The 121,896-nt window shown below is 38.5% G+C and overlaps 2 protein-coding genes across 2 annotated transcripts; one reads left to right on the top strand and one right to left on the bottom strand.

Moving 5' to 3' along the window:
- Window positions 1-4,674: 4,674 nt before the first annotated feature.
- Window positions 4,675-98,313, bottom strand: LOC5563970 (acetylcholine receptor subunit alpha-like 2). Its single transcript, XM_001648229.2, has 9 exons — window positions 97,641-98,313; window positions 88,950-88,994; window positions 75,999-76,108; window positions 53,680-53,860; window positions 32,251-32,410; window positions 29,825-30,228; window positions 22,198-22,379; window positions 21,560-21,761; window positions 4,675-5,212 (listed from the first exon to the last, which is right to left on the bottom strand). The coding sequence occupies exons 1-9, from the start codon at window positions 97,890-97,892 to the stop codon at window positions 5,009-5,011; spliced, it is 1,740 nt and encodes a 579-aa protein (XP_001648279.1). The 5' UTR covers window positions 97,893-98,313; the 3' UTR covers window positions 4,675-5,008.
- LOC5563952 (carboxylesterase 1F) lies at window positions 43,974-46,185 on the top strand. The gene is made up of 2 exons (XM_001648230.3): window positions 43,974-45,831; window positions 45,890-46,185. The coding sequence occupies exons 1-2, from the start codon at window positions 44,093-44,095 to the stop codon at window positions 46,059-46,061; spliced, it is 1,911 nt and encodes a 636-aa protein (XP_001648280.1). The 5' UTR covers window positions 43,974-44,092; the 3' UTR covers window positions 46,062-46,185.
- Window positions 98,314-121,896: the final 23,583 nt, after the last annotated feature.

The raw sequence follows: 121,896 nt of genomic DNA, 5'->3' as shown, positions 1-121,896 counted from the left end.
ACGTGTAACGTTTGCGATCGAGTAGGCCACTTCGCCGCAACATGTCGCAGCAAAATCAAAACTACCGTCAACCGAGTAGATGAGATACCCCGGAACCACTCGCACGAGTCTACTTCATCAGGATGGGCAAAGGAGCTGAACGACGATAAGGTATAAATCAGGTGCAAAACTCATTATTACTAGGTTCTTGATAGGCAGACTAGTAAAGTCGACGAGCTTCGAGCATTTTAATTTTTTTCTTTATTAAGGTGTTTTTAAGCGCATTTTAGCTATGAAGAACATTATTATAAGCCTTTTTTTATTCATAATCTCATAGACAAACATGTTTTCCATCAAATAGTAGAAACAGCCATCCAGTTTCTTTTTTCTGGAGGTCATAAATCAATTTTTACAAAAAGGTTGATTATCTGCATTTTTTTGCGGGGTAAAACGCGCCACCGGATCTCGGCGTTAGTCGTTCACACGTTGATTAAAGTTTAAGTCCTTCAATACGCTTTTTAAGGATAAATTCAACACTTTTTTCACATGGAATACGAACTAAGGCGATTCTCGGTGATAGTTTTAAAAGTTTTGTTGTTTATCGGTCTGAAAAATGGCCTAGAAAATAACACAAAATTACAACAAAAACAGCGAAAAACGTTTTTTCGAGTTTTTCACGATTTATGACAGGAGAACGCTCGAGTGAAAAACAGCGTCCCAAAGCACGTCGTTCGTTCAAAACAAGGGTGGCGCGTTTTACCCAAATTGCGCATTTTACACCCAGTTCCCCTACTTTGCAATGTTTCTTCGCGGGGAGGAATTCCGTCGCTTGATGTTAGCATTGGTTTGCTTTTCCAGTGCACCGGTTCTGCTTTCCTCGCTTTCGGTCAACTTTTCAGCACGGGTTGGATTGTCTCCTCCCATATTGGGGACGCGAGATAAAAATTAGGTTTTCATCTACTCATCTGAAGAAAAAACAACTTTTTTTCTTTGAACTAATTCTACACATTTCGCTCTGAACCAACTCGATTTTTCACTTTTAGAACATTTTATTTCTGGATTTACAAAACGGCGAAAGTAAGATTTTCAACTTTCGCAACCTTACCACTACTTTCACCGCCCCGATGTATGGATAGGCAACACTGAACGAAACTTCCCGCCTCAAAATGAATGATTCCTAATTCACTTGGCTATAAATCCTCATATTCCACGAATTGAATGAAATTTATGGTGTAAGATGCATCCACAGACTATTGAATAAAAATCATCCAATTCTAGGATGATTTTTGATTCACATCCGTCTGAAAATAAGTAGATAACATAAATGAATATTTATGACGGATTATTATTTCTTCTATGTCCCAAATCGAAAATCATTCAATTATCGGCTGAAACAACATATGGATTGCTGATGATCCCAGTTGTCAAATCATCCTTGTGAATCGTAAACAAATATGGTGGAGGCAACGTGGTGTGGTTCATTTTTTTCCGTGAATAAAATAGGTAATTGAACATTATTTATATTGTAATTTTCCAAAAACATCTTCTCTTAGTATGTGCTTATGGTTTTATAGGATAAATGTTTCGCTGATGCTCAGATTTCGGGTTGGATCATGGAGTTAAGTTAAGAGCTACAACATGTTTTCTTCAGTGACCCCTGTTTCTGCAGCCGATTTTGTAGAATGTTCTTGATGCAATATCGATGTAATAAACGAATGTTATAGAACCATCAACTTCGTAATGTATTTTTAATATCAATCATTTTACAATATGAACTAACATAGCAGGGGTTGTTTACATGTACGTATGAAAATCATTAAATTTTCTCCATCTTTTTGATGAATACAAATCGTTTCAAAGTTGGATGATTTTCATTTGGTGGGATTTGTAAACAGATGATTTCAACGAAGATGAAAATCATCTTAAATGTGTCTGAAAATAGGTTTGGGGCTCGGATGAGGCAAAAATCATTCAATCTATGGCTGGAAATTCTGTTCAGTGAAAGTGACTTAACCACGAATCAAAACAAATCACTACTTGAGTCGATTTTACACGGTTAGAAAAACGTCGCAAGTAACTGAATGAAACGGCTTATCATTTTGTCATACAATTCTTTTGTGAAATAAAAGGAACTCCATAGTTTGAAATATTTTACTGCTTTCAAGCTTATTAGTGGTATTTTTTTGATGATTTTTCCGTCCAACAGAAAATTTAACATAATTCGTAGAGATTTGGCTTATTTTTCTAACTCCCTTACAATTTGTACGTAATGAAAAATTGGTGAAAAGACGTTGAAGTTGATTTTCTTAAAACCTGGTTTTGTTAGTTGCACCCCTTTGCTTCTAACCCCCTCTTTTTACTTCAAGTTGAATATAAGTGAAACAATTTTCCAGCGTACTATGAAAATTTCTTTCAAATCGGTCAATAAATAACTGAGATCCAGACTACCGAAATTGACCAAATTGTATGGAAAATCGTCCCTCCTTAGCCGAGTGGTTAGAGTCCGCGGCTACAAAACAAAGCCATGCTGAAGGTGTCTGGGTTCGAATCCCGGTCTGTCCAGGATCTTTTCGTTATGGAAATTTCCTTGACTTCCCTGAGCATAGAGTATCATCGTACCTGCTACACGAATACGAATGCCAAAAAAGCTCTCATTTAATAACTGCTGAGAAGCAGGCTCTGTCCCAGTGAGGACGTAATGCAAAGAAGAAGAAGAAGTATGGAAAATAAAAAAAAAAGTTGCAAATGTGTTGTCCAGTACTGTATGATTCACCCTTTAGGTAATTCTGGCAAACTGATTCCTGCGCGTATGGTAACAATTGCAAAGTGTTAACTCCAACGTTCACCGAAATGAAAATGAAGTGAACGCATGGTAGCTGACGCGGTTACAGTCCTACAATGGAAAAAAGTTATGATTTATCTGTACATGACATAAAAAGCAAATTAGCGATAAATCAACCAAAGCTATTGAAATATTTATCAAAAGGGTTAATCATTTAAACTGACCAACTGGACACAGTTCAATTTCACCTTAAATGCATTCTGTAAATTGAGCGTTATGCTGTAACTATGATGAAAAGCACTTAACTGCCATCGTTAAAACTTATCTGCTCAATAATGATGTGCCCATCTGGCCTTTCTGGCTTCGCAGCTCATCTTACGGTCCAAGTACCCGTTAGCGCTTTTCAAAGTTTTCAAGTCCACCCGATACTTCATGTCCCCTTCGTGGGAATTTCCCGGCTTCCGTTGCTAAGTATCATAAATCTGAAAGAGATCAGTTTTATGCTTTCGCCATGCCCCGAGATGAATAAAGGGCGCACAGGGAAACGGTGAGAATAAACGCAACCTTCAGAAGGGAATCGCCCCTTTGAACGAGTTTCAATATCTGACTTTTTCTGCTACTGATTCCCTTATCTTTGGTGACGATGCCACTCGATGAAGAGAATGTTCAACAGCATGACAGCCACTTGGTAGCTGCAGCTTGCAGACGCGGATTTTAGCACTTCGTTAACTGTATTTCGGTTATCCAATTTTGATCTTGAGTACAGTGTTTTCGATTTTATTCGTATCTGTTATAAAATGTGGTATGCTCAAATTATGCGCAATGGTAGTGATGTCTAATTTTTTTTTATTTTTTTTATTTAGATATAACTTATTACAAATATACACATGTTTATAAACAAGTATATTTATATTTGTATTTGTATGCGTAATAACTAAATCAATGAATGATTGTCGAGTGGTAGATCACACTCATGCCCTTCGTCATAAGTAAAGTATTTTAAATATGATATATCATTTGATAGCTTTTTACCAATTTGATTTGAAAACAGTGTTTGTATGAATTATAAATTGTGTCAATGCACATAGAAATATTCAACATTTTTCCTATCCTAGCATCTGACGAAAGGCAAGCAAGGATCAGGAAAAGCAGAAATCTCAACAAGTCTTTAATCAAGAAAATATAAATTCATTCAAAGTTTTCTCCCACCTCTAACCACCTAGTTGACTTTATCTTATGTGAAGCATACATGGCCAATAATTAAGCAGTACAAACTTAACTCAATCGAGGTGAGCGCAAAAGTCAACATAAGATTCTATATCGTCTCTTCGTGCGTCGTTATACTGAGCAAGGATTTGAGTGCTGGGAGGAATTAGGTATACTCCCACACCGTCATATCATATTTATGAACTTGTACACAATTAGGGTTCTGCTGGGAATTTGAGGAACATGCTTAATCTTCAAATTTTCTATTGGTTGTTTGAAACTGGGATAATCCATCTAGTGGCATTTGCAAATGCTTTCTATGTTTAACGCCGCGAAATCTAATGGTGTATAATAGAAATTGGATTGAAACTCAAATATATTGCTATGAATATAATAAGTCATCGAAGACATTGTAAATTGTATTGTTTTTTCATAGTTGGATGTGTTAAAACATTGGTCCACCAGTATACAAAAAAATAAATAAAAAAAATTGTAGGCGAGAAAGGGATGGAAATATGAACGTGTGTAACTCTAACACAAAACTTTATAACTTTATCACATGTTTTGTGTAGAAAAAAACAAGAGTAGACAAATCCTGAAATATATTAATAAGATGTTACGAAAATGGATTCAACAAAATGAAATAGATAAATTAACGAACATTTTAAAAGGACGTGATATTGTTTTACTACAGCTAAAAGTTACAGTTCTAGCTAAAACAATTGAATTTATTTCAAATTTGTAAAAACTTCACTTGTTCACTGATTAATTGATAGTCACTTTCACTGTGTATGAGTTAAGATTACCTTATAGTTTCAAGTTCTTGATACCAACCATGCTTTAATATGATGTGTTCTTCTGGTGATTGAGTAGTAACATTATGAAAAATTGCTTCCTCGAATCTATTCGGTTACGATTACGTACAATAACTCTGTTACGGGGTGCCTCTATTTCCGACGCCTATTCATACAACAACATGCTTTATCGCTGACTTTAAATTTAACGTTCAAAGAACTTTGTGAGGAGAGAAAATCCACCTCCTTATGCATGTCGTGGATCCTTAACGGTGAGGTTGAACAGTTTCTGAGCAATAATAGAGTACTCGATGTCTATGGGTTTGGTATCGTCGTACAGCGAGGGTGCTTCACAGAGGATTGCAAATGTGCCGAATAATGACGCTATTGTAAATAACCATAAAAATAAACGATCCAATACCATCGCCACAAATCCCCAATCTTGATCCTCCTGTATTATTGTTGGTAGCATTTTATTTTCGTTCCGTTTCGAGGCCGAGGTCGTCGGTCAGTGCATGTGGATAGGATAGAGAATAGACCGGAAATGAGTCAAGTGAGAGAGATAATCAGCTCGTGTATGCGATTGTAATTATTCAAAGAAATGCTTCTCTTCAGTATTTTTGTTTGTGTGCCTCAATTGGACCGATGGAGGGTAGGGTTGGTTGTTATGGGGAAAGAAAACGTGGTAAGTATGGTTGCATGGGAACGAATAAATGAGAGGATATAAATTCAAAGATAATGGGCAGATATAAAAAAATCAATACCACTGAGCTTAGTGACGCTTTCTGTATGAACAAGGGTAGTATAAAGGGTTGTATATAAGGGGTTGTACTTTATGGGACATATTTAAACCTATTCTAAACCTTTGAACAGATAAAAAATCCTAGAAAGAAATTTTGAATTACGCCCACTTCAAGGCGTGACCGTCAAAATCCTTGATTTTTGATTTATTAACAATGCATTTCAATACCGGAAGCCACTTTAGAATGTTTACAATTATAGTGATATGCTCCATTTTTGGCACCCCCCAATTTTGGCAATAAAATGGATCCGTTTTTCGTCACATTTATGCATACCATCAATATTGATATTTATTTGTAAATTTTTGTTAATTATTTTATTTTCATCATTTGAAAAGCAGCCCAGCTTCACTCATGCCGCATTTCAGAGCTCCATTTTCGTTGATATTCAAATTCGTTTCTCAGGCATTCACACTTTGTGACCAGCCCACATGAGTCTGCCGGTAGGTGATACAGGCAATAAAAACCATTTTTTCTTCAGACAAACACAAGCTTTCACACAAGAGCAACAAAAAAGTATATGACTCGAACAGAGTTCTAATCACAAATTTCGTCTCGCTTTTTCGGTTCACTGTTGTTGTTATTGCATGGAATTACATACAATGCGTATGAAGAAGCATTCCACAATAATAGAAACAAATCAAGCAAAAAGTCATGTCTCTTAACTTTTCATGGAATTTTTTAAAATACGTTATTCAAGTAAATTTCTCAATAAGATCATTAAAGCGTGCGTTGAGTATGATTGAGAGTGTTTTGGCCGTTTGTCTGTTGTATGAGTATGTATGTTGATTCCGATGGCCCATATTGATCAAACTACAAATGTTTCAAGTTACACCCCACAAATTTGTTCATTTGGACCTCCAGAAGCTACTGTGAAAATTTGAGCGTCAGCTCTCAGTTGCCGGGCTAAACGAGCTCCAAGTATGTATGGAGAAAATCGGCAAAATATATGGGAGAAACGGTTTCAACTGCTCTTTCGACCATAGATGGCCCTGTAGTTGATGAATTTCAAATTGAACTTACTCCGATCAATATAGAAGAGACTGCAACAAATCGGAAATCTTTCCGTGTAGATACAAAAAGATTCTACCTTGGGAAACCATTAAGCATTATATACCAGGAGTGCTCATACTGGAGTATACTGCATTCCATATTATTATTTTAATCAAGTATGCTAGCCGCATGAAATAATAAAAATGTTCTTCACGAGATCTTGGTGATTCATATCTAGGTATAGCAGTTTTCCTGAAGAATTCTTTCGAGATCTCATGTTTTTATAGAGGGTTTGAGAATTTCAAGAGCGGATTCTTGAGGATACTGAGCGAAATCTGTGTATTCCTATCAGACATTAAAGGTTTTTTTTGCTGGCTGCTGAGAATAGTTAGTTGTAGATGCTGTGCGAAATCTGGCAATTCTTAGTAAATGGTTAAGATTTCAAAGTCGTCCTGTGAATTTCTAGCGGAGTGCTTGGATCTATAGTGGTATTTTGAGTATTTCTGGTAAAATGTTGAGGATTCTGAATAGGTTTTCAGACGAATTTGAGGTTTATCATGCTTTGGAGAATTTCTATCGAAGACTTGAGAATTTTCAGCAATTTTGCAGTGGAATCTAAGAATGTCCCCAAAAATCCCAGCGAGCTCTTGGGCAGATGTCAATTCCTATCTGAATCCTAAGCAAGATCCTGAGAGTTCTAAGCAAGATCCTGTAGATTCCTAGTGAACTACTTCAGTGAACTAGTGGGTCCCTGTGGATTCTTAACGATGACCTGAAGATTCCTATCGGACTTTGGGATATTATAGCGAGATCTGGCAAATTTCCGTTGATTTAAAAAATATGGTTGATTGTTACAAATACGAGCTTAAATACGAAAACACAGTTAAACGCATTTCGAATTAAAGTGATAAGAAGCTTATTTGTGTATTATATGAAATTAAGGGCCAAAGAATGTGTTTTTATTCCACAGCAACTATACTATGTCATACTAAAAAAGCAACAACAATGAATAAAACAAAATATTACACATAATAAACCAAGTGAAATGGGTGATGGAGGTTTTCAAGAAATCGTTAAACCTATCTAACTTGTAAACCCATAGGAATTCTTTAAAACAAACATACGCTTTGTATAACTCACACATAATAAGTACCTACATATAAACATATGATTCGAATACCAGAACTGTTGATCTTCAAGCTGTTAAGATTGTTATGTTGAAAAAGGAGTTTGTAAGTTATTACAAAATTCAATCGGCTCCACAGTGCTTTGACATGGCCCGAGCGAACTAGTCGGTTTCGTGCCTCGTTGCTTTTTCCGTTCTTTCGGTTTGCGCGCATTTTGCTGAACAGTGCTTTGTGGAAGCCCAATTATCATTTTTCTCGCGTCTTCAGAGCGATTTCTTTCTCAGTTAGTCTGTACGCGTTAACTGAAGCTGAATGTGGATTATGGCTGCTCAGTCAAGCATGATGGATCATTTGGTGAGCTCGTTTCATGCTTTTATTTCAAATCTTTAAAATAAGTATGAATGCACATTTAGTCGTTACAACGATGTGACGAAAATACGACTTTTCAACAAACTATGACTGGTTCGTCATTGAGAGTGTCGGCATAAACTCTTATTTATAAATTATTTATATTTTACATATTTTTTCAAACACCTCTTTGCTTTTACCTTTATTTTTATAAGTGTAGACTTGCAAAAAGTTCACTTAATTTTACAAACTTTGAATGGTAACTGTAACTGTAGCCGCTGTAAAGGTCGGCATAAGAGTGTTCTGTGATGGTCCAGTCAATCGATTTATTTTATTTTCTCATGAGTAAAATATGATAAAGCATGTTCGCCCTGACAGCTATAGGAATGATGCGTTTAGCTATTTGTGAAACAAACTTTGAACGGTTCGTCACTTCAAGTGTCGTCATCATTTTCTTCTATCTGTCTAATCGCTTATCAAAATGAATCCTGTGACCCGATCGAACAAACATCCCTCCCAGTAACCTTTGTGGAGATGCAGAGGAAAACACGGTCTCCAAATAGCAAAGTTTCCACACTAATATTTTTCCCCCCAATTCCATCTGTCTGCAAGGACGTGGCCGGCGCCGTTTTTGACCCTGTAGAACAGAGTTTCCCAACCTGTGGTCCGCGGGCCCCTAGGGGGCCAAGAAAAGTTCTCAGGGGGTCTGCGAAGCCATTGTCGTCTCTCCCAATTGAAGAATAATGCGAGGAATGTTTAATACAACTTGGTTTCAAGTAACCTATTTTGTTTCTTTCAATTGTGAAAAAACCTTCAATGTGATCCTGTCAGTTGAGGATTGCAAGTCCGCTATAATTACTCAACGCATATCTATTCAATTTATAGCCAGTGTGATCTTGAAAATGTTTGGAGAAAAACATAGGAAATTTCTGGAATATTTGCGGCTTAACCTCAGTTGATTTTGCCAACTTACTGATAAAATCCAATGTTTTCGGAGACTTCTTGAAAAATTTTTTGAAGATTGTCCCAACGACAAGATTCTAAAGAACCCATGAAATATTTAATTAGCTCTTGTGAATATTTTTGACTAAGGTACCGTGGGGCAAATGGGTAATGTATTTCGCATAGTTGGGATTCTTCAAAATCTAGAGACTTTAAATTAAAACAAACGAGGTCGTGTATATTTTTTAGCTTGACTCCCACCAAATATAGGCAGTATGCTGAAATTGATTTTTAAGTAAAATTGAAGAAAAAAGTACAGAAAAAGTTTTTGAAAAACTTCTCCTTACTTTTCACTTGCCCTACAGGTGAGGCAAGTGAAAAGTTTATCGTTTTGAACAATAAATTAAAAAAACTAACAGTTACATCCATGATTTCTATTACCTTTAACATTTGTTAAGGCGTCCCAATAAACAATAATATAAGTAACATGTAAATAAAAAAAATTGTTACTTGAATTCTCTGCTGTTCAGTTATGTTTGTTGAAATGATTCGACAACAATATAACTGCAACATTTCCAATGTTAGTTCTTACATCATGGGACAGCAATTGCATTTATGCTCTGAATTTCCACCGCTCGTTATTTGTTTTCTGGAAAATCGGTATGACGTCGGATAATTCTTCAGGAGAAATCAAAGGGAATCCTTCAATAAAGTATTTAGAAACTGTTTTATGTGGATACACATATATCCCATTTTTTATGTTTTGAACTAGCTTTACATAGACATGCCACGATATTTCCGTGCGCTCTCTTATATTGGAAATTTTCAATCAACGTCTTCCTTTTGATCGGCTGTCCGAAGTAAACATATTAATATCGTAATATTTGGCAACTTTTTTTTTGGAGAATTTCCATAATTTGGTCATGATAATAGCTTTTAACGCTTTGAGTATAGTGTTTCTTGAATTATCAGCACGTTCTGTAGTTCTATGATAATTGCAAACCTTGTATACTTATAGCTACCTAAAGAGAAAACACAAATTCAATCTCTAAAGAGAAATTATTCACTTGGTCCACGTGATTAGAAAATTGACGGTGTTTAAATTTAGTTATTTTTAGGTCTATGTCGAATTAAATCTAAAACTTTTTTTATTGCATTTCAAAACTGTCAGAGGAGAAAACTTAGAAGTGGTACATAAAATTATTTTCCGCAACTTTTTTCCGCTGAAAATATTAAAATAAGATTGCACGCCACTAACTTGTTACGGAGCGATAGTTGACAGGTTATCAATTTTTCGCTCTATTGTGCAATAATGGCTGAAAAATCTCAGAAATCTTTTACCTATCGTAATGTTCTCAATGGCCTCAAAGTTTTACGCATGAGTTTAAAACGTTAATTCACAAATTCAGTAAAATATACCAATTATTTTCACTTACCCCATTTTCCCACTTGGCCCGCGGTACCTTATTTATAAATGGAATTCTGAATGTTTCCATGATAAGTATTTTATTCTTTGTACCCTTATTCACTTCCATAGGATTATTTAAAAAAAACTACCGAGCTCTTATTTTGTCGTAATATGAGTTGTTTTCAAGTGCTTCTTATTGCCAAGTTTCAAATAATTCGGCTGAGATTAGATCATGGAAGTGCCAAAGTTTGTTAATTTGTTTTGAACCGTACATACCGTTTTGATTCATATTACGGACACTTAAGGCCTAAGTGAAGTATAACCCAGCTTGGACCATACAAAATAAATCATTTTGTATGATTTTTTAGCGTTATCGAGCGTCGGAAGTTCTTAACTTTCGGATGGTGGGTAAAGAATACACGTCCGTAACTTGAATAATTTTGAATAAATCAAAACGTGTGGCCTTTTCATGATTCTTATTCCGGACGCTCCCTCACTTTTGCCTCATATTCCGGACGCTTTGATTCGAATTACGGACAGCTCATGATAATCATTAATGGAACAGTCAAATCATCAATTGAAATTGTTCAACCACTTAAGAGACGTCTAAGGTAGTTGGGCATTATAAATTTGCAATGATATTTATGGAAAAAAACTAATAAAACGAGCCTCGAAAATGAGAACTTTTGGACGGCGAAAATTGAAACATTTCGTGTGAAATGTTTCCCATACAAACGAGAGTGTCCGGAATTTGAAGCTGTCCGTAATATGAATCAAAACGGTAAATGCGGCTTATTGTTGTGTTTCAGGCAATTGTATGGCGAAAAACCCTAAGTCGTTTATCTTACTTACCCTCCATGAATTGTTGAATTTTGTCAAGATCATTTATGGAAGTTCCTTGTCGTATTTTTGGAAAATACTAGGTTAATTCCTGATTGAAATTTTGTGGACTCCTCCAAAAGATCACAGCAGGATTCTTGTATTGGCCTCGCTATTTGTTCACAGCAATAGTGCGGTGGTGCTTCTTATAATGGTGAACCGCGTGACGACCGGAAGAGTAAATCATTTGGGAGATTCGGTATTTCCATAAATATTAATTTTAAGAACATTCATCTTTAGGGGTTCGCGAGAGTCCGTGTAAACATTCCAAAGCGGCACCCGGTATTGTTAATAAATAAAAAATCAAGGATTTTGACAGTTTCAAATAGAAATACTGTGCACGTGCTGTTGACTTAGGTGCAGGAGCCCCATTACTTGCAAGCGCATGGGCACAAGGTGTACATTGTGAGACCTTTTTCTGTGCGCCTTATTTTTTTTTAGATGTGTCTCATTGCGGTCCCATGCGCTCCGTCACATGTGCTGTTCAAAATTCAGCGCAATAATTGAAGTTATGACTAATTTTTTTCAATTAGGATCGAAATTTATAACTTCGGATCGCGAGTCTTCGACCAAGTGATGTAGACCATCTAGACACCTGCATAGTGTAGTATGTAGAGGTAGTAGAGGCTCTACGTTACTAAGTAATGTAATCCGGGGTAACATTGATCATTTTTCTGAATGTTTCTTTCGAAAATGCAAACGTCGCAAATTTTATATTTTTAAAACAAGTACTGCCACCCATAGCTCGAGACTATATACTGTATTTTGTTTATTGAAAGATTTAAGCACATTAAAAAAATGTTTTAGGCGATTTTTTATTTAGCTAATATGGGGTAACATTGATCACCTACACTCCCGTGCAAAAGTTTGGGTTCACCCCCTCAAAAACATTCAAAAGTGTTCTGTCCATATCTCTGTGATTAAACGTCCAATTGAAACTCTTTAAGCCGCATTCGAAAGGCAAAGAGTTATTCTTACTTCGTATGTATTTTTCCAAAAACATATTTTGAATTTTGTATACTAATTTTTTACTTAAAGTTGTGACATTTTTCAAAAAACACACTGAAAAATCATATTTAATTTTTTCAGCATTGGGTCGACCAAAATTTTAAATCAAAGTGTCATTAGAATCGTAATCTTATATTCTTTGAAGAGATCCCACGAAATTTTGGCGGAAAAATCTGGAAAGTATTCAAAATCAATGAAACAGTCAGTCAAGTCATCGTGCAAAAGTTTGGGTTCACCCCTCAGTATGATGCAAATCGTGCAAAAGTTTGGGTTTGGGAAATTAAATATGATTTTTCAGTGTGTTTTTTTGAAAAATGTCACAACTTTAAGTAAAAATTTAGTATACAAAGTTCAAAGAATGTTTTTGGAAAAATACATACGAAGTAAGAATAACTCTTTGCCTTTTGAATGCGACTAAGAGAGTTTCAATTGGACGTGTAATCACAGAGATAGGGACAGAACACTTTCGCATGTTTTTTTGGGGGTGAACCCAAACTTATGCACGGGAGTGTATGTAAACAACGTTTGGTAATACCGTAAAACGGGGTAACTTTGATAGTTTTTTCAAAGAAAACTTGAATATTTTTGTATGCTGTTTCAAAGATTTACAATTTATGTTTTTAAAACAAGTACTGGCGTCCTAGCTATCGATTACAGTCGATAAATTGGAAAAAGATTCATTTTGAACGGATATATGATTTTTCATATAATCGAAAGTTGATTTTCTGTTTTGGGGTAACTTTGATAATGGAGTATGATTCGAACAAAATTGAATGAATAACGAACATTTGTAGGGCATTGCATACCTCTAGGCGTTTAACGTTATATGGAAATTTCTGACTTAGATTACAAAAATGGTCCCAGTTTGTGAATATGCTTTTCGCTAAGAGATTTGAGACCGTATTCAAGTTCTATGATAACTAGGTTATCAAAGATAAGTGGCCAGCTATTCAAAACTACATCAAATAGTGATCGTAGAACAGATTGTTTGTAAGCGTTTTGAAAATGCTAAAATTGTGTCATTTTTTTTAATTCGTATAAAAAGCCTAAAATGTTCTTGATTCAAATGAAAACCGCTTTTACATGAAGTGTCATACTGATATTCTTTAGTTTTGCATTCGTTTTGCTTAACTGATTAACAGAAATTATGATATTTCATTTAGTATGCGGTGGGTTACGCACTATCAAAGTTACCCGCATTATCAAAGTTACCCCGTTTTACGGTACTGAAAATGTCGTAACTTACTTAAATCTTCCAAACGCTTACATTTATTTTTTGAGCTATTTTAAAATTAAAAACACCTCGAACCACCTGCGCCTAAAGGTAGGTGATTTCCTAAGGGAATTTTACATTCTTAACAGTAATTCGGTAATGTTGCCTAATTGAGCATACTTATAAACGTTTTGACAACGGAATCGTTTTCGGCGATCTCAATTTTAGTAAGAACCACATTTTCCTTGCTTATATTGTTTGCATAACTTATGTGAGACATGAATCTTCCGTAGTGTCATCCTTAACAATTAAAATCAATATTCCGAAAAGTTGATAAATTTACGCATAAGGTAAATGCAATTTTCGCAAAAATATTAACTTTTATTAGCTCATGAATATAAGAAAGAGAAGCACCACTCATGATTTGGAAATGTTTCATCAATAAATAATAATACGAACTTTCGATGAGATGAGTCATTCCGATCAATGTTACCCCGCTGATCAATGATACCCCGGATTACGGTAGTTGTTTCACAACCTGGATACTGATGGCGAGCCGTAGCGCTGAGCAGCGCATGAGACGAGTATCCTCGGGTTCACATCACCTAGAGCGCGGTTTCAGAATTTTTCGTGAGCCTTCTGATAGCGCAGCACAACAGGATTTTGATGAGCTGAGAAACGGTTTGGTTGGAGGCTCGTCAGTACATTTTTATGTGCTCTTGAGAAATATGTAACCCTAGTTTCTAACATAAAAATATCTTAAATTTTCATAAAACATATCGATGGGTTAGTGTTGTGTTTCTCTTAACAACTATTTATTTTTTGTGAAAATTCAAACAATGTTTACATAGCAAATGTTTTGTAACTCGACGTTGCTACGAAAAAATCTTTGCCGGGTTGTAGAGCATATATTAGTTAATAAAAGTGCTCAAAGTTGCACTGATTAGTATTTATGCTGCAAATAAATCCAAAACGTGCCTGTCCAAAGAAGTCGCCGGAATCAAAAGTAGCACTGACTAATGGTATACTGTATTTTTTGAGTGTCTATCAGATTTCATTTTTTTTACGAATAATGTGTTGAATGTTTAGAAAATTGTGTGGACTTTTCTAACTAAAATCGATATTAAGCTGCTTATACCATTATATGACATCGTGACTGTAATAACAGTTGACTATGTTGGATCAGAGCTTCACGAGACCTTTGTGTGATGGAATTCATGGTGAAATTAATTCTTTACTGGCTGCTTGGGCACGTCAGGAGTTAATCATCAATATTAACCTCCTTTTCCCGAGCAGCCTAGATAGCCGCGTAGTGTCGGTAGCGGTTGTTTCAACTGGCTAAGAATTAACACTACGGACTGCCTGTTCCGGTGGTAAAAGTCCACCTCACAGGTGACCCCTAATTTATGGTGTGATGCGTACCGTGCCTAAGAATGAATGGTTAGGGGGGTCTGAATAAAACCTAACCGCAAACGGAGCCTGTGGGGTACCAGGGCGCCCTCCACAGTATTGAGTCCTTCCTGTGCTACCCGGAGCAATGGTGCAGGTGACCTTGTGTTTCTCCGAGATAATCGGCTGCCCTTCTTCAGTCTCTATCTTGAGGCTTAATAAGGGTGGGATTATGAATATGTTGACATTTAATTTAAATTATCACCTATATGGATTCGCATTATGCGTTTTACACAGTGTATTCTGTGGTCTTTCGCCTTTGGCGACTTTAAATAGATACCGATCTGGTTTTTTCGTTGCTGGTCTTTTTCGTGCTGAGATTGCAAAAAGCTTAATCCTGCCTAGTTTGGGTAGTGGCTACGGTTAGGTTAGCTCAGATCAATCTTCAGCATAAAAGAACAGCAACGATCAATCTTTGCAGACTCATGCAAAATGGTGCAGCCCAAGTGGCGCTAGTTCAAGAACCCTACTTTCGTAGAGGGAACTTCTATCTAGGTAACCTTGTGGACCCAGTTTTTGCTACTTTTAGCAAGCTTGAAATGGCAAACTCGCGCTCCATGCCCCGCGCATGCGTGCTCGTTAATAAAGCAATCGTTGCTACACTCATTTCTGAGGTAACTACCAGAGATGTATGTGCTGTCACAATCGATGTTTCTGTTGGTGACCTCAACAGGAAATACGTCTATTGTTCGGTATATTTACCACATGATGAACCATCCCCAACGGATGACTTCAAACGAGTTGTCGTACACTGCGTAACAAAAGGCCTTCCGCTGATTGTGGGGAGTGATGCCAATGCTCATCACATCATCTGGGGCAGCTCGGATATCAATTTGAGAGGCTCCAGTCTGATGGAATACTTAAGTAGTACAGACCTTGGATTACTTAACATAGGCAATCGCCCAACCTTCATGGTTTCTAATAGAGAAGAAGTGTTAGACATAACGCTCTGCTCGAATAGAATCAGTCACGAGTTGACGAATTGGCATGTATCAGATGAGGAATCATTATCTGATCATCGCTACATCTTCTTTGAACATTCAAATGTAACTGCGCAGACTTTGCGTTTTAGGTTGCGAGTTTGTTGACCGGGGAAACAAACTGGGAACTCTACATTGAATTGGTTGCGACCAAATTTCATGGATATTCTCCATCCATTGAAAATCCAAGTGATCTGGATGATGCCGTTGATACCACAACATCCTACATTATGGAAGCTTTTGAAGAAGCATGTCCTCTGCGGTCTGTAAAGACTACAAGAGGGACCCCATGGTGGAATTCCGATCTGACTAGACTCAGGAAACAATGTAGAAGGAGTTGGAACAGACGCCGTTCAGCTGGATCAGAGTCGTTCAAGTCAGCTCGCAAGGCTTACAAGAAGGCTCTTCGTTCTGCTGAACGATCCGGCTGGAAAAACCTTTGTACAAATGTTTCCAGTTTGAGTGAAGTCAGTCGGTTGAACAAAATTCTTGCAAAACCTAAGGATTTCCAAGTGAACGAAATTCGCTTACCTAATGGTGACTTTACTTCTTCCGATGAAGAAGTTTTAGAATGTTTATTCAATACACACTTCCCCGGATGTGTGGACATAGCATCTACGGATGAACCAAATGTCTTTTCATGTAGTTACGAGTCTCTGGCCTCGGCTCGCAGTATCGTAACTACTGAATCGATTCAATGGGCACTTAATAGTTTTGCTCCTTTTAAATCTCCAGGAGCGGATGGGATTTATCCTGTTCTGCTCCAAAAGGGATTTGAGTCTATCAAACATGTTTTGAAAAAGCTACTTGTAAGCAGTTTTGCTACCGGGTATATTCCCAGATCCTGGCGTGATATTACTGTAAAGTTTATCCCGAAAGGAGGACGTGCGTCGTATGAAGAAGCGAAGAGTTTTAGACCAATCAGTCTGACCTCTTTTCTTCTGAAATGTCTGGAACGCATTATCGATCATCACATCCGTGATGTTTATTTGGCAAACATGCCTCTTCATGTGAATCAACATGCTTACCAATCTGGAAAGTCCACTGTGACTCTTTTACACAAAGTTGTATACGATATCGAGAAAGCATTCGCTCAGAAGCAATCCTGCTTGGGTGTTTTCTTGTATATTGAGGGTGCCTTTGATAACGTGTCTTTCGATGCCATATTGGAAGCCGCACGAAACCATGGGCTACATACAATGATTACCAATTGGATTCATCAAATGCTCAAAAACCGACATCTCTTCTCGACATTGCGTCAAGCAGCGATTCGAAAATTGAGTGTTTGCGGATGCCCCCAAGGGGGAGTCTTGTCACCACTTTTGTGGAATCTCGTAGCAGATACGCTATTGAGGCAACTCAATAATTGCGGTTTTCCAACTTATGGATTTGCCGACGACTATCTAGCTCTGATAGTTGGTATGTGCATAAGCACCCTATTCGACCTGATGCAAAGTGCTCTTCAGGTAGTCGAGAGTTGGTGTCGCCAATATGGCCTTTCGGTTAACCCGAATAAAACATCTATTGTTCTTTTTACGGAAAGACGAAACCGCGATGGAATTCGACCTTTACGTCTTTTTGGCACTGAGATTAATGTGACTGATCAAGTAAAGTATGTCGGAGTCATTCTAGATTCCAAACTTTTATGGACAGCTCACATTGATTTCAGAGTCAAAAAGCTTGTATGGCCTTCGGTCAATGCCGGCGAACCTTTGGTAAAACTTGGGTTCTCAAACCCAAATATATCAAATGGATTTACACAACAGTTGTTCGACCAATATTGGCATATGGATGTCTTGTGTGGTGGCAAAAGGGCGAAGTGAGAACAATCCAATCAAAATTGGGCCATCTCCAAAGGATGTGCTTGATGGCGATGTCTGGTGCGTTCTCTACAACTCCCACAGCAGCGCTCGAGGCCCTTTTCGACGTTGCGCCACTACACATATATCTTAAACAAGAAGCACTTTCTTGCTCTTACCGTTTATGGGTACTGGATCTACTGGAGAAAAATCCAGTGAATCGTAGATCTACACATACTTCGTTGTTTCCACTTTTGGTGAATTGGGACAAAATTGTCCTTGCTCCAAGTGATCTCACAATTGCTTGTAACTTTCCTTACAGGACATTTACCACACAATTCCCTTCACGGGAAGAGTGGACGTCTGGCTATTTGGAAAGAAGTATATCAAACAATATAGTATGTTACACTGATGGCTCCCTTCTTGAAGGTAAAGCTGGTGCAGGAGTATATTCTCGTGAGCTAAGGCTGAATCAGTTTTACTCACTTGGTAGAAACTGCACCGTTTTTCAGGCGGAAATATTTGCGCTTATGTGTGGAGTGCAATCAGCACTTCAACAGCGTGTAATGGGTAAAGTCATATACTTCTGTTCAGATAGTCAGGCTGCTATAAAAGCTCTCGCTTCGGCCAACTCAAGGTCGAAGCTTGTTATCGCATGTCGAACTCAAATTGAGGAACTGAATTCAGTCAACTCTGTAAACCTTGTATGGGTACCTGGCCATTCTTCCATCGCTGGAAATGAATTGGCTGATGAGCTAGCTCGCGATGGAGCATCGCATGACTTCATTGGCCCTGAGCCGGCTATTCCAATTTCGAAGTGCTGGGTGAAGCTTCAGATAAACTCTTGGGCGGCAACTCAGCACAAGCAATATTGGAATAGTTTGGAGTCGTGTCGTCAAACAAAATTGTATATTTCTGAGCCATCTCCTAAGGTGGCGAAGTATTTAACAAATCTGTCAAAGCAGAATTGCAGTCTCTTGGTCAGAGCGTTGACAGGCCACTGCCGCCTCAACTATCACATGGCAAATATTCAGCGTGCTGACTCATTTGTGTGTGATAGTCGTGACTCCGATTATGGAACTTCGTATCACCTGATATGTAACTGTCCAGTTTTTGCGCAAATGCGATTCCAATTACTTGGTAAACACTTATTAAGTGAATCTGAATACAGAAGCCTGAATCTTCAGGACATCCTGTTATTCTTAACCCGCTGTGGTAATGAGCTATAGGCTCTCTTTACGCTCATGCGTTTTGCAGTGCCCTTTTTAGGGTGCTGTTCGAACCCATTGTGGTATGGAGCTACATGCTCTCATTTCGCTTATGCGATCTTCCCTCTTCAAGGGACCCCACTCCTATTTCCTCCCATCTTTCCCTTCCCTTTCCTCTCCCATCGGGTAGATGATGAAATAGGCTCAAATATGGCGATGGCACAAATCTCCCAACTGGTGGGGAACGTGCCTTTGGAGCCGGCCTTCTGATACCTGATACCTGATACTGTATTTTTTGAGTGTCTATCAGATTTCATTTTTTTACGAATAATGTGTTGAATATTTAGAAAATTGTGTGGACTTTTCTAACTAAAATCGATATTAGGCTGCTTATACCATTATATGACATCGTGACTGTAATAACAGTTGACTATGTTGGATCAGAGCTTCACGAGACCTTTGTGAGATGGAATTAATGGTGAAATTAATTCTGAATGAATTGAATGAAGGCTTTTGAAACGTCAACCATGGGGTGAGATAAATGTCGTGACAAATAATTGCTTAAAATTAGCTCTAGAATAGTGGAAATCGAAAACGGAAGCTACGCGGTTGAAAATTCTTAGCAGACGGTAATTCCACAATTTGCACTGTAGTTTGTGCGGCGGAACTGAATTCTAAAAATTGAATTGTTTCGCAAATTTCGGTGTATCTCAGAATAGCAGGACAATCTATACGCGTCCACAATACATCAGAAATACACAGAGCACAAGTAACGCTTCTTCGGCAGCTTAAAGTGTCCAATCCAATTAACAGGCAGCGATCTTCGTAGCGTGGGAGTTTAAAACTGTTTTGACACGATAGATTTCGCAAAGCCCAACGAATAAATATGCGTCGAACTCTTTCATTCCTATCAGATCTGTTCAAATAACAAGGGTTCCAAACAGCTGATCTGCATTTTAGCACTGAACGGACTATGGCACAATACTGGGATTCCAGGCAATACACGTATCTAAATTCCTTCCCTATCCGAAAGATGAGTCCAAGATTCCTTGACGCCTTCTCAGTTATGTAGGATACATGTTGCCTGAAAGTCATTTTGGAGTCCAGGGTCACACCAGAATCTTTCATACAGCTTCCTCTGCTTAACCTTCCGCCCATGTCAAATGATAGAAGGGATTGTCTGGTGCTCCGTTGAGCGTTATTTAAGCATAGTATGTTTATTCTGAACAACCGTGATCGAGGGTTTCATATAAGTGTGAGGGACTGATCTGTCCTGCTGAAAAACTATGAGCGGGTGTTCATCTAAAAGTTCATATAGACCTCAGTATTTATTTATTATTTTACTTTGACGAATAATGAAAGCATATCAAATCCATACGACGCAGTGCTCCAAAAACCATACTGTGGCAAAATATCTAAGAGCTTTTTCATCCTCTATGATCGAACAAACTTATATTTTCGTCATTTAAATGCGATTTTTGATTCTCAGAGAACAAAACCTTCACACTTCTAAGCTTTCAAATTCCGAACATTCGGTTTTTGTATGGTGGTTTGGATGAAATGTTTCATTGAAATATGTCATAAAATCACTAGGAAATGGCAGTAAATTGCAACTCATTTTAAACGTTCTCTATACCTCGGGAGTAGTGATAATTCTCTTGTTGAAGACCAGTAGAACTTGCTCAGCTGAATTTTTTTTTCTGAAATTATTCATTTGAATACGATTTATTCGTGCTGTTCGGAATTTGAGTCAAGGTGTTTGGAATAAAAGACAAAATGTATACAGTGCTCGGAATTTGAATCAAAAAGTTGTTCCATACTTTCACGTAAAAACAATAATAAACAATCTTAAAAAAAAAAAACAATTTTATGAGCAAAACAAACAACTAACAGTTAGACTTTACGTAGAAATATTTTTTTTTCACAAATATCAGCTAATTTATACCTATCTTATGCATTTGACGTCACTGTTGGCCTTTAGTGTTCGGAATACGAGTCAAAAAGGTATTTGAACGTCGTACTTATCTGAAACTTGAAAACTAGCCACCGGTAACTGAAAAGTATTGCCATTTTATGGTCATAAAACAATGATCCGCTAAATGTGTTCATGATGTCCTTCAATCCATTATGCCTTCAATCACAAAATTGCCTTCGATTCAAAACAAATATTTTCGCTAAAAGCTTCAAGGTTTTCAATCGTTGTCGATTAATTAATTTGCTTTTATCATAATGATTTTTATCCAAAAGCCGTTCAGTTCTATCGATTCCTTTGCCAAAAATTATCACGGCACTGCAGTGTAACTGTTTGTGACTGTGTTTGGGATAGCACTCGAAAACAGAACAGAAATGCGATTCAACAACACGTCAACCCTCGTTTTCTAAACATCTGTAGCTGCCTTTGCAGAATCAAAAGGAGTTCAATGAGCAGTGGTAATGCCAAGACCAGAAAAACGCACAACACGATGCGAGTATTCTAGCCTGAAAGCTCATAGTGATCCAGAATGGCAAATCTGTATGTATGTGGGTGGGTTAGGGTGAATAGCGAGGCGTTTCTACTTTGATTGAGTTGGCAAAAGGCGGTAGAGAAAGACTTCTTTCATTTCTACAATTTGCTGAACAGGGAAATGGAACGAGAAGTACTTACCGCATTAAACTCATCCTGGCGTTGCATGTGATGCTGTATAAACATTACGTTATGAATGGCCTTCTCCAGTTCAAACGGGTATTTCTTCCTCGGCGCCACATCGCTCAGTGATTCGTCCAAGCCAGACATTACCGACGGAAGCCCGTTATAGCCTCCCAAACTACTGAGTCCCCCTCCTAGTGCTCCAACCAGTCCGCTGAATCTGTCGGGTTAAAAGAAAACGATCAAATGGAGCAGATATATCAGCAACAAACTTGAACTCTGACGTTAGTTGCCCTGACAGGGCGAACCATAATGGTAAAAGCACAGACAAGCAGACGTAACACTTAGAACTATTTTTTTAATTCGTCGTCCAGTGCACACCGTTATCATCTGGTTAGCGTGTTACACGAATTACTGTGTAACGTGTAAATGGCGGTAGTATGAAACGTCAAACACGAATCGCAACGCGCGCCTCTACTTGTGAGGTTTGGAAAATAGAGAATTTGAAATAACCTTCAAATAAGTGGTCAATGGCAATTTCGTCAGCGTTTCGTCTGTTTGTCTGTGGTAAAAGCATTTCCACTCTGGTTCTGGCAGGGGTTAGACCGGCTTTAGAATTTATCCCCATTGGAGGGTCAATAAATCATCGGACTAACCTATTCGTGGCTGTCGTCGAGTGTAGGCCATTGCACCCTCCCGGCCGGCCTTGCATGTGCCTGATTGAATCTGGGCTGGAACCACCTGAGTTTTGCTGCATTTGTGAATGGGCAGCCAGCGCTGCACCGAATTTACTTTTGCTGATTTTGATTCCATAGTTTATTTTATTTGCTGCCAACTCCTGAAACGACATATAATGCGAGAGTTTGTACATGTATTTAGTTTCAATTCTGATAAATTATTGGTTGCACCATAGGTTTTTCCTGCGCTTCTATACAGCCTTTTTAAAAATTCTATTTCTGATACAACATACAAACGCAGCATTATATTAAACGGTAAATTTTATAGTAAGCTTCGTTACAAATGGTGGTATGTCTTCTCTGCTCATAAGTGCAACCACTTAACACTTCAATAGTTGTTTTTCAAAGTTGGATCAACTAAGAGATGGTGTGCGAAGTTATTTTGCTTCATTCCCAAGAAAAACTATTCTTCGAAGTTAATAATACTCCACCAATGTCTGACACTAAGTTACTCTAGTGATTTATCCATTTATGGTCAAATTATTCGAGATACCATCTTTTGATTCCCAGCAAAATAGAAAAGTAAAAAGCGTGTCCAAAATTGATTTACATTACTAAAAAAACTATGTTTTTACATTCGCTAAATCGTGACTTATACCCGCATTATTAAACATAGATTATACTCTTTGTGGTCGTTTTATTGAGAAATCTCATACTTTATGAGAAAAGCACGCATGCAAATCAATCTACAGGCATTTGTAAACGTTTTTATTCAAATATTCCGAACGGTAGCCTCAGAATAACATATTATGAAAATAAAAGATGAAAAATAAATTGGATTTAATTACAGCAGTATTACCAAGTTTGATGATTTACATTGTGCTTTGAGAAGTATATTTTTTCTTTTTTGTGCTTTAAATATGACGTGGGGACGAAATTAACAACTATATGAAGGCGTAGGTTATTTTTCAAGGCCAATTTATTTTTTTCGTCAGGACGTACTCTAAACCTAAAAATTCTATTCATTTTGGTTCCCTTTGATTTTAAAATATTTTCCTCTAAAAAAATATACGATTGTTGAAAAATTGTTGCTCCAAATATAATTTTATTTTTAGGAGGCTTTTGATTGATTATGGTTTTGAAAAACGAACCCTTTTTGAAAATAAATAAAATATAAATGGTCGAGTTTTTCAGCCAATTTCTAGAAATCATTGATTTTGATAACCTTCAAAAATCGACCATTCTGAACGTTGTTTCTGATTTGTGTGAAATTTAATCGAAATTTAATATTTTGGCGGCTTCTTATTATCACAACATTGTGCAGTATTTGTCGAACGAAGTCCGAAAAAAAAAAACAATTGCAACTCCATTGATAAATTAAAAAGATATAGCACCCCGAGATGAGCCAGCCTCGGGCTGCAAATCTCGTTAATAAAGATAATAATAATAAAACATATAGCATATAGAAAGTGTTCATTATATAAAATGAACAGTCCTTATAACAAGCTTCGTTTTCAATTTGTTGGAAAAACTTTAAGAATTCGTAGAAGAATTCTTCAAAAATCCATATTTTTTCATAAATTTCCATCAGGAAAGCGTTCGAGGATTCCCCCCTTAGATTTCTACGTGAAGTCCTCCTTTTATGCTCAGGGATCGCTCATAAAATTTTCTTCGGTATTCTCTTATAACATTTTCTCGGTTATTTAAGAAATTCCTTCAATTTCACCAGAAACTCTTTCGGGAATGCCTCCCCTGATTTTTTCATTAATTCTGCATATATTCCTCCAAAGATTTATCTATGTATCTTTTCAGAATTTCATCTAAAAATAAATACAGCAGTCCACTATAGAGATTACGAGAGATTTCACAATGAGTCACTCCAACAATATCTCCAAAGCTTCCTTTTGGATATTTCCAGAGATTGCTTTATTTCATGAATCATGAATTATTTTTTCGGGGATTAATCCCATAAATACTTCAGGTAATACTTTATCAAAAGCAACCTCAAATAGATTTTTATTCAGATATCCTCACTGATATTTTTCTGAGGTTTTCTACAAAAGTTCCTCTTAACCTCTCTTATGATAGCATCATTTTTTCTCTGGTTTTTTTTCTTGGTTTGATTCTTGCAGTTATTCTTAATTGAGCAATTTTCGCAGAAACCAGGCTGCCATCGACACACATCGTTAGAATTCCAATTTTATGTCACTGATTGCTAGTATATGCTAAAACTAAAGCAAGGTCCTTTCGGTTTTCAAAAATTGGTGGATCCCTCGTACGCCAGCTAGCTGAACAGTTTTCTGTTTCTATTCGGGATGAACCACTGCAACCAGTTTTCTTTGATCTTTTGTGGTGTGCCTATGTCCTTTGTTTAGTGCATGTCGTTCTACTTCAATACTATTGAGACATAATTAAGTAGTCGTTTTTTTTATACAATTTTCTTTCTCTACCGCTATTTATACCTTTTGAAGTGAATAGTTTGTCACCATGAAACTTTCAAAAGCACGTTTCGGAGTGCTTCGTGAAGCCCAAGCAGGATAGTTCGGTTTTGCGTCGTCCGATAGATTTTGCTCACGGTTTCGCACGTGTTTTCGTCGCCGGAGATTTTTTTTTCCTGTTTTGGAGCGTCTTTCTGGGTAGGTATTTGGGAAGGCACAAGCAAGGCGGTTTGTTTTCGGGACGCCAAGAAGTTTTGCTGTCAGTGTCAGTTTTGTGTTCAGTCGAGGATGGATTACTAACTGGTAAGTTCGTTTCATGCTTGCGATAACACATTTTTTCTTGAAAGCGTGACTTTTAAGCAATATTAAAACAATGGTTCGTCACTATAAGTGTCGGCATTATGCTTTTTTCTTATACAATTTCAATATACATATATTTTTCTCTTTTTGACATTATTTAAAATTATCTTTTGAATTGTTCGACATTGTGAATGTTGACGTATTTTTTAAAACTTCTACTATATCGAGACAAAATGCACAGTAATACTCATATGTACTCATTTTCAAACAAACTATAATAGTTTGTCACTACAAGTGTCGGCATTACTCTTGTTTCATATAATTTAAAATATATACATGTAATTTTCAGTTTTCGTCATTAATAAAAACATCTTTTGAATTGTTCGACATTATATATGTTGACGTATTTTTCAAAGCTTCTACCAAAAACTTCTCGAGACAAAAATACAAAACTTGCTTTGAATGTAAGTCGTTTATTTCCCCCTTGTCCATGGATCGCATCATCGACCAGATGTGACTACCAGATCTTTTCCTCCCTCACTAATAAACATCCTTCTCGTGGTGATTGTGGAGATGCAGAGGTATTCTCGGTCTCTAGAAGCAACAATCATTACACCCTAACATTCCTACCCCATCCCAACGGACTGTAAGGACTTGGCCGGCGCCGTTATTGATCAATAATATTAGATCTGCGAAAATTGCACTTCGAGAGTAAGCGGAAACTCCCATCCCTTATTCATTTGGATCGTAGTGCAATTCTTACCAGTTCCGATCAATCACGGAGTAGCAACCATTGACATGTACAGTCAGTCTATGCTATGCTATGCTTTGCTGTGCTATGAAACTTTCAAAAACACGCTTCTTATTCAGGTTCGGCCACTAAGCTGGGTGGCCGGGGGGTGGGTCTGATTTTGACCATGCATCGGTAGTCTTGCGTATCAAATTATTGCTTCTACTTATAAGGTCCAAAGTCGATTTTTGTATAAGGTTTCATCACATTAGACATTTAGATTCCTTGAAACAAGAAGCTTATTTTAGAAGGTAGGAGGTCTGCTACTCCACTGATTCGGAATCGCGTACCTGCTAGATAACGAAAGATAAACACTTGAACTTGGAAAGAACTTGTCTCTTGGATTGAAACCAGCCTCAGATGCTGATTGAGTCATTTTTCCACTTCAACCTTCAAGTGGTGTAATACTCTCTTATACTCTTCCGACTGTAATTCATAAGAATTAACAAGAACAATTAATTAATTTTGAGCTACAGGTCGCCAATGTTATATAAAAAACTGAATTCATCAATGTTTACATGAAATTTAAAGTATAGTTTATTAAACTTTTTGAAGATTTTTTTTAATAAAAGGCACTAGTTTTTTTTTTGAATAAAAGACTCGTTAATGCATCTTCCTGTGCCCTTTGAAGGTGCGAACGCACTTGACAACGGACTAGCATGCAAAAGCCAGTGGCACAGACGTAATACTTTCATACTGAAAATTTTTCTGAAATAAGTTGAAATCGAACCCATGTCCCTTGGATCCATGGTAAAAGGAAAGGTATAGGGTTTTTTATGTTAATGTACAAGTTTATGTCGAGACTTACAGAGACGAACTGTTCATATTTTGTTAAATCAATTCATTCAAGTATTATTCCCATTCTTCTCATGATAAAAATACGTTCCATAATATAATTGTAATACAAGCATGAAACGAGCTCACCAATTTAATCACCCATCCTTGATTGATCCACTTTAAGATGATTATAAAACAAAGCCAAACCTCGAATTTTCAAGAAAACAAAACTTGAGAACTATACAGCGCTTCGTGTTGAAAATTTATTCGATTGGTCACTACCAGCAAGCAAGCTATTTGATTGATTTTTAACGCGAACGGTTGTCAGATTCTCCAGACTTGTGCACTTGAAAATTCAATGTTTGGCAATGTTTTATAATCATTCATTTCATAAATGCAAAGTATAATTCCGGCGCACAGTATGTTGCTCAATAGACCAAAATCAAATTTCAATTTATTTTATTCGGCGTTAATAAATAAGTATCCAAGAGTATTTATAGATAGTATCCGCCTTTCTTAACCGAGTGGTTAGAGTCTGCGGCTACAAAGCAAAGCCATGCTGAAGGTGTCTGGGTTCGAATCTCGGTCGGTTCAGGATCTTTTAGTAATGGAAATTTCCTTGACATCCCTAGGCATAGAGTATCATCGTACCTGCCACACGATATATGAATGCGAAAATGGCAACTTTGGCAAAGAAAGCTCTCAGTTAATAACTGTGGAAGTGCTCATAAGAACACTAAGCTGAGAAGCAAGCTATGTCCCGGTGAGGACGTAATGCCAAGAAAAAGAAGATCCGCTATTGAAACATGTATTGATAAGCCACCCAAAGCACTTAAACTACTACAACAAGCGTCGAAAGTGACAGTTGCCGGAGTAGCAGAAAAACTAAATTTAGTCGCATATTTTCAGCATTCTTTTCAACTAGTACGAAGAGTTTTGAAACCAATTTATTCCATCAAAACCAAAAGGAGAATATGGCTGAAGGTTGGTGAAGTATATTTGGTGAGATATGCACACCAATTTTAACCTTGAATATGAGAAATCGGTACGACGGGTTGGCTATTAAATCAAACTTATGAAATACTAACATGTAACTTTGAATATCAATTCAAAAAATTTCCAGCGACTTCTACCCTAAACCTCTCACAGACATGTTTCTTAGAGTGTCATCCAAGAGGTCTGAAAAATACAGCTGTAACTCCCTGCAACTCTTCGAGATTTTATACTATTTGTTGGTATACTCATTAACCAGCACAAGTATGACAAAAGGTCGAAAGACAAAACGTCGAAAGGACAAAAGGTCGAAAGTGATTTGCTTGGTGTGAAATTTTTCCTTCTTTGAAAAAAGATTTTCGACCTTTTGCCCCTTTCTTTTTGTTCTTTGACCGTTTGTTATTTTGACCTTTTGTCATAGATTCGTGAAAATGTGTTGTTTGTGATAAAAAAATCAAAAAAGCGTAGAAAGGTTATGTGGTCTCGGCTCAACCGGACTTCACACCAGAGCAAGTTTATGCTCAAAATAATATATTATATATGTAGCTTCCAAAATGTTATCCAAATTTTTTTTATTAAAAACTGTAAAAATGCGATTTTTTGTATAAAGGCGTATAAGTCACTTTTGTAGTTACGAGTGAGAAGACATTTTTTCAAATAACTTCTTGCATCATTATGAGCAATAAAAAACAAATTGCGAGGTTTTTCTTGGAAAATGAAGAAATTGGCGCTTGGGATAGTTTTGCGATTATGCGTATATTATATGTCATTTATGCAAATTGTAGCTCTTTTTCCCTTCCATACCAAGTGGCATAATTTTCCAGTTTTGATTTTTGTCTCGCATCTCCATACATTCAACGCACTGTGTGGCGACGCGAAAACACGAACTCGACTTCCCTGAGCATAGAGTATCAAACATGGCAACTTTGGCAAAGAAAGCTCTCAGTTAATAATTGTGGAAGTGCTCATAAGAACACTAAGCTGAGTAGCCGTCTCTGTCCCAGTGGGGACGTTAATGCCAAGAAGACGAATAAAAATGAAATTCGGTCTCTTTACTTGTGCAAACATCAAATTTGATTGTAAACATGTGACGTCACTCCTATCGTAGCATATACGATCTGGATTACAAGATTATTTTTTCAATAAATATGTTCGACGTGGATAGGAATGACGTCGTCAAGTAGCTGTTAGTTTTTGGAATATATAACCTTATAAATATTGTAAACCGTTTTTGAGAAAAACATTTACAAATTGCTGTAGAACAGTAAATATGCGTACATATTTTTAAAAGCATAAAGATTAAAATTCACAGTACGTAATGCAGTTAAAACTCGCGATTTAGCTTTCATTTATACAAATATAGTTTCTTTGGTAATCTAAACCATTTTTTTGTTCACTTTACTTCTTCGCTGGGGGTAAAAGGATTTCATTAATAAATAAGGGATGGTACACAAATAATGTCACGCCAAATTTCAACTTTTTTGACCCCCTCCCCCCCCTTGTCACGTTTTTTGTATGAGTCCTCCGAAATTTTTGTAAGACTTGTCACGCTAGGCTTGACCCCCTCCCCCCCTCGGAGCGTGACGTAATTTGTGCATGACCCCCCAGGTAACCAATAAGCCGTATATTGGGCCAAAATGTTGATTTACGGCTGATATAATGCCAATAAGCAGTTAAATAGCACTATATAAGCCGTATATGGAGGATTGGGCCCGATTTACGGCTAATGGTTACCTGGGCCCTAAAAACGATATAACATTAACAAAGTTTTGTCAAACATGTCTGTGAACATTTGGTTAGTCCGTGGAGAAGCTTCGTTGCTTTTGAATTGCAGTCTGATAATTAAAAAAAGGGTCCACTATAAGAAATATGTATTTTGCTGCGGGTACATAACCTACAAATGCAAAGAAGGTACGGATAGATATAACCATCCGGTGTACGATGGATGTCTTACTATTAAAATACGGCTGAGAAGTTTCTACATTACGTATGCTTTTAATGCTAATCCAGCAGGTTGGTCCTTGGATTGATGTCTGTGAGCCTAGACAAAGCGATGGCAAATTGCACTAAATGGGATTTAAACACCTGAGCACTTTGCGAATAGATAGAATGTGTAGAAATGTTCAAAACTTGTTTATCATATAATTTTCAACGGAAGTAATTTACTGCGCTTTTGAACTATTTTGACCAGGCTCATTTCAGGTTTAGGTTTCTTATTATGCGAAAATGAATACAGTTCCGTTTATGACATCCCTACAGTGCTATAGAATTGCTATATCCTAGATTAGGAAAGAGAAATGCAGCTTACCTTAAGCAAATCGTTCGGCACCCGCATCAGGAGCAATTTTGGCAGCCGGAGTATAAAGAACTTCCTGACCCACGGTGCCATCTTATGTGTGCTTGGCTTGCGATAGTGAATGTTCAGTATAATAATGGTGATCACGACACTGAATCCTACGAGTATCATAGTGAACAGGAGGTACTTGCCAAGCAAGGGCAGTGCCAGAGAGGTAGAAGGTATGATTTCCGATATCAGAAGGAAGAACATGGTCTGCGACAGGAGAATGCTGATGCACAATGCAATTTTTTCGCCCGAATCAGCCGGCAAATAGAATACCAACACCGAGAGGTACGAGATGCCGACACACGGTATTATCAAATTGACTGTGTAGAATAATGTTTTTCGTCTTAATGTGATGTTGAAGAAAATATCTGCAACGGAAAGAAATAAGTAGAAAAGCATTAGAGCGCAATAAGTGCAAGTAGGCGAAAAAGCAAGACACGTGAAATTGAATGCAGTGGAAGAATGCGTCCTGTGTGATGTTATACTTTTTGCTCACACGTGCTTTTAGTTTATGTATCTACATGGAACATATTCATCGGTCTGAGGAGGACATAACAGCTGCTGTTCCACAGAGACTCTCTAATCTATGTGGTTCATCTTATAGAAAGAATTTTATTTTCAGGTGCAATTGGCTTCTTTTTATACGTTTGTTTGCGAATGAATGCGTTTTAACAAATATAATTTTTGTAATAACTATCAGGCACATTTTATGCCCACAAATATTTAGAACGGCCTTATCTTCCTATAAACGTTTGGCTTTGGTGACTTCCTTATATTTCTAGGTGCAACTTTCTGTAATATCAAAGAGATAAATTTTGCAAACAAGTACATGGCGTTTCTCCTCTCTGTGCCCTCTCTCTCTAGAATCCAAAAATACATGTTCTGCAGTGATTTATTTTTACGCTCCACATGCAGTAGACATCCGTTGATACCAATAGCACCTTGAAATAATGCAAATAGACATTAAGTGTGTTTAATTTAAGATTTAAATTTTAGATAACACTGAATCAACAATTTCACGCCACAATACTCGGGTCGTGATCGCATTTCTTCATCCTTGGTTCTGTCACGCGTGCCAAATCGGTGTGTACTTGATCCGTCCACCTAGCTCGCTGCGCTTCACGGCTTCTTGTACCAATCAGATCCGAAGCGTTCACCATCTTTGAAGGGTTGCTGTCCGGCATTCTTGCAACATGCTCTGCCCATCGTATCCTTCCAGCTTTGGCCACCTTTAGGATACTGGGTTCGCCGTAGTCGTGGTTCATCCTTCGCCGCCACACACCGTTTTTTGCACACCGCCAAAGATCGTCCTTAACACTTGGCGTACGAACTTCGAAGACTAAGTGGGTTTTGTGCCTCTTGGAGAAGCTACTTAGAAATAAAAAGAGCACTCCCAGGGGCTTTTCCCTGCTTCAATAAATAAATAAAGAAATAAAAAAAAAAAAAGACTCCAAATCAGTGCTGGGAATGGTAATAGTAGTAGGCTTGAATTTCGCGAAAATTACGTGGCTTTCCCAGAACAGTAGTTCAAAAACGTGAATCTCATCAAGTAGCCTATTTTGGGTGCATGAATTTTCTGAATCGTTAGTGTCATTGAAGGCTCTAAATGCGGGAAATGCAGCGGGAAATAGAACATTTTTCTACAGTAATTTTGGGTTGCCCTTAGCAACGAGTGTTTTGCAATTTTCAAGGCATTTTGCCTACAGCAGCGATAGGCGTGAGTTTCACTGGCTTCGCTGACTGCGATTGGCTTTGTTTGGCTACTGTAGAATGAATTTCAGATTTTTTCCCAACCCTGCTCCAAATGCTTGCAGGTCCTTTTTCATGCCCGCAGAGGACTACCGGTCTTTTTTGAGCGTGCATGATATCGAAGTGGATTAGATGGCCTAGATTGTCCAGAAATAATCCCAATGGTATTTAATTTGTTTTTAATGGTCTGTGAATTGCATTCGCAAGCTTATCCCGTAATTATTGCGTTTGACAGGATTTGAGGTACAAATTTACAGATATATTGGAGATCTTACTATGAGGTCAAAACTTCGATGAATTATTAAAAATAGTTAAAAATTACTTATTTGTGTTTAGCAGACACAAGATTGAATAGTTTCTAAAATTAACTAATAAAAGCCACGTTTTTTTGGTTGTCTGAAAAGAGGAAAGACACCATGTTCTGGTAAGTAGAAATAATCTTCTTAATTTAAAGGAAATTATATCCAAAATATAGCATTTTAAACAAAACTAGATCGTCCGGGGTATTTACGGGTTAACATTGAAAATTTATTGGATTGGATTGGAAATACGCAAATAAACTAACAGCTCGTTATTGCTACGCGCATCCACCAAAGTTGGGAGCCTCTCGTCTGCATGCTTGACTGAATTCGATTACTTACCGGGATATGGCTCGGCACAGCAAGGGTAGTACTTCTCGTGACGTTCCGCTGGTACCCCTAGGATGTCCCACTCCACGCTTGGGTAGTACTCACGTAAGTCGATTCCAATCTTTACCATATTGTCGGAGTTGTTGAGTTGATTTTTATGCTTCAGATCGATCTGACGAGTAAAGAAGTGGAAAAAAGAAACTCTCTCAGTGCACTGATTCGAACGAGAAAGCATGAAGAATTGTGAAACGTAGGCAACTGCCATCATTGGTTGGTTGCCCAGTATATCCGTTTTCTTCCGGAAGCAATGTTATGAATCTTTCATGGTTTCATACGAGATACATCGTATGAAACCACAATTGACACATGCTGACATACGAGCGTCAGCAAATTGAACAAGTTCTGCGGACAAGTTGGGGCTGATCCCGTCGATGAGTGCAGTCATCAAATAACAAGCTTGTGAAATTGACAGCATGTTAGGAGGAAGGAAATATGCGGAACCGTTATTATTTGCTTGTCTATTGGCAAACTAATGAACTCACCGAGATTTCGGTTCCAATCAGGTGCCGTTACGAATAGTTTTCAAGGTTAATACATACACATATGAGTGTAGACGTTTTTCACGAAGTTTGACAACAATATGTATTCAAACAAGAATTAATAAATTTTGACGCATTAGTACCATTCCAACACATATTGATACATTAATGATCCTGAACATGGAATGTTTTTTTTTTAAAGTAATTCCGGGAAAGATTTCTCCAGAAATCATTCCTTAAGTAGGTACCGTAAAACGGTATATGTTTGATAATTCGGGTAACTTTGATAGTGCGTTACCCACCACATACTAAACGAAATATCAAAATTTCTGGTAATCGGTTAAGCAAACCGAATGCAAAACTAAAGAATATTAATATGACACTTCATGTAAGAGCTGTTTTCATTTGAATCGACTTTTGGGGTTTTATATACAAATAATTAAAAATTGATACGATTTTAGCATTTTCGAAACGCTTACAAACAATCTGTTCTACGATCACTATTTGATGTAGTTTTGAATAGTTGGCCACTTACACAGCGTAACAAAAATGACATTTTTGCGTGTCTCAAGGATCAAATTATGTGTCTCGAGTTGATTTGGGGTTGCTGAATCTGATGCCATTTTCAGAAATGTTTCAGCACGTCACAATTTTTAGCTACAGGTCGCCAAAGTTGTATAAAACACTGGTTTTATTGATGTTTACATAAAGTTTGAAGTATAATTTATCAAACTTTTCTGTGATCTAATCCCCTAAGTATCCTATTTTGCACTTAAACTTTCATTTTAGATTAAATTTGGTTGAAATTGCGCGATTAAATTTACATTGAACTGATTTTTTTGACATGCTTGCTGTTTCCATATAAAATTCTTCGTTTCTCTTATATGGGAAAATACAATACTTTTTTATATCATCAAAAAATAACTTTTCCGTTTCGAAAGTATTCTGTGGAAAATTAAGCAAACAAATTGCCTTACAAGCTGGCAAACTTGCATGCAAGTTGGCTAAAATAGTCATTTTTTGCATTTTCAACAGCCAATATCTCAAAAACTAGACGTGCTATGATATTTTAAAAAACGGCAATGGATTCAGCAACCTTTAATTGAGTGAATAGCGATATTTTGGTGCTCGAGATAAAAACGTGTTCCGCAGTGTTATCTTTGACACCCTAGTTATCACCCCATTGCTAATGCAATCCTCGGGCCATCGAGGTAGCCATGAAGACCAACTTTAACTAAGGATAACGAAAATTGTTTGTAGGAGAGTTGACTGTATTATTATTTATGTATCATCATATACAAAAAAAAGCAAGACTAAGCTAACTAACATAAGTTAATTCAACATAACAGAACACGTGATATTCATAAGTCCTATTTTCGATGGGTTGCTTCAGAAGTCTTGGGAGATATTTGGCACTCTATTGAGTCACCGAGGAAAGTTTTCTACATATAGGCGTTTAAAAGAGCGGAAAATTATATGGATGGAAAATCACCAATAATGTTCAAAAGTTGTGCCTCCACATAAATAAATTGAACTAAATTCAAAAAACAAGCAGTCACACTTTTGAAGTGCAATAAATTAAAACTCAACTGAATTCCAAGGAATTCTTAAGTAAAAACATACATTAGTGGCTACGTTTTTACTTACACTCTGATACCCCTCTACTGGAAAATACATGACACACGCTTTACAACCCAGACACCCATAAGTCGCATAAGCATTTATGCGAGAAATTGTTTACTTGTACAAGTTAGATCACACCCGCACAAAATGCAACTGTCAAATCAACTTTGTTATCATTAATTAAGTCGCATAAGTTTACATATTAGTTCGCATTAGAGCATTATCGGGTTATAAATTTTGGTTAATTTCATACACGAATACATTTTTCATCATTGTGTAACCGAGCTGTAATGGTTTAGAATTGAAATTATCATAAAAATCTAAGAAGTGAGCTCTGTTCCAGTTGCGATGGAGACCAGAAACAAGACTAAATGTATAAATAATAAACATCTCGCAGCTTAGTTCTGCACATGAATAAAAAACAACACTCCAGACATGTGGCACGGCAGAAGGTACAACAGTACACGATATGCTTCACCACTGAGATTGTGTATCTTTGGCGAGCATATGTAAACCGCCGGAAAAGCCACATTTCCGTTGTAAGGAAAATAATAATTTCACATTTCTATGCATAGAAGTGTGTAATGCAATTTACTACGAAGATGAGGTTTTTACTTTTGGAAACAGGTATTTGCGTGTTACTGTTACGTAGCATGATTGCGTATTTCTACATACTATTTTGTATTTTTTTTGTAAATGTTTCTGCAGCTGGTTTCCTAGTATTGTACTAATGAATTACATATTATGTTGAAACATTGTAGGAAATTTCGAATAAAACTATTCATAATTTCATACGAAAAGCATTGAAATCTTCAATTGCCATAATAAGTGCTTAATATGTTGAGGTTACAATGTTCCATGACTTCCCTTGACTTAGAGTTTAATCGTACTTGCCTCACGATATATGAATGCAAAAATGATAACTTTGGCAATGAAAGCACTCAGTCATTGTGGAAGTGCTCTTAAAACACTAAGCTGATATGCAGGCTTTATTTCAGTGGGTAAAGGAAAAAAAAAAGAAGAATGAGAAGACAAAGAAGACGAATAAGAGGAAGAAGTAGAAGGATTAGTTTACTTTGAATTTATCTTATACTAATTAAATATTTTTCAGCTCAATAAGCACATGATATTGAAACAGTGGCGCAACCAGGGGGAGGATTTGGGGGTCAAAACCCCCCCAGAGCCAAAAAAAAAAAAGATTACCAAGTAAATTTTTGAAATTAATCACTACACATCCTACAAATACGGAGAAGTGACTTAGTTTGGCTCACATTAACGCTTTGGGTTTCAGTGGTTTTACAGTTATATCTTCAAAATCGTGTTTTTTTACAAAATTAACTGCAAATTGGTCGGCGTTAAGTCAGAGTTGACCAAGTGACATTTTTCATATTTTGAGAAAACTGGGTTTAAAGTCTAACGCTCTGTAATTTTTAAACTCGTTCAAATTCTGGTTCAATATTTCTACACATCTTTGTGTTACTTTCAAACAATATAATGTGAAGTGATAATCATAAAAATCATAATCTAAACCTCTGATAGAACGATTTTTTGATGGATTATGTGTACTTGGTCCACTCTGACTGAACTAAAGATCACCGTTCAGTTTATTGGTTCACTCTGACTGAACAATTTCTAGGAAAATAACAATCATTTAATGCTTGTATGCATATCTTCAAGATAAGCAGATTATCAATACCCTTCGACACCAGTATCGTAAATTCTTCAATAATCCATTCGTCAAAACCGAAATCAGTGGCATTGCGACAGCATAAAAATTATGATTTTTCAGGGTCAGGGCATTGAAGACCAGAAACATTCAAATATGTGTTCAGTCAGAGTGGACCAAGTGAAAATCTTGAGTACCGACCAAAATATACTGGTCCAATAATCGGGTTCTAGCACATTCCATACATACACTATAGAACTACCATAAACTTCAATCGGAATCTGATTTTTTTTTTAATTTGTTTTTATTTTTGATGGTCCCATAGGAGTTTTAACTTTCGAACTCCTCCTCCACCCCATACGCTTTTTGCAAAGGGGAGGCTTACAAGACTTGGTTAATCAATTTGATATTTGATTCGTAGTGTCCTCATGTGTCATCATCTTCTATCCGTTTTTTTTTCTTCGTCTGGCTCCCACGTATGTCCATCGTCTTGTTTTCTTAAGTTTCCATCAGATTTTTTATTAATGGTTTACATTTCCGCTTGAATCGATTCTCATTGGTCTAATATATGCAATTGACTCAATATATACAATAATCAATCAGTTTATTGCTTTTCATCACTTGGTCCGCTCTGTCTGCACAGAAATTGTTGCAATGTCTGACCACCCATCCAAATATGGAAAATGGCTTAAAATCAAAATCAAATGCATCGAATTAAGTAATATTTATTAATTTCTCTTGATGGATAAGTACAAGAGTCATTCGATGTCGAAAAATCTGACAAATCTCTTGTAATGTTTTTCATTTCCTCGCATCTGAATAAGAAACTGAGTGCATTGTGTGAAAAGTTTGTCGAATATTCAGATATATTGGGAACTTTTGAAAACTTCAGTAGTTGAGCTGTTGTATTTTGCACAACACAACTTCGCTTTTCGTAATCAGCATTAGCGGTGATCAACGAGAGGTTAACAGAAAATGCAATATCCGAAGCATTAATCATATTTTAGCCAGCTCAGTATTCAGCCAAATTTTGCAACTATTTTTCAAAGCATATGAATTCCCTGAGAAGCCATTCTTTGGGTTTTAACAATTGCGGAGTTAAAAAAAAAAAACTATTGAATGCTATCGAAGCTGCCAAGGAAAAAGCATATATATCGTAGTTTAGGGAACTTGCAATCAGAAGACACAGTGTGTTTGTATGACAAATTGAGACATGAATTTGCGAAAAAATACGCGTTCCAGTGAGACTCGAACTCACAACTCCGTATACGATAGACCAACGCTTTAACCAACTAAGCTACAGTACACCTTATGATTCTGCGGAATAGAAAGCCAAACTGAATCCGAGTACTAACTATGAACACATCTCTTTTCGCAAATCCATGTCTCTTTCGGACTTAAATGCCAAACCCCCAACACGCTCACGTTTGTAGCTCCCGATCGCAAGTGAGAGCGAATTGTTTATGGATACTGAGTTCTTACGCTCTACAGCCGCATACCTATAAGCCGAATACTTGCCGGCACCAAATTCAGTATGCGTTGAGCTCTCAGTGCGGTCGCACGCTCTACGATCCTATTTATCCTATTAGGCATTTAGTTCATCACTAGATTTTGAAAGTATTGATCATGACTTAGATTTTATTTGTTCTTGGAATACTCATTCCAGTAATCCGATTGTTACAAAATCATCCAAAAACAATCTTTTTGAAAAACATAACACACATTTGGCAATGAAATCTTTGCAGTGAAAGAAAAACTTGTTTTTGAGCTTCATACAACATTCTCTGGATAGTTCACTCTTTAAAATGATCCAATGTTTCCACTTGCAGCTAAGTTTTGCTATAGGGTCCTTGGTTTTAATGTTTTTTTTAAAGATTTTGTCACACCCTTGGTTTAACCCCTCTACCGGCAGCTTCATTTTTTACCGCAATAAAAATATTAAAACCTTGATAACTTTTTTTGTTTCTCGATATTTTTGCCCCTTTGCAGTTCTCAAAAACCTTTTCTAGTTCAAGAATCTATGTCGATATCTGTCATTGGTGATCAGGTCTAAAGATATTCCGATGTTCCTTAGAGGACTGACATTCTCAATATAAACTATCTTTGGCGCCATTTTGTTTTACGTTAGTTTATTAAAATATGAAATGTGGGCTACATAAAGCTAGGTAATAAGGAGCTCCTCTGAAAAAATCATTCAAATTTATTAAGTATTCTAGGAGATATCTGAAAACTACGATATGATGTTCTATGAAGTTTTTAAGATTTTTATTTGACCAGCGTGATACCAGACACATGAATGCTCATTACTCAAAAACGGATGCACCAAATTGCTTCATTTTTTCACAACACACTCTCATTAATGTACTGTTCCGAAGAGTGAATTTTTGAATACGATAACAATTATGTTGCCTGAGATATTTACATGGTTTATAGCTACGCGTCGGTCCCCCAAGGAATTTTGGAATATCTCAGGATCCAGTTGATCAATCAACAATATTGACACAAATTCTAAAACTAGAAGAGTTTTTTGAAAACTTATGAAATAATGGTTCAAAAATATAAAGAAACAAAAAAGTTATCGAAGTTTGCATATTTTTATTGCGGTAAAATATGAAGCTGCCGGTAGAAGGGTTAAACTCAAAACTTGGATGAATTTTGTTTTCCGTGTCCCTTCCGAAATGTCAGATAGGAACAACCCCAAAGTGAAACTCCAGTGTTTTACATCCTGCAAATAAAGAATAAAATAATATGTTAATCAGTCCATAGTCCGAGAACTCTCTCTCTCTTCTGCGCGTACAGCAGCCAGTATTAAAGCTCATAAATCCAGTAGGTACGAACAAGTAAAATGTACCAGAGTCATAGGGTAGTGTAATGACTATCACTTGATATAGGTAGACATGACACAGTGGAAATTTGTCAGCGAAGTGAATGTCAAACATAATCAAAAGTGTCAAGGTTCAAATTTAGACCAATTTTTTAAATTAAAGTTTAAATATGATAGAGCCTTTATTTGAGCGGGAAAATTTGCCAAAGTAGTAGCAAGGACACGCTCTGTTGTGTTATTTGATAAAAACAAGATTTTATCAAAAGTTTTAGGACCCAATTCTGCATTGCTTCCGACATGTTAAGTTAGCAACTACTGCACTATATTTGCCCCCACTTTGTTCAACGCTGGTTTTAGCCGTTTGACAGTTTCCATTTCCGTTTTTGGTTTAATCATTATAAAGAAAAACACCGTGAAGCTAATATACGTTTTTATTTGTTGTTAACTAAATTGTGCTTTTTTGAATTGGTTTCTGCCTCTGGCTCATCCGAAAACCTCTTCACGACAGACTGCAACAATAATAGCAATGATTTCTATTGTAAATTTCTGCGCTTAAAAATCTTTCTCATCGTTAAAAACTTGAAAACATATTTAAGGAACAATACAGATTGACGATTACACGGTATCACGTCAAAGCATTGTAATCTTGTTTAATCCATTTATATACTATGCGTATTGATATAGGGAGATTAACATGAATTCTTCAAGTCGATTTTTTTCTACTTAAAAATATCTTTTCAAATGACATTACCTTCAAATTTACAAACCCCACCTCCCAGAATCAAATCCTAGTTGCACTACTGTATTGGTAGATATTGAAATCATTCTCATTTTTAGTGAACACCCGTTAGTTAAGAGATTGTTTTCTATGGTCGCCTGTGTTGTTAGCAATCACGGTAGTCGACACGTTTTGCTGACATTTGACAGCCTCTATCTTCAGCATTCACATCACGAGATCAAACGAACGTACGAAAAGGAGTCTAATGAATGACGAATGACGCTGAAACGATACGGTTCACTTCTTGTAATAAGTGCTGGTTTCATTGTATTTGTTCATTTATGTCGAATTCGTTTTTGAATCTAGGTTGGAACTGGCGCAACCCGTTCTGAATCACAGTTCCAACCCCAACCCGATTCAGGTTCGGTCGAACTACAATTTGCTTGACGTTGGTTTGTTTATGTATTGATCACCGACTCAGTTCCTAAAAACGAAAACGACATTAGTTAACATCTAAACAGATAACACTGAATCAACAATTTCACGCCACAATACTCGGTTCGTGGCCGCATCTCTTCATCCTCGGTTCTGCCCCACGATCGCCAAATCGATACGCACTTGATCCGCCCACCTAGCTCGCTGCGCTCTACGCTTTCTTGTACCAACCGGATCCGAAGCGAAAACCATCTTTGCAGGGTTGCTGTCCGGCATTCTTGCAACATGCCCTGCCCATCGTATTCTTTCAGCTTTGGACACCTTCTGGATAATATGTTCGCCGCAGAGTTGGGCAAGCTCGTGGTTCATCCATCGCCGCCACACACCGTTTTTCTGCACACCGCCAAAAATCGTCCTAAACACCCGGCGTTCAAAGACTCCAAGTGCTTGCAAGTCCTCCTCGAGCAGCGTCCACGTTTCATGCCCGTAGAAGACTACCGGCCTTATGAGCGTTTTGTAAATGGTACATTTGGTGCGGGCGTGAATCTCTTATGACCGCAGCTTCTTGAGGAGGCCATAGTAGGCCCGACTTCCACTGATGATGCGCATCCATATTTCACGACTAACGTTATTGTCAGCCGTCAGCAAGGATCCAAGGTAGACGAACATGTCGACCACCTCGAACTATCCCCGTCTATCATAACACTGCTATCTAGGCGAGCCCTGTCGTGCTCGGCCCCACCAGCTAGCATGTACTTTGTCTTGGACGCATTCACCACCAGTTTAACTTTCGCTGCCTCGCGTTTCAGGCGGGTGTACAGGTCTGCAACCTTTTCAAATGTTCGGCCGACAATGTCCATATCATCCGTGAAGCAAACAATTTGACTGGATCTCGTAAAAATCGTACCCCGGCTGTTGAGCCCGGATCTCCACATAACACCTTCTAGCGCAATATTGAACAACAGGCACGAAAGTCCATCACCTTGTCGTAGTCCCCGGCAGGAACCAAACGAACTGGAATGTTCGCCTGAAACCTTCACACAATTTTGCACACCTTCCATCGTCGCTCTTATCAGTCTCGTGAGCTTCCCGGTAAAGCTGTTCTCGTCCATAATTTTACATGGCTCTACGCGGTCGATACTATCGTATCTCGCCTTGAAATCGATGAAAAGGTGATGCATTGGGACCTGGTATTCACGACATTTTTGGAGGATTTGCCGTACAGTAAAGATCTGGTCTGTTCCCACGAACTCGTTTACTACAGGTGACACGACGGAAGATGGTCTGGGATAATACTTTGTAGGCCGCATTCAGAATGGTGATCGTTCGAAAGTTCTCACAATCTTACTTGTCACCTTTCTTGTGTATGGGGCATATTACCTCTTCCTTCCACTCCTCCGGTAGCTGTTCTGTTTCTCAGATTGTGCCTATCAGTCGGTGCAGACAAATGGCCAGCCTCTCCGGGTCTATTTTTATTAGTTCAGCTCCGATACCATCCTTACCAGCAGCTTCATTGTTCTTGAGCTGGTGAATGGCATCCTTAACTTCCCTCAAAGTGGGGACTGGTTGGTTTCCATCCTCCGCAGCACTGACGAAGGCATTTCCTCCGTTGTCTCGTCCTTCATTGCCTGTGCTTTCAACGCCGTTCAGGTGCTCTTCGAAGTGCTGCTCCCGGTTCGTATTCTTTCGTTGATTATTCGTTGCTTGATTTTTTTACGGTTGGCTTGCAGGGGCTTGCAAGGCTTGCCAATCCCTTCGATTTCCGGACGACCATTCCCCCTAAAAGTTCGGAGGGCCATAGTGCACAGTTTAGCTTAGAGTCCTTCTCTGGCACTCGGACGATGATCAGCCGCCCCTGACATGAGGAACAGACGCTGTTGTGAGCCGCTCCTAACATGGAGTACAGACGCTCCAGGTTTGCAGAAGCAAAAGCTAAAGCAAACCCCCCCTTCCCTGTCAGCATTCGACCAAAGTTCCCACCGCGGTTTGGTTACCCGATCTTCCCTAATGTTACTCGTACCCCGGTCAGTACCGCGAAGAGGTAGGGATAGGAGTTGCTGGGCAGAAGACTAAGGACCGCACAGAGGGGACTATTTTATTCCTTCAGGTATGCGAGGTACCAATGGTACGCCATGGCCAGCCATTTACCAACCACACACATTCGACATAACAAGCAAGATTAAACTATTCTTGTTGTTCATGTTCAGAAATTTCTGAAATCTATGCAAGATTCATGATTTATGAAAATGTCATCGTGTCAAACGACGTTCATTCCACAGTTTTTTTTTTGTTTCTAGATTTTCATTCTATCTTTCGTGCTGTGTTTGAAATGTGACTGAAAAGGATGAGTATAGAGAAATCACTTGACTGCAGACCATGGAAGCTAAACGAATATCGCGAAAAATGTCGAATGTTTACAGCACTGATGGTCGCTATAAAGTATTCTGTTAGAGTTATAGTGTTTGAAGCAATTGTATTGCATGGGTTTAGTGTGCATTAATTATTTTTCAACATGGAATGCAACTCAAATTCAAATTTGAAAAAGTTTGAAATTTTAAATTTGTTACATTGGTTCAGAACATTTTCTATCATTTGATAAGCGCAAATGTTTGAGACAAGGTATGTGAAGAGCTTCACCAGATTGTAGGCATTTTAAAACCTTCAATCATAAAGCTATTTAACTCGATGCCCACATCACAAATTCAGATGGTATGTTTCCAAATTCACTCTCGTTAGGGGAAATGAGCAGATAAAAATTCACAATCAGGACGAAAACAGATTCTAAACAGTCCAAGCAAGTCAACTAATTTGAAAACCAATCATGAATTTCATTTATCAGTTGACTTGCTTGGTCTGTTTAGAATCTGTATACAAACTAACATAGAACATGAAATAACTATCTTCGCATTTGTTATAGGCCATTCTGTAGACTGTTCAGATTAAGTGATGATGTTTTTAAAACTTAATTTAAAAGTAAACGTCGAACTAGTTGTTTGTAAGTGCTTGTTCAAATCCCATAAATTTTTGAAGCTTGAATTTAAAGCATCAAATGTTCTCGATCCGCAAGAAAATAAGTCGAAGCGTGTTTAGACTGATTTTACGATTGTGTTACTCTTTCCCCAATGTCGGTTCCCTGAACGCTAGTTCACTAAATACCCCATTTCTCCGAAAAGTTATCGGTACCAAGAAAACCTTCATACATTTCATGGTGATAAACGAACTGATCATATGATGTTCAGGAAAAAGGCTTTCGATGAACTGGCGTGCGAGGAAATGACATTTGGAGAAAAGTAGCACAATCTGATTTTAGTTAGTGAAATATGATATTTGATGGAAATAAAAATTACACAACAAGACTATTAAAGTGGGCCAATGGTTGTTTCTTCTACAATTTTTCCTAATGCTGATTCGAGCCTTCACTAAAAACAAGCTTCCTAACTGTGTTTCAGGGGCTTATGGGGGGAGAGGGCTTTGAGATTTCTTACGTGCTATACACATTATTTTTAATTTTTAGTCAAAAAATGGAGGAGTGGGGGTCTAAAATCGCCAAAATTGTCTTACGTTATTAATGAACAGCCCCTTACGGTAAGTTTAATAATAAAATGATTCAGGAAATGCGTGAAACATAGATTCTGTTTACACAATTGATGAATGATAAAAAAATGGTTTGACGTTCATTGCTCTAGCAAGTGAAATCCAGAAGAAAGTATTCATAAGAACACGACTGTCATGGTAGAATTTGGTGGCTAGAAATGATAGCATCGCAGAAGGAGTTTTATACTTCCACCGCCAAATTTATGATAAAATAATAACTGAGCGCAAAATGGAATCCCCTTTACGATATCCACATAGGCATATCATAAAAGCTTCAGCATGTTGATAAGAATGCATATTTTGCGCAGGGTTACTCATGTGTGATTTTTTTCTCTTTTTTAGTCTACAGCAGCCTAGCTTGTGAGTCAGATGCCTCTTTCGCCGATTCGTTTAAGGAGCAAAGTGCGGAGCAGTGAAGTTAAATCGTTGATTAACAAGAACGGAACAGGTCTGCCATGTGTCGCAGCCGATTGTTGATTATCCTGGCCGGTTTATTGCTTCTGCTGACGGTCGTAAAGCGATGCGAAGCTATCGTCGGTGGAATAAGGTCGGCGCCACCCCCAGTTGATGATCCGGTAGTGTTTGTACGTTATGTGGGAAAATCCGCCCGGGTCGAAGGTACCAGAAGTCGACAGACAGGCTTATATTCCTTCCGAGGCATCCGTTATGCAGAGGCACCCATTGGGGAATACCGGTTTCAAAGGCCGACATTTAAAAGATTGAGTGGCGACGTGAATGCGATCAATAATGGTCCACCGTGTCCTCAGCCTGAGCCTAATAACCCTTACAAAGTAATTGGAAACGAAGACTGTCTATTGCTGAACGTTTTTACTCCCCAAATGCCTGATGAAACGACTGGTTTACCGGTTGTAGTGTGGATTCACGGTGGTGGATATCGTTATGGCTCGGCAGCGCAATATGGCGGGGAACCTTTAACTCAGAATGGAGTCATATTTGTTCCAATACAATACCGTTTAGGATCGTTTGGTATGATAGGCGATGGCAGCCGAGATTTCTCTGGAAATCTGGCTTTATTGGACATGGCGTCGGCAGTGCGCTGGGTCAAAGATTATATTTCATGGTTTGGAGGAGATCCCAATCAGATAAAAGTAATTGGTCAAGGTTCAGGAGCTACAGCTGCTATGGTTTTGACATCCGCAACAATGGCTCGTAGTTCAATCTCTGGAGTAGTGGCCATGTCGGGATCATCTTTGCAACCAAACACCTATGATCCTGCTCCAGTTACATCATTGAAAGAAATAGTAGCAAAGCATGATTGCTCGACCGGCAATGAAACAGAGATTGTCAAGTGCATGAGAGGAAAATCGGTGCAAGACATAATAAAAGTTGATAGTGAATTGCAAGTTAGTGGATTGAGTGATCAAAAAGCAGTAAAAGCGCTGACGGGTAATGTTGGCGTAAGTCCAGTTGTAGAGCCAAAAGATGACGGGCGTGGATTGCTAGGTGTAATGACGGAAAAACCTGAGGAAACCATAAATCGCGGAGATTTTCCCAAAGTGCCTCTGTTGATAGGCGTAACCAAAGACGAAACAGCAAACTTTATTGATGTCAAAGAAATTGAAAAAGCTTTCGCTTCCCCTTCTAACTTCTTGAAAAGCACAAGCAAAATTGTTGGGCTTGACAACTTTCTCAATACCAATAAGTCCGTTGCACTTTTGGATTCCTTGGGCACGATTCTAGATTTAACGCAGTATTTGGAAATCCCGAAGGCATGGAATGCAACGCAAATATTTGGTAAACTTGTGGAAGCAACAACTGACGCTGTTTTCAATCTTCCTGCCATAGTAACAGCCCAAGCTTGGAGTAAATCTTCGAAATCATTTTTCTATAGTTTTGAACACCGTTCCGATAACACCAAAGGAAGTGATTTTCTTAAAGGTTTACCATTGGTTGCAAAAACAAATAATGAGAAACAGAAAAATATCGTCGCCCATGGAGATGAATTGGGCATTCTTTTCGATACTCATGATGTGCATGGAAATCTCATCGAAAAAGCAGCAATTAAGTCCAAACGTGATATCAATGCGAGACAGGCATTTGCTACATTCATAGCTAAATTTGTCCACATGAACGCCAGCAATCCGAGAGATGACAGTTTGTTCAAACCTTTTTCCAGTAAGGGAACACCCTACATTAAAATTGGCGAACAAATTACTTCGGAGAATGATTTTAGGTTAGTATGCCCAGTGTTGAGATTGTAACTTGAATAATTTCCACGTTCCTTATTACAGATTTTGTCAACTTTCCATCTGGGGTGCTCAACTGGAGGCTTTAAAATCGATCTCCTGTCAATTTTTGGGCGATGGTCTCGGCAGCATAGGCAAAGTTGTTGGTCAGCTGACTGGAATACTCGGGGGTCAACGGCCACCCGTACCGAATAATGTTTTTGGGATATTTGGATAAATTCTGCTTTAATGAAATTTGTTTCAATATCATACGATAATTGGAAAAGGTGTATTTTTATCACTGTAATATACATAGAGAAAGATATTTCACATTAAATTATAAATATTCGTCTTCTAAAGTATCACATTTTGTTTTGTTTTTCATTAACCTGTTATGTTAAAAAGAGATTGTCCGTAAACCACGTAATATTTTTCTTTCGTACTATCCGACTCGTGGTCTTTTGCCCATACAAAAATTTGTAAATTTCTATGGACCGTGGTCATTGGCCAGACAAATAGTTTGAAACGCTGTCCATGCTTTCTAGATTTGTGTTCTTGAAAAATCGAACAAAGGCTTCACTTATATTCACCTTAAAAGATTGCGAAGAAAAAGTAAATACATTTCTTTTGAAGAATTTGAAAAGAATACGAAGCCGACATAAATTTGTCCGAATTGTAATGTACGTTGAAAAATAGTTTTTCAAATTTGAAAGTTATTACCTTTTCCCATCGGAAACGGAAGCAAAGAGAAACAGTTTTTGGCGATAACTGAGGTATAAATAACGACTAGTACGAAATATACAGTTTCTTCAATTGATATCGAGAGGCTGTGGCGAGCAAGCGAGCAATGTAGTGTGTTTCTATATCGCTACCATACTAGCCGCACTTGAGATATTCAGTTCTGCTTTCTTCCTTCGTTTATATTCAATTATTTTCCAACCTACTCTTCCAACGCCGATAAGCGTAGCGGCGTGCGAGATGCCATCTCGTCTGCTCTTCACTGCCAGCCGGATACTACCATTCACTCACTGCCGCCGGCCCTTGCTGATTGAGTCGCTTTGTCCGGGAAGCGCCCCAACCGGGGCACTTCCCAACATGGGCGTAGTCAAGACTTCTGACATTGCGCCCCCTGCTTTAAAAGTTCATTCACGAATTTAGATTATCATTACACATTGCATAATTCAGGTTTCAAGACCTCGATTAACCCATAGGCCTGAGTGAAAGCAAAAATACTAAAATCTTTACCGTTCAGCGAATACTTAACGGATTCAAATATTTTTGTCAGTATACTGGTACACATATGTATCTAGCGTTAGCGTTAGCGTTAGCGTAGTTACGGTATACTTCGTAGATTGGACACTAGTAACATTCATGTTTCTTTTTGATAATCTCATTCAGACTGCTTTCAAGAACAAGGATGGGGGGTATTCCTTGATCCAATCTTAAACAAGAATACCAAAAATGAATATTGCTATTCCCGGCCACGCCCATCTTTACCGTAACTTGGGATAGGGGGAGGAAATGTTGATGTAGCACTTAGTTAATGAGAGGCCACCGACTCAGGGACACCCTCATAAGTGCTACGGAGTTGGGATTGGGAAAGGTATTTGGTCAGGATTCGCCTGAAAAGCTGGCAATAGACACAGAGTATTTGATGTTTAATTGTTTTAAATTTAATCTTTTAAATGCCGGCAATCAAAAGAGAGAAACAATTCTTTATTTACAGGATGAACAATATTCTTTCCCGTGAAAAAAGGAATGATCGCGCGTTCGACAGTTGTGACATTCTGCTCGGTAAAAAGCAGAACCGATCCCTCCAGGGTCATCGGAAGCATGCAAAAAAAAATTGTATCTAAATCACAAGAAACGAGCAGCTGTCAAAAAAAAAAGTTACTACACATGGGACAAGCGACTGATTCATCATTGATTAGATTTCTCGCCCCCGTAGGAGCAAGCAAAACAATCGAATGACACTACTACGCACCTCGCGATACTTTTCCGTATCCGTACAATGCAAAAAAAAAAAAACGAACACGATTGATCACGATTCCAGCTCTTGCCCTCCCGTAGGAGCAAGCAACACAATCGAATGACTCTCAGCCGATTTGTTTTTCAACCGTCCGGCCGAAACACTGAATAAAAATGAATTCCGACCATGCAAATGCATACCGTAATAAAAAAAAAACGCGAAAAAACCGCCCGCGGAACGTTTGCCATGGTACAATGGAACAAACTCACCAAATTGCCTGCAACATCCGCAATCTTCTCGTCATCCTTATCCCAACGGCCGAAACTCATCTTTGATTACAGCATACTGGTACACATATGTATCTAGATTCTAAAAGTGGCCAGAGGTACTCGAAAATATTCATGAAGCCGGAGTTATTCCGGTGGATCACTGGGTCATGTCGGGTAAAAATGACGATTCTTTTAAATATGCCAAGTTATATTTATTTATTTCTATTGACAATCATTTTAATTTGCATAAAGAATTAAGATCTGACATTCAACATTATAAATGAATAGTTTTGAACCGTTTAGAATGTACCGGATGTGGCCAGTCAAACCTTATGCCGTGAAGAACCAACTCTAGATTTGTTGGATATTGAACCGTATCAATTTGCTGGAAGTAGAGATCAAGCACAAAATGCGTTCCCATAAGCTTGACACAGAATAAGATTTTTGGCAGAAGTCTGCTTTTAAGTTGGACTAGATTCCAAGAATTATATTTTTTTCCTCTACGCCGGAAGAAGGACAACTTCCCCCTGACAACGCCCCTGCTTCCCATGCGCATCAGCAATTTCAACAACCGAGTCAACCAACTTGGTTTCATCTCCGTGGTCGGAGCGTTCCGGGGCGATCATTGAGCGTAGTAAATAAAAGAAAAGCTCCAACCAAGGCTTACGGCTGACGATGGTATTAGATAACGAGATAACAGCAACCCAACCTGCTCTCTGCCAGGGTCTCTGCGGTAAGGGAATGAATAAAAGTGCCAGCCGGAATTATGCTGGATGAAGGATCCTTTCCTGAGACATCAGGAGCATGCTTGAAAATGAATACTACCGGATAAGAAAATGGAATCTGTTTATGTTTGCGCCCTCAGTGACTGTGGAGCATATCTTGAGGAAATAAGATTAAATTTGTGAACGAACTTTGCCGGAAAGCTAAATTCAGGACTAGCACTTATTGGCAGACATTCGGTATCGGTTTAGTTATAAGCTTAAAATTATTAATTTAAAAACATTTAAAAATTACACTGCGGAACACGTTTTTGTCTCAAGCATCAAAATATCGCTATTTACTTGGTTAAGGGTTGCTGAATCCACTGCCGTTTTCAAAAATATAATAGCACGTCTAGCTTTTGAGATATTAGCTGTTGAAAATGCAAAATTAGACTATATCGGCCAACTTGCATACAAGTTTAACAGCTTGTAAGGCAATTTATTTGCTTAATTTGTTGCAGAATTCAAACTTTATGTGTATAATAATACTTATTAGCAAACTTAATAGTACTATTGATGCTAAAAAGTTATTTTTGGTGTTTTAGAAAAGTATTGTTTTGCCATATAAGGGAAACCGAAAATTTTGTATAGAAACTGCAAACAAGTTGAAAAAAAAAACGGTTTAATCTAAATTTTATCGTTTAATTTCAACCAAATTATATCTGAAATGAAAGTTGAAGTCCTGTTTTTCATGTTTGCTGGATTAGGTTACAAAAAAGTTTGATAAGTCATAGTTTCAATTTCATGTAAACATCAATGAAACCAGTGTTTATACAACTTTAGTGACCTGTAGCTAACCATTGTGAAGTGCTGGAACATTTCTGAAAACGGCATCAGATTCAGTGATCCCAAATCTACTAGAGATACATAATTTGATTCTATAGACTCGCAAAAATGTCAATTGTTACGCTGTGTTAGCAATCGAAACAAAACATTAAATCTAAAAAGTTGTTTAATATTAAAATTACATAAGCAACTAATTTCAATCGAATATGCCCGAAAACAGTCAGATTGGGTATTATTGACCCCATTTTTTTTCTCAACATTTATCCAACTAGTTATATAAATATTACTGAAACTGAACTTATGTTTATAGCTTCGATTACGAATGTCATCAGACCCGGGATGAACATTGAATTTTTAAATGGCCACAATTGGTTGGGCTTACAATCCTTGGATGAGACACACGGCTTCTTTCCTAGGTACCGGTATCGGAAAAAGCGTGGACACGAGAGGCTCAAAATCAGTTTGAAACGGCCATCTCAACATCCTAATGAGCTAGAAGGTTTGTGTCTTCAGCAAAGCTGTTCAGCAGATTAAGGGATATCTAGCGGCCAAGAGTCTTATTGGGAAATTATCCACTAGGGGGTGCCAATATGTACAAACAAATTTTAAATCTTCTCTCAACATTCTTATCAGCTAGAAGGTTGGAGTCTTCGGCAAAGGTAAATATTTAGCAATTGAGAATTAATCCTCTTTTAGGTGCTAGTGGCAAATTTTATTCAATTGTCTGTATCCTAAGATTCTTATTAGTTTGAAAGTTTGTATCTTCGGCAAGCTGTTCACCAGTACAAGGGCTATCTGGCGGTGGAGAATTTGAATCCGCTAGTAACACATTTTCTTTAATTGTTTGTATCTTGAGATCTTTATCAATGGAATTCATTGGAATTCATTCGCTAGGTGGCGCTAATAAAAATTAATCTTAGATCTTCTCTACTAGTGTCTTCGGCAATGATATCCAGCAAATTGCAGGCTATCTGGAGGTGATTGGCGCCAACGTATGACTAGCCAGAAATTATTACCAATAAATTACTCAAACAGTTATGAAATGTGCCATAACCTAAAGCTGACTACCTAAAAACGCTGATCAGATTTTAAATGACTATTCAAATTAGCAACAATATGCAAAAATACTGTTGCACAAGATCTTTATCAGCTAGAAGGTTGGATTCAGATATTCAGCAGATTGAGGGCTATGTGAAGGTAAAAAATCTGATTGAGAATTTATTCGCGGCTAGTAGCAAATTTTTTTCAATAGTCTGAATCTCAAAACTTTTATCAGCTAGATGGATGGCGTCTTCGGCAAGCCGTTTAACAGCTTAAGGGCTATCTTGGGGTAGAAAATCTGATTTTAAACACATCCAATAGGTGGCGCTTGTAACAAAATTTCTAAGGGTCCGTGGGCCAATTATTGGGATGCTCTGAATTATAAGATATCTGAGAAGATAATATGGTAATTCGAGTGAACAACGAAAACGTTTAGGTCAACGTGCATCATCATCAACCACTGAATCGGCATCAGCTGCTCAAATACCATGCGCCTCCTTCGTAATCCTCCGTTCAAGAAGAGAATGGTGATCTCGTCTCAATTGACGATTAGAAGTATAAGCTGTGCATCATTGATAATAACACTATAAGATTTATCAGAACTCAAGATCTGAAAGACTTCCTGTAAGTGCTGGTGTTCCCCAAGGCAGCATTTTGGGACCAATTTTATACAATATTTTCACATCTGACTTACCTGAGTTACCTCAGGGATGTCAAAAATCTTTGTTTGCGGATGACACAGGCCTCTCCGCCAAAGGACGAAGTCTGCGTGTCATCTGTAGTCGATTGCAAAAAAGTTTGGATATTTTTTCTTCGTACTTGCAAAAATGGAAGATTTCTCCTAATGCTTCCAAAACTCAACTAATAATATTCCCACATAAACCAAAAGCTAAATAAAATTTTGAAAATGATTCTGAAGCTTCCTCCCTGGTATAGTACCAATGAGTTACATAGAATATCCAATGTTTAAACATTGGAACAAATGTCAATCAAAATAATTAATTATTTCAGGCAAAAATCGTTACAATCTTCTATAGAGACGATTAATGCGTTTTATATTTAGGTTAAGTTAGGATAAGTAGATTAAAAACGTGTTTTTTTTTCTCTTATAAGCAGGTGAAATCAACTCACCTCTAAATAATCTGAACTGCTACGGCAAATGAAATGTAATATGTTGTTAACAAAATGTCAATAAAATCTTAAATTTGTTTTACCAAATTAGGATGATAGTGTTGTCTAACACAGAACACCTAGATATAAGAAATGAATGTAATGTATGGAATGATACTTATAAAGAAATTAAAAAAAAAACTATAAGATTTAGGGCGGTTGCGCGCTTAGCTCTCATAGCAGGCGAGCTGTTTGCGGTAATAAATCATATAGAAAAGAACCCTCGCTCTACATTTGCAATTTTTATTGGAACATATTGTAGGGAGACTTACGGCTTCGGCACCATTCGACTATTATCGGCAACAGAATCTCAAACGCCAAATATACAGTATTTTTCTATCAATACACATCAGTGGAAACATTCTGATGATTCTTTGTTCTGTCCGCTTCCCCCTGGCGAGATTTCCGAGACTAAACAAACGATATCGCCGGAGATGTCATCAATTCAAGTGAGCACGCCACAAAATGCGACTGTTTTGGAGCTGCCGAAGAGATTCACCAGCAGTTGTTATGGGAAAGTTGCCGAAGAGATTGAGGCTGCCGACAATAGTCACACTGACAAGGGATGTTCGCAGCGTTCTAAAAACGTTTCCAAAAGCATTTTGACAAGTCTGTCGGTGTGAATCGATAGAGGATTGAGCAACGCATAAATGTAAATAGACAAACACGGAATTTGTCTACTGATGTCCGAGAAAATTATGAAAGAAGCACGGCATCGGCTTAAGCTGCCGAGAATACGTAAGTTCCCCTATTCTTGTGTTTCCTCTTTCTAGCGTTATATCCCAACTGGAAGAGAGCTTAAGGCACTTTTGAGCATTTCCACAGTTATTAACTGAGAGCTTCATCTGTGGGACCAATGGGATTCGAACCCACGACCTTAGGCATGTTTTTTTTTTTGAATAGCTGTGAGTTACCGTTATGGCTCAAAACTTTTTCCCCAAATTGAAACCTTCCATCCTAACACGCGACTTCTCAACATCAAGATGGTGATAACCCACATTTGGCACATTCCACGTGGTCAAAAATTAATGTAATTTTTCTTGCTCTCTATCTTGTCCTTGGTGCCGCTTGACGTGATTAACGAGATGGAAAATTTATGCACTACGCTCTTTGTCAGTTTCGGTGAAAGATGCCATTCAAGACCAAATAAATCAACCGTCAGATTGTACATCGCTTTGGCGTTGGCTGGCACTCGGTATGGCAACCGTCAATTGGCGGCCAAGTCATCTTGTTCCGAGAATCCGATGCTCTGGAGTTTGCTTGGAGCAAAAATTAATAAGCAATGTCAGGGTAAAATATTCTGCTTATTACGTTGTCAAGTATTCATCTGGGAAAATTGGAATGGAAGTAGAAACTTTATTAAACTTGTCTATAACAGTCTGAGGTCCCTCGCAACAACAACCTAGTCTAATCCTGCAGCAGTGTGGTTTGATTTTTTGGTTGGATGGAGAACGAAGGCGGAAAAGAAAGTTGAGGATGTCAACACGAGCGCACCCGCGAGAATTCAACAAGATGATAAGTTGTTGTTTGCTGCGTAGATGTGTTTTGATAGAAAACGCAGAACGAGCTACAATAAATAATAATGAATTATGGCCGGCAGGATGATGAAGTGTAGGATAATATTATTCGTGAATGGGAAAATAAAACTGCGACAAGCGATGGCGAGCTGTAGTCAGCATTGATATTGGAATTGTCGCACAGACAGATATGGTTTCTATAGGTTGTTGATAACTTTTTGAGCTTTTTAGCTGCACATTAGTAATTTATGTCATGTACATGATTAGTTCTTGACCTAGTTTAATGTCGATCAAATAATCAACTCCGATATGTATCCATACGTTATCAATGGTCACTTACCTGATTTCCGTCGTACGTCCAGGAACCGAACTTCATGAAGCATGTCTGCTGGTCAAATGGGAAATATCTGACATCGATTTCACACGATGACTTAAAAATGGCTGGCGGGGTCCAGATCACTTTTCCGGTGTAGTGCAGTATTGCCTTGGTCAAGGTTGTCACAACGTATTCTCCATCAGCGCTATATGAGAAAAAAATGAGTTACTATTCGACGGAACAGCTACATTACCTTCTACAGTATAGTATCCTATTAGACGCTTCCACCCACTTCTCTCTCCCCTCATTTTCTCAACTGTTTATAATAGAATGAAGCTAATTTTTCGATTGTGACTGTTTCTTGAAAAATCGTTATAAAAACAAAGCGTGTGGAATACGGGTCATGTTCTGAATTTGACATAAACGATACCTACAGAATTTTAACTAAACAGCTGACAAACAGCCGTTGACGTGAAGTGAGAAGTCTAATAGGAGACCTATCTGTATTTCAATTTCAAAGCAATAATAATAATAATCTAACGTCTTAGGCGCGTTTTTCTAATTAGACATTTGATTTATATTTTCACCATCAATATGAGAATGATACGTTCTGAACCACACTTAGCTTATGTTTTATGAAGTCTTAGTTTTAAAGGACAGGAGCCACACACTATTTTTATTTCATTGAACACCATCAAAACATTTCTAGATCAGTAAACTATATATTTTTCATGCTGTAAATACAACAATCTATTCAGAAAAATATAGTTTGCTGATCTTTAGAAGTTAAGAAGAAAAATAAAATTGACCTGTCTGGGACAGGTTTCACGGAAGTACCGGAAACATACTCAATGCCAAAGATGGTCCCATTGTCTAATTTAGTTTTTCATTAATGTCGTAAGCCTAAACTAATTAAACAAGTTGAATTTGAGGCAGATTTATATTAAGGATGGTACACAAATTATGTCACGCAAAATTTCAACTTTTTTGATCCCCTCCACCAGCCTTTTGTCACAATTTTTGGATAAATCCTCCGAAATTTTTGCCAGGCTTGTCAGGCTTGGCTTGACCCACTCCCCCCTCGGAGCGTGACATAATTTGTGCATGATCCCTTACTTAGTGCTAAAAGTTGATAAAAAAGGGAGTTGGGGTCATTTTTACCCAATCTGACCCAATGACCCAACGAAGGATTCCGTTAAAAAATAGTTCACAATGAAGTTTTCACAGTCGCATTGCATATTATTTTTCATCATAAAAATATACACTTATATCGCCTCCAATTTGTACATATTAGGCATTTTCACAACATCTTATACGTGAAACTTTGCGCATATAAGCATCGCATAACGCAAAAGATGATTTCGTTATACGTACTTTTTGGTTGTCTGTTAAAACTACTTAGAATAAAGTAAGCCGAATTTTTCTTTCTAAAATTTCTAGCTCAATTCAAACCAAATTATATAAATTTTATGGTAATTCGAATGCTATTGAAGCAAGGAACATTCACTCCAAATATCACAGAAATTGATTAAGATTTGAGGAAGTATTATCGGTTTGTTGTCCTTAGGCGTAAACATTGTAATATCCGGTTGAAATTTCAAAATGAAAATAAAGTATTATTAGATTTTAATGTAAGGACTCAGCCATGCTGTAAGGATGCTTTGAGCTGTATTAGTTATCGAATAATTGTTGAGAAAACAATTTTGACCCATAGTGGGGAAAAAGTTCGAATTAACGGAGCAAAAGTTTGAGCCCTACATGTACACTGATCTTTTTTGCAATTTCTCATCGTAATAGGCTGTTTTCCATCACTCCAAACTGTCATGAAACGGTCTACTTTTCTGCACTAAATTATGCATTGTGATTATAGTCATTACGCAATTTATTTTAGTAACGTAATGACTGCGTTACTAAAATAAATTGCGTAATGACTATTACGCAACGCATTTTCGTTACGCAATCACTATGAGTTGCGTAATGAATCATAACACAGCGTAACAACGATGACTTTTTTGCGTGTCTCATGGATCAATTTGTGTGTCTCTAGTAGATTTGGGGATGCTGTATCTGATGCAGTTCTCAGAAATATTCCAGCTTGTCACAATTTTAAGCTACAGGTCGCCAAAGTTGTATAAAACATTGTTTTAATGATGTTTACATGAAATTAAAAATATGATTTATTTTTTTTTGTAATCTTAATCTTTAACTTAACACTTATCGTAATTACGACTTGTACGTACTTGTACTTGTACTTGTACGTACGACTTGTGCTGTAAAAATCATCAGTCTAAAACTTTTTGCGTAAACTGCTGCACCCGATTCTGTTTTATGCACGGATTATTTTTACACAACCGTGCAAAAAAAGTTTTCATACATTTTTTTTCGCCAAAATCTTATTTTTGCATGAAACGTTACTATTTTTTGCACGATTTTTGAAATTTTCAACTGAAAACTTTTTTGTACGGTACGCATCCCCCGTGCAACAACAGAATCGGATGTATTTCAAGGTTTATTTTTGCGCGATTTTTACCTTTTTTGGTAAGCGTATAAAAATTCGCATTGCTTCAAAAAACCTGTGTCGTAAAATTTTTCCCATAATGAAACGTCGAACACTTTTTTACGTAATTTCTTAAAATATCGCGGTTTTTATTTAAATATGGAGGGATTTCAAATGCGTTTTTTAAATAACGCAGTTGAGTATAAAACTACGTAACGTAAAAACATTAGTATACTACTCATAGCAAACTAGTGAATTGCCTACATAGTACCTTTAAATTAAGCTACTTTTGCCTGATCGTGTGTAAAAAGCCGCAAAAAATCACATTTTACATAAAGCTGAAGATGCAAAAAAGCCAAATCTCAATTTTTTCAGAGTACAAATCTAAAGAACCAGACAATTGTTACACAGTGATCAGGTATCAGAAGGCCGGATCCAGAGGCACGTTCCCCGCCATTTGGGAGATTTGTGCCATCGCCATATTTGAGCCTATTTCATCATCTACCCGATGGGAGAGGAAAGGGAAGGTAAAGATGGGAGGAAATAGGAGTGGGGTCCCTTGAAAAGGGAAGATCGCATAAGCGAAATGAGAGCATGTAGCTCTATACCACAATGGGTTCGAACAGCGCCCTAAAAAGGGCACTGCAAAACGCATGAGCGTAAAGAGAGCCTATAGCTCATTACCACAGCGGGTTAAGAATAACAGAATGTCCTGAAAATTCAGGCTTCTGAATTCAGTTTCACTTGATAAGTGTTTACCAAGTAATTGGAGTCGCATTTGCGCAAAAAACTGGACAGTTGCATATCAGGTGATACGAAGTTCCATAATCGGAGTCACAACTATCACACACAAATGAGTCAACACGCTGAAAATTTGCCATGTGATAGTTGAGTCGTCAGTGGCCTGTCAACGCTCTGACCAAGAGACTGCAATTCTGCTTTGACAGATTTGTTAAATACTTCACCACCCTTGGAGATGGCTCAGTAATGTACAATTGTGTTTGACGACACGACTCCAAACTATTCCAATATTCCTTGTGCTGAGTTGCCGCCCAAGAGTTTATCTGAAGCTTCACCCAGCACTTCGAAATTGGAATAGCCGGCTCATGGCCAATGAAGTCATGCGATGCTCCATCGCGAGCTAGCTCATCAGCCAATTCATTTCCAGCGATGGAAGAATGACCAGGTACCCATACAAGGTTTACAGAGTTGACTGAATTCAGTTCCTCAATTTGAGTTCGACATGCGATAACAAGCTTCGACCTTGAGTTGGCCGAAGCAAGAGCAGCAGCCTGACCATCTGACATACTTTACAAACAGCCAGACGTCCACTTCTCCTGTGAAGGGAGTTGTGTAGAAAATTTACCTATAAGAAAAGTGACAAGCAATTATGAGATCACTCGAAGCAAGGACAATTGTGTCCCAACTCACCGGAAGTGGAAACATCCGAAATACTAGGATTTCCGATGGACGGAGAGAATCCATGGAATTTGGTCATAACCAATTCCCAATGTATGTAGCGATGATCAGATAATGATTCATCATCTGATACATGCCAATTCGTCAACTTGTGACTGATTCTGTTCGAGCAGAGCATTATGTCTAACACTTCTTCTCTAGCAGATACCATTAAGGTTGGGCGGTTCCCTAAAATAAGTAATCCAAGATTTGAACTACTTAAGCACTTTATCAGACTGGAGCTTCTCAAATTGATAGCTGAACTGCTCCAGATGATGTGATGAGTATCAGCATCACTGCCCACAATCAGCAGAAGGCCTCTTCATAGGCAGTGAACGACAACTTGTTTGAGATTATCCATTGGGGATGGTTCATCATGTGGTAAATACACCAAACAACGAAAGACGTATTTCCTATTGAGGTCACCAACAGAAATATCAATGGTGACAGCACATACATCTCTGGTTGTTAACTCAGAAATGAGTGTAGCAACGATAGCGCTATTTACGAGCACGCATGCACGAGGCATGGCACGCGAGTTTGCCATTTCATGTTTCTGAAAGTAGCAAAAACTGGGTCCACAAGGTTACCTAGATAAAAGTTCACAAAAGTAAGGTTTTTGAACTAGCGCCATTTGAGCTGTAGCATTTGCATGAGTCTACAAAGATTGATCATTGCTGATTTTTATACTGAAGATTGGTCCAACAAAGCTATCCTAACCGTAGCCACTACCCAAACTAGGCAGGATTAAGCTTTTCGCAATCTCAGAACGAAAAAGACCAGCAGCAAAAAAAAAAAAAAAACATATCGGTATCTCTTAAAAGTCGCCAAAGGCGAAAAGCACAGAACACACTGTGTAATACGCATAATGCGAAACCATAGAGGTGAAAATTTAAACTAAGTTAAAACGTATTAATAATCCCACCCTTATTTAGCCTCAGGCTTGAGACTGAAGAAGGGCAGCCGATTATCTCGGAGAAACACAAGGTCACCTGCACCATTGCTCCGGGTAGCACAGGAAGTGCATAATACTGTAGAGGGCGCCCTGGTACTCCACAGGCTCCGTTTGCGGTTAGGTTTTATTTAGACCCCCCTAACCATTCATTCCTAGGCACGGTAAGCTTAAAGCCGCATGAATTAGGGGTCACCTGTTAGGTGGACTTTTACCACCGGAACAGGCAGTCCGTAGTGTTAATTCTTAGCCAATTGAAACAACCGCTACCGACACTACGCGGCTATCTAGGCTGATCGGGAAAAGGAAGTTAACATTGATGATTAACTCCTGACGTGCCCAAACAGCCCCGTTATGCTGTAAAAATCATCAGTCTAAAACTTTTTGCGTAAACTGCTACACCCGATTCTGTTTTATGCACGGGTTATTTTTACACAACCGTGCAAAAAAAGTTTTCATACATTTTTTTTCGCCAAAATCTTATTTTTGCATGAAACGTTACTATTTTTTGCACGATTTTTGAAATTTTCAACTGACAACTTTTTTGTACGGTACGCATCCCCCGTGCAACAACAGAATCGGATGTATTTCAAGGTTTATTTTTGCGCGATTTTTACCTTTTTTGGTACGCGTATAAAAATTCGCATTGCTTCAAAAAACCTGTGTCGTAAAATTTTTCCCATAATGAAACGTCGAAAACTTTTTTACGTCATTTCTTAAAATATCGCGGTTTTTATTTAAATATGGAGGGATTTCAAATGCGTTTTTTAAATAACGCAGTTGAGTATAAAACTACGTAACGTAAAAACATTAGTATACTACTCATAGCAAACTAGTGAATTGCCTACATAGTACCTTTAAATTAAGCTACTTTTGCCTGATCGTGTGTAAAAAGCCGCAAAAAATCACATTTTACATAAAGCTGAAGATGCAAAAAAGCCAAATCTCAATTTTTTCAGAGTACAAATCTAAAGAACCAGACAACTGTTACACAGTGATGGTCTTTCATACAAAGGTTGGACAAAACCATAAAAACGTCCCAAATTGCTTGATAATGGTAATCTATTAACTATTTTGCATGTATCCAAGATAGTTAATAGATCATAAACCATCATATCACCTCGTTGGAAATAACTGTCCAAATTAAGTTTTTTCATCCAATCGAATAAAAAGGCTATTACAGTTAACTCTCCCTTACTCGATATTCCGTATCTCGATATCGAGTTAGAGAACCATAGTAAAAGTTGGTTTTCATGGCTAACTCGGTGGTCCCTTGGGACGACACCTCCCTAACTCGACGGTCTCTTCAATATCGAGTAAGGGAGAGATGACTGTATTACAAAAAATTGGTTGTAATGCAGAAATTTGTGTATAAACCTAAACTAGAAATACATGTTTAAGTTTCCTGTAGTAATTTCAACAAAGTTTTAAACCCGTTATGACACATTATGCAGATTTAAGGTGAAGATGAATCGAAGCCAAACTTAAAATTTTCAAGAGCACAAATCTGGAGAACCGAACACCCGTTTGAGCTGAAAATTTAATTGATTGTTCACCACCAGCTAGTACCCAATCGATTAAATTTTCAGCTTTCACGGATGTTTGGTTCTCCAGATTTGTGTTCTTGAAAATTTGAGGCTTGGCTTCGATTCATCTTCACCTTAATGTAGCGAAAAATTGCATTTTTGAGTATATTAAAGTGTACACACTTGAGAAGACTGTTATTTTCAACGGCCAAAACCTAGGATATGCATCCTAGTGTTTTGGTATCTCCAAAGTATTTTGGAATAATTTGTACTACATTTTAACTAATTCGGATTTGATCTAGATAAGTAAAAACTGATCTAGATCAATTTTGTCTTTTGATTTGAGCATCCTAGCAAAAAACTTTCTTCTGTAAAGTTGTCAATTGAGGCATTTTTGACATTTCTTACCAAGCCACTCAAACTTTATCTCTAACGTGGATGACGAGACGATACATGACAACTTAGTGAAAAACAGCCAAAAAATTGATTTTGATCATATTTTCGTACGAAAAAATTGTTAAAAATATTTTGTCATCAATTTTCTGAAGCTTACCAATAAGAAAGGAAATTTATATCATTTTCTAGCAACATTTTGAGTCCAAAAATAGTGTTTTGCAAAATAAAGGATAACTCATGAAGCGGCAGATGGAGCGCGAAGAAAAAAAAAGTGGGCCATGTGGGGCTTTTTTTGTTGTGGCGGTTTGAATATTTGATGAAAATGTGTTAAAAAAATGCTTATATTTGATAAGCTTTTCGTGAATTTATATTTTTTACATGTTAAATGTTGACAAAGTGTTTTCAATAAATCATTATTAAGCTAATGTTCTTGTAAACATTCAAACGTAAATTAATTAACTCATTACGCTTGGTAAAGATGGACAAATTATGGGTGAAATTATGAAAAAAATCCACGTGCTCGGCTGGGATTTGAACCCAGGGCTCTTGTATGCTAGACGAGCGCTTTAGCAACTAAGCTACCGAGCCACTTGGTTACCCAATAAGTTGGAGGATTTACTCCAATGGGATATAGATGCATCAAGTGAACAGCAATTTGCTGGATTGTGGCTTGCATGTCATGCAATCGCATGGTGTTTAAGTATCACGACGTCAAAAAAATTGTTCTGTTTTAAATAATCGATAAGGGAAATCAGATGGAATAACAGAACCATATTCAAAAAAAAGTTTGGAAATTTGTTGAATGTATGCTAACAATGTAATTTAGAAAATAAGATAGTTTTTAATTGACATGTACTTAAATGTAACAATGAATACGAAATAAATTAATATTAAAAAAAAATAAATAAAATAACTGAGTTTGTTACAAGTTTGGATTTCCCACAGACCACGCATACCCCTTTCATTACCCATATCAAACGTAATTCAAGATAATTAGTCCCATATGTGTATCACATTTCGACTTCTATTAAGTTGACAGTATTGTGTTTAATAAAACTCATATTATACGATGCAAATCAATGAAATATTCCTGAATTTTCTGAATTTCATATAGTATATTTTTTGTTCAAATCTGATTATTCTCTAGACCTGAAAGTAGATTAAATGACATACACTCCCGTGCATAAGTTTGGGTTCACCCCCTAAAAAACATGCAAAAGTGTTCAGTCCATATTCCTGTGATTACACGTCCAATTCAAACTCTCTAAGCCGCATTCCAAAGGCAAAGAGTTATTCTTACTTCGTATGTATTTTTCCAAAAACATTATTTGGACTTTGTATACTAAATATGTACTTAAAATTGTGACATTTTTCAAAAAACATTACTAATTTCCTCAGCACTGGATCGACCAAAATTTTAAAACAAGGTGTCTTTAGAATCACAATCTTATATTCTTTGAAGAGCACTCATGAAATTTTTGCGGAAAAATCTGAAAAGTATTTAAAATCAATGGAACAGTCAGTCAAGCCATCGTGCAAAAGTTTGGGTTCACCCCTCAGTATGGTGTATCGTGCAAAAGTTTGGGTTCATCTGAACTTACTTAAATCTGTGAAATCTCAAACCAATCATGTACACGCCATTATTTGCGCTCAAAAAAGCTTTAAACTATTAAAATCGGTTGAAAAATGGCAGGGATATTGACAAAAATAATGTGCGTGTGGCTCAGATGAACTCAAACTTTTGCACGATTTGCATCATACTGAGGGGTGAACCCAAACTTTTGCACGATGACTTGACTGACTGATTCATTGATTTTGAATAATTTCCAGATTTTTCCGCCAAAATTTCGTGGTGTCTCATCAAAGAATATAAGATTACGATTCTAATGACACTTTGATTTAAAATTTTGGTCGACCCAATGCTGAGGAAATTAGATATGATTTTTCAATGTGTTTTTTGAAAAATGTTACAACTTTAAGTGAAAATTTAGTATACGAAATTAAAAAAAATGTTTTTCGAAAAATACATACGAAGTAAGAATAACTCTTTGCCTTTCGAATGCGGCTTAAAGAGTTTGAATTTGACATGTAATCACGGAGATTTGGACAGAATACTTTTGTATGTTTTTGAGGGGGTGAACCCAAACTTTTGCACGGGAGTGTATATCCCATTTTAAATCACATACCGATATAACTGTGTTTTTTCGATCCTAAAATTGTTCTAGCAAAAAAGCCCCATTCGGCCCACTTTGTTATCTTAACGACGGTGAAACTTATGTTCTTCACTGGCCGTGAACAAACAATTTGATGCCGTCATTTGCCGGGTCGTGAATCATCCAGGATTTTGTAAAACACTATTTTTGAACTGTTTTTACTAAAAGTATCCATTAACTGAACATTTTGCTAGTAAATGATATGAAATTTGTTTCTTGTTGTTGAGCTTTGAAAACTCAACTACAAAAAAATTTTTATCCATTTTTTTGTATTAAAAAATATTATAATATTTTTTTTATTGTTTTCACTGTGTCATACAGCTCCTTCCACGTCAGTAAGTGTAAGTATCTTCGGAAGTTTCTATCAAAAGATAGAACTGATCTAGATCAGTTTTCACTTATCTGAGTCAAGTCCGAATTAGTCAAAATGTAGTTCAAATTATTCCAAAATACTTTGTCGAAGACATCAAACCTCTCGGATACATATACAGAGTACTAGAGGTTTTGGCCGTAGATATGACCTAGAGCGGCTAAAGCATCCGGATATCGCGACTGCATATACTCAGCACCTCGAGGCTGCAATACCAGAAGAGGGTGGCTGGATGAAGCCCCTCTTGAGGACTGCTGGATAACAGTGAAAGCAGCCATCACGGGTACGTGAAACAAGAATGGCTTTCCCGGGGATACTGTGATGATTAAGTTCAAAGTTGTGGCTTTCAAACAAACGGATTGTATATTTGTATCCGACTTTTTGGACACATTTATTATGCTTTTCTTAAGAAATTAACTGTGTTCTGTTTTTTCGTTCACTCGCCCACATCATAGGCAGCATAAGAAAGAGTAAAAGTGAGGCCAAACTGGCAAAGTTCTGCGACTCGGATCGTTTTAACGGATTTAACGCCCGTGTTAGGTACCAGAACGGGTAAAACCTTGTATGCTGTCATATGCTGCCTATGCTGTGGAAATGTTAACAAAAAAAAAATGGAACACAGTTAGTTCCTTGAGAAAGGCACAATAAATGAGTCCGAAACGTCGGATGAAAACATGAAATCCGATCTTAAGCATAACACACTGAAAGCCATAACCTAGAACGTACGAGAAAGGCGATATATTAGATTAAGAGAACTTCCAAGCGATTACCATTCTAAATACGGACTACAAATTATCTTTCGTCGTCTGTCACTTGTGGTGAAAGAGTTCCTGGGAAATTATCAAGCCGGCTTCGTTGATGACGGACAACGGACCCGATCTTTACTGTACGGCAAATCCTCCAAAAATATCGTGGATACCAGGTCCGAATGCATCACCTTTTCAAGATGACATACGAAAGTAACGACCGCGTAGAGCTATGGAAAATCATGGACGAGAACAGCTTTCTCGGGAAGCTCACGCGATTGATGAGAGCAACGATGTAAAATTGTGTGAAGGTTTCAGGCGAACAATCCAGTTCGTTTGAATCCCACCGGGGACTACGACAAGGTGCCCGTTGTTCAATATTGCGCCAGAAGGTGTTATGCGGGGAGCCAGGCTTAACAGCCGGGTATGATTTTTACAAGATGCAGTCAATTTGTTTGCTTCATGGATTATATGGACATTGTCGGCCGAACGTTTGAAAATGTGGCTTTTACACCCGTCTTGAACGCGAGGCAGCAAAAGTTGGACTGGTGGTAAATACACTCTTATCACTAAAATAAAAAAAATAATTATAAAAATATTGCATTCCCACTTACATCCACTTACATCATTAGATCACGGCAGTGTTGACATTATTGTTGTGAATAAACAACATATCAAGAGCATGTGGTAATTGGAGCGCAAATGTTCACACATACGAGATACGAACAACCACATGGAAATACGCCGTAACTGATGGCTGCATGGAGAGTAATAAATAAAATTCGAGTCGAACAAAACTGGAAATGCTCTGGAAGCTGTAATCGCTTACCGTGATGAGCAATCCTTTTGAAAAACATTTTCACGCGCACTTACTCGCATTGGTTTTGGACACTGAATACAATGTTGCGTGTGTTTTATGCGACACGCATATTCAGTAGGACGATGTAGCTACATGCTGGTAACGATCCTATTAGCAATAGGGCTTATTCAAATCGTTATGAAGAATCGGAAACCCATTTTATTTTGTTTTCCGTGAATAAGCATGATAACAAGATGGAATGATTTATCTTTTGTTTTAGAATAGTATTGTTGGCAATCGCACCATTCACCTATAAAGTGATGCAGCTGGTGTGAATACCTATTAATTTATGAGGTTGGGCACTATAAAACATTGTAGAATTCGATCTCAATTGTATCAGCTACCCAAGCGTCTGTCAATTTCTTTTGAATATATTATTCCGATTCAAAAGTGTCACGCATATCTGAATCGAATGTATCACACATAATCACAAGAAATTCGTTGACATACACACTTAATTCAGAATGCCGAATCTCGGCTAATTTTAACCGAGATCCGCACAGCCGAGTAGTCGTCAAACAAATTTCCTGGGATCTCAGCAAATAGAAGCCGAGTAGGGGAACTGGGTGTAAAATGCGCCATCGGGGTAAAACGCGCCACCGTTGTTTTGAACAAACGACGTGCTTTGGGACGCTGTTTTTCTCCCGAGATAATAGAAAATGTATTGAAATGCTTACCTATATATATTTTTAAGTGTTTTCCTGGAAAAATCGTGAAAAACTCAAAAAAACGATTTTCGCTGTTTTCGTTGTAATTTTGTGTTATATTCTAGGTCATTTTTCAGGTCGATATACAACTAAACTTTTGAAACTATCATCGAGAATCGACTTGTGCACTCCCATTGTTTGTACTCCATGCGAAAAAAGTGTTGAATTTATCCTTAAAAAGCGTATTGAAGGACTTAAACTTTGATCAACTCGTGGGGCAAAACGGCCACACCTATTTCATAACACCAAAACAGCTGTTTGAATTCAAATTCCAGCAAACGTAATGCCAAGCTGTAGTTACGTGCCAATTTGAACCTTACAAATGCACATTTTTCGAATGAGCATGTATACTATAATCGAACAATAACATCTGATCAAACGCCCTTATGTATGCAACGTATTTGCAAGCATGATTGCGCATGCGTGCGCGCGAACGACTAACGCCGAGATCAGGTGGCGCGTTTTACCCCGCAAAAAATAAAAATGCAGATAAGCAAGCATTTTATAAAAATTGATTTATTAACTCCAGAAAAACGAAAATGGATGGCTGTTTCTACTATTTGATAGAAAACATGTTTGTCTATGAGATAATGATTTTAAAAGAGCTTATAATAATGTTCTTCATAGCTAAAAACGCTTCCTTCCTTAGAGGGCGCGTCTTACCCCCAGTTAACCTATCAGTAAAACGTGCTTCGTTGCTAAGCAACCGGACAATTTGTTAGCTGAGTCTCGGTTAAAATCGGGAAACCGAGATTCGCACAGCCGAGCTCGTGAAAAAAATCTTAGTGTGTATAATGGTTGGATGGGACCCAGATAGCCGTAGCGGTAAACGCGCAGCTATTCAGCATGACCATTAGCCTGGGACACGGTTATATGAAAAATTTAGATTCTCGCTCCAGTCCACTTTTTGGATTGCATTTAGGTCCCATAACAACTGTGCAAAATATCAGCTCGATCGGAGAAACTATATTTTAGCGCCAGCCGTTCAAAGTTTGCATGGGATTTACTATGGGAAAACGGACATTTTCAAAGAAAAATCGCCAGAGATCGCCCATTGTCCTCTATAAAAATTCTGAACTCAGATCTCAATAGATATTTCTAGAATGAACAACATTGCCGAAGACCGCAAACCAATCCGATGCTTGTGCAAAAAGTTGTTAAGCATAGACTATTCGGAAATTTTGCCCGATTTTGTTATTATTGTTATTCCTTTACGTGTTAATGAACGTCGCCTTGCCAATGGGTTTTCATTGAACAACTTTTTTCACAAGTGTCGGATTGTTTCGCGGTCTTCGACAATATTCTTCATCGTAAAAATACCTATCGAGGTCTATGTTCAGAATTTTTATAGAGGACAATGGGCGACATCTAGCGATTTTTCTTTGTAAATGTAAGTTTTCCCATAGTAAATCCCATACAAACTTTGAACAGCTGGCGCTAAAATATAGTTTCTCCGATCGAGCTGAAATTTTGCACAGTTGTTATGGGACCTAAATGCAATCCAAAAAGTGGACTGGAGCGAAAATCTAAATTTTGTCCCACACTAATGACCATGCTGAGAGTCGTGGGTTCGAATCCCACTGGTCGAGGATCTTTTCGTAAAGGAAATTTCTTTGATTCCCAGGGCATAGAGTATCATCGTACCTGCCACACGATATACACATGCAAAAATGGTCAATCGGCAAAGAAAGCTCTCAGTTAATAACTGTGGAAGTGCTCATAAGAACACTAATCTGAGGAGCAGGCTTTGTCCCAGTTGGGACGTAACGCCAGAAAGAAGAAGAAGAAGATAATGGTTGGATAAATCTTTTATAAATTTTATTCTCTTAGCAATTCGGTGAAAAAAAGATTCAACGAGACAACAGCCTCAATGAAATGAAAAAATCGCACTGAAATCTGAAGAAACATCTGGACAATATAGTTTGAATAGTTTTAAGCAATTTCAACTGTTGTCGATTTTCAATGATTTTGTATTTTTTTCAACTTTGGTACCATCTATTTACCGCCATAGTAGTTTCAGTCACTGATTATACCGGAGCCGTAATCAAATTTCCGACAGCTGAACTTTCTCTACCACGTCGTGTACGTGACGGATCGTGGTTTGCTGCTTCTGAGAATTAATTAAATCTCAACATTTGAAAGTAACGCGAGCGTGATAGAGCTAACTAGCTGTTTTTGCCATGAATTTGCTACGTTTTGAACCTTCGCATCGGTTGCTAATCAAGTTAGGTAACATCTGACAGTCAATCCTACGTGAAAAGATATCATTCTTATTAGTCGCTATCGATATCCAGCTTACTTGGGAAAGGAATGGAAAATGTGCTTTGACGGGAGAACCTTTGCAGTAGAATGCAGGGAGTGAGCGTGATTCCGGGATGTGATTGATATTACCATCACTGAGTTCAAATGTAACGTCTATTTGATATTAGTCACAGCCATGAGACAGGATATGGAATAAGATATGTAGTAATGTAACAGCACTTGACATCTTTTCTTCATGTTGATTTTATTATGTTTCTAGAACTTCTTCATCCATTCCAACTTAGTATTATTGAGCATTTTTAGATATTCTCATAAATCCTAGTCTCTCATAATGACAACATTTCTATTGATTGTGCCCAATTCGGCATAATGGTTGTTTAGCATCAAGTCGTTTGGTATAATGACAGTTTATGGACAAAAGGTCGAAATACAAAACGTTGAAAGGACAAAAGGTCAAAAGACAAAAGGTCAAAAGAGCAAAAGGTCGAAACCAATATGCTTGATGGGAGATTCCTTTTTTGAAAAAAAGATTTTCGACCTATTGTCCCTTCTCTTTTGTTCTTCGACTTTTTGTGCGTTCGACCTTTTGTTTTTCGACTTTTTGTCATAGATTCATAATGACCGTATAGCAAATGATCGTTTGACATAGTGACCGTTTGGCATAATTGATTAAAACATGGTCAGATTGAAACAGAGTAAGTTATTGATGAATTACTGAATCCATCCTCTTCCACATAGTAGCAACTAACCAGTCAGTAATTTTCGTAAGCGATTGATTTCGATTCGTTTTGAATCGATAACATTGGACATAGATCTATAAAGAAATTGTAGCCATGGTTAGTCAGGTGCTCTGTTCATATAAAAGATTCCTAACATAGTTTGGGAAACACTTTTTAAAAAAAGATTCACATACTTCTCAGTGACTGCAGTCTTTGGTTGGTATGAACAGGTATTCTATTTTTGCTCCTGAGACTATCATTGCTGCGGTGAAGCAGAGTTCAATTCACGTAATTAAAAATAATAAATTAATGAGGAAAGTTGCTGATGGTCTTGCTACGCCAGCCATACGTTCTGTCTTTTTCTATTACTCTGCTGACCGTGTCCTTGCTGGAAACGCAGCATTACTCCCGAACTCATTCCAAAACCCATTTTAACAACGACGAATCCATGTATAATTTAATAATAAAAAACTGTCACGATGGCTCGGGATTGTGACAATGAAAGAAATTAAGTTGACTCAAATTGTTTTTTTTTCACGCTATTACCGTTGATATTGTTTTTCTTTCCATTACTTTGTACAACGAGCTTCTGGTGATAAAGAACATACTAAAGTGATATTGCAAAGCTGCTCCCATAATATCAGTATATAGTATATTTGAACTTTATTTTGAAATGCAAAAATGTTGCATAAATTGTGAATTTTCTAATAATTGTTATTCAATAAAAACTTCTGGCATATTACAATAATGAATCAACTATTACATTTTAAAAAGTTACATAAAGTTCTGTTCGATCAATCATCACTTATTTCAAAATGTCCATTATTTACTAGAAGTAACGTTGAATGAGCGAATATTCAAACAATTACTGCAGGCAGCAATTACACCAATCAAAGGCAATTGTACGGAAAGTTACGTGTGAAGAATTATCGAAACGAAGTTTTAATGGCAGGATAATTATATTACATCGAACGGAGAAACCACTCGGCACAGTTTTGTGTCCTTCCGCGGTGAAATGCTTTTTTTTTCTCTCCCACAAAATCAAATCCAAACAGGTTTGGTGAAATGTTTTTTGTGTGTTCTGTGTGCAGCATCCTCTTGGCCGGGAGCATCTTGTCTGTTATCGTTGTTCTGTGGTATGCAAGATTTACACAGAACCCACGGGGCACACGGAAATAAGCAAAGTTTGTTTGGTTGGCTTTTGGTTTATGAAAAGCGGTGTACCGTGGAGAATTTCATTTGAAATTGTGCGTTTGGGTGGCCCATAATCATCGAACTCCACAAATCATTGAGTTGCACACCCACAATTTGTTCATTTGGGCTCCCACAACTGGTAAAAAGGAACCAATCAAGCCAAACAGGGAAAGGTCTTCACGATCAATAGAAACTTCACAGAGTAGGGTAACCAATATATTTCGAACTAGTGGGTCATATGACAAAGGATTTTCATTTCACAGAAGAAGGTTTTTTTTATACATCTCGGCATGTTAATTGATTTCGTTACGCTGTGTAAATAATCAATAGGTACAAAAACCTTAAATCACTCTTAGATCCAAAATACAACCGTTACTCTAGTGTCCATCCATTTTCAATGAGCATAAGTCGAGAGCTCACAATTTAAGTCAACAACGGCGCCATCGGGGAATGGAACGAATGTTAACGGGTGTTTAGTAAAAAAATAGTGTTGTGCAAAACTCAATTTCTCATAACTCACGCTTGAGATTTTTCATGCGTGAGTTGTCAATTACGCAACTCAGCAGTCAAAAAATCATGGATGATTTGGCTCACTTTTTTAACTCATTGTCTCGTTTTTCCATAGTTTACTCACACACGGTAATAGTTTGTTGTGTCTGGTAGAATAATAGTAATCCTTTCTTACGTAAACAACAACATTAGGGTTTTACGAGTTTTTGACGGGTTTTGCGACTGAATCATTTTTTACGGTTTGAGTTGATTGAGTGATTTTGCGTCACTTGAGATGTGAAATTTGCGAAGCAGATCTCTAATGAGTTTGCTCTCACGGGAGAGCGTATTGTTTGAGATTTGAGTGTGAGTCTATCAACATTGATATCAATACCATTTTGTATTTAAAGTAAAGAGCGTATTTAATCTCCAAGTTAATTGCACTCTGGACTCCATAAAAATGGGTGGCATGTTTATTTTCGATCCGGTGCTATCAATCGAAGATGGCGTCGAAACAACAAGCAATCCGAGATCGTGTTGTACGGTTTTATGAAACGCATGGTCATCGTGGAATAGTAGTTTACGGAACAAGTTGCAGAATGATGATTTTTACAGCACGAGTTGTAAATTTATCCTACGAGGTTTACCCCTGAGGGTCTTACGAAATCCCTCATGGTTTCTTCCGAAAATGTTTCTATGACCCTTTAAGAAATTCTGTTGGAATACTTCCGAATATTTCTCGATAATTCTTCAGGCAATGTTTCTAGGATATCCTTCTAGGATTTTTCCTCTTGAGTTCTTCCCAAAATCCTGCTGGAATTCTTCAAGATATCTTTCAAGGATTCTTCCGAAAATTGTTCTGGTATTTTTCAAGAAATCCTTGTGGGAAGCTTCCACAAAACCTTCAATTTCGTTTTAGGAAATGCTTTTGTAATTCTTACGCAATTCTTGTCGGATTATTCTGGAATAAAGTTGAAATTGTTCGTAATATTTTTCGAGGATTCTTCCGGACAACCCTTTGGGATTTGTTCGGGAATCTCTTAAGGATTCTACCAGAAATCTTGTTAAAATTTTTTAGGTTATTTTTCGATGATTCTTCCGAAAACTCTTCTGAGGTTCTTCTGGAACCTCTGGATGGTTTCTTCTAGAAACCTTTCTGAGATGCTTCTGGATATCCCTTTGTGACTCTTTCGTATACTTCTAGAAAATCTTCCGGAAATCTCGTTGGAATACTTCCACAAATATCGTTGGGATTCTTCCGGAAATTAATCGAGAATAGTTCCGGAAATCTTCCTGGAATTCTTCTCGAAATATTACTGGAATTCTTCTATGGAAACCTCGGGTATTCTTCCGAAAACCGTTCTGGGATTTTTCCGGATATCATTTAAGATTCGTCTTCTGGGACTCTTTCAGTAATTATTTTGGAATTACCTGGCTTCTCTAAGGTTTTCTGGAAATGCCACTAGAATTCTTTCAAAAATCCCTCTGGAAATTCTTACGGTAAAACAAGCTGGAAATCTTCCAAAAATCATTCTGGAAGAATTCTCAAAGGTATCCGGAAGAATTGTTATAATATTGTCGGAATAAGCCCAAAAAGATTTTCAGAAGAATTCAGAAGAGATATTTCCGGTGAATTTAAAAAAAAAATCCGTAAATATTCCACAGCAAATTCTTTGAAGAGTCCCAGAAAAAATCCGAAAGAATCTCAGAGGGATATACGGGAGAATATATGAGGAATTTCTTTAAGAACCCCTGAGGGCTTTTTGGAAGATTTCCGAAGGGATTCATGGGTAATTTCAGGGGCCTTCTTTAGCCGAGTGGTTAGAGTCCGTGGCTACAAAGCAAAGCCATGCTGAAGGTGTCCGGGTTCGATTCCCGGTCGGTCCAGGATCGTTTCGTAATGGAAATTTCCTTGACTTCCCTGGGCATAGAGTATAATCGTACCTGCCACACGATATACGAATGCGAAAATGGCAGCTTTGGCAAAGAAAGCTCTCTGTTAATAACTGTGGAAGTGCTCATAAGAACACTAAGCTGAGATGCAGGCTCTGTCCCAGTGTGGACGTTAATGCCAAGAAGAAAAAAAAGGAAATCTCAGAATAACACATTTTGAATAAAATACATGGAAAATAAACTCGATTGCATTACAGCAGTGTCCCCAACTTTAATTTCTGTCGTTGTGCTTTGGAAGGTCTTCTGGACATAAAGCATTTGTTTTTCTATTGTGCTTTTAATGTGACGTGTGGACCAGATTAGGCATAGGTTGTTTTCCACATTGATAATATGCTAGTACTTCCATCAGGACGTACTTTAAACCTTTAATTTCTACTCATATAAGTTCCACCGAAAATTTAAAATATTTTTCTCTAAAAGAAATAAATGAGAAATGATTTTATGATACATGGAAAAAATACCTTGATTTTTTTATGCAGGTTTTTGATTGATGATGCTTTCGAAGAACAGGCCCTTTTTGGAAATAAAAAATATAGATTGTCGAATTTTCCAGCCAATTTATAATAATCATTGTTTTCTATAACCTCCAAAAATCAACTGTTCTTAACGTTTTGCCTTATTAGTGTGAAATTCAATTATTTTTGTGGCCGTTTTATTATCACAATATTGTACAACATTAGTCGATTGATGTAAAGAAAACTGATAACGTTTTCATTGATAAATTAAAAAGATATTGCATGTACAAGGTGTCCACTTTATGAAATGAATAGTCCTTAGGCGAATATTTGAAGTAATTGCAAGAAGATGTCTGTAATGATTCTAGCGAGATTTTTGAAAAAAAAAATACAAAAGGGACATTTTGGAAGAGTACCAGATTGATTTTGGGGAATTTTTGGAAAAACTTCAGAGAGATTCTGAAGAATTCTTTTTCCGTAAGTATTCAAAACGAATTGCCGGAAGAATTTTAAGAAGGATTCCCGAAAGAATCCCAAAGTATGAATAGTAAATTTTGAAATATTATAGTTACAGAGAGATTTTCGGGAGAGTATTAATGACATTTACCGAAGTATTACAGAAGGAGTACTATACAAATATCAAAGTGATTGAAAAAATAATTTCAGAAAGATTTCCGGAAGAAATTTCTAGGGATTTCTGAAAGTATCCCTGAAGGATTCCCGGAAAAATCTTTGAAATATCCAGAAAAATCTCAAAAAGGTTCATAAGAATATCAGAAAGATTTACGAACAAATCTTTGAAACATTTTTGGCAGAATTGCAGAAAACAAGTATTGGATAATCCTGGAAGAATTTCCATAATAAATCAAAAAAGATTTCTGAAAGAGTCCCAGGGAGATTTACTAGAGAATAAGAAAGATTTCTGGAAAATATCAGAGGGATAATTAAAACAATTTCCAAAAAGTTTCAGAGGGATTTCTGGAAGAATCTCTGAGATATTTCCGAAATAATGTCAGAGGGATTTTTGGAATTAATCCAGGTGAATTTTTCAAAGTATACCATGAGGATTTTCAGAAGCACGACAAGCAATTCTTTAAGAATCCCATAGAAATTTCACAATGAATCCCAGTAAGATTTCTGAAAGGAACTATTCCATATGAATTTCTGGAAGAACGATAAAAGGATTTTTGGAATAATTTCAGAAGTATTACTTAAACATGTTCAAAAGGATTACCGAAATCCTAAGAGGGATTTTTGAGAGAATGTCAGGGATATACCGAATATACAGAAGAATCACTGAGAGATTCTCGGAAAAATCCCGGAAGGGTTTCCTGATGAACTCCTTAGAGGTTTCTGGAAGAATTCAAGAAGATTTTTTGAAGAAACTAATTGTGTTTCAATTTACAATCCCAGAGGAATTTCCTCTGAGAAAATGTTAATGTTCAGAAGGATATCAGAAAAAATCACAGATATATTTTCAGAAGATTTCTTGTGGTATTTTCGGAATAGTTACAGAAATATTTTCGGAAAAGTTACAGAGGTATTTTCAAAATAATCCCAGTAGAGTATAGTATTTGTAAAGTCATAGAGTTATTCTGTGTTATTCAGAGATATTTCCATGAGAATCCCACATGTATTTCTGGAAGAATTCAAAAGTAATTTTCGTCTTCCAGCGCCACATCTAATATATCAATATGTGAATATTATATACGCTCCGTACATGAGTATTGTATGAAAGAGTTGAGGAATTTGTGCGCCATCCGGTTTGATGCTGACGATATCAAAGTAAATTATAAACACTTGTAGAAGAACGCGAGAAAAGTGATTAAGGACAATGGAAATTCGCGGTAAAAATCTTGAAATTCCGCAGCTTTGTTACGGTTCCATACATTTCATCATATTATACTCAAAATACACATTCTCAGTGCAAATATCCTTAAAGGATTAAAATTACGCGATATTTCATTGAAAGTAAGTCGTGTTTTACGAATTACGATAATAAAAGCAATATATACCTAAATGTCAATACAGAATTTGAAACGGTATGGGGAAGATAACTTATGACACCTAATTTAAAATAAACATTGGAAAATTGTTGGTGGAAGATTAGATCCAAAATAGAAACTGTTTTCATTAAGGTTTAAGAATCAGAATCAGAAATCATCAAAATTGAAAAACCACTTTTTTCGTTCAATCCAGATAGCAAGTGTAATGCAATGATAGATTTTCTTGAACATTGCCTAATTCTAAAATTTATTACGATTGTCATTTCAATTCTTCGTTTATTTCGCGGTATTTTCCAAATTTCGCGAACTTCCGTAGTCCTTTGAAATATGAAATACCTGCGTAGCATACATCAGACAGACTTGCGCAATTCAAAAAGCGTTTTGTTTTTATTCTGCACAATAATTCTCAATCGATTTTCCTTAACCGTTTATTTTTACCATCACGGCTGTTATTCCTTTCCGTGCACGCGCTCGAATCTCGCCATGTTGCAACAACCGCGCTACATTCGATGAATCCTATGCAACAAAAATTGTCGGCGCGATCCATCAAATTCACTCACCAACGCCATTTTGATGAATATGACAACATAGCTTCTGACTGTGACTATTACCTGGTAGGTAATGATGAAACTGTCAAAATCCAAAAGTATTCGTCGTTCAAAATGTTCGGTATATCGACGGCTATTATGGTTTGGCTTAAGGCGGAATCCCGCTAGGACCTAGTGCTGTGAGCCGAGATGTGCAGCCATAAGGATGGGAGTATTTTCATGGAATGTTAGGTGGTTGAAATGTGGAAGCAACACCTCGATGAACACCTGATTGGCACTAAGAGCAATTTTAATGAGGTTTTAGACAACAAACCCTTTGAAAAAATCGTGAGTATCAGATCTCAATGCATCGCCTATTCTGATGATGCCTTGGATGAACTCAGAAGATTCAAAAGATGGAAAAAGTTGAAAGGATGCGGTGGGCAACTACACAAATCGGGTAGATTGATGGTCCTTAAAGTGAAGATGATTGAAATTAACACTTCAATTATTCAAGAATACAAATCAGGAGAACTAGAAGCTTACGCTGAAAATTTGATCACAAAAGTAGCGATTAAGTTTTTTGCAAGGAAAACTATATTTTTACTTTTAGTTTGCAAAAAACATTTTTCTCTGATGTAGCGTTCGTGAATGCTGATCAAAATGTTGAAACTATTATTTAGCCAATTCTTTGTGAATTTAACAACAATTATGTTTTTGCTTACTCTTTCGCATTTGCGAAATGTATGAAATCGTTGAAATTGAAAAAAAGCTAAAAAACTATTTGGAAGTACGAACTTCAGTTACAAACCAATACGGGAACATGTGACGTTTCAGTTAATTTACATTGAGAACAGTTATCTTTTTGTAGGGCTACACCAAATGGCGCATTTGGGAAAAAAAGAAAAATGCGCCAACTCGTGAGAGCTTAACGTATTTGAAAATTGATGCTAGAAAAAACGCGAACTAAATGAAATTAGATTATCGCATCAAGGGATGGTGGTGGATACTCACTTGTTGTAAAGGACGATATCCGGCAGCCAGATGTGTTCCGATGGCACGTACAGCTCCGTCACACCGCCGTACTCTGCTGGATCCCATTTAAATTTATGATCCTGCCACTCCTGTGAAGGAAGGAAGAAAAAACAGGGCTTTGCTATATTCATACACTTATGCATGGAACCGCTTGGGCGCTTGGAAGGGAATGTTTCAACATCGCGGTCTAGTCTCTTTCCGTGGGATGTTGTCGTTGTAGGGGAACATGGCCCAATACGCACTGATGGGGTAAAATTGCCGGACTCGTTGAAGCATATCCAGAACGATTCAGCGTGCATTCTTTGCTCAAGCGTTTCCATACTACAAAGCAAACTCATGGAGAAGCTTAGTTGCTAACTCTCTGTTCTTAGCGTTCTACCCTTGGTTCTACCCCACATATTTGGTGATTGTAAATCACTACCATTATGTTTTAATAAAAGTTACTTTTCGACATGATTCATACCCGCAGAATAGTTCAAATATAAGAAATGTTTTCATAGCGATGTCTAGGAAATATTGTATAGTTACTGTTAGCACTTCGAAAGGCCTTCAGATGTGCATCTTTTACGGGAAAACGACAAAAATCCTTAAAGCATTTTTGACCATATTCCCCTACTGACTCTCGTGATGGTGATGGCTGAAGGGTGGTCGGAAAAAAGCTTTTGGTTTTGGAATGTTCACACACAGTGGACTTGGTGCGAGCGTGTGGTCTTCCTGGTCATTTGTTGGCCTCATCGCCATCACCATCTGTGAACAGAAGCACAAGCATCTCATCCTCCTCCAGCGGCTGGCACACAGAGAGGCACATGCTACTGAAATGGGGTGAAAGTTTTTGGATAGGGCAGGAAAAGCACGAGCACAAACATGACATAAATTACGGAGGACAAAGAAGATTGCAGAACACGTTGGGATGCTGCATGTCTGCCTTGATTTTTATGCTAACAAAACATGTAACCCAGCGGACGCAGTTACAGGAAATGAGTATCAAAATAGTGGGTGGTGTGGTTGAATGTTTACCAAGAACATGTGAATTTCCGATTAGCATCTAGATTGAAGCACAGCATTGTACATTCCAATCATCTTGTTATTCTTAGTTCTATTTTTGAATCTTTATGAAAATTTGTCAGTCAGTTGAAAAGATCTTTTCTTCGAGAAATTAAGAAAAAGCAATTGGTGCTTATTATTTGTTGTTCAAATAACGAATATATACTGAAATCGTCAGTGGCGCTTACGCCGACTTTGCGTACATGGGCAGTACATTCTGTGATAATGATGTTAAGTATTGCATAAGAATCTCAGAGTTCTATAAGAAATTCTTATGGGATTTTTTGAGAATTTTACCTGCTATATAGTAGGGTAGGTGTACCAGTTATGGACATAGTGGTTCCCTATTTCGCCATACGGAATTACTTGAATGTTTTCACATTTTGAAAGATTTTGTGAGTTTTAGTAAAAAGATATAAGATATATCTTGATGCTTAAACATTCAAAAAGATTCAAAATGTGAAAGTTATCGAAATTTACCATATGGCCAAATAGGGAACCACTATGGCCATAACTGGTACACTTTCCCTACTTATTATTATTTAAACATATCACCCAGCATTTTGTGAGAATCATAAATCTGATGCTGTAAAAAGGCTGCCTCGGATCATATGAGAGTTTTACATAAAATTTGGTCAAAACAGTGACCAGAACTCCTTTAGACTTTCACTAGAGATTTGTTTTAAAACCCTGTCCTGGAATCTGTGAGAATGCTGTCCAAGATGTTATCCATCCATCCTTTACAGAATTATGTCAGAAACCCGCGAACAACTCTGTTCGAATTCCACCGATGTTGTATTGAATTTTGTGACCATTACGCACTGGACTAATTCATAGTCTTGGCTAGGATTCCGTGGAATATTGCTGAAGATAATATAAGATTCCACCTTAACGTATCGTGAGAATCTTTTCCAAGTTTTCCGTGAAAAAAGTCAAGAATTTTGTAAAAACTTTTCTATTTTGTAAAAAAAAATATTTTTTGAGGATCCGACTCAAGAATGCTGTGAACATGTAGCCTATAAAACAATGTGATTGCGTTTGCTCAATTGATCTTTTGGTAACAATTTTTGTTATTTTGATTTGTCCACATTGGAGAAAGTCATGGTCGTAAAATTATTCTTGTGATCATGAAAGAATAAAAAAAATCGATTTTATTTATAATTAGCAATTAACCGTAATCATCGTCAGCACACAAACTTCAAAAGCAATTCTTCTATCCGAAACTCAAATTGATCTGATGAAAATACGTTCTCTCTAAATTAATTATTCATTGCGCGTGGTAAAAGGTACAAATTATGAATGTGATTATGAAGCCTCTGAGCCATATGATGACCCAACAGCTAAGAAGGTTAAAAGTTTCGAATTCAAACCTCAACAGTTCACACAGATTTTCATCACCCATGTCTATCTATGACAGGTAAACAGTTTTAACTCCAAAGAAACTGACGCTCTGCGTGCGTGTGTTCATATATGAGATGAATGGATATGGGTTATTAAGAAGATCTGTGTGAACTGTTGGGATTTGAATTCCAAATTTATAACCTTCGGAACTATTGGGCCGTCAAGTGGCTCAGTAGCTTAGCTGGTCAAAGCGATAGTCCAGCATATAAGAGTCGTGAGTTCAAATCTCACCTGAGCACGTGGATTTTTTTTAGTGATTTCACTCATAATTCACCACGTGTAATGAGCTAATTAGTTTAATGACCATGCGGATTGGATTACCGAACAATATGTTCATTTTTTTCAGTAAGATAAATAGAATATAGTGAGCATATGTTCATGTAAACTTTCTTGATTTTGAACGAAAAACTTTTTTGGATGTTTTGGAATAGATTTTGGATCCTTTCCCCTTAACATCAACTATTTTATCTCAATTCCAATGTTAATTAAAAACTCAAAAAAGTACTTATTTTAGCTCCGCAAAAAAATGTAGTATTTGAATACCGTAAACTGTGGGGAAGTTGATCACTTTTGAGCGATTCTGTGCTATAATTCCTAGCGGGATCCATGTATTATCATCCAAATATTTTTAAAACCTGTACTGGTTGAATGTTTAACGAATCATACAAACGAAATTTTGACGAATTATCATCATACTAACGAAAACATTTTTTAGATATCAAAAAGTGGTGTTTTTGATTCCGGGGTGAAGTTGATCAATTACTGCGATAGGTTTCCTAAAATAAAGAAATATGCTATTCACTAAATTTGGGGTCTCTGAATCTGAATCAAGACTCAAAAATCTTACAACTTATTAATAAATCGGTTAATTTTTTAATTGAAAATTGTGGATTACAGATTACACCACATTAAACGCCTAAAGGTAGGCAATTTTCTTTGAAATTAGCAACCTTCTTGCAAAAAGATCATTTTTTCTCAAAAAAAAAAAAGAATTTGTATCCTCAATACAAATTCAAAACTGGGTACACAGAACATATCTGGAATGTATGAAACAGTTTATTAAAATTGTAGCTTTGTATAGTCGTGGAAATAGTCGATTGTTTGGAGAAGAACCCTTCAACAGTTCATCAAACATTTCTTAAAAAATCTGTTTTTCCATGAAATGATTACCCTGAATGCTAAAACGAATTTATGAAAATCAAGAGTAGCTATCAGGTAATGCCACAACTCAGAAATTGTGATAATTGAAATCGGGTCATAGCTCTTAAAATAGTCTATACATGTTGGTACAGGAATGATCAACTTCTCCCCGCTGATCAACTACACCTCGAATTACGGTACCTTTTGAAATCAAGTAAATTTTAAAGATTGTTAAAAATAGTGAAAAGAAATTAAAATTAAAATAGTTGATCGTGCAGTCAACAGGTCACATATGAGCAGATTCTTCAGTCTCTTCGTGGGTTGCACAAAATGAAATAACGTTCATTGGGTAGGCCTGCCTTTGCCGAATACACAAGCAAATATATTGCCAACGCACACGTGTAGCTGTAACGTTACGTTTTGTTACCGCCAAGTAACAATACCAAAAGGAGAAGTTGCTGTAACGTACTAAAGTAACATGGAAGTTATACTGCCCATAAAGGCATAACTGTCCCATATGGAAAAAGTAGGCATTGAGAAAATAGCGCTCAAAGTTTGAAGTTTGTCTTCTCATACAAATGTTCATAATTTTCTAGTACATTTTTACATGCCATATTCATTTCACACAACCACCCATATTACTCATTTTGCTTCTATTGATTAGCAAAAAATATAAACTTGAACACAATTCACGTTTTGCAATTGCTATTTGGGTTCAAAGTTCATATGGAGACTGCTATGCCTTTATTTTTCAATATGGGACTGCATCAACTTCATATTTTTCCACAATATTTTCAAACAAAGTGTATTAATTTTGATATGCATAGTAAAGTACATATTGAAATATGGATGTTACCACGAAAAAAGGTGTTGGTTAGAAAATCAATATGGGACAGTTATGCTTTTATGGGCAGTATATTAGATGATCAACTTTTCCCGCAAAGGTTCTCTTTCGCGAGCTGAAATATGCCGGGATAAGGACGAATGCGTTCTGACAGACAAACATGGAGTAATTGAAAGGTGGAAGCAGTACTATTCTGCACGCCTAACCAGCGTAGAGAGCATATAGGTATGGCAGTGCAGCGGACAGTGAAAAAGAAAGTAGTTTTCACGATAAGAAAAGTTAAGACTACTGGAAATGATGTTTGACTCATCAGAATGGGCCTAGAGAGGTTGACCGCTTGCCTATCCCGCACAATATTTTATTTTGTCAATTTCGTTCGCTTTTTGAGTAGCAGTACACACTTATTCTGGATTTATGTACTCGGAATTTATTTAACTAGGTTCGAACTGTGATTCGCAAAATTAGCGATAATCCAGAATTTTTCTTACAAAATTATTAGTATTCATTAGTAGTTTCTTCAATAACTGATTACACAGCAAAACTAACTTTTTATTGAACAGAGCAAAAGGTCAGTAAGAATAAGTTCCGAACATCAATACCTTCTTTGATACCTTGATGGCTACAGCGTAGCGTCACGCCATTGCCAGGCGTATTGTAGAGCTTCATCTTCGTCGGTCTTGGGCGAAACTTCTCCAGTTGCCCCGAACGTTTAGGGTTGCCAGGTCCTCTTCCACTGCGTACAGCCAGCGTATTCGTGGTCTTCCCCGAAGTCGCCGACCTCTACCTGGTTCCCTGCTGAATATTATTTTCGCAATTCTTTCTTCCGACATTCGCACTAAGTGACCAGCCCACTGAAGTCTGCCGTATTTTACACGATTGATAATATTCGCATCTTTGTACACTTGATACAACTCGTGATTCATGCGTCTGCACCATTTTCGAGTTTCCCACCGAGTATTGTCCGCAGCACTTTACGCTCGAAAACACCGAGAGCTTTCCGGTCTGACTCTTTCAACGTCCACGCTTCGTGCCCGTAGAGAGCCACCGGAAGAATCAATGTTTTATACAGGGCGAATTTTGTTTCCATTTGGAAGCTGCGGGACCTAAGCTGGTTATGTAGTCCGTAAAAGGCCCTATTCGCAGCCGCAACACGTCTTTTCACTTGGCGGGAAACGTCGTTGTCACATGTCACAAGTGTTCCAAGGTAAACAAATTCTTCAACAACTTCAAACACATCCCCATCAAACACTACCTTAGCACCTACACCACCATGCCTGACTCTATCTGACCTGCAACCATGTACTTCGTCTTGGTAGAATTAATGGTCAGGCCTATCCTCACTGTCTGCGATCGATTCCAATTAGGTCTATATCGTCCACAAAGCCAAGGAGCATGTGCGCCTCTGTGATAATAGTGCCATTTCTCTGCACGTCAGATCTCCTAATAGCGCCCTCGAGTGCAATGTTGAACAGTAAATTCGAAAGTGCGTCTCCCTGTTTCAATCCGTCTAACGTCCCGAACGAGGTTGATATCCAGCGTAGCACGTATCAGCCTAATTAGTTTCGCCGGAAAACCATTTTCAGACATTATCTGCCAAAGCTCATTTCTTTTCACTGAGTCGTACGCCGCCTTGAAATCAATAAACAGATGGTGATTCTGCAAGTTATACTCCCGGAATTTGTCTAGGATCATTCGCAAGCTAAACATCTGGTCCGGTGTCGAACGGCCCTCACGAAAACCAGCTTGGTATTCGCCGACGAAGGACTCCTCGAGCGGTCGCAGTCTGTTAAACAGGATGCGCGACAGAATTTTGTACGCCGAATTCAGCAGGGTAATTCCTCTGTAATTGGCACACTCCAGTCTGTGCCCTTTCTTGTAGAAAGGGCGGATGAGGCCATCCAACCAGTCGGTAAGCAATTCTTCGTCCTCCCATACCTTCAGAAGTACTCGGTGGATCGACTGGTAAAGCTGCTCGCTTCCGTGCTTGAGAAGCTCGACCGGGATCTCGTCCTTCCCAGCAGCCTTACAGTTCTTCAGCTCGCTAAAAGCCTTTTTAATCGCTCCTATGGTCGGTGGAGCTTGATCGTCGTCATCAATGTTCATCCTGTTCCTCGCTACATTTCCATTTCCACCGTTCAACAATTGCTGAAAGTGCATCTTCCACCTGGCAGCCACCGCCGTTTTATCGGTCAGCAAATTCCCTTCTCGATCATTGCACATGGCGGGCACTGGTACAATATTGTGCCGCGCACCATTGACCGTTGCATAAAATCTCCGCATATCATTCCAGTTCATGCTTTCTTGAGCGTCAGCTACCACACTTTCTTCGTGCTGCCTTTGCTTTCTGCGGTGGATTCGCTTCTGGCGACATTCTTCATGTCTGTCACTCTCTGGCACTCTTGATCGAACCAGTCGTTTCGACTTCGTCGTTGACCAGTGCCGATCACTTCCCGCGCCGTTGTTGTCACAGCTTCGTGGATAGGGTCCTACAGGCTGTTGACGTCCCCAGCAACGTTTATTCTTCCCAACTGCTCGTCTAATTGCTGACGGTACTGCGCAGCTACCCCATCAGTCGACAAGCGTTGTATATTGAAGCGCAGCGTTCTGTTTGTTGTGGAACTCGTGACGCTGGATAACCGCGCTCGAATTTTAGCTACAACGAGATAATGATCCGAGTCGATATTAGGGCCTCGGAAGGTCCTGACATCCATGACATCTGAGAAATGTCGCCCATCAACCAGCACGTGGTCTATTTGGGAGCAGGCATCGCCACTCGGGTGTCGCCAGGTGTGTTTGTGGATATTCTTTCGTGCGAAGTAGGTACTGCTGATTGCCATCCCTCTAGCAGCAGCGAAGGTTACTAGCCGCAGGCCATTATCATTGGTAACGGAATGAAGGCTTTCCGTTCCAATGACGGGTCGGAAGAAATCTTCTTTCCAGATCTGCGCATTTGCGTCGCCGATGACTATCTTGACGTCTTGTTTTGGGCACTCTCCGTAGGACTTATCCAGGCTCTCATAGAACTCATCCTTCATAATTCACTTCATCAGCTTCTCAATCACTATGAAGCCAACTCCACGTTCTGCTCTGTCGCCACCGCTGTAGTAGATGTGGTACTTGAATGAAGTGTTGGCAATGGGGTCCACCGCTGTCACGTTCACGCCGACATTCCGCAGTTCACGAGCCAGGAGCCCAACACGCGCGGGTTCATTCAAATTTCTCACGTTCCAAGATCCAACTTTCCAATCATTGTCCTTTATTCGTTGCCTGATCTGTTGCCGTAAAATCAATCCGTTTGCTCTACTTTTGCCTTTCTTGGTTGGTGAAGAGTCTTCGATAGGCCACTTAACCAGGGTTGCGCTACCTACATCGTGCTAGAGGGGCTGACACGATACAGTAATGTCCGTTTGTTTTTACACGGTCATAGCCATCGCAATCATCCACCTTTATGTAGCCCTGGTTCTCAATAGTTTCAAGTTTTTTCGGACATGCTACTATGGTGAGCCGTTATGCGCTAGCGAACATCAATAATTCATATACTTTTACTGACTTCTCGTTAAAATAATATGAAAAACGCAATCACCAAGTTGATCAGCTATTAAACTAAATCAACAAGCATGTCGTAGCCGCAGCGTTTCCAAAGTATTGCCTTCTAACTAACCGGATACTAGCTAAATCTTTGCCAATTTTTAGGTAAGTGATAAAGAATTTGCAACAAATGTGTGCCATTGCTAAAAAGTTACATTTTTTTAATTCTACTTGTTGCAGTAAAATCCGGTCAATAGGATTTTAATATTTTTGACAAAATCTTGATTTTATTTAATCGTGTTTTTGCTACTTTGACAATTTTTCCCGCCTCAAAACTATTATATACACTATTTAAACTTTAATTCAAAAAATAACTCGAATTGACACATTTGATCATGTATGAATTTTACTTAGGCGGCAAACACGCCACAAAGGTTTTACTTTTTAACACTGTGGTTGTTCCTATTTAATATTTTAGAAAGTATACAAAAAATAAAATTTATTCAAAATTACAGTTTTTCTTGGTCGGTCTTTGGTGTTGCAAAATCTCAAAAATTGAAAAACAGTTTTCTGAATTTATCCAAATGAAAAATATAAAATTGAGTAAACATGTGTTTCTGCTCTGTCGCCACCGCTGTAGTAGATGTGGTACTTGAATGAAGTGTTGGCAATGGGGTCCACCGCTCGGAATTCGCGTTCTCCGGTTCTCGGCCAGCGTATTTCCTGGAATCCAAATTTATTTGTCCAAATGAAAAATATAAAATTGGGTAAACATGTGTTTCTGGCCTAAACTTAAGAAATTGGAAACTATTATCCATGATATTATAAAGAATGTTTTTTCATCAGGGTGCAGGAATAATTTGGAAAACTGAAAAACTACTTTTGCTTTTTGTTTTTGCTGAAATTTGCATAATAGTCAAATAACAAAGTTATACAAAGTTCACATACAAACCTGCTTCTGGAGCAAAATGGCACAGACAATTGAAAACAAAAAACGCAATTATTTTTAGTTGACATAACCAAATCGTTTAACATTTAAACAGATAATACTAAATCAAGAATTTCACGCCACAATACTCGGTTTGAAGCCGCATACGCACTTGATCCGACCAACAAGCTCGCTGCGCTCCACGCCTTCTTGTACCAACCACATCCGAGTCGAAAACCATCTTTGCAGGGTTGCTGTCCGGCATTTTTGCAATATGCCCTGCCTATCGTATCCTTCCAGCTTTGGCCACATTCTGTATTCTTGGTTTACCGTAGAGTTGGGAGAGCTCGTGGTTCATCCTTCGCCGCCACACATATTTTTCGTGCACACCGCCAACGATTGTCCTAAGCACCCAGCGTTCGAAGACTCCAAGTGCTGCAGGTTCTCCCCGACCATCGTCCACGTTTCATGTCCGTAGATGCGCCTCCGGAATTCACGGCTAATGTTGTTATCAACCGTCAACAAGGATCCAAAGTAGACGAACTCGTCGACCACCTGAAACGTATCCCCGTAGCGTAATATTGAACAACATGCACGAGAGTCCATCACCATGTCGTAGTCCTCGGCGGGATTCAGAAAAACTGGAATGTTCGCCTGAAACCTTCACCCAATTTTGAACACCTTCCATCGTTGCTTCTATCAGTCTCGTGAGCTTCCCGGAAAAGTTGTTCTCGTCCATGATTTTTCATAGCTCTACGCGGTCGATACTATGGTATACCGCTTTGAAATCGATGAAAAGATGATGCGTTGGGACCTGGTATTCACGATATTTTTGGAAGATTTTCCGTACAGTAAAGATTTGGTACATTGTCGATCGGCCGTCAACGAAGCTGGTTTGATAGCTTCCCACGAGCTCGTTTACTACAGGTGACAGACGACGGAACGATGATCTGTGAAAATACTTTGTAGGACGCATTTAGAATGGTGATCGCTTGGAAGTTCTCACAATCTAACTTGTCGCCCTTCTTTTAGATGGGGTATAATACCCCTTCCTTCCACTCCTCCGGTAGCTTTTCTGTTTCCCAAATTGTACCTATCAGTCGGTGCAGACTGATCGGCTAGCCTTTCCGAGCCTTTCTTCATGGGGTCAGCTCCGATACCATCCTTACCCGACCAGAACCACATAACAAGATTGTAACACATTCCTATCAGCAGCAGTTAAAAATAACAGAAGTTGATAAAATTTTGTTATCAAGATGGCTTTGTTCTCAGCCTGTTATATTTAAAGTAACACATTTATAATAATATTTGTTATATTTTTGACATCGCATTTATAAGTTTGTTGCAAATATTATTCGATGTTATAAACAGTAACTTAGTTTGCAATAATTTTGTTATTTTGTAACACCCTTGCAACACATTCTGATATAATTTTGATATAATTGTAACAAGGTCTGTTAGATTTTAGATTAATTTTGTGCAAATTTTGTTAGAATTTTTGTTATTTTAACTACTAACGGTACATGTTTTATAACAACTGGTGATATAAAAAAATCATATCAGGGGAACACATTCTGTTATAATCTTGTTTCGTCCGTCTGGTCGGGTACCGTCAGCTTTATTGTTCTTGAGTTGGTGAATGGCATCCTTAACCTCCCTCAAAGTGGAGGCTGGTTGGTTTCCATCCTCCGCAGTACTGACGAAGGCATTTCCTCCGTTGTTTCGACCTTCATTGCCTGTGCTCTCAGCGCCATTCAGGTGTTCGTCGTAGTGCTGCTTCCACCATTTGATTGCTCGCGGCACGTTGCGGGATGCGTTGAGCTTCTGATAGAACTTGCGTGTTTCTTGAGACCGGCATAGCTGTTCCATCTCCTCGCTGTCCACCTAGGAGATACATCTCCTTCAGGTGGTTTTTTTTATCCCAAAAAAGGCAGGTCTGCTGTTGCCATTCCCGTTTGTAATGTTCCACGTTCTGCTGAGTCCCTTGATGCAGCTTTACCGCCCGCGCTGCGTTCTTTACCTCCAGAATCTGCCTACATTCCTCGTCGAACCAATCGTTCCGTCGACTCCGTCTTACGTACCCGACGTTGCTCTTAGCTGCATGGTTAATGGCTGTTATCACTGTTCTCCAGCAGTCCTTAAGAGGGGCGTCATCCAACTCACCCTCATCCGGTAATGCTGCATCGAGGTGCTGCGCGTATGCAGTTTCGACATCCGGTTACTAAAGCCGCTCTAGGTCATATCGGGGCGGCCGTACCGTACGTTGTTAACGGTGGAGAGTTTTGTGCGCAGTTTAACCATCACCAGATAGTGGTCAGAATCGATGTTAGCGCCATGATATGTCCTGACGTCGATAATGTTGGTGAAGTGCCGTATATCAATCAGAACGTGGTCGATTTGTGATTCTGTCTGCAATGGTGATCTCCAGATGTAGCGATATGGAAGACTGGGCTGAAAGTAGGTGCTACGAATGTCCATATTCTTGGAGGTGACGAAATCCATTGATCGTAAGCCGTTTTCGTTCGTCACTCAGTGTGCGCAAAACTTTCCAAAAGTCGTTCTGAATTCCTCCTCCTGGCCAACCTGAGCGTTTATATTTCCTATGATGATTTTGACGTCGTGTCTTTGGCAGCTGTTGTGTTCGTGTACGAGCTGCGCGTAAAAACAGTCTTTATCATCATCAGCCCTTCCGGAATGAGCGCTGTGCACGTTTTTTATGCTGAAGTTGAAGATCCGGCCTTTGATCCATAACTTGCACATTCTCTCATTTAAAAAGACACTACACGTTAATGCTTCCAGTGAGCTATTTGCCCTTTGAAGGAAGCACCACACTAGACAACGGACTAGCATGCAACGCCCAGTGGCACAGTCGGAAAACATTCCTCTCGAAAAGTTTTTCGGCCTGAGGCGGGAATCGAACCCACACTCTTTAGCACGATGCGGTTAAATGCCTCGGTGACACTAACCGCACGGCAACGAAGTCCACATTTATCGACTACCACCCGATCACGCGCCTCTGCATATCACCCATCACTATAAAAGCTGTTCCCAGCTCGTGTGTGTTGCCGCAGCTCTGTTAGATGGTATGGTTACCTCTAAACGTTCGCACCATTGATCCCTTCCAAGACACTTCCTGCAACGCTACGATGCCGAATCCGAGCACCCGATGAAGTAGAGAGATTTACAGTTCCACGTACCGAGCTTCCAATCGCTTATCAATCTTCGCAGATTGTCTTGGTTCGTATTCTCTCGTTGATTTATTGTTTTACGGCTGGCTTGCAGGGCCTGACACTAGATTTCCGAAGGACCATTCCCTAGAGGGATCCCTAGAGGGATCCTAAGCTAGACTGCGTACTATGGTCCTCCGAACATTTAGAGCTAAATGTTCGGAGGACCATAGTACGCAGTCTAGCTTAGGATATTTTTCTGCCACTCGGACGATGATCAGCTGGCCCGGACGTGGGGAACATACGCTGTTGTGAGCCGCTCCTAATATGGAGTACAGCCGCTTCAGATTTGCAGAAGCAAAAGCAAAGGAAAACCCTCCTTCACTCTCAGCATACCCAGAGCTCCCACCGGGGTTGGTTACCGGATCTTCCCTAAGGTTGCTCGCACTCCGGCCAGTACCACAAGGATATGAGCTGCCGGGCAGGAGGCTAAGGACCATACATATGGGTGTATTTTATACCTTCAAGTACGCGAAGTACCAATGGTACGCCATGCCCAGCCATTTACCAACCTAAACATACATTGCCAAAAATGCTGAAAACTCGAGAACTCGAATGCATCGCCAATCAAAAAAAGAAGGGAGCATATCCGATTACCGGTTCGTTGATCAACTTGAAATGTAAAAAGTTTTGACAATTATGAGTGCCAAGAACTTTTCGGGGAACTGGCGTTCAGGTAAACGACATTCGGAGAAGTGTAGTACAACCGTGAAAACCGAGTTCAAGTTACATTGCCAACAAAACCAGCCTATATGGCTTCAGAGTTTCCTCATCATTATTGTTATGCGACATGATTTATTCTTCGTTTGTTTACTTACATGTTCTAGCCAAATATTCGTCGTTAATATCTGATCTTTAAGATTCTGAAATGAAAAGAGAAGTTACAATTAATATTTTTGTACAATGCGATGAGAGAGAGAGAGATATTTTTATTTCTTGATAAATTTGGCTTTCAATTGAGTTTCACAATTAGACTTCTTCCCTATTACAATTACGATGATTAAATAGTGCCTAATCTATGATGTATGTAGTACATTGCATTCGAAATGTTTCAGAATGAGTTCACGTCGATGAACTCTAAAGCTAAATGCTTTACACTTTTAAGCTAAGTATGCTGTTTCGCTCAAGAAAAGTAAAGAAAATCCTTGACTGGATGAATCAAGAAATTTGCTACAGAGAGCCCCCTTTGAAATTACATTTCTTCTCAACTGCGTACTGCGATCAGAAAAATGTGACTTTCTGGTTCATTTCTGGGAAGAAATTTTCCACGCATCGAGATAGGCGATTCCTTTTCTTGTCAGTAGCAAACTAGCCTTTAGTAAAAAATTTCTTACATTTTTCTAGCGCTCAACGCTTCTTTCAGAATGTCCTTTGTATCATAAGTAGTTGCTGTCGTCGATCCTTGGGTTCCTTACTTATAAGGACGAGGTTAGAATTTCCTTCAAAATTCCTTGAAATTTTCGGTTTCAAAATAATTAATAATGGTTTCATCTGTGCCAGTGGATTTATTTAATAATTACATCATTCAAATTCTACAACATGCAACTATTTGTCCTATAACACATTTTTGATTAAATCACCGGAAATTTGGAATGAATCGACACGGCTCCTTTAACCCGTATGGACCAATGCACGAGTTCACTAATTTGACGTTTGAGCGGTGCCGAATTCACTCGTTGCCATGGTCACGTATATAACACGGCACCGCTCAAATGTCAGATAGTGAACTCGTTCATCAGTCCATAGGCCTGAGTTGAAATATCATAATAAAACTCTTACCGCTCAGCGAATACTTAACACATTTCAAACATTTTTGACGGTATTCTCGTACACATATCTAGTTTCTAGAAGTGATCAAAGGATCTCGAGAATGTACTTGTGGTCGGTGTTATTTCGATGGGTCGCTGGGTCAGGTTGGGTGAAAAAGGTACTGTTTTTCTGTATCCCTGTAGGTAGGCAAATTTCAAATCACAGAAAATTTCTGGAATCGGCTTTAATGTGGCCGCTAGATCAAGGAATTTTAAGAAAAACGCATCAGCGTAAATCTTTTTAAAAACGATTGAATTGGATAACCATGTGTCCTGTTTTTTGAACCTATATATGACCATTTTCGGGTCCCTGGGACGCCTCAAATTTACGACTAAGTGGCCAAGTAAGTCCGAGTGGCCACATCCGGTACATTATAAATGGTGCAAACAACTTCATTTATAATGTTGAATATTAAAATTAATATCATTGCAAGGAAAATAACAAAACATTATTTGAATCTGTTTAATATTTGCTAGGCGGTGAGGGATTTAGCATTTTTGCTTTCACTCAGGCCTATACGTGTTAAACCTCTCCCTTATAACTAATATTACAACGTTCCCCATACAGAATTAAATGTCAAAATCGAATTACAAACCATTTTACCTCTATCCAGATCACACGGTGTTTAAATAACGATAATATTTTCACTCATGCATTCAGCGGGCACTGAAGAACGAATTGTTCCAAGCTGAAGGATGATTCACTCGTCTAGTCTTGCTCGTTTCTGGATGGAACGATAATTTCAACTTTCAGTAGAGATATCGGAAAAGAACTGAGATAAATCTGCCGGCATGCTTATTCATCTACGAATATGTGAGATGCTCTGCAATCACATATGGAGAAGGGGGTGTCTGTTTCTGCTCGATTTTTTCAGTTTCCATTATAATGTATGTGGGATTGAAGCATGCATTTACATTTGCGACGAAGTCTCTAGCGACTAAGTGCACTTCGAGAGTACCTGATGGTATTCTGAAACGAGTGCAATTGACAGAGACAACCCGACATTTAAAACACGTATGGGTTAGCATGTTCGGGAAGGAATCATTAGAGCAAAATCTATACTTTCGCTGAATAGACTGTGAAAAGCTTTCCGTTTAAGCCAGGTCCTACTTGAACTGCTTTTTTTGACTTTACGTCCGTACATGGATAGAGCATGCTTTCCAGCCTTGCCCTATATAAGCACTTTCTTCGCCAATTACACAGCGTAACAAAAATGATATTTTTGCGTGTCTCAAGGGTCAAATTATGTGTCTCGAGGAGATTTGGGGTTGCCGAATCTAATGCTTTTTTTATAAATGTTCCAGCACGTCACAATTTTAAGCGTCAGCAACTCTTAATTGAGTGAATAGCGGTATTTTGGTGCTTGAGACAAAAACGTGTTCCGCAGTGTTAATCATTTTCGTATTTGTGCGACAAGCACTGTGTGCTCTTGGAAGTCGAGAAAATATCAAACCCGAAAAAAATCTCGACGTCAAGACTTTTCACACTGGACAGTGTTAAGATGATTATAAAACGAAGCCAAATCTTTTTAAACAAAGGTCTTAAAACTAACAACAGGTGTAATGGAAAAAGGCTCTTCTGGACTGCTTGTCAAATTATGCGTGTCTAGAAAGGTGCAATTCACGATACGGTTCATGATCCTATTATTATTAGTTCTGTTAGATTTATTAGAGTGTAAATATTCCCTTGACGAGTTGCAAATTTGCTCATCTTCTCTCTCGTACACTAAAACATTGATTTACTAAGTATTTTGTATATAACGTAAATTCTACTATGCTAACTTTTTTCACGAATTTCGTAAATTATGTTAGAACGATTGAACGAGAAATTATGTATTAGAATGATAAGATTCGTGGAATAAAGAGATGTATTTTCAACTTCATCTTCATAGTTCAGTTCAAACGTGTTCAATTAATGAAATAATAATAAATATTTGGGGTCATGCCTGCCTTAAACTCCAGAATACTCTGGTATATAGTTACTAAACCTACAAGCGACAACTTTTGATAATCTTTGCATATACAATGAAGCTCAGAGCAATATCAATGAAGTTGTCCTAATGGTATTAGATGAGAGGCATGAGGAAGTAGAACTGCGACGGGGGCAATAAGCCTGGTCGAAGGTTGGATTGACGGTGTCAACCTGAAGATAGCACACCACAAAACGGAGCTGCTACTAGCTAGCAACCGCAAAGCAGTCATGCACGCTGAGATCACTGTCGGGGGCATGCCATAGCATCACAGCATACGCTGAACCCAGGTGTTTCAGTATTGCTAGACATTCGGCTGAATACGAACAGTCGCGTCGAATATGCATGTGAGAAGACCGTACACAGTTCCAGTCATGTCACGACTGCTTCAAGCAGAGTACTTCAGCGTAGAAGAAGTGGTACACGCCGTGTGTCCAGAGGCGGTCCTTGAATGCAAGAACTTGGACGCAATCTCTACGGACGAAGATAAAAGGTTTGCCATGAAAAAGTAGTGCGAGCTAGGGGATGTGCAGATGCTGATCCGCATAAGGAAGAGGCCATCTGGAATACTAATATCACCAATCAAGCTTCCAATTGAAGCGTCCGTCAAGGCACTAAAAAGGGAGAAGATAAAAGTAGGCTGGTCAGTATGTCCACTGAGTGTCTCTTAGAAACCGGAAGCATGCTATAGATGCCACGAGTACAGTCATCTTGCTAGATTCTGCAAGGGGTCTGACAGGAGTAATTTATGCAGAAGGTGCGGAGAAGAAGGCCACAAGGCGCAAGCCTGCTGGAAGCTGCTAAAGTGTATGATCTGCGCTAACGGAGAGAATTACAGGAGGCCTGCGGTGCCCGGCCTTCATAAAGGCGACTGCTACCAAACCACAATGGAGGTGATTCAAATAAACCTCAACCACTGTGACACAGCACAACTCTTGCTGAGGCAATCTGTGGCGGAGTACAAGGAGGTGTTCGTTGAGGCGTTGAGGTTGGAGCGCAATGCTCAGCACTTTACTGAGGATGAGTTGACAGCGGCATTAGCATGAGCGTGCGATGCAACCATGTAGTTGGAAGGTAAACCGCGACATGGTCGCCGCCCAGCCTATTGAATGAACTTGCTGGGCTGGAAGCTGGTGGAAGCTGCTTTCGGGCTACGGGAAGAATGCAGAGAGCCCGCGACGACGCTGATCTGCTCTCGTAGCGTCGTTGCGGGCGTACAAGGCGGCAAAAACCGCTCTCAACAGGGAAATCAAGCTCAGCAAGAAAGCCTGTCTGGAGGAGCTCTGTCGCAACACCAATCCAAACCCGTGGGGTAACGCCTACAGAGTTGCAATGGTGAAGTTAAGGTGCCCAGCTGCACCACCCGATAGGTGTCCGGAGAAAATTAAGACCATCATTGTAGCACTATTCCCGCGACACGAACCGACGAGCTGACCGTCCACACCTTACGGAGCTCAGGATGACGACGAAGAAGAAACCCAGGTAACGAACGAAGAGCTGATCGTGGTGCCGAAAGCCTTAAACATCAGGAAGGCTCCGGGACCAGACGGTATTCCAAACGAAGCTCTGAAAGCAGCAATCCAAAAAAAACCCGGATATGTTCAGGATCGTGCTGCAAAAATATATCGAGGAGGGTAACTTCCCCGACATTTGAAACCGACAAAAGATGGTGCTGCTGCCGAAACCAGGCAAGCCTCCTGGAGATCCTTTAGCATATAGGCCAATATGTCTTCTAGACACAGTTGGCAAAGTGCTGAAGCGAGTAATCCTAAACAGGCTTATGAAATACACGGAGGGAGAAAACGGCTTGTGCGACATGCAGTTCGGCTTTCGAAAAGGTAGACCCACCGTTGATGCCATCCGAACGGTCGTGGAAGCTATGGAGACGGCGCGGAAGCAAACAAGGAGAGGAAATCGGTACTGCGGTGTGGTCACTCTGGACGTAAACAATGCTTTCAACAGTGCCAGATGGGCTGCGATCGCCGAATCGCTGCCCAGATTGGAGGTCCCCGCGTATTTTTTTAAGATTTTGAAGAGCTACTTTCTATTCTATTTTTAGCCCGACCCTCTGGAACGCTTCCCCCGGGGTGTGAAGATCGTCGGCTTCCCGGATGTCGTGGTGCTTGTAGTCATCGGCGAGGTTAGAGGATAGAGGAAGTAGAGATACTTGCTACTAAGGCAGTAGACGCCGTGGAAGAATGGATACGAGAGAAGAAGCTTGTGTTAGCCCATCACAAAACCGAAGTAGTGATGATAAGCAACCGAAAGGCAGTGCAGTGTGTGAGAATTTTGTTGGACAGTGTACCATCGACTCAAAGCGAGAAGTCAGACATCTGGGAGTGATGATCGATGATCGGCTGATCTTCAACAGCCATGTCGATTATGCATGTGAGAGGGCTGTGAAGGTGATATCAGCTCTATACCGGATCATGCCCAACAATTCAGCGATCAGCAGCAGCAAGAAGCGACTACTGGCGAGCGTATCTACGTCGATACTCACACTCTTAAAAATAATGAAAATCACTCCGGACGTAATTCACATTACGACTGAATGACACATGATGTAAGTGATGAAATTACGTAAAAATGGGTTCTGAGAGATGAATTGAAAGAAAAATGTAATTTTACACGATGAAGGTCATGAAAGCGATGCCGCTATGATTGACATTTGCCGAATCAGACACCATCGTATTTAAAATGCGACACAAATTCACGTCATTTGATTCGCTTCTTTTATGTGCATCCAAAAGACTTAAAATCGCATGATTTTTTCGGAGTGTGCAGATACGCTGACCTCGTGTGGGTGACAGCACTGTAGACGAAGAGGAACCACTCCCGGCTGAACAGACTGATGGCCATGCGTTTGTCGAGTGCGTATCGTACGATATTATCGGAGGCAGTCTGTGTGATTGCAGGATTGATCCCTATAAACCTTCAACTCGAAGAGGACAGCGAGTGCTACAGGGACCGAGGCACGCGGGGAATTCGGAAAAGAGCCAGAGAAGAAACCATGAGGAAATGGCAACAGCAATGGGATAGCGCTGAGAACGGTAGATGGACCCACCGACTAATTCCATGCCTATCGAAGTGGGTAAACAGAAAACACGGAGGAGTATATCCACTTGATGCAGTTTTTGTCTGGTCATGGCTGCTTCACGAAATACCTGAATATGTTTGGACACGCAAGATTGCCGTTATGCATCGGGTGCTGCGATGTTGACGAAACCCTGTTGTCTTCGAATGTCCGCGCATCGAGCATGAGCGAGCCAAGATGGCATCCGTCGTCGGCAATGACGTTAATGTGCACATGATGCATATTGTCCAATGATGTGTGTTGACGATAAGAAATGGGGCGGGGTAAACAGGACAATCGTCCAGTTGATGTCTCTTTTACAATGAAGATGGCGAGAGGAGCAGCGACACTTAACACAGTGGGCAGCACATGGCTCTGAGTGGTTGGGGCAGACGGAATCGTCGGACCGACCTCGGCACTTGACAAGTCAGTCTGTTGAAGCGAGCATATGAAGGAGACCAACGGGCGCGACCGAAGTAGGCTAGATCCTCCGCCGGGGACTAAACCGTGTAGAGCGGGCGTAGCGTAGAATACGTAATAAGTCGTCGAGGCGCCTGCAAACCGGAAGTCATCCTCCAACCGGAATTGCAGGACTGACCTCGGCACATACAAACCAACATCGCGTTGGATTAGGGTATGTCCTTCCGCCGGGGACTAGCCGAGTAGATCGCGAAACAGCACCGGCAAATGGTTTTCGGGGCGCCTGTGAACCGGAAGCTTCTCTCCGCCGGAATCGCAGGAAAATCTTCGTCGGATAGATCCATCGTCGGGGACCATTCTGAGTTGTCCGTAGCGAGTCACCGGCTTAAGTCGTCGGGGCACCAGTGAACTGGAAGCCATCCTCCAACCGGAACCGCTGGATCGACTACTTCACCGGTCAGCAGCAGTGAAGTGGGAACAAACGTGTTACGTTAACGGTTTCGGGAGATATTCCTACGTCAGGAACTCTTCACTGGAGTAGGCTAGCTCCACCGTCGGGGACTATGCCGAGTACCGATCGTGACAAACCACTACCCTTTAACCGGAATCGCTAGACCGACCTCGGCATCCAACTGGTCCAATCTGGAGAGCTCGAGAATCAGCGGATTAGCAGCAGACGCAAAAGTTACGTAGGACTCTGGCGAGTTGCCAGCCTCAAACACGTCGCAGCAGAGCAACGAAGCGTAGCAATCACAGAAGCGGCAGCAGAACATGGCCCTGGTGTGACGCCAGCCTTAAATGCAGTATCAAGAGAGCAAGGGAAGTACATTTACTAAAGATGCACGTGAGTCACACGCAGGAAGCGAAGCAAGAAACAATGCTGGTTAGGGGCCATCCATTAATTACGTAAGGGGTTATGGGGGGAGGCCGTTTTTGAGAATTCTTACGCGCCATGCAAATTATTTATAATTTTCAAACAAAAAATCTTACCAGGGGGGTGGGTGGGTTGGTTTTTTTGAAAAGCCGCCAAAAAATGTTTTACCTAATTAATGGACCGCCCCTTAGCACAATAGCCTCCCCCATGAAGTAATGCCAAGCGGCAGTTTCAGGGGGAATGGCTCGTGGCCGAAGGTGGATTTAGTTGGTAGTAGATTCGAGATCGACACTCCGGCAAACGATGGACGAATTAGATATGACTAGCTTCCATATCGATCGTGAACGATGGGTTAGTTCGTATATAGTAATTCTAAAACTAAAACTAAAAAAAAACACTAATCAGCTATATTTTTATTGATGACCGTTTGAAATGTCTGTTTTGAAAGACACTTAGAATTAGAATTAGAAAATAAATCAAAACTGGTACAAAATTTTTGTATGGATAGAAATTACTGATAATTGAGATGTCCAACTATAAAACGATCCTCGACAAAGCTGTAGCCGCTGAATGTATTTATCTAACAGTATTAGCATAGTACTAACTCTCCAGGGCATCGGTTGAAGGATTCGTTTTATTTTTCCATAGCTATTGCCATATAAGCTTTAAGGCGAAGTAGGCTGTCATTGAAATTTGTACTGGGCATCGATGATTGTGGCTGATTTGTCACACGATTGCGAATTCAAGAAAATCACTTGGTTTTGCACTGACATAGCTGAAAAAGTATCAGCATACTTTCTGTTTGTAAGCGGAAGTAGTGATACTCTTCTGAGTCAATATCACTTAAGATGACTGCGTTTTATCACCTTGAAATTGCAAGCTGCAAAATCAACATGGCTGCCTAAATGAATGACGGGCTACTTAGCCTTAAAGGGCTTGTGCAGTCTCAGTTTTTATCTATATGAGCTCCAATTTTAAAGGATACCCAGAATCGAGTAAAACAATATTATGAACCACCCTTATGTAAATGTCATGAATGTAAATGTCATGAATTATATATTTTTTGTACTTTTGTACATATATTTTTGAATTATGTTTATGCTTAGGATCATTCACATATTTCATAACACAGAAAATGTACGTTTTTACACCCACCCACTTGTATGAATATTTCAAAATGTATGTATGGCTCGAGGACGCTCATCCTCCAGCATTTTGAAATGTGTGATTGGGCCCTCATGATTTTGTTTATCAGTGTTTGAAGTTCGTGCATTATTGAAGAACAAAAATTGCTTTGAATAATTGATATCATCTTGATCATAATTTATCAAATTTATGGTCAAACCAAGATTCTTTCTACTTACCAAGTCTATCAGCTGAGATAGCCGTAATCCTAATTTCACTAGCACAGTATCTGTGTTGTTGCTGACGGGTCGTATCAGCCGATTGTAGTTGCTGAGTAGATCATCGTACAGCCGTTTTGCATCGGGGTTTGCCTCACAGAGGTCAATTAACGTTCCAAGGAGAAAACATGCTACAAGCACTCGTAAGAAGAAGTTTAGTCTTATCATTTTCGCTGGTTTGATTAAGCACGAGTATAAATTGTATTTTTTCATCTGGCATGAATCTGTCACTTCTCACAACATCATTCTCATAACAACCCGGGCTGTCATCAATTGTCACGTCGATTTTTTGCATGGATATTCATATGCTTCTGAGTGAATGACCTCTTCCCTATTTGTATGTTTTGGGTAACGCTGTGCTTCTGGTCACATTTAATTGGAATTTCATCACTGACATCCACGATTGAGTTCTAACACGAATTTCTTTCTGAAAATAATGAATCTAACGAAAATTTACGACACTCTTCCGACAGCCTCGCTGCTTACTACTAGTTGTTAGTGGTTTCGTAATACACCGGCAGAGGCGCTGCCATTCTGGTGTAAGGAAAAAACTCCCTACGTAATATGTAGCAGAAATTTCGTTCGGGATAGCTCTTTCGTTGGACTACATGGAGCTACGCTTTGCTCTTGACAATTCAGGGATGCTATCGGATACGGGGACCAAGAGATGGTTGTTCTCGATTCAGCCTTCATCTGCGCATGATCTTGCCGAAAGGGAGTAAAAATTTGCAGAGTTTCGGATACATTGATGAGCGGCTGCTGGAGAGATGCTGAGAAACAACATGCCACGCCAAGGTTTTTGTACAGTGAATTGCTGTTGTACCAGACATTCCTTTGGTGGAGTGTGGATCAGATGGCAGAAACTATTATCCACTCAATGGGTTTTGTGTATCAACTGGTTTTTAGGAACCAGCGGCATGGCTTTCGGAAACATGCTGATGTCATTGCAAGTTAATTTAATTTATCAAAATTTTAGAGTGGCGTGCTTGTTACATAATGCGAAAGAACTTTATACACGAGAGTTTTGGGATCTAGTTAATTTCTTTATCTCGTGGCAAATGTGAAATGATATATTTCCATGGTACGGGAGTAAAAGCGAACTTTGTGTTATCATTCCTGCTGGTGAGAAATTTTATCTAATTTAAGTTCTTGGATGTGTTTTATGAATAACAAAAGCTAAAAATAATATAGTTATCAGCACTTGAGGAACTTGGAAATGCCATTCTCTGTGCACATCAAATTTTACTAAAACAATATATATCTTCTCTTAGCCGAGTGGTTAGAGCCCGCGGCTACAAAACAAAGCCATGCTGAAGGTGTCTGGGTTCGATTTTCAGTCGGTCCAGGATCTTTTCCTAATTGAAATTTCCTTGACTTCCCTGGGCATAGAGTATGATCGAACCGTAAATTTGGGTGAGTTGATCACAGTGTCATACGATTTTAATTGTTACTAGTTGACCCGATAACCCTTTTTTGTCACGCAGTAGGCTGTTTGGTAAAGCCAAACAAAATTCAATTAAAAAAGTGTTAGTTTTCTTCTCTTTCTTTTCTTACTTTTCCCGTGGAGTTCTATAACTTTTTGCAACCACAAACACGTTGGAAAACTTCAAGAACCTAATTGTCAAAGAAGTAGGTAAATCTGCTGACTCCCTAGCAAACCACAGATCATAAAAGGATGTTCATTTCAAATTGTATAAATGTACAATTTCAGTTGGAATTGGATATGATGCAAAATTTAATTGATTGAAATCGTAATTGAAGCCATCAATTTCATCTGACTTGAATTTGCATCTTATAGAATTCCAATTTGTTCTGACCAAATATGTAACTTAAAACTGTCATTCTATTACGATTTCTTTTTCGCTTGGTATTCTTTCTGGCATTACATCCCAACTGGGATAAAGCCTGCTTCTCAGATTAGTGTTCTTATGAGCACTTCCACAGTTATTGACTGAGAGCATTCTCTTCCGATTGACCATTTTTGCATGTGTATATCGTGTGGCAGGTACGAAGATACTCTATGCCCTGAGAATCGAGAAAATTTCCTTTACGAAAAGATCCTCGGCCAGCGGGATTCGAACCCACGACCCTCAGCATGGTCATGCTGAATAGCTGCGCGTTTACCGCTATGGCTATTCGGGCCCCAATTTTTCGCTTGGTATGACTTTATTATAATCAAATATTTGAGATTACGTATGAGTTCATCTGCTGTGGATATGACATCAGACAGGGCAAGACTACACATCGCCGAAGTGGAATTATATAAACATATTGACTTACCGGTTAAAAGACCATCACCGTTCAACAGAAACACAATGTCATCACTTTGCATAAGTATTTTATTACGATGCCATCAATAAATTGTTGCACTTCGTTGTTTAATAACGTTAATTCGATAAAAACATGGAGCCTTCAGTGTTGCACTGGCTTGATCATTTGCCAAATGATAATTGACAGCGTTCGGTAACATTTAAACATGATGCTCTACAGTGTTTCATTTTTATTTGCTACAAGACCAAGACTCGTAGCTAGAAATGCGTTGTCTAATGGTCCGAGGTTCGAGTCTTGTCTCGTGATACTTTTTATTGATTTTTATTTTATTTGTTTGTAAAAATTAAGTCATATAAACTGCAATACATGAAATTATAGTGAGCGCCTAATCAAATTGCTTGGAGTTGTATTGATCATGATAAATTCTCTAAAATGTACGTATATGGCCTCCAGATTTGTGCGAATAGAGGGAATTCGTGCATTTTATACAATCTGTTTTTATCGAATAAGTGTTCATTTTATTGAGTCACAGTCTCGCTTATGTGAACATATTTGTTGGCTGGGTCGTTCTGAAGCCATTTCGTGACATACAAACACCACTCCATTTTTATTTATGTAGAAGAAGATTTATAGATTTATAAAGCACCAATGTCAATGCAACATTTAGTAGGTAAACGTTCTTCTTCTTGGCATTAACGTTCTCACTGGGATAGAGCCTGCTTCTCAGCTTAATGTTCTTATGAGCACTTCCACAGTTATTGACTGAGAGCTTTCTTTGTCAAAGTTGCCATTTTCGCATTCGTATATCGTGTGGCAGGTACGATCAGGTCCGTCCCACTCGGGCTCAGATTGGGTACCACTTCTAGTACTGCATTTGGTCCCTCGGTAGTGCAAAAGGTACCCAAGTTTGACAGATCGCAGTACACTTTGAACGGCATTCTAGATTACCTTATGAGCCATAAAATTTTAGGGAAGTGCAAGGGACATGGGGGTCTTTAATTTGTCTTTGGTACGATGATACTCTTTGCCCAGGGAAGTCAAGAAAATTTTCATAACGAAAAGATCCTGGACCGACCGGGAATCGAACCCAGACACCTTCAGCATGGTTTTGATTTGTAGCCGCGGATTCTAACCACCCGGCTAAGGAAGGCCCCAGATAAACGTTGGTTGTCTTAACTATTGTAGAGTTGTTTGTTGGGGAAATTTTTGTTCTAAGGAACGTTTGTATTTATGGAAATACTGTAAAATTCCAGCATCATGTTCGGTGTGGTATTCACAGACATTTACACACTTCTAGTATTAAACTAGAATTAGAACATGGTGTCGACCTGAAAGCATGTGAGGATGTTTACAATATATCGCGAAAGCATACTGAGTTAATTACATATTATTTACTTTAAAATTGCATTGTTAAGAATTTTGTCAGCATATTCGGATTCGAGGAGCCAAAATTTAGTATGTAAAGTTGTTTTCAAGACTAACAATAATCGTTTTGAAATGTGATCAATTTCAACACCGAAAAAGAATCTCCTGATGTTTTATTTTAGAAATGATTTTCTGCATTAAAATCACATCTGTTGATACATTTCGATGCATGAGCTAATAAGGCATACCATCGTACTTGTTTTCCTGCATTCAGTTTTTTGGCTTTGGTAACATTATAGAAAACAGACATGAAAAACGATGAAAAATGGTCAATATACCTACATATGCGAAAATGGCAGTTTTTGTCAAGGAAACATTCAGATAATAACCTTTTTTTTATTTATAGTAGGGCACAAAAAAGCTTCAAAAGCCTGACCTGCTGTGTGTTGCAACGGTGTGGGACTCACGATAGGCGTGCTAAACCACTAAAAAACTTTCCCTACTGCTCCTGTGCCTCGATCCCCCCCGGGACTACATCAGGCAACTTCATCGGGGGAGGGCTGCGCTCATGCACTTCTTCAATCTCAGCCTCTAGCTGTTCTGCTAGTTCGCTGTTGGAGCTTAATGTCGTTAAAACCGCTGCTCTCTACGACGTTTCTACGGTGTTTCTGCGACTACTTGTTTTGCCCAATTGGCGCCGGGGCTTTGGACAGCTTTCTGTGCGACGACGCATACGTCCCTTGGGCTGGCCTCGCGTCAGAGCCCTGTTGGACTTCTTTTGGACGCCCATGTGTACTTCGTTGCTCTACGATGACTAGTTCTCCGCTGTTGCTGTTCGAGCTCTTCTGGTTGACCAGTTGGATGACGAGGTCGGTCCAGCCATTCCGTTGGAGGATGACTTCCGGTTCACTGGCGCCCCGACGACCCAAAACTGGTTTGTGGCGATCGATGCTACTCGGCCTAGTCCCCGACGGTGGAACTAGCCTACTCCGGCTATGTGCCTCTTCATTCTTCGATACTGACCGGTGGAGTGCCGAAGTCAGTCCAGCGATTCCGGTTGGAGAATGACTTCCTGTTCACTGGCGCTCCGACGACTCAAGCCGGTGATACGCTACGTACTACTCAGAGTAGTCCCCGGTGGAGGATCTATCCTACTTCGACGAAGATTTCCCCGGCGGCGGAAGATCTCCCGAACCGATGCTATCCTGGCAGATGCCGAGGTCGGTCCTGCGATTCCGGTGGTGGGAAGCTTCCGGTTCATAGGAGCCCCGACGATCATTTGCCGGTGCAACAACTCGATCTACTCAACTAGTCCCCTGTGGTGGACTTAGTCTACTCCAAAGCTGGCCGGGCAGATGCCGAGGTTTGTCCAGAGTTGCTTGCTGTCACTATCAATGCGCGAAATTTGCTGATTTGTACATGCCGACTGCGATACAATTCGAAACGTTCCATATCACATCAACGTCATGCTCTCTACTCCATCACCAGTGCATTGATGGCGATGGACTATGGATATCACTGATGGCCCAAGTTTAGCCTTAAATTAAGCATCTAAATTGGCAATTTATCAGTACGATATTCTTGATAGTGCTGCAGACGGATTGAAACTGTGTGTTGGTCACTAAAAAACATTAATAGCGTGGGTAATTACCACGTGATCACTCATTCTGCTGTGATTGTGATCTAGAGTGCGATGTCGCATCACAGCTGTTGGTTGTCAGATTCAAGTGATATTGATAGTTCGCAACTGATATTGATAGTTTTAGTCCATCAGCCATCAGCTGATATGACCGATATTGTGCAACTCTGGGTTTGTCCTGCGATTCCGGTGGAGGAAAACTCCCGGTTCACAGGCGCCCCGACGACTTTTTGCCGGTGCTACTACGCGATCTACTCAACTAGTCCCCGACGGTGGACTTAGCCTACTCCGAAGCTGGCCGAGCAGATGCCGAGGTCGGCCCTGCAATTCCAATGGAGGAAAACTTCCGATTCACAGGCGCCCCGACGACCATTTTGCGAATTACTCAGCTAGACCCCGGCGGTGGACTCAGCCTCCGACTCGACGTTGGTCGGCCAAGTGCCAGGGTCGGTTCTGCAATTCCGGTTGGAGGATGGCTTCCAGTTTGCAGGCGTCTCGACAACTTATTACCGATACTACGCTACGCCCGGTCTACTCGGTCTAGTCCCCGACGGAGGACCTAGCCTACTCCGATCGTGACCCGGAGCTTCTGGTCTTCACGCCATCTCCTTTGCAACAACGAAATGATCGCTGTTATTCCCCTGTACACCGCATTCCAGGTGCTTTCATGCTGGCACATGTTCTGCACGATGTTGTCCGGATTTAGGACGCTTGCGGTTTCTGGCATCATCTCGCTTCGTATATCCCTGAATCGAGGGCAGTCGAATATAACATGCTCCAGTGTCTCCTCGATATTTGGACAGGCTGGACATTGTGGAGATTCTGCGTGTCCGAATCTGTGCAGATATTTCCGGAAGCATCCATGGCCTGACAGAAACTGGGTCAGGAAAAAGTTAACTTCCCCATGTTTTCTGGTCATCCACACCGGCACGTTAGGAATGAGCCTGTGGGTCCACCTTCCTTTCTCGGAGTTATTCCACTCCTGCAGCCACCTGGCCATTGTGTCCAACCTATTCCTCACATTCCTCACATTCCTAGTATTCCTTTGCTGGTAGCATGCGATGTCCTCAGCCAGAGTGATGCAGATGGGGATCATTGCGGCGATAACGCACACTGCTTCCGATGATATAGTGCGGTAGGCACTCACCACCTGTAAAGCCATAAGCCGTATCGTACCTGCCAGCTTATCTTGGTTACGTTTGGTTCCCAACGTTGCAGCCCAAGCCGGGACTCCGTACCAGTATAGACGAAGATACGATCGCCAGAAGACGCCTTGTGCTGCCTCTTGGTCCTCCAATGTTCGGCATGATCTTAACTACGGTGTTAGCTGCTTTCGCTGCCTTTTCGCAGGCATGGTCTACGTGGTTGTTGAAGTTTGGCCTGCCATCGACCATTACTCCAAGGTGCTTTAGAGAGCGTTTCGATGGGATTGCGTGTCCTCCGACGTTGTTTTCCAACTGCTGAACCGCCTTGCAGTTGCTGACCAGCACCACCTCCGTTTTATGATGAGCCAACTGACGAATTCCATCCACAATGAGTCGAAAACTAAATAAAAATCGTGCTCGATAGTCTTCGATTTGGATTAAATTTTGCACATGTTTTTGGTATGGTAGAATAAGTGTTTTCCATAGAAAAAATGATCATTTTGACTCAAGTGTAACTTTTGAAAATGGCCTATAAATTTTTGCATGCAACTTATTTGAAAAATTCTAACTCCGAAACTGTTGATTTTAGAGAAAAATAATCCATGAAGAAGTTGTAGTGAACCGTTTGGACAATAAGAAAAAAATATACACTGAAAAAATATTTTATTAATTTTCATAGCAAAATCAAAATAAATGAAACTTGAATTTTAAATAACATAAAAACCCCATTTTTAATATTTTTTCAATTTTCACCATAGAATCTTGATAGTAAAAAAATGTTTGGGACAAAGTTTCATGATGGATAAATTTTTAATAAAAAAGTTTTTCTAAGAACAACTTTTGGTCGATTTTCAAAATTTTGATTTTTTGTCAAAATAAATACGTTTTGATGATACAGTAAGCATCCTGAAATGATTCTAAGCCATGATGATTATATCAATAATTTCTCTAGAAGTAGCCATTTTCGAATTATATCGAGTTTAATGCAAAATATAATATTAAAATATTATAATAGGTCATTTTCATTAGTTATTCTAGTTCTAGTTGAAAATGGCCTATTTTAATATTGAAACAATTTTTTTTTTTGCATTAAACTCGATATAATTCGAAAATGGCTACTTCTAGAGAAATTATTGATATAATCACTATGGCTTAGATTCATTTTAAGATGCTTACTGACTCATAAGAACGTATTTATTTTGACAAAAAAATCAAAATTTTGAAAATCGACCAAAAGATGTTCTTGGAATAACTTTTTTATTAAAAATTTCTTAATCATGAAACTTTGTCCCAAACATCTTTTTACTTTCAAGATTCTATGGTGAAAATTTAAAAAAATATTAAAATGGGGTTGTTGTGTGATTGAAAATTTAAGTTTTATTTTTGATTTTTCTTTGAAAATAAATAAAATATTTTTTCAGTGTATATTTTTTTCTTATAGTCCAAACGGTTCATTACAACTTCTTCAAAGAACATTTTTCTCTAAAATCAACAGTTTTGGTGTTAGAATTTTTCAAATAAGTTGCATGCAAACATTTATAGGTCATTTTCAAAAGTTACACTTGAGTCAAAATGATCAATTTTTCTATGGAAAACACTTATTCTACCATACCAAAAACATGTGCAAAATTTAATCCAAATCGAAGATGGTCGAGTTCTGTGACTGACCGATTTGACATGGAATCCGTCAACTGCAGCTTGACTCCAATCATCCACGATTCAATGGTGTCTAGCGATTCCGCCGTCAGCATCTCCACCTCCTCCGCAGTCTCACCAGTTATCGCAAGAACGACGTCATCTGCGAACCCGACGATCTCGACTCCATTCGGCAGTGATAAGGTTAGCACTCCATCGTACATCATGTTCCACAATGTAGGACTTAGTATTGATCCCTCTGGAACTCCGCCTTGACTTCAATTGACATCCGTCCCTGGTTTGTGTCGTAGACCCGTACCCGGTTCTGAAAGTAACTTTGCAGAACTTTACACAGATATTCAGGAACCCCGGATTATGTGTAGGGCTACGGCGACAGCCTCCGAAAATTGGCACTGTTGAACGCGTTCTTGACGTCTATTGTTACCACTGCGCAGTATCGATTGCCTCTCCTCTTCTGCTTGGACGCTTTCTCCGCGCACGCGATGACTGTCCGAATAGCATCCACCGTCGAAGTCTTTTTACGGAATCTGTACTGCCTTTTCGACAATCCGTTCTCGCCTTCCGTGTAGATCGTCAGCCTGCCGAGGATGACCTTCTCCAGAAGTTTGCCAAGAGTATCCAGCAAGCATATTGGTCTATATGAAGCAGGATCTCCTGGCGGTTTTCCCGGTTTTGCCAGCAGCACCAGCTTCTGCACGTTCCATCTGTCTGGGAAGCAGCCTTCCGCTAGACACTTCTGCATCGTTGTCCTGAATATGTCTGGGAACGCCAAATTGCTGTAGATAATTGTGGGGTGTGTGTGTTTCATACCTTTCCCCTTACTAGCTGACGCTGAGACGATAATGCATGCGTATGCTATGATCGTAATTGTAGTGTGTGCGTTATTTGGCCGTCAGTTTTCCAATCGCCCCTAGTCAGACAGTATTAGATCTCCGGTGATGTAAGTCGCATTCCGCATGATTCTTCCACAGTGTTATAAGATGGCTGACAGTCTCCTAATTTGGCGATCCTGCCAGGAGCCAGTGTTGCATTTGAACGCGTTCAGTTTGCGTTCCAGTTCAAACCTTTGAACGAGGGATTAAGTAGGCTTGAACATTGAGCTGTTCAAAAATTTCAACCCGTGCGAGCTCACAATACCGTATACCGTGGTGCGAGCTCAAAATTGAACACGAAATGAAAAACTATCGTCATGGCAGACACTCGACATATTTCAATGCGAAAATTTTACGAAAATGTTAAGAATTATTAAAGGTTCCATATATTTGTATTGATAGGAATTCATTATGTTCTGGTATAGTTTTTTGGGATTTTTAACTTTAATGTGCATTTTGAAGTGAGCAGGTTTAGAATCTTTAACGAGAGTTCAATGTCTACTAGGTTCTCGTTCAAAATTAGAACGCGATCAGTTCACTTTTGGCTCGCGTTCAGTTTAAAATGCATCACTGCCAGGAGCTTTTGATTGTCATTGCTTATCGATTAGCTAAGGTGGGAAGAATCACTCGGAATAGTAGTTCAATTAAAAGAGCGGTTCATAAACATAGTGCTATAGCAAGCAATTTGTGATCGAGTGTGTTAGGTGCAGTATGCAACAAAAACGACCCATGCAAAAGTGTATCAGAAACCCTTTTTTTGAAAGACACCTACACGTTAATGCTTCCAGTGGGCTATTTGCCTTTTGAAGGAAGCACCACACTAGACAACGGACTAGCATTTGAAAACTTGTGGTGCGTTACGAAAACCGCCCTGGTAAAGTGAACGGAAGCATAATGAAAACCACCTGATAAAATTGGGTGTGTAATGAAAACCACCCGGGAAAAATAGGGTGCGTAATGGAAAATAACCGGGGAAAAAATAAGGTGTGTTATGAAAACCACCCGGAAAAAATAGGGTGCCTTATGAAAACTACCCGGGAAAAAAAAAATGGTGTGTAATGAAAATAAAAATAGGGTGTGTAATAAAAACCACCCGGGAAAAAGCTGGTGTGTAGTGAAAGCCAACTTAGAACAACAGAGTGTGTAATGAAAACCACCTGATAAAAATAAGGTGTGCATTGGAAACCCTCTGGAAAAATTTGGTGTGTAATGAAAACTACTCGAAAATGATAGGGTGTGTAATGCAAGACAACCCGGAAAGAAATAGGATGTGTAATGGAAACTACTCGGAAAAATAGGGTTTATAATGAAAATGGAATATCGGGACAACCCCTAGAGACAAGTAATGAAAATTGTCTGATGAAAGTCGGTAATGTTATCCGATGGGTAATGAAAATTATTTAGATAATCTAAGGAATCTAAGGTGTATAAGAAAACCCACCCAGAATTTTTTGTTTTGTTTATCTAGAGTGTTAAGGAAATTCACTCTTGGAAACTGGCTAAGTGAATCAGCAATAAGGGACACTGATCTTTGGGGGCTGGCCTGGTGTAGTGGTCAAAGTACATACCTCTCGTACCAACATTTTGGGATTTAATCTCAACCCCGGTATAGTCACTTTATGACGTTAAGGTTATAGTTATTATGATTATTTGTATTGAAGAGAGTTCCAGCTCAGATAATTAAGGTTACAGTGACGACTTACTTCAGTTAAAGCATTAGTCTCGAGATAAATTAGGCCAGTTAATGAAAACAGAAGCAAGGATGTTTTGTTGAATTTTGAATTTAGTGGATTATTGAGTATCTAGAAATTTAAGAGAAATTGAATGTGAAGGAGAATGTGGGGTGTGTGTTTAATACCTTTCCCCTTACTAGCTGACAGCTGAGATGGTAATGCATGCGTATGCGTATGATCGTAATTTTAATGTGGGCGTGATTTGGCCGTCAGTTTTCCAATCGCCCCTAGTCAGACAGTGTTAGATCTCCGGTGATGTAAGTCGCATTCCGAGTTATTCTTCCACAGTGTTATAAGATGGCTGACAGTCTCCCAATATGGGATTGTTGAGTATTTACAATAATAACTGTGGAAGCGCTCATTGAACACATAGCTGAGAAGCAGGCTCTGTCTTAGCGAGGACGTAATGCCAAATATAAGAAGATGTCCATTTTGAAAATACAATGAATAACTCAAAAGACCTTAATATACACACTTAATTTAGAATGCCGAATCTCGGCTTATTTTTACCGAGATTCGCACAGCCGAGAAGTCGGCAAAGTAATTTGCTGAAATCTCAGGAAATAAAAGCTGAGTGTCAGTAAATTTTGCTTCGTTGCTAAGCAACCGGCTGTTAGCTGTTAGCTCAGTTAGCTGAGTCTTGGTTTAAATTTGGAAACGAGATTCGCACAACCGAGCTGTGTGTGTGTGTGTGTGTGTGTATACAATCCACCTCCCACTGACCGGCAGTGCTTTTATGGAAGAAAATTGTATGCATGTATTTATTGATACCCTTCGATATCTTCATATCTGCAGACAATTTTAGCCCAGGAGATGAAAGGTGATAGCTCTACTGAAATTCCAACGACCCATTTCAAGAATGGCAGTAAATACACACACATTCTGAGGTCATTTTCATATACAGTAAGCCCCGCATAAAAACACCCAGATATCAAATGGATATCTGAAATATTTTTACACTTCCCGAATCGAAAATTTAAATGTTCGACCCTGGCACGTATTTAGTTTCATATGGAAATAGGTAGGTAAATAATAATAAAGAATGATTTTACCAGGATGTAATGCTGTTTCTTCCGTCACAGCACTGTGCTTACCGCAAAATACAACGCACTTTTTCACTGCACTGCTTGACCGCTTCACCCGCCCCCGCAGGAGCAAGCGGCACGGTCAAAGGATCACACACTACTAAATAAGTCCGCGAATCACGCCACTTTTCTCCCCCCCACTGCACTGCGCGCGAAACACGATTAATCCTGCTTGACCGCTTCACCCGCCCCCGCAGGAGCAAGCGGCACGGACAAAGGATCACACACTACTAAATAAGTCCGCGAATCACGCCACTTTTCTCCCCCCCACTGCACTGCGCGCGAAACACGATTAATCCTGCTTGACCGCTTCACCCGCCCACGCAGGAGCAAGCGGCACGGTCAAAGGATCACACACTACTAAATAAGTCCGCGAATCACGCCACTCTTCTCCCCCCCCCCCACTGCACTGCGCGCGAAACACGATTAATCCTGCTTGACCGCTTCACCCGCCCCCGCAGGAGCAAGCGGCACGGTCAAAGGATCACCCACTACTAAATAAGTCCGCGAATCACGCCACTCTTCTCCCCCCCCCCCACTGCACTGCGCGCGAAACACGATTAATCCTGCTTGACCGCTTCACCCGCCCCCGCAGGAGCAAGCGGCACGGTCAAAGGATCACACACTACTAAATAAGTCCGCGAATCACGCCACTCTTCTCCCCCCACTGCACTGCGCGCGAAACACGATTAATCCTGCTTGACCGCTTCACCCGCCCCCGCAGGAGCAAGCGGCACGGTCAAAGGATCACACACTACTAAATAAGTCCGCGAATCACGCCACTCTTCTCCCCCCCCCCACTGCACTGCGCGCGAAACACGATTAATCCTGCTTGACCGCTTCACCCGCCCCCGCAGGAGCAAGCGGCACGGTCAAAGGATCACACACTACTAAATAAGTCCGCGAATCACGCCACTTTTCTCCCCCCCCCCCACTGCACTGCGCGCGAAACACGATTAATCCTGCTTGACCGCTTCACCCGCCCCCGCAGGAGCAAGCGGCACGGTCAAAGGATCACACACTACTAAATAAGTCCGCGAATCACGCCACTCTTCTCCCCCCCCCCCCCACTGCACTGCGCGCGAAACACGATTAATCCTGCTTGACCGCTTCACCCGCCCCCGCAGGAGCAAGCGGCACGGTCAAAGGATCACACACTACTCGAGATTCGCACAACCGAGCTCGTGAAAAAAATTTTAGTGTGTACCCATTGTTCAATAAATTTATCGAAGTGAAATTTTTAGCTCGAGATTCGAAAGAACTGGATGTTTGTTCTAGAAGTTTTCTGATCTTTTGGCTTGCAGAGTACTTTTCAGAACTAAATTGTTCCACGGAAAAAATGTAAGTTTCATAGTAAAAAATCATTTTAACGAGTTTTTGGAAGTAAATTCCGGAATGGAACCCTCACTCCTTAGCATGTCGTGCCTCAACATCTTTATATGTTCATAATCTTGCCCAAATACATCATGTCATTGTTCTTTGCATTTATCAAATGCAGAGTCGACTTCAGTGAAGACACAACTTTATATGGATGAACAAAGAAGCACAGTGAAAAAAGAAATGACCAAGCGTGAATTCTTGTTCTGGAACACTCAAAGCTGGATGTCTTGTAAATTTCATTTTGCTTGAATTGGTTTAATTCAGCTATTATTCAGCTTGCCATCCACTCTCCCCTTCGAACAAGCGTTCCGGGCGCGCGAATAAATTTCCCTTTTGTGAACTTTCACCGAACTTATCTTTTTTCCATCAGCAAATTATATTTTAGATTCACCCCGAGGAAGAATACCGTAGCAAGCGGAAAATCCCTTGTGAGTCTGTTGGTTGAAGGCATTAGGTTTTCTCCTATCTACTCTTTCACATCCCGCCCATGCCATCTAGCTACCACGCTCTATTTCTTCCCTGTGGCAAAGCGCTTCATACCACGCGTGGATGCTGTGTGGAATCGTGTCAGAATCAAAAGAACACCCAGCCATGGCTTCACTGGCTTGAGTTTTCTCACAAACCTGGTGAATATTTGAGAATCACAAGTTTTATCGTTATTCATTACATAAACAATCATTTTCTCGGGCTCTCATCGTCGGGGCCGGTTTGTGTGCTGTGCTTACAGCAGATAGGGGACATGGGGTAAAATGCACCAGTTAAAAAAAAAGTTGTGCCAAAAATTAAAATCAAACAACGTGATGGGGAACATGGCCTGATATGGACTGAAAAGGTAAAATGGCTAAACTCATGGAAACATTCCTAGAACGATTGAGTTTCTATTTTTTTGCAAATTGATGTTAAAACATGTTAACCCTACAGTCATCGCCTACATGCCTAGGAGATAAGCTCATATATTTTCCTATAATTTCCGGTCTAATTCGTCAATTTTTCACTTTTTTGACTAAGTCGTAAACTTTCCGATGATTTTATTAGCAAATAAGCGTTTCCATGTAATAGAGCAAACTCATGGAGAAGCTTTGTCGCTGACTCTTTGTTTTCGATACTGCATGGCGTTCTATACCACCCATTCCGTCATTTTTCACCATCCCCATTTTCACCAAACTTTTAGATACGATTTGAAACCATAAAATAGCTCGTATTTAGAAAATATTTACATGGTAATAGCTGGCAAATATTGTAAAGCTCAAGTAACCAATAGTCCACTAATTCGCCGTTTTGGACTTATGGGGCCTATATAGGCTGAGGGCATGTCAGCTCTATAATAGCATCATATCAGCACGCCAAACGAAATGCGAACAGTATCTCCCAAGTAACCATATAGCACTTTAATTCGTCTTGCGTGCTGATATGATAAAAAGTTGTATTTTGGACCATTTTAGGTGTTAGTCGATTATTAATCAAATCAAACGTTTTCCAAACACAAACAATAAATAAATAAACGATTAAATTTTTAAATTTAATTTGTGTTACCTTAAATATCTGTTTTATGACCAGTGATATGATCAAAGTGCAATGTATGAACATTATATGTTGTTCAATATTATATATATATTTCAAAAATATACAATTTTGCCAAACACACAAATGAAATCATCACATCGAAAGATATTATGAATTTATGATAACATTTATACGATTTTCGACCATTTCTCCTGAATCTGCACTGTTCGGTAGACATGCTTGGTATACTTTGATGCCTCATTATATTAGCTAAAGCTCCATGGAAATAGAAGATCGGGTCTCTTGGCACATTATTATCAACAATTTTTTTTTATAGGTTTGGAGTTTTGGCCTTAAATAGTTTTTAACGTTTTGTATGCTCACAAAGAAATCAAAAACTGTATTCTGTTTTATCACAATACATCAAATGCAAACAATAATTCGACTTCGGTCACAATGCTTCAAAAAGAAATAAGAATAACTAATAAAGAAATAAGAATAACTTATGATAAAAAGCTCTACTAATAATAGAAAGTAAAACAAATTTCACCTGTTAAACTCAATTGCTCTCATGTTTCGGGTATTAAGTTGTTGTGCCTAAGAAGTGAACTTATGCCCGAAATTGTTGATACGTAAGAAAGTAAGTAAATTCTCAAAAGTGGTATTATTTAATTGGAAACATTATGTTTTTCGACGAAATACTTAAACAACTTGTTAGCTTTTACATATTTAAGGGACCATCGAGTTAGGGAGGTATCGAGCTACAGAACACAAAACCATTGCAACTGCGATCCAAGAGACCATCGAGTTGGCCATGAAAAACAACTTTTACTATGGTTCTCTCGATATCAAGATACGGAATATCGAGTAAGGGAGAGTTAACTGTATATCTTCGACATAGTAGTTAAATGTTGTGATACAAGAAATTGCAGAATATCTCAAGTTGTTTCATTGCAATGTATACAAAAGCATACAAAAAGTCAAAAAACTAATTAATGTTAAAATACAAAGCTCGTCAAAAAATGGTTGTAAATAATGTGCCTCGTGAGACTCGATGACTCTTTCGCCATGAGGCTTACGCTGATATAATGAGGCATCAAAGGACAGTCGGCTTTCCAAATCTCGATATCGAAGGGACCATCTAGATAGGGAGAGATCGAGACATAGAACAAATGTTTAATGAATACTTGATTGAAAATCACTCTGTTATCAGGAAGATTCATTTCGTCTTCACAAATAGTTTTGAATCCCTAAAATCTAGTCTAGTTACTTTTGATAATAAGCATGTCGACATACAGAGAGAAAAATCATCGGCATAAGGAGAGTTATCGAGAACATCGTAATACATCAACATGTGGAGAGTCGAATTTCTACAGTAAGAACCTGATTTTGTCAGCCCCTCGATGAATTTTTAGCTGACAAAATAGGCAATCGGCTCTGCTCCTTTTTTGCTTGAACCATAAAGTTATGCAGGATATCCTACCTACTTCTTCACAGTAAGCAAAGAAAGTTCCTAAACGCGTCTTGAGTAATGTGTCAATTTTTCCAAAAAGTAATTCTCCAAGACGTTAGGAGAATTACTTTTTGGAAAAATTCTGAAGATTCGATTTGTAGTGATTCCTTTCATCGGTAATTTTGCTCTGGCCAGTTAGGCAACCGGAATCAATCTGAATCCTAGTTCTATATGATCGTTGAATTATCTAAGAATGGTTTGCCCTTCAAGCGCTTTTCTGACAAATGGTGATGAACTAGTCGTATGCGGTAAAAATCACCTTAATAAAGAACAAAAAAAAATCTAACAATTTTTCATGCATCAACGAAATTCAAAAGAAAATAATATGGAAATTCCTATGGGTTTTCTTTAGAAATTGCTTCAAAATAGCATCAGTAATTGCCTCGAAGCTCTTCTTGGAATTCCTTAACGCATAGTTCATAGAATATTTCACCTGAAGATTTCTATACAAATTTTCCTCTAAAAAATATTTTGAAATTCATCCAGAAATGTTTTGAAGAATTTTATAGTATAATTTTAGAAGTTTTACAGGCATTTTACCAAGAATTTGACCTGGAATTGTAAAAAAAAAAAATCTTTTAAGTGTATACCGTAATCCGGGTTACATTGATCATTTTTTTTATATTTCCAAAATTTTTCATTTCACAATACATATGTTACAATTTGTATATTTTTAAAACAAGTACTGGTACCCACCGCTTATGACTATATACTTTAATTTGTTTTTCAAAAGATTTAAGCATGTTTAAATAAAGGTTTTGGGCAATTTTTTGATTCACCTGATATGGGGAAACACTAATCACCCCATGTAAACAACGTTCAGTAATATTGAAAATGTCATTACTTACTTAAATCAAGGTCCTTGAAGCCGAATATGTAAACCAAACTCTTACAAGTTATTTACTTTTAGAGTTATTTCAAAATTAAAAACACCTTGAACCGCGGAATACGCCTAAAGGTAGGCAATTTCATAAGGAAATTCTAAATTCCCATTAGTAATTAGTTAATGCTGCCTAAATGAATAAACTTATGAAAGATTTGACAACAGAATCATTTTCGGCGATGCCATATTTGGTAGCAACCACATTTTCCTTGATCATATAATTTGCAGCACTCATGCATTTTCGTTTTGAAAGAATATTTCTAGATATTACTGAAGGAATGTAACAAGAAGTTAAAGTAATTGAATTAATTCCTTATTAATTACAATAACTTTATAGGAATTCCGGGTGTAGTTTCTGGACGAGTTTAAGAGGGAAATGCATGAAGAATTTAATCTTGAACGAATACTTTTAAAAATCTCTTTAATGTTCTCAGTATGTTTCTGGAACAATTTATAAAATGAATATTTTTGATAAAGAAAAGTTTCATGAGGATTCCATAGAATAATTTTTGGAGTAGTATTAAGGTGAAGATGCATCGAAGCCATGCCTCGAATTTTCAAGAGAACAAATTTAAAGAACCTGACAACCGTTCGCGCTGAAAATTTGATGGATTGTTCACCACTAGCAACTGACATGTAAGTTAAATTTCCAGCACATACGATTGCCTGGTTCTCTAGATTTATGCTCTTTAAAAATCGAAGTTTGGCTTTGATGCATCTTCATCTTAAGAGAAATTCTTGGAGGAATTCATGAAAGAACCTACACACCTTATTTCTTGTTCGTGAACTCGGCTGCGTTTTTCGGTTTTTAAATTTTTACTGATACTCGAGATCTTATGAAATTCGTTTGTCGACTACTCGGCTGTGCATATCTCCATTGCGGGCTGTTGCTAAAACCTTCGAACAATTTCTGGCAAATTGTTTTCAAAAAGCCTGATTGTTTGATAGACTCCATAAGTTTTATAATCTATCATGACGTAACAATTGTATAAATACGAGTGCTGAAGACTTTGAAGAATTCAAACACAAGATTAATTCTCGTAGTAAAATTGTTATATTGTACATAGGGAAGGAGGCATTGCCTTTGCCCCCTCTGGCTACGCCCATGCGTGCATAACTTCGAAGAACATCATCAATATTAATGTAAACGTGGTGCAATATGACGAAGGCATTTTTTATGTATTTAAAAAAGACTGACAAAATCGGGTCAAAAGCTGACAAAATCGGGGGTAGACAAAATCCGGTCAGTACTGTACTAAGTATGGCTGACGAAAAGTGCCGATTCAGAAGAAACTTGCCTAAAAAAATGATCGACATTTTTTAAATTTCATCATAAATTCATAATATCTTTCGATGTAATGATTTCACAACTTTAGTGTATTCGACAAAATTATGTGTTTTTGAAATATATAAAATGTTATAGAACATATCATATTCATAAGTTGCACTTTGAGCATGGACATTAAAGGTAAAACAGGTTACAATTAAAAATTTAACCTAAAATGAAGCCAAAAATATCGAGTAAATATACTAAAGCAAAATTGTGGAAAATATCGAGTATATAAATATACTAAAGCAAAGTTGTTGAAAATAAAAAGATCTAACACTTCGCTGAAGAAATAATCGACCTAAAAGTTTCTATAAAAATATATATTTTTCTCGAGTGACCTATTCAGTCTTATTCAATTTTTTTTTGTTATTTTTACTCGGGATGATATTTCGAAACAATGCCCTGAAGACACCTATGGGCAAAAACGCCTCAAAGAAGTTTTGATCGTATATTTTCAGTTTCGTCCCACTGTGGGTCGTTCTGCTCCGATTCAGTGCAGGATTTGGGATTCTGGGTAGATGAATTCTCAGAAGAGGGCCTTTTAAAGCAAAATTTTGTCATGCCACAAATTGACGTATTGTTATACGATTGGGATGTTCAGTCATAATATAGAGCCAAATGCACCTTTCTTGCTCTTCAAGTTGTACTCTGATTTGCAAATTGGTATCTCAACAAGCATTTTTTTAATTGTTTGTGGAAGAAAGTTTTTTATTATTTGCATTTTTGATAACGATATCAAAGATTTTTTCAAAAAAATATTCAGGTAAATGTGGTTTTTCGTGTGCGTTCTGACATGCCAAATACAAACATTTTGTGTCAGAAGTAGAATTCTGTGGCATTTTGTATACGAAGTAAATATCAAGGTTGTTCAAAAGTGGCAAAATTGAAATTTCATTCCATTCTGTAAAATTCAACTTTTATTATAAACAAGTTGTATTAATCAGAACATTTGTTGGAGTACTCACAAAAGCACGCGCGATCATGTTATTAAATAAAAATAAATGTTTATACCGGGTACCCCCGTTGGTTTGACCACATTTAATCTGAACACTTTTTAATCTGTACCCCGATAATTTGCACATCGTTCAGATTAAAAATGGTTCAAACGTCATTTAACTCATGGAACGGAGTAAAGTGAAATGGAACGCTGTGGAGCGGAAAGCAGAATCAAAACAAAACAGTGAAAGAGGTAACCAGAAACACGGTTCTAGGGTGACTAGATGTTCAAATTAAAAATGAGCCGCGATGGTTTGCGTGAGGTATCGTTGAAATTAACGGGGATACACTGTATAACATTTTTGGAACTTTTTTTCTATCGAAAATCTAGACATTGCATATACTTGTACTTGGATTGTGCTACTTCGCTTTTCCGAAAGTCTTTTCCTCGAATAAACTTTTCCCCGAATGTGCCGTTTTCCCGCAAAAGGATGCAGTTTCCCTTGAACCTGAAATAAAACAAAAGATAAACAAATGAAATAAAATAAACCCATTTCTTTAATAAGCAGGTGAATTCAACTAACCTGTAAAAAATCTGAACTGCTACGACAAATGAAATATAATATGTTGTTAACAAAATGTTAATTACATCTTAAATTTGTTTTTCCAAATTAGGATGATAGCGTTGTCTCATAACACAGAATACCTAGATGTAAGAAATGAATGTTATGTTTGGAATGATACTAAGAAAGAAATAAAAAAAAAAAACAGATAATAGAAGCAGATTTTCATTCATTTTGGGATAAATACACATTGGGCGGTATGAATAAAAAGCGTTGAACTTTACTACATGTAGCATCTACTCAAAAAAAAAAATCCACAAAATTTACTACACTTTTGGTTTGAATAAAAAACCTTTCGAACATGTAGTACCTACTACTTTTGAACATGAGCAGTGACTGATGCTGCACGTTAAGAAAATGTTATTCAGAATGCAGAGCGATGCTGCACGTTAAGAAATTACAATCAGAGTGACACTTAAAATCAATAAAATCATGCATATATGCCAAATTTGTCGCTTATTCACACGACAAATCATGTGAAAATATGAATATTAATACATTCCGCTATACATCGCGTAATCGAGCATGGACATTAATTCATGTAAATTATGTAATTTTACACGATTAAGTATAAATTTGCGATAAATCTAGCATTCCCTCTATATGCCTGTGAATTTTATGATGATGATTACAAAGATTTTTCTGATAATTTTGGAATTTTAGCTAGAAATCTGTATGCTATAATGGAATCTTGAGATTACAGCAATTGAGGAATTATAAAGTTCTTAACATTTTCAAGATTCCAGTACTGAGAATTTGATGCAATAGCGATAGAATTTTGAACTTCCTCTGTGAATTAAAATAAAAAACAGCATATTGAACTCCGATGATGGATATGGAATTCTTAGTATTTCTGTGGTATTCTCGTTATTTCGGTAGGTTTCCTGGTAGTATCCCTGAATTCTTAGGAATAAAAATAAATTCTCACAATAGTGCTGGAATTAGAGATTTTCTTTTACATTTTTACATTCAGGCATTCAAAGGTTTGTACTTTAATTGAAAATGCCCTCTGAAATCCCAACGGAATTGGAAATCAAAGGGATCTGAAGTTTACAAGAATTCCAAAGATTCAGACCAGAGTTTGCAGGAATCTCACTGAAATCTCAGAGATTCATACAGAAATACCGTCTTGAAGATACCCGAATAATTTCAAAAGATTAATAGCCAGATCAAATACCGGATTTACAATATTCCCATAAGAATCCCAGAATTGTTATAACATATCTAGAGTGCCTATCGGAAACCCAGAATTACTAAAGAGATTCCCGAATTCTAAAGGAAATCAGAGAATCTGGGATGTCATTTAGTTAGTCATCTCTACATAAAATTAAGAATTACTTTATAATTAGCTGAAATCCATCCGACCTCCGAGAATGGCTTAGAAGCAACACAATTATCGTAATGAAGAATACCAGATCTCTCAAATAAATTTAAAATTCCTTACCGGAATCTCAAAATTCTTTTCGAAATATCAAAATTTCTACGGAAATCCCAAAATACCTTCTGAAATATCAAAGCTGACATCGTTTTTCCATGATATTTACTCAAATTTTAATTATTCCGTTCATTTCAACAATATCAAAGCTTGAGTAGCAACCTCTGAAGCTAACTACCAGTAGCTTTGTAGTAAATGCTACCTTTATTCATAGCAACGCGTTGTTTGCAGTATGTTCGAAAGGTGTAGCAAGAGAAATGACACAAACATGTTCCAATCGTGTTCCAAAGATAGCGTTTACTACCGATAATGTAGTAAACTCAACTTAACTACATTTTATTCATACCGCCCATTGTCAAAGATTAGTTTATCTCATTAGGCATAAAAACGTTTGACATAAAGACAACTGTCATAAGTACGTTAGGCATAAGGATGTTAGGCATAAAATACGTTTGACATAAAGAACGTTTGGCATAAAATAACATGTAGGCGTACCAATTTGGAAATGATATTAATTTAGAGGCATTCAGCTGGTCATTTATTTTCGAGCTATACAACCAAATTGTTCCTTATAAGGTGCTTTGATTACATCAGTAAAGTTAAAAATTATGTAATGTCGACAATGCAGTGATTTTTGATGATCCAAGTAATCAATACTACTGCATATATCAAATATATAAGAACATGGCTGGAAATCATCTTCAACAGTTTTTTTTTATGATTGTCATTTAACCCTCTTTTTAGAATAAATTTCCTGAAGAACCAAGCCTGGTTATTATTTTAGTGTTTTGACAGCACTTCCACAGTTAGCGACTGAGAGCTTTTTGTCAATTATTTAAAATCAGCACTTTTGCTCTTCTACCAATAGGGGAGGTGTACCAGTTTTGGCCACCCTAAGCAAAAATATTGTTTATACATAAATCAAAAGACCTTTGGTTGCTGTCAATACATTAAACGAAAGCTTTCAATCCAAGCTCCGCAGGGAAAATAGAAAAACTAATCCGAAACTTTGTTTTTTGTATTAAAAATGGGGGTTGCGAATACTGGACCACTTGCACCAGTATTCGCCACAATTTTAATTTCGATTCTTGAATTCGCCACCTACGTTAATTTCTTATGGAGGGTGGCGAATCAGGAACACCATGGCGAAAAATAGGAGCAAAGTAGCAAAAATTTTAAGAAAAAATATTTTTTCTATTATTTTTTGAGAACATTTTGCAGTTTTCAAGAATGTTTCCGTATCATCTAAAAGCAATTTAGCGAACACTAAACAATTGGCAACCATATATGTCGTAAAACGGTATATAATCCAAGGTGGCGATTAACTGGTACATGGCGAATACCGGTTCACCTTCCCTTATTGATTTTTCTGCAAGCTACAAGTATTAGGTACACCTTTGTTACAAAATTTATTAATTATGTTTTAACAGCATAATTAGCAGCAATTATATCGATAACAAAATTGTAAAAACTGCCTTCGATTCAAAGAAGGGCAAATCATTGATGAAATTTGTTAAGCTAGAATGCCAATTATTGGAACGGTGTGACTTGGAAGAACAGCGTATTTACTAAAGAAGGCAACATTTCCTATTGAAATATGACCAGTTATATTGTCAATCATTTCAACTTCTTCAAAATTATTGATAACAAAACACTCAAAAGATGACCAGCAAAATTGATCTTCTATGAATGGTTTGATATTGATATTTATTGGATTCTTCTTCATTAATCCACATATCTCACTAAGTCCTTGCATCATGCAACGTTGGAGCGGTAATGTTCCAGCATCACTATGGTTGATCATATTTCTCTATAAAAATCGACACTGAGGTGTTTTGTTGACCTTTCGCAAGAACCAAGATAAATAACCATTTTTACTCACACTATCTATCGTTAGAATAATTTTGAGATAACTCATACTTATTTATACCTCAGGTCCGTATGCCTCACGTTTTTATGTCTAACGTCGTGCCCCCGACAAAGATAATCGAAAGAACCGTCAATTAAATTAAGAAGGATGCATATTAAATTGAGCATGAGTATAGATAACCGTGCAATTTGTAGTTGCTACTCCGTGATTGACCACAACCGAAATTGCACAGAGATTTAATGAAGGGGGATTACGTTATCATTTTCAATGTGTACAAATTGAGAGATCAAATTTAAAAAGTCAATAACTGCGCCGGTCACGTTTTTACGGTCATCGGCGAAGGGTAACTAACATTCCAGTTAGACAATCATTGTAATCAAAGACCGAAAAAACTTCTGCATGTCCACAGTTGTCATGGAAAGGAGTTTTTTAACATTTCGGAGAACTGGTAATTCAGACCAATGCATCCGGATAAACTTTGTTGGGGGCGAGTAATCGAATCACTAATTAATAATCTTAAAGAAAATAAAAGAAATTCCTTTGGACTGTTGACAATACTGTTGTTCTACGCCTACTTGTCCCATGTTCTATGTGTACCTTATGGATCGCGGGACAAATATGCGTAGAACGGCAGAATAATGAGTTTAAATTTTCAAATTACCTCTGTTAATCTTTGGAACATATCATTGTGTTTGTTCTGTGGATGTCATTAAAAGTTAACTCTGTACTTTCAGTAAATATATCAAGAATTGCTGAAGTGATTATGGTTATTTTACCTTCGTTGGAAACTGTTATCAAATATTTACTTTAAATTTCGAATGATTTATGCACAAAAGTATATTGAAAGTATTGATTTTTTTTTTCAACCCTCGGGCAGAGTTGCTTAATATCAATCATATCAGCTGATGGCTGATGGTCTAAAACTATCAATATAACTTGCGAGCTATCAATATCACTTTGATTTGACAACCAACAGCA

This window comes from Aedes aegypti, chromosome 3 (genome assembly GCF_002204515.2).
Source record: "Aedes aegypti strain LVP_AGWG chromosome 3, AaegL5.0 Primary Assembly, whole genome shotgun sequence".
Lineage (NCBI taxonomy): Eukaryota > Metazoa > Arthropoda > Insecta > Diptera > Culicidae > Aedes > Aedes aegypti.
The sequence above is the reverse complement of the archived record's forward strand: the minus strand, read 5'-3'. Positions and strand labels throughout refer to the sequence as shown.

Coding starts and splice junctions, on each gene's coding strand:
- LOC5563952 (XM_001648230.3), top strand. CDS start 44,093: ATGTGTCGCAGCCGATTGTTGATTATCCTGGCCGGTTTATTGCTTCTG. Junction 45,832..45,889: donor ACTTCGGAGAATGATTTTAG/GTTAGTATGCCC, acceptor TCCTTATTACAG/ATTTTGTCAACTTTCCATCT.
- LOC5563970 (XM_001648229.2), bottom strand. CDS start 97,892: ATGAAAAAATACAATTTATACTCGTGCTTAATCAAACCAGCGAAAATG. Junction 32,411..53,679: donor GGACGTACGACGGAAATCAG/GTAAGTGACCAT, acceptor TTTACTCGTCAG/ATCGATCTGAAGCATAAAAA. Junction 5,213..21,559: donor GCCAGGATGAGTTTAATGCG/GTAAGTACTTCT, acceptor ACAATAATACAG/GAGGATCAAGATTGGGGATT.